Source organism: Lampris incognitus, chromosome 2, assembly GCF_029633865.1.
Source record: "Lampris incognitus isolate fLamInc1 chromosome 2, fLamInc1.hap2, whole genome shotgun sequence".
NCBI classification, from domain to species: Eukaryota; Metazoa; Chordata; class Actinopteri; order Lampriformes; family Lampridae; genus Lampris; species Lampris incognitus.
The window spans coordinates 64,614,819-64,730,976 of NC_079212.1; the positions used below are offsets into that span (position 1 = coordinate 64,614,819).

At 47.0% G+C, this 116,158-nt stretch overlaps 1 protein-coding gene across 1 annotated transcript; it reads right to left on the reverse strand.

Annotated features, from left to right (window-relative positions):
* Positions 1-5,154: 5,154 nt before the first annotated feature.
* On the reverse strand, positions 5,155-76,457 carry ccdc22 (coiled-coil domain containing 22). Its single transcript, XM_056274387.1, has 17 exons — positions 75,700-76,457; positions 75,453-75,581; positions 72,142-72,319; positions 47,454-47,586; positions 44,646-44,752; positions 44,304-44,388; positions 43,866-44,035; positions 40,624-40,830; positions 31,022-31,213; positions 26,584-26,703; positions 26,279-26,395; positions 26,085-26,186; positions 19,469-19,576; positions 8,710-8,805; positions 6,986-7,045; positions 6,826-6,900; positions 5,155-6,702 (listed from the first exon to the last, which is right to left on the reverse strand). The coding sequence occupies exons 2-17, from the start codon at positions 75,500-75,502 to the stop codon at positions 6,589-6,591; spliced, it is 1,914 nt and encodes a 637-aa protein (XP_056130362.1). The 5' UTR covers positions 75,503-75,581; positions 75,700-76,457; the 3' UTR covers positions 5,155-6,588.
* Positions 76,458-116,158: the final 39,701 nt, after the last annotated feature.

A 116,158-nucleotide genomic window follows, 5' to 3' on the forward strand; every position in this document is an offset into this window, starting at 1 on the left:
TGTGGTCAGCCTGGTTACTTTCTCGCCTCCTGCCCTCACCGTCCGTCAAACTAGCAGGCTCACGAGGGAGGAGGAGGATCCTCGTGAGCCCAACTGTCTGCCCTCTGTCTCCTCGTCCACGTACCCAGTTGCAAGCTACCATCAGTTTTAAAGGTCAGTCCACTAAACTTTTGGCTTTAATTGATTCTGGAGCTGATGAAAGCTTTTAGGATGCAAGTGTTGTGAAGCAGTTAGGTCTTGCCACTGTGAGTCTGGACCAGCCTCTTGAAGCTAATGCCCTGGATGGACGTCTCCTGGCCCGGATAACCTCTAAGACCGATCTTGTGCGCCTCCTGTTGTCGGGAAACCATCAAGAGGAGTTAAGTTTTTTGTTATCAATTCTCCATTTGCTCCCATTATACTTGGTCATCCTTGGTTGGTTAAGCATGGTCCCCATATTGATTGGTCATCAGCCAGAATTTTAAGTTGGAGTCCCGTCTGTCATGCCATATGCCTCCAGTCTGCTCTGCCTCAGTCTGTCCCCTGTCGGGTGTCAAGCCCTGGCTCCAGGAATGCCAAGCCCGATGCTCTGTCTCGTGTGCATGGGAAGGAGTCTGAGCCCAAGCTCCAACCTGACACCATCGTTCCCTCTACCTGTGTGGTTGCGGCTGCTGCTGCGGCGGCTGTCACCTGGAACATTGAAAGGGAGGTCATGGCAGCACAACAGACTCAGCCTGACCCAGGTAACGGTCCCCCTGGGCGCTTGTTTGTTCCAGATGCTGTTAAATCTAGTGTGTTGCAGTGGGCTCACTCTTCCAAACTTACCTGCCATCCTGGAGTAACCCGTACCCTAGCCTTCCTCCGCAGGCGGTTCTGGTGGCCTTCCATGACGGAGGATACTGGGTCTTTTGTTTCTGCCTGCCCTGTTTGTGCCCAGAGCAAGCCCTCCACTCGGGCCAGTGCCGGTCTGCTGCGCCCCCTGCCTGTTCCACACCGTCCCTGGTCGCATCTGTCCTTGGATTTCGTCTCTGGTCTGCCCGCCTCCGACGGTAACACCGTTGTACTGACTGTTGTTGATCGCTTCAGTAAATTTGTTCACTTTTTGCCCTTGTCTAAACTGCCTTCGGCCCGAGAGACTGCGGATCCGCTGGTCAGGGAGGTTTTCCGGGTCCATGGTCTTCCCCGTGATATAGTGTCTGACCGTGGCCCCCAGTTCACTTCTGCTGTCTGGAAGGCTTTCTGCTCTGCCATCGGTGCCACCGTCAGCCTGTCATCGGGTTTCCATCCTCAGACCAACGGCCAGGCCGAGAGGGCCAACCAGGCATTGGAGACGTTCTCCGCTGTCTGGTGTCTGCCAACCCATCCTCTTGGTCCTCACAACTCCCCTGGGTAGAATATGCCCATAACACCTTGCCATCGTCTGCTACTGGGTTGTCCCCCTTTCAATGCCTTTACGGCTATCAGCCTCCCCTTTTTCCTTCTCAAGAGGTAGACATTCCGGTTCCGTCTGTCCAGGCCCATGTCCGTCGGTGCTGTCGGACCTGGCGGCGAGCCCGTGCTGCACTGCTCAGGACCTCCGGCCGTTACCAGCGCTTGGCGGATCGTCATCGCACCTCTGCTCCGGACTACTCCCCCGGTGACCAGGTATGGCTCTCTACCAAGGATCTACCCTTGAGATCGGACGCTAAGAAACTGTCCCCCAGGTATATTGGTCCCTTTCCCATTGTCAAAGTCATTAACCCCTCTGTGGTCCGTCTGAAGCTGCCCCGCGCTCTCCGGGTTCACCCTTCCTTCCATGTGTCCTGCCTCAAACCTGTCTCTACCAGCTCTCTCCTCCGGCCCCCCCGCCCCCACCTCCTCGTATGATGAACGATCATCCGGCTTACACCGTTCGTCGTCTCCTGGACTCTCGTCGCCGCGGTCGCGGCCTGCAGTATCTCGTGGACTGGGAGGGATATGGCCCGGAGGAGAGGTGTTGGGTCCCTCGTCGCCTGGTCCTGGGCGCGAACCTCATCCGGGACTTCCACAGGACGCACCCTGACGGGTCTGGTAGGTCGCCCGGTGGCGCCCCTCGGAGGGGGGGTACTGTCACAGCCTCTCGCCCTTGACATCAAAGCGTTCGCGGTCACAGCCTCTCGTCCTTGACATCAAAGCGTTCGCCCCTGACACCTGCTGACCCCCCCTGTCACAGCCTCTCTCCCTTGACTTGCCTTGACATCAAAGCGTTCGCTGTCACAGCCTCTCGCCCTTGACATCAAAGCGTTCGCCCCTGACACCTGCTGACCCCCCCTGTCACAGCCTCTCGCCCTTGACATCAAAGCGTTCGCCCCTGACACCAGCTGGCCATCAAAGCAGTCAGCCGCTCTCCCTTGACATCAACGCGATCATCACCCTTAAAAAGCCTCCACTGTGGTCCAGTCTTCGCTGGAACGTCGCCTTTCATGGACTTCTGCCTGCCTGCCTGCCTACCTGCCACTGAGCCGACTCCTGCTCTACCCCTGAGATCGGTTACTTCAATAAAGACTTGATTCTGCCCTTGCCTGGTTGTCCCGTCTGCTTTTGGGTTCTTTCCTGATACGTGACACAACTGGCTCCTTTCGACGCGAAGGAGCAGCGGCTCTACTCCGAGCTCCCTCCGGATGTCCGAGCTCCTCACCCTATCTCTAAGACTTAGCGCAGACACCCTACGGAAGCAGAAGATGAAGCAGAAGTATGTCGACCATATTTGTGAAAAGGGTCTATTAGCAGAATTGTGCATTTAGTGAATCGATTTGTCATTTTTGGAACACAATGTATTTGATATCCAGCAAATGAACCCTTCACTTATGATCACAAGACAACAATTTTGGGCAACTGGAACAAAACTTTTGTTTTTTTCCCGCAAATTAGTAATGGACATTTATTTAGCTAATGAGGAATGATTTGCCCACAAGAGAGCACGAGGCAGAAAATCCTCTGTAGAGGACCAGCCAGAGAGAAGCATCCTGGTTAGTCCACTACAAATCCTCTGTAGCGGACCAACCAGAAAGAAGCATCCTGGTTGGTCCACTACAAATCCTCTGTAGTGGACCAACCAGAGACAATCACCAAAGAAAGTCAACTAGCGAAAGATTGTGATCTAACAGACAGCAGAAATTCTTGCAATTGACGCTTTAAAAGGATTATATGATGCACTGCTGGAAACGTGGTAAAATATGTGAAAATGAGTGATATGACGAATAATAAAAAGGATTTACAAATGGGGGTGTAAAAAATATCGATACACTCGAGTATCGCGATATTATCTTTTGTGATACTGTATCGATTCTCAAAACCACTATACTGATTTTTAACAGTTTACATGTAAAGGTTTGTGACAAAAATGTTGTGTTGTGTGTAACCCCATGACTGTTATGCTCGCGCACCAGAACCTGACCCGTGTGGCGAAACCCAAGACAGACAGACACGAGATGACTTCTAAGTCTACAAAGGGGAGTTTTATTGTGGGAGGGAAATGTATGGTGAAAAAAGGCGTTCTGTTAGTGGGATGTGTGAATAAACTATGTGTGGTGTCCCGTGGTTTGCGTGTATAACTATGTGTGAGTGTTTTTAGCCAATGTGTGGTGCGGTATGTAAATGACCAGGAGGTGTTGAAGAAATGTGCGTGCACCTGGCGAGAAAGTCCAGTCCGTGATCCAAGAGGGGTTGTCCGAGAAAGTCCAGGTCCGAGATCCGGGAAGTCGAGTCCGAAAGGAGGGGTCCAGGTAGAAGGACAAGGGGGGAGATCGCAGGAGAGGTCCGGGGAGAAACGTGAAGGTCGCTGGGGACGAGGGAGACGCGGGGAGCCGTGGAAATCGCGGAGGGAGAGTCTTGGGAGGAAACAGAGACACGAAGATAAGACACTGGGGAATAAACAGAACGCAAGGAACGCTGGAGGGCTTATCAGAACTTCACCGCAGGGTTCAGTACGTCGAAGCACTGAGAGACGTTCTGGGAGGCTCCTTGTAGAAGGCTGCCTGATTGCCACAGGTGTGCCTGATGGATGATGGCAAACACCTGGTGCAGTGCAGCGCTCGTCTCAGAGCGCGAGCCGAGCGCTCGGATGTTTCCGGCACGTCCGAGCTGGGGGAGTGGCTTGAACGTGCCGGGGAGGCAGCTCGGGGCGGTGTAACCACAACAATGACAACTAGATAACAGTGTTGTAATCTATTTTCAGCCATTTAACTCTTCCACTGCAACACAACAACTTAAACTGAGACAGGAAGTAGCATAAGCACAAAGAACACAGGCCTATGAAACCACAATATATCACTTTTCTTACAGTATTGTAATATATCGCAATACATGGAATCGTAACCCCTGTATCGTGATACGTATCCTAATCCTGTATCGTGATACGTATCATAATCCTGTATCATGATATGTATCCTAATCATGTATCGTGATACGTAAACTGTATCGTGATACGTATCCTAACCCTGTATCATATGTATCATTACCCTGTATCGTGATACGTATCCTAACCGTTTCATGATACATATCGTAACCCTGTATCGTGATACGTATCATAACCCTGTATCGTGATACGTATCCTAACCCTGTACCATGATATGTATCGTAACCGTCTCGTGATACGTATCCTAACTCTGTCTCATGATACATATCCTAACCCTGCGTCGTCATACGTATCGTAACCTTGTATCATATGTATCCTAACCCTGTCTCATGATACGTATCCTAACCCTGCATCGTCATACATATCGTCACCCTGTATTGTGATACGTATCCTAACCCTGTATATGTATCATTACCCTGTATCGTGATACGTATCCTAACCCTGTATCATATGTATCATTACCCTGTATCGTGATACGTATCCTAACCCTGTTTTGTGATATGTATCATAACCCTGTATCGTGATATGTATCATAATAAGTATCGTAACCCTGTCTCATGATACGTATCCTAACCCTGTATCATGTTACGTATCCTAACCCTGTTTCATGATAGGTATCCTAACCCTGTTTCGTGATACGTATCCTAACCCTGTATCCTGCTACGCCTCATAACTCTGTATCATGATGCGTATCATATCACCAGATCCTCGCCAATACACATCCCTACTTACAAAGTACAGAATTTCTGTTAAACAATTTGCTCAACTTTGACATTTGCTATTTTTAAATGCTGTAAATAAAAAAATGAAGGCTTTATTGAGGTGGTGATTATGAGGACAGACAGGATTCAGTGTGGGTGAAAAAACCCACCCAGATTCCACTCTTAATTATCTGCAGTTTTAATCTTTAATGCATCTATGCAGCATTTTACAAGCACATTAATCTGAAGGTCAGCACAGTTCTCTTTGTTAACTTAGATTTCCATTGTAGAGTAGAAGACAGATACAGTAAAAACACAATAGAACTGAGTGGACAAAATAAACAATACCACCTCGAAATCAACCCTTTAACTAAATTAGGTAGCAACTGGCAGTTTTTATACTGATCCAAAGACAGAATGTGGGACTGTGTAATCGGGGGGGGGGGGGTTCCCCACCCCCTTTTTTCTCCCCAGTTGTACCCGGCCCATTACCCCACTCTTCCAAACTGTCCCGGTCGCTGCGCCACCCCCTCTGCTGATCCGGGGAGGGCTGCAGACTATCACGTGCCTCCTACGATACATGTGGAGTCAGCAACCGCTTATTTTCACCTGACAGTGAGGAGTTTCACCAGGGGGCGTAGCACATGGGAGGATCATGCTATTTCCCCCCAGTCCCCCTCGCCAAACAGGCGCCCCAACCGACCAGAGTCGCTGCTACTTGCAGCAACCAGGACACATACTCACATCCAGCTTCCCACCTGCAGACACGGCCAATTGTGTCTGTAGGGACGCCCAACCAAGCCGGAGGTAACCTGGGGATTCGAACCGGGATCCCCGTCTTGGTAAGCAATGGAATAGACCGCAATGCTACACGGATGCTCCCACGATTTTTCTAAAATTTTCAGTAAATGTTGATGCTACTGCTGTGCAGCAAACATGAGTCTTCTTTCTAGACTCTCTACAACAGGTGCGCAATAGTAAATACCCCAAAACACAACATGTAAATTCATTCATATGTCAAACTTCATGACGAGGGTGATTCTGTTTAGACCAACTAGACTTTATTTCTTACAGCTGCATGGACATGTGATTACTGGGCACACTGAAAAGCATCAGCTGAGCTTTGATCATAAGGCAGGATTCTATACAATCAATATAAATGATTACAAACTCTCCAATAGAAAAAGTTGAAGAAAATAATTTGCAGTCCAATGTTTTTGAGTGTGGTATTAGGACACTAGGGTGTGCACGGAACGGCCTGCTCGAGACATGTTTGTGATGCATCTGTAACATACCATCCCCAGCCAGCATGTGTTTATACCACTAAAATGTCAGTTAACATCCACATGCACAAGAAGAGCAGAGAAGTCCTCAGACTGGCAACAGATTGATGTGGCGACAAACAGTAAATGGTTCCTTGTGTAAAAAAGCAGAGATCACTCTTGGATCCATACAAGTCAGTCTGCAGATTCAGGCTTCTACTGTGTGACATGAAGACCCTCCAGTCAGGTGAGGAACAAGCAGAACATTCACTCAGGCTTCTCGCACTTTAGCAGCCAGTGCAGAGTTCTCCTGCCGAATGGCCCTGTAGTCCTCCAGGATCCTCTCCAGGTTAGCCACAATCTTATTACAGTTTTCTGTTTCGATCTGAAAGAAGGTTTCACATTTTTCATGCAGTTGAAATGAAACGTGTCACTGTAACTGATGTACTGTGTTGTATTGTTCACAAATTAATAGTGCCATTGTATTTGAACAGCAGCAACAAAATACCTGCTCTTCCAGATCTCGGATCTCCCTCAAAATTGTGCCCATGTCTTCAATTGTTTGAATCAACTGAGAGCAATTCTGTAGGAAGGTTAATACTACATTAGTATGACAGACAACACTGCCAAATGAGTAAAATAGAGAAGAACATGATGCGGGACCATACTTCATGTAAGGCAGCCAGGTACTTGTAGGATTTGCGGACTGATTCGTCCTTCTTGGCATCCTACAAATGATGAAACAAACCATCTGCAGTCAAAGAACTTGTACTCACGGTGAGACTAGACCACATTGCCATTATCCATGTTCATCTAAGACTCTCTGAGGCTGAACATGAACGGGAATATGCACTAAACCTTCAGGGAAGAAGACAAGTGTTGGCCAAACATCTATTGAAAATTGTCATTTTGTTCCTTGATAAAAAAATGAGCATTTTGAAAACGCTTTAATGGTAAAATAAATAAAAAATGAAAAAGCTGCACTGAGTGATATTTTGATAATGAAAGCAAATCAAATAAATCCCTGTAATGTGAAAGGTTCACTTTTGTGCACTGAGAATCAACACAGCAGCATACTTTCCTCACCCAGAGACAGGCTTTGCCTTCACTTTCAAATTATCGTTAACATATGAGGCCTTAACACCAGCCCACGTGATAAAAGTGTGGATAAACCACTCACAGGACACAGAAGCTGAGAAGACGATCTAAGATGAAGCTGGCAAGGAAGCGTTGTCGGTGTCTGAGTGATGTGAGCTGGTTATCCATGGTGTTGGAGCGGTGGTGTGGGAATGGTGGTGTTGGAGCAGGGGTGTTGGAGCGGTGGTGTTGGAGCAGGGTGTTGGAACATTGGTGTTGGACCGGAGGTGTTGGAACAGTGGTGTTGGAGCGGTGATGTTGGAGCAGGGTGTTGGAGCGGTGGTGTGGAAATGGTGGTGTTGGAGCGGTGGTGTGGGAATGGTGGTGTTGGAGCAGGGTGTTGGAACATTGGTGTTCGAGCAGGGGTGTTGGAACAGTGGTGTTGGAGCGGTGGTGTGGGAATGGTGGTGTTGGAGCGGTGGTGTTGGAGCAGGGGTGTTGGAGCGGTGGTGTTGGAGCAGGGTGTTGGAACATTGGTGTTGGAGCGGTGGTCTTGGAGCAGGGGTGTTGGAGCAGGGGTGTTGGAGCGGTGGTGTTGGAACGGTGGTGTGGGAACGGTGGTGTGGGAACGGTGGTGTGGGAAAGGTGGCGTTGGAGCAGGGGTGTTGGAGCGGTGGTGTTGGAGCGGGGGTGTTGGAGCAGTGTTGTTGGAGCGGTGGTCTTGGAGCAGGGTGTTGGAACATTGGTGTTGGAGCAGGGGTGTTGGAGCGGTGGTGTTGGAACATTGGTGTTGGAGCAGTGGTGTTGGAACAGTGGTGTTGGAGCAGTGGTGTTGGAGCAGGGTGTTGGAGCGGTGGTGTGGGAATGGTGGTGTTGGAGCAGGGGTGTTGGAGCGGTGGTGTTGGAGCAAGGGTGTTGTGGTGTTGGAGCGGGGGTGTTGGAGCAGGGGTGTTGGAGCGGGGGTATTGGAGCGGGGGTGTTGGAGCGGTGGTGTTGGAGCAGGGGTGTTGGAGCGGGGGTGTTGGAGCGGTGGTGTTGGATTGGTGGTGTTGGAGCCAGGCAGAGGCACCCTCTGCAGGTCACATAACGTCAACCATAAGCGGACAGGGAAGACAAAGCCTGTCTCTGGTTAAGGACAACTGTCCACTGGGTGCTGACTTTATATGCCGCAGTTCAAGCAATTTTTTCAAATTACACACACTCATTTGATTCACTGTTAATAACAAGCAACACAAGTATCTTTCAGCGACGCTTCAGGACATGAAGAAGACATTAGAACCAAAAGTTCATTTTAGCATATTCCTGAGTCTGCTACCTTGAAGACCAGTTCATCAGTCACAGCAAAGGTCCTATCCAGTTTCCCCGTCAGGCTGTTTATCTCCTTCTGCAGTTCCTTGGTGTCTGACAAAACCTACACACAATGACAGAAAACTGGGTTACACAAACCGAAGAAAGTAGATACACAGCAGATTCACAATGATTCAACAACTTTCAGGACAATCGTCTCATTTCAGGACATCATATCTATTGACCAGTGTAACTTTCAGGACAATCGTCTCATTTCAGGGCATCATATCTGTTGACCAGTGTAACTTTCAGGACAATCGTCTCATTTCAAGACATCATATCTATTGACCAGTGTAACTTTCAGGACAACCGTCTGGTTTCAGGACATCATATGTGTTGACCAGTGGAACTTTCAGGACAGCCGTCTCATTTCAGGACATCATATCTACTGACCAGCGGAACTTTCAGGACAACTGTCTCATTTCAGGACATCATATGTGTTGACCAGTGGAACTTTCAGGACAACCGTCTCATTTCAGGACATCATATGTGTTGACCAGTGGAACTTTCAGGACAATCGTCTCATTTCAGGACATCATATGTGTTGACCAGTGGAACTTTCAGGACAACCGTCTCATTTCAGGACATCATATCTACTGACCAGTGGAACTTACAGGACAACCGTCTCATTTCAGGACATCATATCTACTGACCAGTGGAACTTTCAGGACAGTAGTCTCATTTCAGTACATCATATCTACTGACCAGTGGAACTTTCAGGACAGCAGTCTCATTTCAGGACATCATATCTACTGACCAGCGGAACTTTCAGGACAACCGTCTCATTTCAGGACATCATATCTACTGACCAGCAGAACTTTCAGGACAGTAGTCTCATTTCAGGACATCATATCTACTGACCAGCGGAACTTTCAGGACAACAATCTCATTTCAGGACATCATATGTGTTGACCAGTGGAACTTTCAGGACAGTAGTCTCATTTGAGGACATCATATCTACTGACCACCGGAACTTTCAGGACAACCGTCTCATTCGAGGACATCATATCTACTGACCAGTGGAACTTTCAGGACAACCGTCTCATTTCAGGACATCATAGGTGTTGACCAGTGGAACTTTCAGGACAGTAGTCTCATTTCAGGACGTCATATGTGTTGACCAGTGGAACTTTCAGGACAACCGCCTCATTTCAGGACATCATATGTGTTGACCAGTGGAACTTTCAGGACAGTAGTCTCATTTCAGGACATCATATCTCTGACCAGTGGAACTTTCAGAACAACCGTCTCATTTGAGGACATCATATCTACTGACCAGTGGAACTTTCAGGACAACCATCTCATTTCAGGACATCATATCTACTGACCAGTGGAACTTTCAGGACAACCGTCTCATTTGAGGGCATCATATCTACTGACCAGTGGAACGTTCAGGACAACCGTCTCATTTCAGGACATCATATGTGTTGACCAGTGGAACTTTCAGGGCAACCGTCTCATTTCAGGACATCATATGTGTTGACCAGTGGAACTTTCAGGACAGTAGTCTCATTTGAGAACATCATATCTATTGACCAGTGGAACTTTCAGGTCAACCGTCTCATTTGAGGACATCATATCTACTGACCAGCGGAACTTTCAGGTCAACCGTCCCATTTGAGGATATCATATCTACTGACCAGCGGAACTTTCAGGACAACCGTCTCATTTGAGGACATCATATCTACTGACCGGCGGAACTTTCAGGACAACCGTCTCATTTGAGGACATCATATCTACTGACCAGCGGAACTTTCAGGTCAACCGTCTCATTTGAGGATATCATATCTACTGACCAGCGGAACTTTCAGGGCAACCGTCTCATTTGAGGACATCATATCTACTGACCGGCGGAACTTTCAGGACAACCGTCTCATTTGAGGACATCATATCTACTGACCGGTGGAACTTTCAGGACAACTGTCTCATTTGAGGACATCATATGTGTTGACCGGCGGAACTTTCAGAACAACCGTCTCATTTGAGGACATCATATCTACTGACTGGCGGAACTTTCAGGACAACCGTCTCATTTGAGGACATCATATCTACTGACCGGTGGAACTTTCAGGACATCATATCTACTGACCAGTGGAACTTCCAGGACAACCGTCTCATTTGAGGACATCATATCTACTGACCGGTGGAACTTTCAGGACAACCGTCTCATTTGAGGACATCGTATCTACTGACTGGTGGAACTTTCAGGACAACCGTCTCATTTGAGGACATCATATCTACTGACCGATGGAACTTTCAGGACAACCGTCTCATTTGAGGACATCATATCTACTGACCGATGGAACTTTCAGGACAACCGTCTCATTTGAGGACATCATATCTACTGACCAGCGGAACTTTCAGGACAACCGTCTCATTTGAGGACATCATATCTACTGACCAGTGGAACTTCCAGGACAACCATCTCATTTGAGGACATCATATCTACTGACCGGTGGAATTTTCAGGACAACCATCTCATTTGAGGACATCATATGTGTTGACCAGTGGAACTTTCAGGACAACCGTCTCATTTGAGGACATCATATTTACTGACCAGCGGAACTTTCAGGGCAACCGTCTCATTTGAGGACATCATATCTACTGACCAGTGGAATGGTCATTAGATAAACGACGTGATTACAGGAAGGGAGAAACAGGAAACCCAATTAGAAAGCTGCTCTTTTGCTTCAGCCCATCCTGACAGACTGCAGGCTCCTAACTTGTCCTGATGGAACAAGACCTGAAGCAGAACCTGACATATTCCTCAACAATGAAGTGAGAGAAGTAGGCTGGCAAGACTGGTTCCTGACTGGTTCCTGACTGGACTTCTCCACTTACTGGTCCAGTATCTGCAAAGAATGCAAGGGATCTTCGGAAAACCCGACGTGAATGTAAGTGTTGATGGTCTGTGTTTAAAGGTTGAAGCCTAGTTATTGTTGAGATGACGCCTGGTAGTGTAGCTGAGCTGTGGTGCTCGTCAGCACAGCGAGGAAGAGGAAGAAGAAGGAGGAATAAAAAAGGCTGAGAACAAAATGAAAAGATAACAGCAATACAAGTTAAACCATGCTGATGTTCACAAGTAGCCTGCAGTAAAGTAAACACAAAGGGATTTACCACAGGTTATACTCACACATGCACAACATGTTACACACAAGTTACACTCACACACGTACACAACATGTTACACACAGGTTACACTCACACACGCACACAACATGTTACACTCACACACGCACACAACATGTTACACACAGGTTATACTCAAACACGCACACAACATGTTACACACAGGTTATACTCACACACACACAACATGTTACAAAAAGGTTATACTCACACACGCACAACATGTTACACACAGGTTATACTCACACACACACAGCATGTTACACACAGGTTATACTCAAACACGCACAACATATTACACACAGGTTATACTCACACACGCACAACATGTTACACACAGGTTATACTCACACATGCACATGTTACCACATGTTATACTCACACACACAAAATGTTACACACAGGTTATACTCACACACGCACAACATGTTGCACACAGGTTATACTCACACACGCACATAACATGTCACACACAGGTTATACTCACACACACGTTACACACAAGTTATACTCACACACGCACAACATGTTACACACAGGTTATACTCACACACGCACATGTTACACACAGGTTATACTCACACAGAACATGTTACACACATGTTATACTCACACACGCACAACATGTTACACACAGGTTATACTCACACATGCACATGTTACACGCATATTATACCACACACGCACAACATGTTACACACAGGTTATACTCACACATGCACAACATGTTACACACAGGTTATACTCACACACACGTTACATACAGGTTATACTCACACACGCACAACGTGTTGCACACAGGTTATACTCACACACGCACACAACATGTTACACACAGGTTATACTCACACACACACAACATGTTACACACAGGTTATACTCACACACGCACAACATGTTACACACAGGTTATACTCACACATGCACATGTTACACACATGTTATACTCACACACACACAACATGTTACACACATGTTATACTCACACACGCACAACATGTTACACACAGGTTATACTCACACACGCACACAACATGTTACACACAGGTTATACTCACACACACACAACATGTTACACACATGTTATACTCACACACACACGTTACACACAGGTTATACTCACACACGCACAACATGTTACAAAAAGGTTATACTCACACACGCACAACATGTTATACATAGGTTATACTCAAACACAAACAACATGTTACGCAAATGTTATACTCACACACACAACATGTTACACACAGGTTATACTCACACACGCACAACATGTTACACACAGGTTATACTCACACACGCACAACATGTTACACACAGGTTACACTCACACACACAACATGTTACACACAGGTTATACTCACACACGCACAACATGTTACACACAGGTTATATTCACACTCGCACAACATGTTACACACAGGTTATACTCACACATGCACATGTTACACACAGGTTATACTCACACACACATTTCACACACAGGTTATACTCACACACACACAACATGTTACACACAGGTTATACTCACACACACACAACATGTTACACACAGGTTATACTCACACACGCACAACATGTTACACACAGGTTATACTCACACACACTCACACACACAACATGTTACACACAGGTTATATTCACACACGCACAACATGTTACACACAGGTTATACTCACACATGCACATGTTACACACAGGTTATACTCACACATGCACAACATGTTACACACAGGTTATACTCACACAAACACAACATGTTACACACAGGTTATACTCACACATGCACATGTTACACACAGGTTATACTCACACACGCACAACATGTTACACACAGGTTATACTCACACATGCACATGTTATACTCACACATGCACAACATGTTACACACAGGTTATACCCACACACGCACAACATGTTACGCACAGTTTATACTCACACACGCACAACATGTTATACACAGGTTATACTCACACACGCACAACATGTTACACACAGGTTATACTCACACACGCACAACATGTTATACACAGGTTATACTCACACACACACACATGTTACGCAAAGGTTATACTCACACACAACATGTTTGCGTGTGTTTTTGTCGTGAGTGCACAACACAGGAAACACTTCCAGGGTCAGCAACAAGAGAAAGACAGACCTTCCCTGTCCCTGTGTCTCACCAGGGTCAGCAACAAGAGAAAGACAGACATTCCCTGTCCCTGTGTCTCACCAGGGTCAGCAACAAGAGAAAGACAGACCTTCCCTGTCCCTGTGTCTCACCAGGGTCAGCAACAAGAGAAAGACAGACCTTCCCTGTCCCTGTGTCTCACCAGGGTCAGCAACAAGAGAAAGACAGACATTCCCTGTCCCTGTGTCTCACCAGGGTCAGCAACAGACACATTACTGCACATACTTTATCATGTATCCCTGTACATAAATCTAGTTATGCCTTCCTGAATGACTTCCACAACATCCGCAGGATATGTCACACATGAATCCAAACAACACAAAGTTGCACCTGCCACTACAAGCCGTTAATTTTATAAACAACTGGCAAATATTTTAAATTGTGCTTGAAAAGTACTGAGTATGAGAAAAGTACTGAGTCTGAGAAAAGTACTGAGTATGAGAAAAGTACTGAGTATGAGAAGATTGCTGCTTGAACCATGTTTCCATGCTGCTTAAAGCCATCCATACATTATCCACACCGCTTATCCCAATCAGGGTCGCAGGATGCTGGAGCCTATCGCAGCAGTCATCGGGCGGCAGGCGGGTAGACACCCTGGACAGGCCACCAGACCATCACAGTGCCTCAATCTGGGAGGCGAGCAGTGTGCAGAAGAAGAAGGAGCTGATTGTGGACTTCAGGAGGTCTAGAAGCTGCAGCCACTCCCCCATTCACATCAATGGGGTGGAAGTGGAGCGTGTTTCCAGCTTTAAATTCCTTGGAGTCCACATCAGCGAGGACCTTTTTTGGACATTAAACACCAAGGCCCTTGTGAAAAAGGCACAACAACGCCTGCATTTCCTGAGGAGGCTGAGGAGCGCCCGTCTACCCCCCAAAATTCTCACCAACTTCTACCACTGCACCATAGAGAGCATCCTGACCATCTGCATCTCAGTGTGGTACGGCAGCTGCACCTCAGTAGACCAGAAAGCTCTGCAGCGGATCGTCAAGGCGGCCCAGCATATCACCGGTACCTAGCTCCCAGCCATACAAGACATTTATCACAAACGCTGCCTTCGAAGGGGCCTGATCATCAGCAGAGATCCCACCCACCCCAACCATGGACTGTTTTCCCCCCTGCGCTCTGGGAGGCGCTACAGGAGCCTCAGAGCCTGCACTACCAGGCTCAAAAACAGCTTCTTTCCACAAGCTGTTGCCCACCTGAACCTGGCCACCCACTGAATGTCTGTAGATATTTTAAAATATTTTGTACTCCAGCTCTCTTTCAACTTATTTTTAGCTTTTGGTCTTCATGTGTGTGTATCTTATACTGTGTTTGCTGTGTTTGCTGTGTCTGTCTTGGACTGATTGGTGAAGCCACAGCCCTCATTTAATTTTTTAACATGTAACTGCACATTGTTTTTAATGACAATAAATTGAATTGAATTGAATTGCCCACACCCTCCCACCAACCCACACACATACACCAGTGTTGTAGTACTCAAGTCCGACTCGAATCTCGTGACTCGACTTAGACTTGAGCACTGGTGGCTCAGACTTGGACTTGCGCACTGACTGCATTTAAACTCGGAAGTTGGAGATGACGACTCGGACTTGTTAACTGATGAAGACTGTTTTTTTGTTTTTGTAACAGGCTCTAATAACCTGGCATAAGATGTTGACAGCTGTATTAATACTGTAACATTATTCGGTAATAACCTGGCATAAGATGTTGACAGCTGTATTAATACCGTAACATTATTCGGTAATAACCTGGAATAAGATGTTGACAGCTGTATTAATACCGTAACATTATTCGGTAGGAACCTGGCATAAGATGTTGACAGCTGTATTAATACCGTAACATTATTCGGTAATAACCTGGCATAAGATGTTGACAGCTGTATTAATACCGTAACATTATTCGGTAATAACCTGGCATAAGATGTTGACAGCTGTATTAATACCGTAACATTATTCGGTAATAACCTGGCATAAGATGTTGACAGCTGTATTAATACCGTAACATTATTCGGTAATAACCCGGCATGAGATGTTGACAGCTGTATTAATACCGTAACATTATTCGGTAATAACCTGGCATAAGATGTTGACAGCTGTATTAATACCGTAACATTATTCGGTAATAACCTGGCATGATTAATGACAGCTGTATTAATACCGTAACATTATTCGGTAATAACCTGGCATGAGATGTTGACAGCTGTATTAATACCGTAACATTATTCGGTAATAACCTGGCATGAGATGTTGACAGCTGTATTAATACCGTAACATTATTCGGTAATAACCTGGCATGAGATGTTGACAGCTGTATTAATACCGTAACATTATTCGGTAATAACCTGGCATGAGATGTTGACAGCTGTATTAATACCGTAACATTATTCGGTAATAACCCGGCATGAGATGTTGACAGCTGTATTAATACCGTAACATTATTCGGTAATAACCTGGCATAAGATGTTGACAGCTGTATTAATACCGTAACATTATTCGGTAATAACCTGGAATAAGATGTTGACAGCTGTATTAATACCGTAACATTATTCGGTAATAACCTGGAATAAGATGTTGACAGCTGTATTAATACCGTAACATTATTCGGTAATAACCGGCATGAGATGTTGACAGCTGTATTAATACCGTAACATTATTCGGTAATAACCCGGCATGAGATGTTGACAGCTGTATTAATACCGTAACATTATTCGGTAATAACCTGGCATAAGATGTTGACAGCTGTATTAATACCGTAACATTATTCGGTAATAACCTGGAATAAGATGTTGACAGCTGTATTAATACCGTAACATTATTCGGTAATAACCTGGAATAAGATGTTGACAGCTGTATTAATACCGTAACATTATTCGGTAATAACCGGCATGAGATGTTGACAGCTGTATTAATACCGTAACATTATTCGGTAATAGCCCGGCATGAGACGTTGACAGCTGTATTAATACCGTAACATTGTTCGTTGATAACCTGGCATGAGACGTTGACAGCTGTATTAATACCGTAACATTGTTCGGTGATAACCTGGCATGAGACGTTGACAGCTGTATTAATACCGTAACATTATTCGGTGATAACCTGGCATGAGACGTTGACAGCTGTATTAATACCCTAACATTATTCGGTAATAACCTGGCATGAGACGTTGACAGCTGTATTAATACCCTAACATTATTCGGTAATAACCTGGCATGAGACGTTGACAGCTGTATTAATACCGTAACATTATTCGGTAATAACCTGGCATGAAACGTTGACAGCTGTATTAATACCGTAACATTATTCGGTAATAACCTGGCATGAGACGTTGACAGCTGTATTAATACCGTAACATTATTCGGTAATAACCTGGCATGAGACGTTGACAGCTGTATTAATACCGTAACATTATTCGGTAATAACCTGGCATGAGACGTTGACAGCTGTATTAATACCGTAACATTATTCGGTAATAACCTGGCATGAGACGTTGACAGCTGTATTAATACCGTAACATTATTCGGTAATAACCTGGCATGAGACGTTGACAGCTGTATTAATACCGTAACATTATTCGGTAATAACCTGGCATGAGACGTTGACAGCTGTATTAATACCGTAACATTATTCGGTAATAACCTGGCATGAGACGTTGACAGCTGTATTAATACCGTAACATTATTCGGTAATAACCTGGCATGAGACGTTGACAGCTGTATTAATACCGTAACATTATTCGGTAATAACCTGGCATGAGACGTTGACAGCTGTATTAATACCGTAACATTATTCGGTAATAACCTGGCATGAGACGTTGACAGCTGTATTAATACCGTAACATTATTCGGTAATAACCTGGCATGAGACGTTGACAGCTGTATTAATACCGTAACATTATTCGGTAATAACCTGGCATGAGACGTTGACAGCTGTATTAATACCGTAACATTATTCGGTAATAACCTGGCATGAGGTGTTGACAGCTGTATTAATACCGTAACATTATTCGGTAATAACCTGGCATGAGGTGTTGGCAGCTGTATTAATACCGTAACATTATTCGGTAATAACCTGGCATGAGATGTTGGCAGCCGTATTAATACCGTAACATTATTCGGAAATAACCTGGCATGAGATGTTGGCAGCCGTATTAATACCGTAACATTATTCGGTAATAACCTGGCATGAGATGTTGACAGCCGTATTAATACCGTAACATTATTCGGTAATAACCTGGCATGAGATGTTGACAGCCGTATTAATACCGTAACATTATTCGGTAATAACCTGGCATGAGATGTTGACAGCCGTATTAATACCGTAACATTATTCGGTAATAACCTGGCATGAGATGTTGACAGCCGTATTAATACCGTAACATTATTCGGTAATAACCTGGCATGAGATGTTGACAGCCGTATTAATACCGTAACATTATTCGGTAATAACCTGGCATGAGATGTTGACAGCCGTATTAATACCGTAACATTATTCGGTAATAACCTGGCATGAGATGTTGACAGCCGTATTAATACCGTAACATTATTCGGTAATAACCTGGCATGAGATGTTGACAGCCGTATTAATACCGTAACATTATTCGGTAATAACCTGGCATGAGATGTTGACAGCCGTATTAATACCGTAACATTATTCGGTAATAACCTGGCATAAGATGTTGACAGCCGTATTAATACCGTAACATTATTCGGTAATAACCTGGCATAAGATGTTGACAGTCGTATTAATACCGTAACATTATTCGGTAATAACCTGGCATAAGATGTTGACAGCTGTATTAATACCGTAACATTATTCAGTTTCGTGCAAGGGCAGGCCCGTGTGTTCCACCTACATGCAGTGACTCGACTACAACACTGACTGACTGACACACACACACACACACACACACACACACACACACACACACACACACACACACACACACACACACACACACACACACACATTCATTCCTAGGGACAATTTAGTATTGCCGATTCACCTGACCTACATGTCTTTGGATTGTGGGAGGAAACCGGAGACCCCGGAGGAAACCCACACAGTGTTTGGACTGTGGGAGGAAACCGGAGCACATGCAAACTCCACACAGAGGACGACCCGGGACCACCCCCAAGGTTGGACTACCCCGGGGCTCAAACCCATGACCTTCTTGCTGTGAGGCGACTGCGCTAACCACTGGGCCACCGTGCCGCCCACTACTGCTCAAATGTTCTTTATATGTTGCCATTCTGCATGTTTGTTATGATGTACACAAAACCAAGCTGCAGCACTGCTCTGCAGTAAACACAGCCCAAAGAGGAAAAAATAACAAACAACAAAGAGCCTGCACCTCTCCCCCGTATTTTAAAGCCCATTTGCTGAGTGTGTTTTGGTGCAGATGTACCTTTGTGATGTCCTCCTTCTGTTTCTTGATATTGCCGACAATCTCCAGAATCCTGGCAGTGTATGCTGAACGAGACACATCCTGAGGAAGATTCTCCAACTCTGTTATCTAAGTGGTAGAACACATGCCACAATACAAGCATCAGGGACCAGCGTTACCAAGCACCTCCACGTAGGAAACAAGTCCTTACAGCTCAACATCTTTCAGAGAGATCCACTTTTGGTCCTACTTTTAGGAGTAAGAGTATGAGCATATCGTCAACATTCCTTCCCTAGGACAGGATCTATGTCCACCAGTGTTTAGGAGAGCTCAAGCTGTCCTAACTCACTGGGAGGTCCCAGCAAATAATGCCGAGATCCATCCATCCATCCATTATCCAAGCCGCTTACTCAGGGTTGCTGAAGCCTATCCCAGCAGTCATTGGGCAGCAGGCGGGGAGACACCCTGGGCAGGCTGCCAGTCCATCATAGGGCCAACACACACACACACACACACACACACACACACACACACACACACACACACACACACACTCACACCTAGGGACAATTTAGTACGGCCGATTCACCTGACCTACATGTCTTTGGACTGTGGGAGGAAACCGGAGCACCGGGAGGGAACCCATGTAGACACAGCGAGAACATACAAACTCCACATAGAGGACGACCCGAGACGACCCCCCAAGGTTGGACTACCCCAGGGCTTGAACCCAGGACCTTCTTGCTGTGAGGCGACTGCGCTAACCACTGCGCCACCATGTCACCCTTACATATATATATATGTCCACGGGGTGTTGCAATGAAACCTTCAATGCAGAAAAAAGAGCTCAACAATTCAGGAGCAAAGATATATTTTTTATAGCTCAAAGTTGTTGAATGGCAGAACAAGCCTGTTCCGTGCTCAGTGCGTCATCAGCTGCCTACATGGTTACAGTAAACGTCCTTATTTATACCGGTTGCCTACGTTCTATGTGCAGTGTTCAATTTCAGGGGGGGGGGGGGGGCAAGCCATGGTTAGAACATTGATGCATTTGAACTGTCCAATGGGGTTAGAGTAGGGTATGGATACATGAACAAAATGTTACTTGCACAATTAAATTATATATATATATATATATATATATATATATATATATATATATATATATATATATATATATACACTACCGTTCAAAAGTTTGGGATCACCCAAACAATTTTGTGTTTTCCATGAAAAGTCACACTTATTCACCACCATATGTTGTGAAATGAATAGAAAATAGAGTCAAGACATTGACAAGGTTAGAAATAATGATTTGTATTTGAAATAAGATTTTTTTTACATCAAACTTTGCTTTCGTCAAAGAATCCTCCATTTGCAGCAATTACAGCATTGCAGACCTTTGGCATTCTAGCTGTTAATTTGTTGAGGTAATCTGGAGAAATTGCACCCCACGCTTCCAGAAGCAGCTCCCACAAGTTGGATTGGTTGGATGGGCACTTCTTGCATACCATACGGTCAAGCTGCTCCCACAACAGCTCAATGGGGTTCAGATCTGGTGACTGCGCTGGCCACTCCATTACCGATAGAATACCAGCTGCCTGCTTCTGCTCTAAATAGTTCTTGCACAATTTGGAGGTGTGTTTAGGGTCATTGTCCTGTTGTAGGATGAAATTGGCTCCAATCAAGCGCTGTCCACTGGGTATGGCATGGCGTTGCAAAATGGAGTGATAGCCTTCCTTATTCGGAATCCCTTTTACCCTGTACAAATCTCCCACCTTACCAGCACCAAAGCAACCCCAGACCATCACATTACCTCCACCATGCTTAACAGATGGCGTCAGGCATTCTTCCAGCATCTTTTCATTTGTTCTGCGTCTCACAAACGTTCTTCTTTGTGATCCAAACACCTCAAACTTGGATTCATCCGTCCACAACACTTTTTTCCAGTCTTCCTCTGTCCAATGTCTGTGTTCTTTTGCCCATCTTAATCATTTTCTTTTATTGGTCAGTCTCATATATGGCTTTTTCTTTGCCACTCTGCCCTGAAGCCCAGAATCCCGCAGCCGCCTCTTCACTGTAGATGTTGACACTGGTGTTTTGCGGGTACTATTTAATGAAGATGCCAGTTGGGGACCTGTGAGGCGTCTGTTTCTCAAACTAGAGACTCTAATGTACTTATCTTCTTGCTCAGTTGTGCAACGCGGCCTCCCACTTCTTTTTCTACTCTGGTTAGAGCCTGTTTGTGCTGTCCTCTGAAGGGAGTAGTACACACCGGTGTAGGAAATCTTCAATTTCTTAGCAATTTCTCGCATGGAATAGCCTTCATTTCTAAGAACAAGAATAGACTGTCGAGTTTCAGATGAAAGTTCTCTTTTTCTGGCCATTTTGAGCGTTTAATTGACCCCACAAATGTGATGCTCCAGAAACTCAATCTGCTCAAAGGAAGGTCAGTTTTGTAGCTTCTGTAACGAGCTAAACTGTTTTCAGATGTGTGAACATGATTGCACAAGGGTTTTCTAATCATCAATTAGCCTTCTGAGCCAATGAGCAAACACATTGTACCATTAGAACACTGGAGTGATAGTTGCTTGGAATGGGCCTCTATACACCTATGTAGATATTGCACCAAAAACCAGACATTTGCAGCTAGAATAGTCATTTACCACATTAGCAATGTATAGAGAGTATTTCTTTAAAGTTAAGACTAATTTAAAGTTATCTTCATTAAAAAGTACAGTGCTTTTCCTTCAAAAATATGGACATTTCAATGTGATCCCAAACTTTTGAACGGTAGTGTATATATGTAGCGTTTTTTTCCGAAACCGTCAATGGTGTTGAGTGCTCGACTAATGAGGAACGTATATATATATATATATATATATATATATATATATATATATATATATATATATATATGTGTGTGTGTGTGTGTGTGTGTGTGTGTGTGTGTGTGTGTGTAATTTATCTGTATAATATATAATAACGTATAATATTACACACACACACACATATATATATATACACGTATACATATGTTGTATATATTTGTTTGAGCTCAACCACGTGCTCCCTGATGTAATTTACTCGATGACAAAAGCTATCCCAAAAGGCAATGAAATGTGGGTTTGCATGTACACTATGCAGTGTGCACCACAGAGAAAACTACAATATGTCATCAGAATGTCACCTTGCAGCTCAACACATTCTAAAACAGTGAGGGTACATTTTTGGAAGAGGAAACCCACTCCTAGCTTAGTGTGTGTAAAAACTAGTTCTTTAAAGTCCGCGGTGGTGTAGCGGTCTAAGCATGGGCTTTGTGTCGATGCAGTTGCCCACTGGGGACCGGGGTTCGCGCCTCAGTCTCGTCAGATCCGACTATGGCCGGACTCAATGAAGCAGCAATAATTGGCAACGCTGTCTTCGGGAGGGGGGCGGAGTCGGCTTGTGTTCGTCACATGAATGTGTCTCTGTGTGTGTGCGGAAAAAGCAGTGGTTCGGCCTGGATTCACCTCATCACGAAAGTGGAGCGGCGTCTCCTTCCAGACTGCCGGCAGGAGAGATGCGGTTGGTGAGCGCATACAGTACGAGGGTGTGTGTTTGAACTAAAATAGGGATCGATTGGCCACTAAATTGGGAGAAATCTGAAATAAGTTTTTTTTAAACTAGCTCTTTAGTCCAATTCTGAAGAAGGAGGGCTTTTTGTCTTGTCATACTTTTTGCACAATTCAAGCATTTTCCTGAAAAACTGCCTTAGCAGTGGGCGAGGGTGGTTTGATATAGGTATGTTGTCCAAGGGTGGGATGGGCTTGACAATTTGCTTCCTCTCCCCCATTTTCTCAATATTCATGCTCTCTTCAAAGCCATTAGCTTTGGTGTTTTCTGTTCTACAGTCTTCCGTTACACCACAGTATTGTCCATTTCACTATGGTAATGATTGTCTCTGTTGGGAGAAAACCAAATATCTGCAAAGGAGCTAACTTCACAGGAAGTGGAAAAAAACAATTACTAATTCACCATTCAAGTGAGGAAAGTGTGTTGAGAAGGTAGAAGGAGTACTTTGAGGGGCTGATGAATGAAGAAAATGAGAGAGAGAAGGTTGGATGATGTGGGGATAGTGAATCAGGAAGTGCAGTGGATTAGCAAGGAGGAAGTGAGGGCAGCTATGAAGAGGATGAAGAGTGGAAAGGCAGTTGGTCCTGATGACATACCTGTGGAGGCATGGAGATGTTTAGGAGAGATGGCAGTGGGGTTTTTAACTAGATTGTTTAACACAATCTTGGAAAGTGAGAGGATGCCTGAGGAGTGGAGAGGAAGCATACTGGTACCGATCTTAAAGAACAAGGGCGATGTACAGAACTAGCAACTACAGAGGTATAAAGTTGATCAGCCACAGCATGAAGATATGGGAAAGAGTAATAGAAGCTAGGTTAAGAGGAGAGGTGGTGATCAGCGAGCAGCAGTATGGTTTCATGCCAGGAAAGAGCACCACAGATGTGATCTTTGCTTTGAGAATGTTGATGGAGAAGTATAGAGAAGGCCAGAAGGAGTTACATTGTGTCTTTGTGGATTTAGAGAAAGCATATGACAGGGTGCCGAGAGAGGAGATGTGGTATTGTATGAGGAAGTCAGGAGTTGCAGAGAAGTATGTAGGAGTGGTGCAGGATATGTATGAGGGCAGTGTGACAGTGGTGAGGTGTGCAGTTGGAATGACAGATGGGTTCAAGGTGGAGGTGGGATTACATCAAGGATCGGCTCTGAGCCCTTTCTTGTTTGCAACGGTGATGGACAGGTTGACAGACAAGATCAGGCAGGAGTCTCTGTGGATAATGATGTTCACGGATGACACTGTGATCTGTAGTGAGAGTAGGGTGCAGGTTGAGAAGAGCCTGGAGAGGTGGAGGTATGCACTGGCGAGAAGAGGAATGAAAGTCAGTAGGAGCAAGATGGAATACCTATGTGTGAATGAGAGGGAGGACAGTGGAATGGTGAGGATGCAAGGAGTAGAGGTGACGAAGGACTATGAGTTTAAATACTTGGGGTCAACTGTTCAAAGTAATAGGGAGTGCAGAAGAGAGGTGAAGAAGAGAGAGCAGGCAGGGTGGAGTGGGTGGAGAAGAGTGTCAGGAGTGATTTGTGACAGAAGGGTATCAGCAAGAGTTAAAGGGAAGGTTTACAAGATGGTTGAGACCAGCTATGTTGTATGGTTTGGAGACAGTGGCACTGATGAAAAGACAGGTGGTGGAGCTAGAGGTGGCAGAGGTGAAGATGTTAAGATTTTCACTGGGAGTGATGAAGAAGGACAGGATTAGGAATGATTATATTAGAGGGACAGCTCAGGTTGGACGGTTTGGAGACAAAGCAAGAGAGACAAGATTGAGATGGTTTGAACATGTGTGGAGGAGAGATGCTGGGTATATTGGGAAAAGGATGCTGAATATGGAGCTGCCAGGGAAGAGGAGAAGAGGAAGGCCAAAGAGGAGGTTTATGGATGTAGTGAGGGAAGACATGCATGGTGGCTGGTGTGACAGAGGAAGATGCAGAAGATATGAAGAAATGGAAACGGATGATCCGCTGTGGCAACCCCTTACGGGAGCATCCGAAAGTAGTAGTAGTAGTAAGAAACATAAAACCACAAGATTTGCAGATACATGGTTTTTATCCCAACAGCAATATTATGTTCTTTAAAGTGCACGTCGTATGACAATTCAGGCAGTCTCGTCTCACAAAAACCCGCCTCAAACCCTTTTAACTTTCAGCTGCATGGAATGGAAATCAATCTGTAGGGAAAATGAATAGTGAATTTAAATATGACATGTTGTAGTCTCTGTTATACGGCATCCACTGCATTCTGGTCAACACTAAAATACCAGACAGTGTAGGACAGCTGCACTGTCAACAGTGCTGCAGCTTTCATGCATGGATTTATCATGAGACAAAGTCGCATTTCTTGGACATCATGATGAGCAATAAGACAGCTACAGATTATTCTTCTGAAAACTATAATTCTACGGTAGACATAAGAACGTTTGTTTCACGTATGGTTTCCCTTTCACTGAAAATAACAAAATTCATTATTCTCACATTAACTTACAGGGGAATTCGTAGGCGGGCAGCCCACTAATTGGTATGGTGGGGGAAAGGCTGAATTCCAAGAAGTAAAGTAATTCTGAAAAGCATGATAACTACAGATCCAGTTCTACTTTTAGGGCCCAGACACACCAAACTGACTAGCGCCGATTGTTGCGTCGCTTCACGTCGCCTGCCGTCTGGACCCTTAAAGTAGAACTTGAACATGCCACAAAGACCACAGCCGACGGCCCTGATTCGCTAGCTTAGCACTGAGTTGCTATGCTGAACAGCCAATCAGTGATGGGTTCTGCCCATTCAACATGCTGCATTGGCCCAAAAGCTGCCAACGGGGGTCCGACTGGTGCCGACAGTGCGGGACATGCCGCAAAAACTAGCATCACAGACGCTCACCAACAGCCCGACATTGGCCAACAGTCAGGGCCCTTCGGGAGCAGAAATGAAACAACTACCTCTCCAAGTGACGCACTTGTGGCTACAAAGCCAACCAGGCCAGGGCTTTAAGTTCCTTCCACCTCTCAAATTAAAAGGAAATTCAGTCTCATACCAGCTGTTTGTAGAGTCCTTCCTTATTCTTTGCCTCCTCTGCAGATTGGCGGATTTTGTCATGCAGATCCTTAATTTCAGATAGTTTTCTGGAGGATTCCATCTAAAGCGAACAAATGCACATGTATGTCATTGAATTGTGCAACGAAAGCTACAAATAAACTAATATCCATCTGTACTGGTAAGGATACTTACATCCTGGTTACTGCAGAGCTCTTTGAGTCTGCGATGCTCATCGATGAGTGGGGCACGGTGTTTCTCCCACTGAGATGCCAGGTTCACCACCCGCTTGGCACTGGCCTCCACCAGGAACTGGTGGATGGAGCGTGTGCACATCGGCAAGCAGACACAGGCATGCACACACTCACTTTTATTTAAATTTTCATTCAACATCTTCTTTCAGGAAAAGTTCAGTTTGAATGTGAACGCTTCAGGGTGGAGTCTGATGACCCCTTTATAGATATGAAATGCTTTGAATGAAGGGATGGCCATCTTCCTACCTGCAGCTTTACCAAGTTCTCCTCAGCATTCGGCAACAAGTCGGCAGTCTGCTTCTTCATCTGCACAATTTTCTCCTTCTCATTATTTTCCAGCTCTCTTTGCTTCAACTCATCCCACACCTGCACACAAGAAGGAAGTGACCGTCATATACCTATAGCATGAGTTTAAATAATATTTTAATTTCCTGTTTTTGTACATCATATTAGTTTTTGGGATCAAAACATAATTTTATTTTGTTTTATTGTATATCCTTTATAGAGGACATCAATACTTCCTGCTCTTAAAATGTTTTAAGAGTTTATTACTTAAATCATTTAGCCTCCATAACTCCATCACACACAAAAAAACAACAGTCAAACATGTATGTTTTGAAAATGAGGCATATTTGCACTATAGCTGACATTTTATTGACTATAAATACTTAGGGTTACACAGTATTGAATATAAACACCCTCAAGAGCCTACATGCTAGTTTTGGGGTACAGTAGATGCCAGGCCTGTTTTTGAATGTTCGCTTGCTCTTCCTCAGTCAATGCCTCCTCCTCTGAGCTCTCAGCCTCCTCCTTTGAGCTCTCAGCCTCCTCCTCCAGGCTCCTTTAAGCTCTCAGCCTCTGCCTCTGAGCTCTCAGCCTCCTCCTCTGAGCTCTCCGCCTCCTCTTCTGAGCTCTCAGACTCCTCTGAGCTCTCGGCCTTCTTCTCTGAGCTCTCAGCCTCCTCCTCTGCCCCAATCACCGCCTGTGGATTCTCTTCTCTGACAAGTCAATGTCTTGAGTCTCCCTCAAAGATTCTGTTCAGAATGATCTCTCCCTCCGTCAGTGAGTTGTCTCCTACACTCATTAGCATCTTACTTAGGTATACCTGATGTACACCTATCTAGTACCCGGTAGGATCTCATTTTGTCTCCAGAACAGCACAAATTCTTTACAGTCTGAATTCAACAAAGTGCTGGAAATATCCTTTGGGATTTTGGTCCAAGCTGACACAATGGCATCACGCAGTTCCTGCAGATTTATTGGCCTCACGTTCATGCTGCGAACCTCCCATTCCATCTCATCCACAAGGTGCTATACTGGAGCTATACATGTGGGGGAAGTGCAAGTCATTGGAGCAAACTAAGGTCACTGTCATGTTGGAACCAGCTTGAAATGATGCATACTTACCTCAACTTTTCCTGCACATTCCTTTCCAGTTTCCTGGACTATGTTCCTGCATGAAATGGAACTTCCACAGAGAGTGTTAGTTTGCCATTAGCACATACTGCAGAGCACACATGTATTCAGCACCCGGTGTAAACACACCAATCTACTAACAAGGCTCAGAATGCGAGCGGGCTCCGCTCCGCAGCCACTCTTTATGCGGTGTCAACCTTTGGTGTGGGAAGATGGCGGTGCAAACTCACGTTTGCAGCAGCTTCACCCAGCGCTGACTATGCAGTGTCTTTGTCCATGTCTAATCCTACGCCTGCATCTAGGTTTGTGTCATCATGTGGCGTTTTTATTTTGATCTTCGATTTTTTTTTTTTTTATGGCAGGAGAGCTGGTGTTGGATTGACTGAGAGAGCTTGGTCTGCTGCATCCTGTGGATGGCCCTGCCCGCAGCTGTGCCCGAGAGAAAACACCGAGGCGGCCTCGCCTAGCATCGACTGTGCAGTGTTTTTGTCTGCGCCTGCGTCATCGTGTGGAGTGCGGGGGAGGTGTGTCGAAGGTGTCTGGCTAGGAGAGCTGGCGCTGGATGGGCTGGGGGAGCTTGGTTTGCTTCGCCCGGTGGACCCAAGGACCACGGCCCTACCTGGAGCTGTGCCCGAAGAGGAAGCACCGAGGGTGGTCTGACAGGACGTGGAAGCGGGGCAGGCTAGGCTAACTGATAGCCCATGCAGACCGGCAGTTCCCACAGTCATCCTGGCTGGTGTTTGTTCTCTGGACGGTGGAGTTTTTGGTCTGTGTTGCACTGAACGGACTATATTGTGACACGATCACTGGCCAGAGGGTCAGCAGCCAACAGGCATGACATCTCCCTGTTGGCCAGTATGAGTGGCACCTGCCCTTGATTGGCCTGTGATTAAGTGCACCTGTGCTGGGGACTATTTGACTGGGTGCTTTGCAGACATACGCTGTCGAGTCTTGGAAAAAAGCTTAGCGTCGGTCTGTGGATGCCCGTGTCTCCTGAACCCTTGCCCGCCTCCTCTGTGTGAGAGAGTGTTTCCCGTGTTTGGTATTTTGTGTTAATTCATGTTTGCATTTTTGCCTGCCCTGTTTGGCAGTGGTTTTTGGTTATTGTATGTTTTCCAGGGTCCAGTAAAGCGACTTATTATTTGACAACTGCTTCTGCCTCTTCTCTGCGATTGGGTCCAAACGCATGGCGTTCATGTTAACTGTTTTCTTTTCTTGCTTTGTTCTCTCTGTTTTTGTGTTTTTGGTGGTGTTGTTTTTGGAAATTTGGATGTGTTTTTATCTTTTGTGTTGCACTGCTGTGGGCTGGGAGAAATATTTCATTTCTTTTGTGTACTCAAGTAAATGATAGAAATGAGAATAAACTGTTCTTAATTCTTGACCCAGCCTTGCGGCGGAGCCCCGGTGAAGGCTACCGTGGCTTCAGAACGTATTCACAGCCCTTCACATTTTGCACATGTTGTGTTGTAGATATAACTTTAAATGGATAAAATTGCTACTTTTGCCCATTAATCCACCCTCAATAACCCATAATGACAAAGTGAAAACATGTTTTGAGAAGTTTTTGCAAATTTACTAAAAATTTAAAATTTAAATCTCATTTACATACATAAATGGAAAGCACTTTATAAACGCAATCCATCTATATAAGAAAATGGATTATAATATTAATGGATTACATTTATACAGCGCTTTATCTTGACACCCAAATTGCTTCACAGCGAAGTGAGGAAATTCACCTCAGCCACCACCAATGTGTAGCACCACCTGGGTGATGGATGGCAGCCATTTTGCACCAGAATGCTCACCACACATCAGCTTGCGGTGGAGAGGGAGGAATCATTGAGCCAATTACACGGGGGATGATTAGGTGGCCAGATGGAGAGAGCCCGCCATATAGTACTGTATCTGTTTTTGCTTGTGTGTGTGCGTGTGTGTGTATAAACTGATGATCCGCTGAAGACCATAGGTCAGTACCAGTCAGTCTGGCACCAGGCTTAGTGTCTTTAAAGTTCTTTGTTCAAAAGCCTCGTTGCTTGTTGGAAAAAGCTGTTCCAGAGCCTACTGGTCTGGGCTTTGAGGCTGCGGTACTGCTTGCCTGGCAGTAGCAGCTGGAACAGTCCATAGTTTAGGTGGCTGGGGTCTTTGATAATCCTATGGGCTTTGCTGACACATCGTCTGTTATATATGTCCTGGATGGAGGGAAGCTCACATCCACTGATGTCCCGGGCCGGCAGCACAACCCTCTGCAGTGTTTTGCGGTTGTGGGCAGTACAGTTCCCACACCAGGCGGTGATGCATCCAGTCAGGATGCTCTCAGTTGTGCCTCTGTAGAAGGCCCGTAGAATCCTGGGCCCCATGCTGAACTTCTTCAGTCGCCTGAAGTGAAAGAGGCGTTGCTGTGCCTTTTTCACCACATGGCTGGTGTGTTCATCCCAGCTGAAGTCCTCGGTAATGTGGATATCCAGGAACTTGAAGCTCTTGACCCTCTTTACAGCAGTCCTGCTGATGGTGATGGGGTCCAGCCTTCCCCCTTTCCCTTTTTGTCGACAGTGAGAGAGAGGTTATTCTCCTGGCACCACTCTGTTAGGTTGTTTACCTGTCTCCTGTCTCTTTTATGCCAGTAAAATGTTCGGCAATGGCGAGCTCCGACTCTGCCAAACAAGATGGCACAACACAGAAGAGCTACCTCGTCAGGCCAGGACTCTGCAGTCTACACCAATGTACAGGCCAATGACCATTCTTTCAAGGATGAGGCTGTGTACATCCTTTATAGGGAGGAATGCTGGTTTGAACGGGGAATCAAAGAGGCCATCTATGTGAAAAAGGAACGACTGTCCCTGAACCGAGGGAGCGGGCTAAGAGTACATCTGTCACTATCTTACAATGCTGTGATTGCAACTATACCCCAATCCTCTGTGAATAGCACACATGGCCATTGAAACGCTAGTTAATGGTCACAGCAATTTGCATATGAAACTGATCGCTGGTTTCAGTTGTGACACAACTGTGCCAGTTTCAGTCATTATGCAACTGTGTTGTTCACAAGGTTTGGGATACCTGCAGTCAGCTGAGACTGAAGAGTAATTAAACGTTTCTCCCACTAAACCTTGTGTCCAGATGAACTGATTAAACTTTCTGGGATTTCCTCACCTGGATTATTGAGCATGTATCAAGACATTTATATCAGACAGAAGGCAAAAGAAATTGCCTATCCTAATTCTGATACCACTCATTACAGTGGCTAAGCAATGGGTGCATGTTGTACCTGTGCAGCTGTGACAGTTATCCGTTTCAAGTTTTCTGTGAGCTGCTCTTTGTGGAGCACTGACTGCTGCAGCATTGATTCCAGTTCTTGCTGATGGAGCGCCTGCACATCTCTCTCTGTCTGATTCCCACAGGGCAGGGAGCTGCTTACTGCTGCCATCTGCTGGGCAACCTTGTCAGGCTCCTGGGGCATCTATACAAATTCACAAAAAAACCCTCTCAGAAGTATGTTCAAGTTTATTTGCCATCTGTAAGTACAAGGGCACCTGCACTGGAATTCCAAGTAGTGCTGAACATACAAGAGAAAAAAACCCAGGAGGAAATACATAGCGAAAACATAAGGAATAAACGAATAAATAAATTGACAAATAAATAAATAAATAAATACATAGGGAGGGAAAAAACATACTAAGATAATAAAAACAGTATAGACCCTTTTACAGCCTACGTCATCAAAAGTATGCGTGCGCATTTAGGCAACGGAAGGCAATTCACGGATTCAGACGAGGAAGAGGAGATTACAAAGTTTATTCACAAGTATAACCAGCATCAAAATGTCCGGTTGTTGTGTGTTTGGCTGTATGAATCGCTACTCTACCAACAGCGGACTGAAGTTTTACCGAATTCCGACAGGATCACGGCCATTTCAGAGCCACCGGAGGCGCCTGTGGTTGCAAGCCATCAAACGTATTGATGAAAACTGGACTGAGGACACTATCAGAAATGCTGGCGTTTGCAGTACCCATTTTATATCAGGTTTGGTTTCACTGGAATGCCTGGTTTAGATGTAGACTAATATCTAAAGTAACCGATAAGCAGCGTTAGCTGGTATCATTTGGCTAATGTGGTGTGTCTGGCTATTTACAGGTGAGGTGTGACTGGACTCACAGAATCCTGATTTTGGGCCCTCTGTGTTTAAGTACACAAAACAAAGTCAGAACCCTGAGGCAAAGGTGGAAAGGTAAGAATAATTAGGCCTAACACTTCCTAATCATTTTAGAATTACTTTTCCCCTCTTTCATTTCATGCTATTCAGTGCACTTTGGAGCTTGCAGCTGCTGGCTTTGAGAAAATGGGGCTGTATTGCAAATATTTACCATCTTAAGTTTAAAGTGAAGATAGGGATGTCTAAGATAGGATTTTTCTCCAGTTGGTATTAAGCAAGTCATAACCTAATATCTAATTGTAACCAAACAGTTAAGATAGGATCTGCAAGTTAGGAATTTCCTGCAATATGGCCTCTGATCAGTATTCCTGTTCATTAATTTAACTTTTTTATGTTAAGGTACCATAGGAAAAGGAGACGAGATGAAAGGGTTTACACTCCACCCAATCAGCCTGCTCCTTCTGAAACTCCAGGACAAGTCAGCAGCATGGATCACTGTCCTGGTAAGGAGATATTTTTGTTGCGCAATCAACCAATTTGTTGTGAGCTTGTGCTGGCATATCTTAACCGTTTGCTTTTCTGTTAAAGCTGAAGAGGACATCCCAGTCCCAAGGACAGAATATGATGATCTGAACCTGAGGTACACTCAGCTTCAGAAGGACTATGTCAACCTGCAGCAGGAGTGTGAAAAACTACGGGCTGAAAATGAGAAGCTTAAAGAGGAGCTGCAAAACTCTACGTTTTCCTATGCCACTATTAAGTTCAACATGGGACAACTGATTTTTTTCACAGGACTTACCTCCATTATCTTTGACTGGCTGTGTGAAAAATAACAGACAGTGTAGAAAGAATTAGCCAAAACCTCTCTGTACAGGATCATCTAAAGGTTGTGCTAATGAAATTAAGGCTGGGCCTAACTAATACTGATTTAGCCTATAGATTTAAGGTATCAAAAACCACCTTATCAAATATTTGTCTGAGCTGGATACCTGCTATGGCCATAGTCCTTAAACCACTCATTAAATGGCCAAGTAAGGGAGCTATACTAGAGAACATGCCTAAAATCTTCAAGCGAAACTTTAAAAGATGCCAGTGCATAATAGATTGCACAGAGGTTTTCATTGCTAGACCCAGTAACAGTAATCTGACTGATTACTGGGTCTAGCAATGAAAATGATGACAGGGCAACAAGAAGACAATTATTATGCTGAATAATGATGTTTTTCAAGATTTTATGAATCTTGATTGAATTTTTACTAAAGTCATGAAGCAGAGCATTAAAACAGAAACAGTACACAATGGAAACTATGTGATTTCCAGAATAAATAATTTGAAGGTAAAGGTCAAACAAATACATTGAAATGACCCAGTGTCTATACGTCTTTATGATTTTCATCTCTGTTTTATAAAAAAACTCGGTTTTCAGGGTAGTTTATGGTGTTAAAAGATGCAGGAGAACTTTTGAAAATGAATTAAATGCACAATGATAAAAGGAAACTTATCTTGCCTCTGTCAACTATTACATGCCTCCTGGTTTGACACTGTTCCTCCTAGAAGTTTTGGAAGCAGCTGGGAGCTGCCTGCCTAGCCTCTTTGGTTTATGGAAGCTGATTTCCCCAAGTGGAGCTGGCTTGACATCTTTCCTGCTTAGGTCTTTCCACACACATGCTTCAGCTGTAACTGCTGCTTTCTCTGTCCTCCCCATCCTAACACACAGCTCAACTTTAAATAAAATTGCTGCTGCATGGCTGCAGCATGACCCAAGTCTGATATGTGAAAAAGACAGAATAAAACATATTGACTTATCCAATATATGTTTTAATTTGATGACCGGGGCTTGCAATTAACACTTAATCTCAGTCAAAATTAGGCTGTGGCTGAGAAGCCTGTAAATTCTACTATATAATTTCGCATTTTTCCACTGCAAATGAATAACAGCCACAGCTGGAACTCTGAATCAACAAGACACTATGTGTAGTTCATGATAATGTGAATTTCATGCCCCGTTTATCATGACTGAGTTACAGGGAAAGGCACATTTAGATGTGATGAGGGGAGAAAATGACAGTAAAATAGAAGCAGATTTCATGTTTGCACAACAACTAGGCCGATATCATGAACCCTGAGCAAACCAGAAAAGCAACAGGACAACAAATACTCACCCTGCCATGCAGCTACACCGGGCTGTGAGGACGTGGTTCTCGGGTTTGTTTATGATGACCCATGCCTCGTACAAAGCCGTCTTGTGTCCTTGTCTTTGACTTGGCAAGACTTCGGATTTCAGGACACAAAACTCAGAGTCTATGTCATGGTATTTTACATTTTGTACGTGACCACAGACAACATAGTTGTAAGCATCCACTGACTTGTATGCCTGCAACTTCTCTCTTGTGTATATGCTTGGTTTCTCCACCAAATATGTACATACGTATATCTGGCCACTGGATATTAGGCCACTTAGTAACGTCTTCCACCCACTCGGTAATACCACACGGATCTGGAAGTTGGTTGCTGTTCGCCAAAGTTAATTTATTCAGGTAACTTTCACGATCTTTTGTCATTAATCCCCTTGCATAGTTTGACAAACTAGCTAACTCTGCCATATTTCTGTTGCCTAAATGCGCGCCCATCCACGCCTACGTCATCACTGTTTACAAACAGTAAAAGGGTCTATTGCATATGGGGAACAAGTGCAGGTGCAGCGACCTTAAGGACTTGGTCATTGTCATGTTAATAACAACTCACATTGCGTTCAGATAAAAGTGCTTTATGGAATTATGCTCTGTAGGGTATATGGACGCATACTGCATGTAATAAACAAACAGAAATATAATTTGTAAAACACAGCCTTGTATTAAAATCTACAATTTCCACTTGAGTGAAATTCTGACTCAAAATGGACATTCACTTCAATAATCCCATTTACATTCGCCATCAGCACATGAGAGTATGAACATTTACATGCCAGAGGGTTATGGTTTTTGCTTTACATTTAAACAGAAAAATACATGCTTTTGATCAGGTTTATTCAAATAATAATGGAAAATAGAAAACAGTATTGCAATCTTATTACATGTCAACATTCTATTTCAGTATATATAATATATCCTTAAAGTATATTTTTTACCTCTGTTACATAATTTTACATTTCCATTTCAATGCTGTTGAATCCACATTTTCAAATTAAAAAGATATTTAACATTACATTACCAAAAACCTAAGGGAGGTATTTGGTGTGTCATCAGGACAGAGGAAGGAAGACAAGGAGACTTGGTGGTGGAATGAGGAAGTACAGCAAATTATACAGAGGAAGAGGTTGGCAAAGAAGAAGTGGGATAGACAGAGACAGGAGTACAAGGAGATGCAGCATAATGCGAAGAGAGATGGCAAAGGAAAGGGAAAAGGTGTATGTTGAATTGTATGACAGGTTAGACATTAAGGAAGGAGAAAAGGATTTGTACCGATTGGCTAAACAGAGGGACCGAGCTGGGAAGGATGTGCAGCAGGTTAAGGTGATGAAGGATAGAGATGGAAATGTGCTGACAAGCGAGGAGAGTGTGTTGAGAAGGTGGAAGGAGTACTTTGAGGGGCTGATGAATGAAGAAAATGAGAGAGAGAGAAGGTTGGATGATGTGGGGATAGTGAATCAGAAAGTGCGGTGGATTAGCAAGGAGGAAGTGAGGGCAGCTATGAAGAAGATGAAGAGTGGAAAGGCAGTTGGTCCTGATGACATACCTGTGGAGGCACGGAGATGTTTAGGAGAGATGGCAGTGGAGTTTTTAACTAGAATGTGTAAAACGATCTTGGAAAGTTTGCAGAGTGAGAAGAGTACTGGTACCAATTTTCAAGAATAAGGGTGATGTGCAGAGCTGTAGTAACTACAGAGGTATAAAGTTGATCAACCACAGCATGAACATATGGGAAAGAGTCGTGGAAGCTAGGTTAGGAGTAGAGGTGATGAGTGTGGTTGAATTCAAATACTTGGGGTTAAATGTTTAAAATAACATGGAGTGCAGAAGAGAGGTGAAGAAGACAAAGCAGAAAAGGTGGAATGTGTGGAGAAGAGTGTCAGGAGTGATTTGCGACAGAAGGGTACCAGCAAGAGTTAAAGGGAAGGTTTATAAAAAATTAATGAGACCAGCTGTTATATGGTTTGGACACAGTGGCACTGACGAAACGACAGGAGGTGGAGCTGGAGGTGGCAGAGTTGAAGATGATAAGATTTTTATTGGGAGTGATGAAGAAGGACAGGATTAGGAACAAGTATATTAGAGGGACAGCTCAGGTTGGACGGTCTGGAGACAAAGCAAGAGAGGCAAGATTGAGATGGTTTGGACATGTGTGGAGGAGAGATGCTGGGTATATTGGGAGAAGGATGCAGAATATGGAGCTGCCAGGGAAGAGGAAGAGAAGGAAGGCCAAAGAGGAGGTTTATGGATGTGGTGAGGGAGGACATGCAGGTGGCTGGCGTGACAAAGGAAGATGCAGAGGACAGGAAAAGATGGAAATGGATGATTCGCTGTGGAGACCCCTAATGGGAGTATCTGACAATATTAGTAGTAGTAGTAGTAGGAGTAAACTGCTTAAGCACTTGAAAAATTCAATTTTCTCAGTCTCGTAATTTTCCCTTCTGCATTAGAGTTTAAATGAAGTAAATGAATCAAGAAATCTTTGTAAATGAAATGTCAAATGCCTTATTAATATGCATTTTTGTCTTCTGAGAAAATTCTGATTCAACAATATTGAATGCCGGAGTGCTGGAAGGCACGTTATAAGCCCACTGAAGTGGGGTGTAGAGGTTTTGCTGGTTGCTCAATATGCAAGGTCTACACTCTACTTGGCATCACTGGGGCTGCAAAAACAAAAGCCAACAAGTCTACCATGGAGGCTGCAGAGAGGGCCTCCAGATGGCTTTGGATCAGGAGGAGTGATCTGTGGACCAATGCTGCTGGGACACAAGCCAGGACCTGATCAATCCTGGCTGGGTTGCCTGAGCAATGACATTGAAAGATCCGAAAGACCCAAGAACCTCAGGAAATATCATTGATGATGTTGTCCCAGCACATCCTAGAATGTATCCTCGAATCATTCAAACTTGTTCAGTCAGTGACGCCCAGGAAGAGGCTGGTGGACCACCAAGAACAGATTGGTGACAACTGGAAAGACAGTTGACAGCTCAGAAAGATGGCAACATGGGTAGGAAGGGGTAGCAGCCCAACCTGCACTTTCCTCGAGGAAGTACCCACAAAAACTGCAGACAGACACAAAAAGGTAGCTCATCCCTGGGTGTTGGGTGCTCATGAGCACCCCAATAGGATGGACGTTAACGATGATGACCTTGGCAAATGGATTATCAAGGACAACTAGAAGATGCATTTGCGGCAAGGTCTGCAAGAATGAGCATGGCCTTAAAATCCATCAGGCCAAAAGGAAATGATTGCCGCAGGGGGAGCAGGGCAGGGCACAGGATCTGCTCCTGGTGAGACGCAGGAAGAGCCTGGCCTGGAGACACCCCACAGAGCCCAGAATCTCCAAGTGCTAAGCTCTCTGGCTCCCAGCAAAGTATTTTCAGCAGCGTCGGCTCAAGTGGCCTCCGGCAAGCCAGCACAGGGATTGGTGCCAATTTGATGGGGATGCGGCCCGAACCATCAAATCAACAGCAAAGGGAGACGTACACAGACAGCTTCTGATGATGACAACCATCACTGTCAGTTTTGCAGCAGAGAGGATTGGTGTTGAAGAGGGCGAGAACCCCAGACCCAACTACACTATGAGCTGAAGGGCAGACAAGATCCACCAACTGTGGCAAGAGCTTCAGACTCTGGCAAGGCAGTTCAAAGGTAGCAACTGAGGAGGAGAAACCACCACTGGCTGAGCTCTGTTATGTAATCAGGAAGAAGCTCATAACCCTGCACAGAGAATAGCACAGGAGATGGAGGAGAGAGAGAGAGAGCCAGGAAGCATCCTTTGTTTATAGCTGATCCATTGGTTTCACAAGGCAGCTATTATGGCAGAAGTGCAGCAGTCATCTTGCCTGCTCTAAGGAAGAGGTAGACCACTTCCTGCACAGCACTCTGAGTGACCTTGATAGAGAACATGAGCTAGGGGCCCTTAGAACTCTTTTGGGCATACCATCAACCATGGTGGTGTTCAACACCAGAGAGCCCACCTGAAAGGAAATCCAGGAGGTGGTTACTGCAGCCAGAGCCAGCTCTGCTCCGGGACCCAGTGGAGTACCCTATAAGATGCACAAACGCTACCCAGCTCTCCTCGGTATCGTTTGGAAGATTCTGCGAGTGATTTAGCACAGAGGAACTGTAGCAGACCAGTGGGGGAAGGCAGAGGGAGTCTCGATACCAAAGGAAGAGAACTCAAAACAAGTTGGAGCAGTTCAGATCCAACTCACTTCTTAGTGTGGAGGGGAAGATTTTCTTCAGTGTCCTATCCAGAAGGATGACAGGCTTCCTCCTTAGGAATGCCTACATTGATACTTCAATACAGAATGGTGGCATTCCTGGAGTTCCAGGGTGCCTAGAACACACCAGAGTTGTCACCCAGCTGATAAGGGAGGCGCACGAAGGGAAGGGTGACTCAGTTGTGCTTTGGCTCGACCTCACCAATGCATACGGCTCAACACCCCACAAGCTGTTCGAGACTACCCTTGACCAACACCATGTACCCAGTAAGATCAAGGACCTCCTCTTGAACTACTACGGGAACTTTGGGCTCTGAATCCCTTCTGGGAACACAAAGTCTGACTGGCACTGGCTCGAGAAGGGGATTATAACTGGGTGTTCCACTCTCAGCCCTTGCCATTAATAGGGTGGTCAAGGCAACTGAAACTGAGTGCAGAGGGCCTCTGTCCAAGTAAGGTGTTCAGCGGCCCTCCATCAGAGCCTTTATGGACAACCTCACTGTCACCACATCATTGGTGCCTGGTGGTAGGTGAATCCTCCAGGGCCTGAAGAAGCTCATTTCCTGGGCGAGGATGAGTTTTAAACTAGCCAAATCCAGAGCCATGGTGTTGAAGAGGGGAAAAGTGGTGGACAAGTTTCGCGTCTTTTTGGATTGCAATTCCATCCATCCATCACCGAGAAACCAATCAAGAGTCTAGGCAAGGTCTTTTGACTGTAGCCTCAGGGATGCAGTGGCAATCCAAGCAACCATCAAGGCGCTTGAGACTTGGCTCACCAAAGCAGACAAGTCTGGCCTACTTGGCAGGTTCAAGGCTTGGCTTTACCAACATGGCATCTTACCCTAAGTCCTCTGGCCTCGGCTGGTTTATGAGTTAACTCTGTCGACAGTGGAGACTGTGGAGAGAAAGATCAGTAGCTACCTCCAGAGATGGCTGGCTCTGCCGCACAGCCTTAGCAGTGCAGCAATGTATGGGAGGAGCAAAAAAACTCCAGCTCCTTATCAGAAGCCTCGATGAGGAGTTCAGAGTTTTTCACATGGGAGAGGCACTACTCTATCGGGGCTCCAATGACTCTAGAGTGGCATTAGCAAACATTATGGTGCAGACAGGCAGGAAGTTGTGAGCCCTGGAAGGCCGGGAGATAGCTGCATCTTTGGCTGAGACACCGGGATTTGGTGGGCATGGTGGCAACTGGACGGGCAGGGCTAGGAGCCATCCCACAACCTCGCTATGATAAAGCCCATGGCAAGGACAGAAGCCATCTAGTCCTGGACGAGATGCGGGCAGGTGTCAAGGAGGAAAGAACCAGGAGAATGGTAGACATGCGGCAGTAGGAAGCATGGACAAGGTGGGAGGGTGTGCTGGAGAGGAAGATATGCTGGGCCGATATCTGGCAGGCAGAATCACAGCGGATCAAGTTCATAGTCCTGTCCTGAGCACATCCCCAGCAGCTGCCCAATAGCCCTGGGGGGGGCTGATACCACTGGTGACATGACCAGGTACTGAAGACAGTCGAAGAGGCCTTCTCCAAAGTTGTGGCCAACAACACACAAGCCCGTGGACAGAGGAACACTTTCTTTTTCAGGGCTGGTGAGCAGCTTCAGTCATAGCCCAGATCAGCAGCCAGTCTCCTCACCTCTGCGTCAGACTGGGAGCTGCGAGTCAACTTGGGGGGGCAGCTCAGTTTCCCAGACCACATTATGACAACTTCACTGAGGCCAGACATAGTGCTACAATCAGCCTCTTCAAAGCAGGTTCTCCTTATAGAGCTGACAGTTCCTTTGGGGGAACTGGATGGAAGAGACGAATGAGCGGAAGTGGGCCAAGTACCAGGAGCTGGTGGATCAGTGCCGGTGGAGAGGCTCAAAGGCGCGTTGTGAGTCCACTGAAGTGGGGTGTAGAGGCTTTGCTGGTCGCTCACTGTGCAAGGTCTATACTTTACTTGGCATTACTGGGGCTGCAAAAATGAAAGCCATTAAGTCTACCATGGAAACTGCAGAGAGGGCCTCCAGATGGCTTTGGATCAGGAGGAGTGATCTGTTGACCAATGCTGCTGGGACACAAGCCAGGGCCTGATCAACCCTAGCTGGGTCGCCTGAGCGAGGGTGTATGACATTGAAAGATCCGAAACACCCAAGGACCTCATGAAACGTCACTGATGCTGTGTCCAAGCGCATCCTAGAATGTATCTTCAAAACATCAAAGATTGCAATGTTAATTTTGAATATTAAAACTCAATTTGAATATTGTATGGAGTATGCTTCCATACATATACAGCCATTTGAATGTGAGAGGTTCTCACCTGTGTGAAGCTGAATTTTTGCGTGTGGGTGAAGTGGCTTCCCTTGTTGTCACTGATGGCAGAGCCTTTGAGAGACTGCAGCACTTCTGATAAGTCTGCACAGGATTGAGGACCACTAACGTCACTTTGAGAGCAGGGCTTGGCAGCAGAGCGCAGCAGTTCCACAATGCGCTTATGCAAGCGTGTGATTTTCCTGGACCGGTACTCCTGTTAATGAAAAGGTAGACACTTAAAATAAGCAGTGTCTGCCAAATATAGGTTTATTTTTGCAAAAACATCAGACCACAGACATATTTCTAAACTGGCACAACAAAATGTGTTTCTTATTTTGTTGATGACTTCATATTCTCCTCAACCTATCCTTATGTTACATATATCCGTTACTTGATTGAAATTCCATCCATCCATTCTTTATCTGAACGGCTTATCCTGCTCTCAGGGTCGCGAGAATGCTGGAGCCTATTCCAGCAGTCATTGGGCGGCAGGCAGGGAGACACCCTGGACAGGCCGCCAGACCATCTCACAGGGTTGACACACCCATACACACCCACACACATTCATTCCTAGGGACAATTTAGTACGGCCGATTCACCTGACCTACATGTCTTTGGCCTGTGGGAGGAAACCAGACCCCCCAGAGGAAACCCACGCAGACATGGGGAGAACATGCAAATTCACACAGAGGATGACCCAGGACAACCCACCAAGGTTGGACTACCCTGGGGCTCAAACCCAGGACCTTCTTGCTGTGAGGCGACCGCGCTAACCGCTGCGCCACCTGATTGAAATTGTCAGTCTAAAAAAATTCCACTATGTTACATTACCATCTATCGGTAGTTGACTATCTTTGAGGTTTCTCTCTGGTTGGTCCACAAAATATAAAGTTCCACTTCATCATCTCTGGTGGACCAAACATTGCTTGCTAGCTAAATAAATGTCCATTACCATTACAATGTTGTGTTAATGTATCCTATTTGTTGGACCACACACACACACACAGCTTCTCTCTGGCTGGTCCACGAGACAGAAAGTTCTGCCTATCCTCTCTGGTGGACCAGCCACTGCAGACTAAAATAAAATGCATGAGTTCTTATGCGGCAGCACGGTGGCGCAGTGGTTAGCTCAGTTGCCTCACAGCAAGAAAGTCCTGGGTTCAAGCCCCGGGGTAGTCCAACCTTGAGGGTCGCCCCGGGTCGTCCTCTGAGTGGAGTTCGCATGTTCTCCCCGTGTCTGCGTGGGTTTCCTCTGGGGGCTCCGGTTTCCTCCCACAGGCCAAAGACATGTAGGTCAGGTGAATCGGCTGTACTAAATTGTCCCTAGGAATGAATGTGTGTGTGTGTGCGTGTGTGTGTGTGTGTGTGTGTCGGCCCTGTGAGATGGTCTGGCAGCCTGTCCAGGGTGTCTCCCCGCCTGCCGCCCAATGACTGCTGGGATAGGCTCCAGAATCCCCGCGACCCTGAGAGCAGGCTAAGCGGTTCGGATAATGGATGGATGGAGTTCCTATGCACAGCTTGAGCTTTCTTTCACGGGAAAGGTCAGACAAGCAGTTTTTTGAAATGCAAATGCTTTCAGTAGCAAAAGCTTCCATGGATTGATTGAGCTGAATAAATATTATTTTACCATTGCAGGTGATGAAACTGATAGTTGTTTATAAGAAAAGGAGATTATCAGTTTAAGAAATACAAACTCAAGCAGGGATACACGTCAGACATTCTCCATTCTGTTTTTTCACAGCCTCTCCAGACACAAGCTTAACTTCTTCACGCTGCATATTTTTCTGAAACTGTTACTTTTACTTACTACTGTTTTGTGAAATTTCATGTTGTTTTTGCTCTCTGTACAAATAACAATTGCAGTCACCACCTTGCAGTCCCCAGTCCCTTTCAGATCGTGCCCCCTTCATGAGATGTAGTCCCCCTGTGTGCACCTTCCTCCATTTTTACACATCACCCTTTGTCCCTCCCTCCTCTTGAAATATGTGTTCACCACAGCCATTCCCATCCCTTTACCAAAATTCACCACCATCTGTCCTTCCACATTCCTCTCCTTGACACCATACCTACCCATCACCTCCTCATCACCTCTGTTCCCTTCACCAACATTCCCATTGAAGTCTGCTCCAATCACCACTCTCTCCTCCTTGGGTACCCTCTCCACCACTTCATCAACTCACTGCAGAATTCTTCTTTCTCTTCCATCTCACACACAACTTGTGGGACATATGCCCTGATAACCTTCATCATCACCCTATGCATTGCCTTTGTGCACTGCCTGTTGACACCTATGTCCTATCGGACTTGAACCTAGTTTTTTGGCACTTGTGTTGTCGCCTCCTGACTAGATCCTTGCTTGTGTTGTTTCAAGTCTCTTTGGATAAAAGTGTCTGCTAAATGAAGCTGTACCATTGTAACATCATCATACCTTTGACTACCAGTTTCATACTCATCGCTCTGTCCAACACTCTCTTCACCACCAAGACACTCTCCTCCCATCCGCACCATGGTAGAAGAGTTTGAACCCACCTCCGATGCGCCTGGCCTTACTTCACCACCAAGACACTCTCTTCCCATCCGCACCATGGTAGAAGAGTTTGAACCCACATCCGATGCTCCTGGCCTTACTCCCCTTCCATCTGGTCTCTTGCACACACAGTCTATCTACCTTCCTTCTCTCCATCATATCAGCCAGCTCTCTCCCTCTACCAGTCATAGTGCCAACATTCAAAGTTCCGACTCTCACCTCCACACTCCTACCCTTCCTCCTTTCCCACTGCCGCTGGACATGCCTTCCCCCACTCCTTCTCCTTCACCCAACAGTAGCATAGTTTCCACCGGCACCCTGCTGGCCATAAATACCAGTGGCGGTCGTTGGTAACCCGGGTCTCAACCGATCCATTATGGAAATCTGATCTATGATCCTCATATTTGATTTGGCAAAGATTTTATGCCAGATGCCCTTCCTGACGCCACCCTCCCCCATTTATCCGGGCTTGGGACCGGCACGAAGGATGCACTGGCTTGTGCATCCCCAGAGGCTTAAATGATAAAATGAAAAAATAATTTGTTTGTTTGATGACCCAATAAGCCTAACGCCCCACCCATTTCTAAAGAGCTAAATTTTTGGTATTAGGATCTATTGGATTTTTTTTTTTTCATAAAACTTTCTATTTTTTGGGTGGAATTATTGCCAGATACCATGGCTTGAGAGATTATTATTTGCCGGCCTTTGAGAGTAAAATGTACCTCTGGAGCGAGACGGGAGAGGAGTCCCTGGCTGTTCCACTCTCCCTCCCACTCTTGAGCTGCACTCAACTCAGCCATGTGCTGTTCTAGTAAGGATGCTGCCACTGAGGCATGATGGGAAGGCTGGACCGTCACAGGGAGAAGAAAGTCTCTTTGGTAGTCCTTGACCTCTGAAATTAAGGCATAGAAAAGTACACATCTTTTTTCCTCCTTCGAACCATTCCAGCAGTGACCTCGGTTGCCTGTTGGATTCATGCTACAGTACAAAAAGGAACCAGAAACTTAAGAAATTCATTTACCAAATTATTAAAGGAGGGTGTGAATACTTATTTTCACACTTAGTTGTTATTCAGTAAGCAGGGACCCACTCCCTCCTAACTCCAACAGTTCCAAAACGCACAGCACTGGAAGAGAAAAAATGAATAGCATATATATTACCTTTCCTTTGCATTTTTCCTGGACCTTTAATGCTGTGTGGTAAACTCAGGAGCTGAACTTGGAATCTTTGAGATGGTCCTGGGCTCTGAAAGGTAACAAAAACAAAGTTCAGAAATCAATTTTTGAACTCACTTGCTCTGTGGAGAATACCAACAGCAAAATACAATAATTTATGCAGAACTAAACTTTGACTTTGAGGGACAGTAGCACTGGCTTCAATCTGCACAGGTGAACTATGACCTTCACAAGTTGATGCTGTGCTTCACACGTGACATAGCAATCACATCATGTCCATAAGCACGACACTTGTGTGTGCTAGCGGCAGTGTTATGAGAGGCCAACCTGTGTTTTACAGAGAGAAGGTAATCTGCAATGTGGAGGCAGCCAGGGCGTAGTTAGCTGGGCTCTGATCTTGACAGCGATGGCTTTCTGAAGAACTGATGATTTACCTGAAGGAAGAGGAGAAAAGTGATATTAGGTGTTATATTTGGACTCAGATGACTTCATTTGTCCCAAAAGGGCAATTCATGGACATGCATTTTTGATTTGTCTCTCTTGCTCTCCCTGACGTTCAACCCCAGGTTTCACATTATTTGTCACTTCATTCTATTCAGTCCTGGTACTGTTCTGATTCTGATTCTATTCTGACTGACACAAGCACTGTTAGTAGCACTGTCCAGTCCCTGCCTTCCACATCCTACAAAAATTTGGTCATGCTACCTGCATTGGTAGCTTAATTGATCAGGTTATTTTTGTTATTCAGCTTGAGACTAGTTATTCTTTCGTCCATTCATTCATCTTGAGCCGCTTCTCCGGGGTCGGGTTCGCCTTGGCTGCAAGCTAAGTAGGTTACTCCAGACCTCCCTCTCCCCAGCAACACCCTCCAGCTCCTCCTGGGGGATCCCAAGGTGTTCCCAGGCCAGATTGGACAGCGAGTTCTGGGTCTACCCCGGGGTCTCCCCCCAGTTGGCCGTGCCTGGAAAACCTCCAAAGGAAAGCGCCCAGGAAGCATCCTAATCAGATGCCCGAACCACCTCAACTGGCTCCTTTCGATGCGAAGGATCAGCGGCTCTACTCCGAGCTCCCTCCGGATGTTTGAGCTCCTCAACCTATCTCTAAGGCTGAGCCCAGACACCCTACGGAGGAAACTCATTTCAGCTGCTTGTATCCGCAATCTCACTCTTTCGGTCACTACCCAAAGCTCATGACCATAGGTGAGGGTTGGAACGAAGACTGACTGGTAAATTGAGAGCTTTGCCTTCTGGCTCAGCTCCCTCTTCACCACAATGGTCCGGTACAACGTCCACGTTACTGCTGATTGTTAATCAGTTTTTTTGGGGGGGGGGTTTGTTGCTGTTTTTCCCTTTTTGGGAGAACTTTACAATAAGATTTCTCAATTCATCTTGTTACTGACACAAACTATGTGATTATAAACATAGGTGCCAGATGATGATGTTGATAATAATAATAATGATAACAAAAATAATCAAGAACAAAAAAGAAAAAAGCTGCCTACTCATCGACATGTCTATCCCGACTGAAAGGAACACCTCAGTAAAAATAACTGAAAAACTGTCCAAATATAAAGACCTTGAAATCGAGATTGAACGAATGTGGGGAATGAAAACCACAACAATACCAGTAGTGATAGGAGCCCTGGGACTTGTAAAAAAAAGGATGGAGAAATACACCCAACGGATCCCGGGTAACATCAGAATGCAAGAACTATACAAGAACTACAGAAGATTGCACGACTTGGAAAATCTCATATCCTAAGAAAGGCACTATCCATCAAATAGACTTCTACCTCATTCTAACCCTAGACCCAAGGAATGGACCCGCCCGCTTATTATATTTTGTTATGGCATGAAGTTAAAGGACATTTGTACAATAATAATAATAATACATCACAATACTTACAAAGATTCACAACTAACTCCCAAATCCCACTCCAAGGTTGAAGTATTGTTAGTCCAACAGTTTCATCATTTCATCGCAATTCCTAGGAGTAATTCTGAGACACTTGATCACCAGGAGTCCTGGTGCGGGTCATTTTAGTTCTTATTCGACATCCTCATAGATTTTAAAGGTTGTAGCACAAAATGTTAGACAACACATTATGACATTTCAGTGTTAAAGCTGCATTAAGCAGCATCAATGACATTAAGAGTGAATCAAATGACTCCCTGCACGAGCGCCTTCTCTGGTCGGTTGGGGCACCTGTTCGGGGCGGGGGGCTAAGGGAAATAGTGTGATCCTCCCACATGCTACGTCCCCCTGGTGAAACTCCTCACTGTCAGGTGAAAAGAAGCGGCTGGTGACTCCACATGTATGGGAGGAGACGTGGTAGTCTGCAGCCCTCCCCGGATCAGCAGAGGGGGTGGAGCAGAGACCGGGACGGCTCGGAAAAGTGGGGTGATTGGCCGGATACAATTGGGGAGAAAAAGGAGGGGGGGAAATCCCAAAAAAGAAAAAAAAAAAAAGAAAACAAAAAAAATTTGCCTTCACCTCAGTCTACAGTGTAATACTCAGCATTTTATAAGGAAGCGTTGAAGGATCAACCTGCGTACTGAATACTGAACCACTGAAAAGTGTAGCACAGACCATTACCACCCAAGCTGCTGCAGGTCATTATTATTATTATTAAGTTATTGTGATGCGACTGCGAAGCGCTATATAAGAGTAATTTTTTATGTATTATTAATATCAATTTATTATGTATTATTATTATTATTAAGTCCTTCATGTAGTACAGTGAAGAGTGCAGAATCATATGGGTCCATGGTTCCCAAAGACCACGATGCTGTCAATGCAGCCAGACAGGCTACACAACAGAGCAGAGTTGCAGACTGTACTTGGAGCAACCGAAGGGACACATGCACAACACATGTTTGTATAGCACCAGTCATCTTTACATTAACAGGTCTTCACCTGTCTTCACCATCCTGCCCAGTTCCAGTTATTACCCTGCTAAACTGCCCACCCCATTACTGCTAACTGTCGGCAAACTTGGAACTAATTTGCTCTCAATAAATCTCCCCCGGTGGCTCTCCGGAGACATGACATGACACCTTGCTTGAGAGCCGACACACTGGGGAAAGTAAAGTGAAACGAGTGGATGGGGACTACGTAAACACTAGTACAGAGTACCTGCTGGCTGGTCGGAGGCCTCAGCACTCTCTCTGGGCAGCTTCTCCACCAGAAACATCAGGAGGGAGCGGATCTCTGGCTCACTGCTGTACAGAAAGGTCTGGTAGCCTATTTCACCTTTGAAGCCAAGGTCCTGGAAGTAAACATCACGGAGTTACACACTGACCACAGAGGAACGCATCAGCTTAGGGAAACAATGCTAAACACAAGCACACATTGTCACGTGGTTAATGAATAATGCCGTTTTCATTTCTATAGCACTTAAAAAAACACCGAAAACAGAAAAAAATACAAAAAAAAAATACAAGCATGCACCCATCCATCATCCAAACCACCTATCCTGCTCTCTGGGTGATGGGATGCTGGAGCCTATCCCAGCAGTCACTGGGCGGCAGGCAGGAAGACACCCTGGACAGGCCGCCAGGCCATCACAGGGCTGACACACACACACACACACGCACACACACACCTAGGGATAGTTTGGTACGGCCGAGTCACCTGACCTACATGTCTTTGATTCACCTGACCTACATGTCTTTGGACTGTGGGAGGAAACCAGAGCCCCCGGAGGACACCCATGCAAACACGGGGAGAACATGCAAACTCCACACCGAGGACGACCCGGGATGACCCCCACGGCTGGACTACCCCGGGGCTCGAACCTAGGACCTTCTTGCTGTGAGGCGACCGTGCTAAGCACTGCACCAGTGTGCCGCGCACTTCGAAGTATGTGTTCAAAAAATTACAAACTCTGAAACAAAAGCTTTCCTTCTTCCCACGTCTATGCTTGTCCTTGTCAAGACACTCTGTTGTTGTCACTGCAAACACACCATTCCTTTGCATATATTTTTCCCTCAATAAAGGGTATGCAACTCGTTTCTTCCTACTCTTACCTGTTATCTCTTGTAATTTTTCCAAGTGTTTGGAGAGACAGTTGACTGCTTGGAAAGACGGCCACTGAGGCAGGGTGGGTAGCAGCCCAACCCGCACCTTTCGGGAGGAAGCACCCCAAAAGAAGCTACAGAACACACAGGGATATACCCCCAGGGGAGCCCAATGGAAGAATGAGCACCACAATAGGATGAACCTAACAATGACGACCTTGGCGAACAGATTATCAACGACAACAACTCAAAAGGTCTGCAAGAACGAGCATGGCCTTAAATGCCATCAGGCCTGAATGAAATGCTTAAACTCCATCAGGCCTGAATGAAATGCTTGGTGCGGAGGGGAGCAGTGCAGTGCACAGGATCCGCTCCTGGTGAGACGCAGGAGGAGCCTGACCTGGAGACACCCCACAAAGCCCAGAACCTCCATGGGCTAAGCTCTCTGGCTCCCAGCAGAGTAGTTCAGCAATCGGATCAAGTGGCCTCCAGCAAGCAAGCACAGAGAGTGGCACCGGTTTGACGAGGACGTGGCCAGAATCATCATGTTAACAGCAAAGGGAGACACAGCCAGACAGCTTCCGACAATGACAACCATCATTGTCAGTTTTGCAACAGAGAGGTTTGGTGTTGAAGAGGGCAAGACCACCAGACCCAACTATACCATGAACCGAAGGGCAGACAAGATCCACCAACTGCAGCAAGAGCTTCGGACTCTTGCAAGGCAGTTCAAGGTAGCAATCGAGGAGCAGAAACCATCACTGGCTGAGCTCTGTTACATCATCAGGAAGAAGTCATGACCCTTTGCAGAGCAGAACAGCACAGGAGATGGAGGAGAGAGAGAGCCAGGAAGCATACTGCATTTACAGCTGATCCACTCGGATTCACAAGGTAAGTGTTAGGGCAGAACCCCAGTGGTGGTCTTGAATGCTTTAAAGAAAAGGTAGACTACTTCCTGCACAACACTCTGAGTTACCCTGAGAGAGAGCAGGAGCTAGGGCCCACAGAGCCCTTCTGGACATACCATCACCCACGGTGGAGTTTCATATAAAATGTCTTAAATATGGAGCTACAGAGGCTGTGTGCTGCAACAAGAAGCTTCCAGGACATGGTAATGGCAGCAGGTCAGTACATCCGTGTAAAATAACTAATAAATAAGAAGCTTCCAGGACATGGTAAAGGCAGCAGGTCAGTACATAAGTGTAAAATAACTAATAAACAAGTAGCTTCCTGGACATGGTAATGGCAGCAGGTCAGTACATCAGTGTAAGATAACTAATAAACAAGAAGCTTCCAGGACATGGTAATGGGAGCAGGTCAGTACATCAGTGTAAAATAACTAATAAACTAGAAGCTTCCAGGACATGGTAATGCCAGCAGGTAAGTACATCAGTGTAAAATAACTAATAAACAAGTAGCTTCCAAGACATGGTAATGGCAGCAGGTTAGTACATCAGTGTAAAATAACTAATAAACTAGAAGCTTCCAGGACATGGTGATGGCAGCAGGTCATTACATCAGTGTAAAATAACTAATAAACTATAAGCTTCAGGACATGGTAATGGGAGCAGGTCAGTACACCACTGTAAAATAACTAATCAACAAGAAGCTTCCAGGACATGGTAATGACAGCAGGTCAGTACGTCAGTGTAAAATAACTAATAAACTAGAAGCTTCCAGGACATGGTAATGGGAGTAGGTCAGTACACCAGTGTAAAATAACTAATAAACTAGAAGCTTCCAGGACATGGTAATGGGAGCAGGTCAGTACATCAGTGTAAAATAACTAATAAACAAGAAGCTTCCAGGACATGGTAATGGCAGCAGGTCAGTACATTAAGTGGCAGCAGGTCAGTACACTGAGAGTGTGCATTTTAACTTCTGGAGTGATTCTGAATTGCTGGTTCATCTAGGATAGAGTAAGTATCATCTTTCTTGCTTAACAAGTTGCTACTAGTCTTATTCCAGCTGCCTGAGTATTAGTCCTTTTCTCTTTACATCTTCTTCTGGTTCCTAGTGCGATCTTATTCTAGCTGTAGGTGTCTTATTCTATTTACTTACTTGTCTTATTTACTTATTCTAGCTGTAGCTGTTTTTTACCTAGTGTGCCCTTAAATAATTCTTGTTGCGTAGCTTTTCTGACTTAGCTGTCCTTTTAGCTTATAAATATATTCCTTGGTAACTTGCTGTTTGCAGTTTTAATAGTATTGTGTGAGGTTTGATAGAGTTTTACATAAGTGACCAGTTTCTGGGCAATAAGCCTATTTTCAGTGTACCTCTTTGGCCAATTTGGTGTTAAGTGGCCAGGGTGTGGCCTGCACTCCTGGCAGACAATTAGCAATCAGTGTTCTTTAAATCACTGCTGCTTCCAAGTGTCAGGCAAACAATCCTAGGTTGAACGAAGGCTAGCGTGAACAAAGGCAAGCGCGACTTTTTCAAGCCAAGACTTCGACAAGCACGGACAACTCTTTTTAGATCCAGTCAGTCATCTGTATTTTGTGTACCTAGTATAGACTATGTGTTTCCTTCGCATTCCTGTCCTTTCCTCTTCCCGGGGCTGGCATAGACGTTGGGTCACTCCTAGGCGCTGTGACCCTACCAATCTCATCTATCCCACTTTCTCTACTCACGTTGAGCAAGTGGTGATGGGAGGTGCTCTGGAATTGCCAGTCTGCGGTGCCGAAAGCTGAGTTTATCTCAGGCTACACATCCTTGCTCTCCCTCAACTTTCTTGCTCTAACTGAGACCTGGATCATGCCAGAAAACACTACCACACCCGTAGCTCTGTCTGATGTGTACTCTTTTTCTCACACTCCCAGACCTGGGAGGCGGGGTGGTGGTACTGGCCTGCTAATCTCCCTGAAATGGAAATACTCTCATTTCCATTCCACAATTTTCTCCGCCCTCTTTTGAATTTCATGCTGTTACTGTCTCTTATCCAGTCAAACTCACCATCATGGTTGTGTACTGCCCACCAGGCCCCCTTGGTGAGTTTCTGTAGGAGCTTGACACACTTGTCTCGCACTTCCCTGTTGATGACTCTGCACTTACCCTTCTCGGTGACTTCAACATCCACACTAACAAGTTAGATCCTCTTCTCTCTTTCCTCTCCTCCTTTGACGATCACCTCTCACCCTCTCCTCCTACCCACAAGGCTGGCAACCAGCTGGACCTTATCTTTACCAGACATTGTCCTATTTCCAATCTCTCTGTTACTCCCCTCCAGCTCTCTGACCACTATTTCATGTCCTACTCTCTCTCCCTCTCTTAACCCCCCTCAGCCCCTCCCCCTACCCACATGCACATGGTTTCCACCCGTAGTGTTGTGTGCTTGACTGACATCTCGGAGTGGATGGTGACACATCACCTGAAGCTCAATCTGGACAAGACAGAGCTGATGTTCCTCCCGGGGAAAGGTTGCCCGCACCAAGACCTGGCCATCACCATTGACAACACCGTGGTGACGCCAACTCGGACTGTGAGGAATCTGGGTGTGATCGTGGACGACCAACTGTCGTTTGCTTCAAACGTTGCATCTGTTGCTCGCTCCTGCAGATTTCTCCTCTATAACATCAGCAGGATTTGCCCATTCCTCACTAACGAGATGGCACAGGTGCTCACCCAGGTTCTGGTCATCTCCCGGCTGGACTATGGCAACTCCCTTCTTGCTGGCACCCTGGCGTCAGCCATCAGACCTCTGGAGCTTGTTCAGAAAGCTGCAGCTCGTCTGGTGTTCAACCGCCCTAAGTTCTCCCACATAACTCCCCTTCTCATGTCCCTACACTGGCTCCCAGTAGCTGCTCGCATCCAGTTTAAGACTCTGGTGCTAGCCTACAGGGCAGTGAAAGGAACAGCTCCTTCCTATCTCCAGGCCATGGTCAAGCCCTACACCCCCGCCTGACCACTTCGCTCTGCTGCCTCGGGACACCTGGTTGCCCTGTTGCTCAGAGGCCCTTGCTGCCGATCAATCCGGTCACGGCTCTTTTCTGTCCTGGCCCCACAGTGGTGGAATGAACTCCCCACTGATGTCAGGACAGTGGAGTTGCTGCCCATCTTTCAGCGCAGGTTGAAAACTCACCTCTTTAAGAACTGCTACCCTGTTACTTGTTCTTAGCATTTATTGTATTCATTCATTAAAAAAAAAACTTTCTTGCACTTTTACTTTAGCACTGGTTTTGCTCTTAGATGCTTGTTTAGTTGCACTTATGACCGCTGTTGACTAGTAGTTCTCCTGATTTCCTACGTTAAATGCACTTATTTTAAGTCGCTTTAGATAAAAGTGTCGGCTAAATGACTGTAATGTAATGTAATGTACATCAGTGTAAAATAACTAATAAACTAGAGGCTTCCAGGACATGGTAATGACAGCAGATCAGTACATCAGTGTAAAATAACTAATAAACTAGAAGCTTCCAGGACATGGTAATGAGAGCAGGTCAGTACATCAGTGTAAAATAACTAATAAACTAGAAGCTTCCAGGACATGGTAATGACAGCAGGTCAGTGCATAGCAGGTGGCAAGTATTGGGCCAGATGTCCTAATTGCCAAAAGGAATGCGAAGCGGTGCGGTTGCCTCTCGTTTCCTGGTGTCGTGATCGCCAGGGGTCCATCACTTGGCTTGCTAGGTAGGACCTTGCATATGGTTTCCGGTTACATATGCTAGCATATGGCCACTCCTACGCAACTGTGACCGCAGCAGCACCTTCTCGTGGTACCTCTTGTTTTTCACAAGGCCTGCTGCGGGGGGCGACCGGGTTCGCGGTGGTATAACCGGGTGGGTCGATTGGACTCGTTAGCCTTGCTTGGCAGCCAATTTAGGCGAAGGACAACTCTGATTTCAAACCCGGGCAGATGACGCTCGTTGGCCTTGTCAGGCAATTCATCTAGGAGAAGGAAAACTCTGATTTAAATCATCGCTGCCTTGCAGGTGTACTCGTCTACGGGAAAGGCTTCGAGAAGAAACCCCGAGGAAAAATCTGCATCCGTCTCCATTGCCAGTCGTCTCGCTTAGTCTTGGCACTGGTAGCAGGTGGTCTCGGATGAGAGAGTGGGGTTGATGATGCGAAACTCTTCCCCACTTTAAACAAAATCCTTGCGCAAGTCATCAGTCATCCATCCATCACCCCATTTTTATTCTCAAAGTCCTATGGCAATAGGGGCGTGACGAAGCGACAGGTGTGGGTACACTGGAAGTCGTAGCCACAAACCTGCACACAGGCGGCTTAGACCATATGGTCATTCTTCACTGAAAGGAGCAGAAGTGGAGTCCGTCAGCCCTCTGAGTGAACTGAGCAGCCCTCTTTAAGATTGCACTGCTCACCTCCCTGGCATGAGGAAAGGTCTAGAAAAGGTAACCTAAAAATTGCCTGCTCCACGTCACGCCATCCAGCAAACCGCAGTCGGAGGGAGCCCTATTTTTGCGGTCGAAACAACAGAAAAAAGACAAAAACAACACCTTTGAAAATTGCCACATGGAACATTCGCACTCTTCGTGACAGGGAAAATGCAGAAAGACCCAAGAGATGCACAGCACTTATTGCAAATGAACTAAACAGGTACAACATCGATATTGCCGCCTTGAGTGAGACCAGGGTGGCAGGACAGGGTGAAATTCGCGAAAATTGGACAATAGAAGATTGGAAAAACGTTGCCTGGTCTGATGAGTCTCGACTTCTGCTGCGACATTCGGATGGTAGGGTCAGAATTTGGCGTCAACAACATGAAAGCATGGATCCATCCTGCCTTGTATCAACGGTTCAGGCTGGTGGTGGTGGTGTAATGGTGTGGGGGATATTTTCTTGGCACACTTTGGGCCCCTTAGTACCAATTGAGCATCGTGTCAACGCCACAGCCTACCTGAGTATTGTTGCTGACCATGTCCATCTCTTTATGACCACAGTGTTCCCATCTTCTGATGGCTACTTCCAGCAGGATAACGCGCCATGTCATAGAGCTCGAATCATCTCAGACTGGTTTCTTGAACATGACAATGAGTTCACTACTCAAATGGCCTCCACAGTCACCAGATCTCAATCCAATAGAACACCTTTGGGATGTGGTGGACCGGGAGATTCGCATCATGGATGTGCAGCCGACAAATCTGCAGCAACTGTGTGATGCTATCATGTCAATATGGACCAAACTCTCTGAGGAATGTTTCCAGTGCCTTGTTGAATGTATGCCACGAAGGATTAAGGCAGTTCTGAAGGCAAAAGAGGGTCCAACCCGGTACTAGCAAGGTGTACCTAATAAAGTGGCCAGTGAGTGTATATTAATATAGATTACAATGTATAATATATATTATATATTTATATGTGTATTTATTATATATTATAATATATTATAATGTATATTAATATTATATTATATATTACATATATTATATTATGCTATCTTATATAGCATTATATTATGAAAATAAAGACAGCGTTGGGGTTAAACCAAAATGGTCACACAGCAAACCTTTTCTTTTTGCAAAGTGCAAGTTCATATTGGTCGTATTTGTGCCAGGGTCCGCCTAGGAGGCTGCACATCCACAGACTGAGAGGCAAAATGTTTCATTCAGCTGTGCCAGCACACCTATCAGAACTGATAGAAAAACAGACACAGCCAGCACTAACAACTGTCAACAGCAGTTTCAGCGCTGGTTATTTGGCAGAGCCGTTAATATGTTTTCTAGCTGCAGCTGCGCTACCATCACAGAGTAGTGTGAGCAGCCTGGCATGTCACAAGCTTTTAACCAGTAGATGTCAGCAAACTCATTGAACTGGTCTGGGGACATTTACTCTTTAACCCGTTTCATGAGACTTTAAGTGACTGAGTCAAACACTGTTATCAGCTGACTGAAGTTCACCTTTGTCTGTTCTTAAAGTATTAATGCATGATTTTTTTTCTTACCTCAAAATTGTGTTACACGTATTAAGAGTAAAGATAAAACAATACGTAAACACTTTTACCATGACATTTGAGCATGAAAGGGTCAAAGCTTTAAAAACGACCAAGACGGTCATCATGGCCGTTTAGGGTTTTCAAAGTTTAACAACTGTGTGAAGAAAAAACTTACAGACCTGCCGCTCCCTGAATGCTCCTAAAATTACATATATTTGCATTTAAAATGAGTTTTAGACCAATCGCACAAAAAAGTTATGATAAGATCGACCTAAAACCACCATGAGGTCAACATGACAGTCTCGTAATTTGCACGTGATGGTGTGCGTCACGTCAGTATTTATGACGTGTGTTGGTCACGTCATTTCCTTCATGAAGTTCATTGCTCTGTGCTAGAAACACACTAGCGTCCTCCAGTGCAGAGAAATAGAAACACACTAGCGTCCTCCAGTGCAGAGAAATAGAAACACACTAGTGTCCTCCAGTGCAGAGAAATAGAAACACACTAGCGTCCTCCAGTGCAGAGAAATAGAGACACACTAGCGTCCTCCAGTACAGAAAAATAGAAAAATACTAGCGTCCTCCAGTGCAAAGAAATAGAAACACACTAGCGTCCTCCAGTGCAGACAAATAGTCTAAACTTGATGTGTGATTATGTCCAACATGTTTGGTTACAGACGCCGCATGACTACCACCGAGGTGTTGCAGTATTTAAAGGCGTTGGACAGCAGCCATTTTAAATTGTTTAAAAATAGTATTAAAATTGTTAAAATGTTAATTTTGGTGTCAGTTAGTTTCATAACAGACATGCTAACATATGCAATGCATTAATATCTCAACTGGGTATTTATCTTGACACAAAAAACCGTCATTCCAGTAGTTTTTAAGTTCTGGTCATTGTTTGGGACTGTTTTAATATTTAGTTTCAGTTCTGTTTGTACATGTCACATGTTATAGGCCTTGTTACGTTTGTTAGATCAGCAATATGTGTTTTCTGTTTTGTTTTTCAGGTAATATTTTCACTGTTTCAATTTTGCTATTCAAGTTCAAGCATGTCTCTCTGAAGTTTAAATTGTTTAAAAATAGTATTATATTTGTTAAAATGTTAATGTTGGTGTCAGTTAGTTTACTAACAGACATACTAACACATGTAATGCATTAATATCTCAACTGGGTATTTATCTTGACAGAATATAGAGTTTAAAAACTGGCGGTCAAAATGACCGCCCATGGTCGTTTTAGGTAGGATTGAAATCCTGGTAGTCCTAGAGGGATGGAGGTAGTTTTTCAAAATGCGGTCTAACATTTGCAAAACTGAGCACACGCCGTAACAGAAACAATCTGACAGGACCAGGATCTTGTCTTTATCATCTTATCGGGTTCATCTTTAGTTCCTTACACTATTGAGCAGATATGATGGAGAAGTATAGAGGAGGCCAGAAGGAGTTACATTGTGTCTCTGCGGATTTAGAGAAAGCATACGACAGGGTGCCGAGAGAGGAGGTGTGGTATTGTATGAGGAAGTCGGGAGTTGCAGAGAAGTATGTAGGAGTGGTGCAGGATATGTATGAGGGAAGTGTGACAGTGGTGAGGTGTGCGGTTGGAATGACAGATGGGTTCAAGGTGGAGGTGGGATTACATCAAGGATCGGATCTGAGCGCTTTCTTGTTTGCAATGGTGATGGACAGGTTGACGGATGAGATCAGGCAGGAGTCTCCATGGACGATGATGTTCGCAGATGACATTGTGAGCTGTAGTGAGAGTAGGGTGCAGGTGGAAGAGAGCCTGGAGAGGTGGAGGTATGCACTGGAGAGAAGAGGAATGAAAGTCAGTAGGAGCAAGACAGAATACCTATGTGTGAATGAGAGGGAGGACAGTGGAATGGTGAGGATGCAAGGAGTAGAGGTGACGAAGGCATATGAGTTTAAATACTTGGGGTCAACTGTCCAAAGTAACGGGGAGTGTAGAAGATAGGTGAAGAAGAGAGTACAGGCAGGGGGGAGTCGGTGGAGAAAAGTGTCAGGAGTGATTTGCAACAGAAGGGTACCAGCAAGAGTTAAAGGGAAGGTTTACAAGATGGTTGTGAGACCAGCTAAGTTGTATGGTTTGGAGACAGTGGCACTGACGAAAAGACAGGAGTTGGAGCTGGAGGTGGCAGAGTTGAAGATGGTAAGATTTTCAATGGGAGTGACGAAGAAGGACAGGATTAGGAATGATTATATTAGAGGGACAGCTCAGGTTGGATGGTTTGGAGACAAAGCAAGAGAGACAAGATTGAGATGGCTTGGACATGTGTGGAGGAGAGATGCTGGGTATATTGGGAGAAGGATGCTAAATATGGAGCTGCCAGGGAAGAGGAGAAGAGGAAGACAAAAGAGGAGATTTATGGATGTGGTGAGGGAGGGCATGCAGGTGGCTGGTGTGATAGAGGAAGATGCAGAAGACAGGAAGAGATGGAAACGGATGATCCGCTGTGGCGACCCCTAATGGGAGTAGCTGAAAGTAGTAGTAGTAGTAGACTATTGAGCAGATATGTCAAAATCTAAATGACAGTACTCTGTTCTTAAGACACCCTAACAGAATGGGGGGACAAAACTCAAACTCTTTACTTCACTGCAGCATGCAGTAATGTGAGGCTGCATGGGTACTGTAATTTTATTGCTGTTGCACTATCGCTGAAAGGTGTGGATATGAAATGAAGCATGTTGAGGAGATTTTAGGGGGTAAGGAACACTTCTGTTTTGACAGATTTTAGCTCTCTGACTGGGAAAGCGTGAAATTTGACCACACTCAGTGCTCACCCTTCCCGCATGATAGTGGAAGTCAATAATTCTCCATAACAGTGGACCCCAGGTCCATAAACCTATTAGTTGCTGAGTTACAAGCCTTCAAATGTGGCCCTGGGTCAAGGTTTCAAAGGTCAATGACGGGGGGGGGGGTTGCAGGGGCCACCTAAAGTGCACAAGACTGACATACGTATGTTGTTCTCCAGGGACCAAATGTATCAGAATAAGAATCATGTCTATTGGCCATGTAGGTTGCACATACACTCACCGGCCACTTTATTAGGCACACCTGTCCAACTGCTCGTTAACGCATATTTCTAATCAGCCAATCACATGGCAGCAACTCAATGCATTTAGGCATGTAGACATGGTCAAGACGATCTGCTGCAGTTCAAACCGAGCATCAGAATGGGGGAGAAAGGTGATTTAAGTGACTTTGAACGTGGCATGGTTGTTGGTGCCAGACGGGCTGGTCTGAGTATTTCAGAAACTGCTGATCTACTGGGATTTTCACGCACAACCATCTCTAGGGTTTACAGAGAATGGTCCGAAAAAGAGAAAATATCCAGTGAGCGGCAGTTCTGTGGGCGAAAATGCCTTGTTGATGCCAGAGGTCAGAGCAGAATGGCCAGACTGGTTCGAGCTGATAGAAAGGCAACAGTAACTCAAATAACCGCTCATTACAACCGAGGTATGCAGAAGAGCAGCTCTGAATGCACAACACGTCGAACCTTGAGGCAGATGGGCTACAGCAGCAGAAGACCACACCGGGTGCCACTCCTGTCAGCTAAGAACAGGAAACTGAGGCTACAATTGGCACAGGCTCACCAAAATTGGACAATAGAAGATTGGAAAAACGTTGCCTGGTCTGATGAGTCTCGATTTCTGCTGCGACATTCGGATGGTAGGGTCAGAATTTGGCGTCAACAACATGAAAGCATGGATCCATCCTGCCTTGTATCAACGGTTCAGGCTGGTGGTGGTGGTGTAATGGTGTGGGGGATATTTTCTTGGCACACTTTGGGCCCCTTAGTACCAATTGAGCATCGTGTCAATGCCACAGCCTACCTGAGTATTGTTGCTGACCATGTCCATCCCTTTATGACCACAGTGTTCCCATCTTCTGATGGCTACTTCCAGCAGGATAACGCGCCACGTCATAAAGCTCGAATCATCTCAGACTGGTTTCTTGAACATGACAATGAGTTCACTGTACTCAAATGGCCTCCACAGTCACCAGATCTCAATCCAATAGAGCACCTTTGGGATGTGGTGGACCGGGAGATTCGCATCATGGATGTGCAGCCGACAAATCTGCAGCAACTGCGTGATGCTATCATGTGAATATGGACCAAACTCTCTGAGGAATGTTTCCAGTACCTTGTTGAATCTATGCCACGAAGGATTAAGGCAGTTCTGAAGGCAAAAGGGGGTCCAACCCGGTACTAGCAAGGTGTACCTAATAAAGTGGCCAGTGAGTGTATATGGAATGTGACTCTGGTTTCGTGACTCTCTCAGTGTACTTAACATAGACTAACAACACTACAACACAACAATCTTCACATACAGTGCGTCCGGAAAGTATTCACACCCCTTCACTTTCTCCACATTTTGTTATGTTACAGCCTTATTCCAAAATGGATTAAATTCTTTTTTTTTCTCATCAATCTACACACAATACCCCATAATGACAAAGTGAGAAAGATTTTGCAGAAATTTTTGCAAATTTATTAAAAATAAAAAACTGAAATATTGCATGTACATACGTATTCACACCCTTTGCCAAGACTAGGGCCCTACCAAATTCACGGTAAGTTTCGCTCAATTTCACGGACCTAGTTTCTCGAAAATCACAGATTTCACGGATTCTGTAAGAAAAATGCAACATTTCACGGCAATGATTAAATTACACTTTTTATTCACACAGGGCCTTAATAGCCCAGCCTACTGTACACAGCATAACCGTACTAGTGGTTGAATGTAAGCATTGAGCATCCTGCGACGGTGCTTGGCTTCATGCTCTGTCTCTGTGATGAAAATACTTGTCCATGTTTTGACACGGCCCTCTCCGCGTCCACAGAGTTCGTCGGGATTGACAGACAGCGCCACGCTACTTTAGCAAGATGTGGTAGCCTAGATTCGGAGGATTTCCAAAAAGCTAGCACTGGTAAAGTTGTGTCCACCTCTTGTGCGATGTGTTTGTAGTTCGGCAATTCCAGCCTACAGTTTTTTGTCAAATCCAGGAATGTCCGTGCTGAGTGAGTTTAAATCCACCGTCAAAAATAAGTATTTGTGCAGGGTCAAAAATGCGCACTGCTTTCAGGAATTCGGCCGCTGGTTGTTTAAATCTACTTTGCGTAATGTTCTCGTTTGTTCTCAGTGGTATAGTTTACAGCATCCAAGTAAGCACAGTCGGCCAGCACTGCTGTTAGAGTTCCAGTCTCAACATCTTCGGCCTTGTCCGACATGAAATCGAAAATAACATGCAAAACATAATTGTCCTGCTCGTCGGTGGACTCATCCAAAATAAGTGAAAACGATTCACATGAATTTATGATAGATTTTACCTCTTCAAATTGCGCGTCAAACAGCTTAGGAAGGTAGTCTTGTCGGAGCTTATTTGCACCGGGTAAACCGCCCGCATTTCTCACATTACGTTGAAGGTAGTCCCTCAGTTTCGGGTGATCAAGCTTCTCCAGCGGTATGTTAGCACTAGCAAATGCCTCAACAAGCTCCATGGTCGCCAAATGTCGAGACTCAGTGCTCTCGGTTGTTTTCTTAAACATCGATGAAATTGTTTTTTGCTTCTTGTTGGTTCCACCTTGTAGTTCTTTTTCGGCAGCCCTCTTTTTGTTGAGATGAGTTTCACTTTCCAAGTGACGCTGAATCGTTGCTCGTTGACTGTGATCTAAGGAGATATTACAACTCGTACAAAATAATTTTCCGCCATCAGCATGTAAAATAGGTTTTCCAAACTCAATTACTCTGTTGTCTGCAGTCGTGTTTTTTGAGGTTTTAGATTTCGACATCTTCAGCACGTTAGGGCCTAAGCTAACATGCTGACGACAGCTAACTCAAACTATGCTAGTAACAAAAATGATCATTGCGGCCACCCCGGATGCTCATTTAACCAATCAATGTCTTAGACACGTGAATGCTTTTATTCGCGCATCCAAAATGTCAATCATATCAGCACAGTATTTTCTCAAACTAGTTGCGCACTTTAATTCTGCATTTCACTGCATTTCACGGCAAATGGTCAATTACACGGGAAGAGGCTGATTTCACGGTCCGTGACGCGATTTTCACGGCCGTGAATTTGGTAGAGCCCTAGCTATGACACTCAAAATTGAGCTCAGGTTCATCGTGTTTCCACTGATCATCCTTGAGATGTTTCTACATCTTGATTGGAGTCCACCTGAAGTAAATTAAATTGATTGGACATGATTTGGAAAGGCACACACCTGTCTATATAAGGTCCCATTGTTGACAGTGCATGTCAGAGCAGAAACCAAGGCATGAAGTCAAAGGAATTGTCTGTGGACCTCCGAGACAGGATTGTATCGAGGCACAGATCTGGGGGAGGGTACAAAAAAATTTCTACAGCTTTGAAGGTCTCGAAGAGCACAGTGGTCTCCATCATTCGTAAATGGAAGAAGTTTGGATCCACCAGGACTCTTCCTAGAGCTGGCCGCCCAGCCAAACTGAGCAATCGGGGGAGAAGAGCCTTGGTCAGGGAGGTGACCAAGAACCCGATGGTCACTCTGACAGAGCTCCAGCGTTCCTCTGTGGAGATGGGAGAACCTTCCAGAAGGAACCATCTCTGCAGCACTCCACCAATCAGGCCTTTATGGTAGAGTGGCCAGACGGAAGCCTCTGCTCAGTGAAAGGCACATGACAGCCTGCTTGGAGTTCTGCCAGAAAGCACCTAAAGGACTCTCAGACCATGAGAAACAAGATTCTCTGGTCTGATGAAACCAAGATTGAACTCTTCGGCCTGAATGCCAAACGTCACGTCTGGAGGAAACCAGGGACCTCTCATCATCTTGCTAATACCATCCCTACAGTGAAGCATGGTGGTGGCAGCATCATGCTGTGGGGATGTTTTTCAGCAGCAGGAACTCGGAGACTAGTCAGGATCGAGGGAAAGATGAATGGAGCAAAGTACAGAGAGATCCTTGATGTAAACCTGCTCCAGAGCGCTCAGGAGCTCAGACTGGGGCGAAGGTTTACCTTTCAACACGACAACGACCCTAAGCACACAGCCAAGACAACGAAGGAGTGGCTTCGGGACAAGTCTGTGAATGTCCTTGAGTGGCCCAGCCAGAGCCCAGACTTGAACCCCATTGAAAATCTCTGGAAAGACCTGAAAATAGCTGTGCAGCGACGCTCCCCATCTAACCTTACAGAGCTCGAGAGGATCTGCAGAGAAGAATGGGAGAAATACCCCAAATATAGGTGTAGCTTCGTACCCATGAAGACTTGAGGCTGTAATTGCTGCCAAGGGTCTCTCAACCAAGTACTGAGTAAAGGGTGTGAATACTTATGTACATGCAATATTTCAGTTTTTTATTTTTAATAAATTTGCAAAAATTTCTACAAAACCTTTTTCGCTTTGTCATTATGGGGTATGGTATGTAGATTGATGAGAAAAAAAATGAATTTAATCCATTTTGGAATAAGGCTGTAACATAACAAAATGTGGGGAAAGTGAAGGGGTGTGAATACTTTCCGGATGCACTGTATATACACAAGGATCGACTTATGTAGAGAATATATCGGAGATGCTGAAATACATGTTAGCAGGTTACTTACATACATGCCTGAGGTAGATGGACATGACAGAGTGTACCAGTATATGTACAATGTACAGTACAGTATATACAACATGTACAGTACAGTATATATGTTACGGGTAATGTGAAAAAACGGTTAATGCGCAAACTACCTGTTTAATGTGCAGATTACCCAACAAGGCGGTTAATGTGCACATTACCCACCAGAACGGGTTATCTGCACATTAACCGGGTAGTCTGCACACTACCCGCTTGGATGGTTAATGTGGATAGAACGAACCACATTATCCACATTAACCGGGTAGTCTGCACACCACCCGTTTGGATGGTTAATATGGATGGATCGAACCTGCAACTCATCTTTTTACAATATTTTGATATTTAAATCTGCAATAGGCCTTTAGCCTGATGACTCATGAAGTGAGGCCATCTGAGGGATCACAAGTTGTGGTAAATGAAAGAACAGACGCTGGCGATATCATTCTGTCTTTAGATCAACGTTTCCCCCCACTTGTATAACGAGGCTATTAGCATCAAAGAACACACACATGAGCCCTCCTCGCTCTCTATCTGATCCCTGATATGAATGAATAGCCTACACATTTGACAAGGGTGAAAAGAAATATCAGTCTCGGCCATCTCCCATCAGGCTGCTATAGCCTACTCTCACTGGAGACATGCGTCATTCAACCAATACGAAATGGCAATCACTCCGTGGACAGACTGGTAAATAAAACTTTATGGAAGAGGGGTACTGGCGGGGGGAAAATATTAAGACTAGATGATATGAAAACAGAATGAAATTCGTTTTATAAGCCCAGTATGTAGGAGCAGAAGCAGAGAAAACATATGTCCAAATGCAATTCCTGTCTGCCAATCAGGCAAAACAAATGAATGAACAAGGCGATACCTTTCAGATGCACTTTTACACAACCACCAAAAAAGACAAAAATGTGCCCGATCCCCTGCCTCGCCTGGCTAATATAGCCTAGTAGCAGACTACCCGGTTAATGTGGATAATGTGGTTCGTTCTATCCACATTAACCGCCCAAGCGGGTAGTGTGCAGACTACCCGGTTAATGTGCAGATAACCCGTTCTGGCGGGTAATGTGCACATTAACCGCCCCGTTGGGTAATCTGCACATTAACCGTTTTTTCACATTACCCATAACATATACACAACATCCATCCATCCATTATCCAAACCGCCTTTCCTGCTCTCCGGGTTGCGGGGATGCTGCAGCTTATCCCAGCAGTCACTGGGCGGCAGGTGAGGGGACAACCTGAACAGGCCGCCAGGCCATCACAGGGCCCCCCCCACCCCCACACACACACACACCACACACATACACACCACACACATACACACACACACACACACACACACACACACACACACACACACACACACACACCTAGGGACAACTTAGTATGGCCGATTCAGCTGACCTACATGTCTTTAGACTGTGGGAGGAAACCCACGCAGACACGGGGAGAACATGCAAACTCCACACAGAGGACACTAAAGCTGGACTACCCCGGGGCTCGAACTCAGGACCTTCTTGCTGTGAGGCGACCACACTAACCACTGCATCACCATGTGTGGATTTATTTGACAGTGTTAAGCATTCATTTGAATGACAGCCCGCGGAAAGAAACTGTTTTTATATCTGGTTGTTTTGGTGTACAGTGCTCTGTAGCGCCTACCAGAGGGAGCAGTTGGAACAGGTTGTGACCAGGGTGTGATGGGTCAGCAGTGATGTTGTCTGACCGTTTCCTGAGTCTGAAGGTGTATAAGTCCTGAATGGAGGGCAGGTTAGCACCAATGATTTTTCAGCAGGCTTAACTGTCTGTTGTAGTCTGTCCCTGTCCTGTTTGGTGGCCGAACCAAACCAGACAGTGATGGATGTTCAGAGGACAGACTGGATTATTGCAGTGTAGAACTGAATCAGCAGTTCCTAAGGCAGGTTGAACTTCTTGAGCTGGTGGAGAAAGTACATCCTCTGCTAGGCGTTTTTGATGATTGTGTCTATGTTGGATGGCCACCTTAGGTCCTGGGAGATTGTGGGACTCAGAAATCTGTAGGTTTTCACTGCAGACACAGTGCTGTTGAGTATGGTGAGGGGAGGCAGTGTTGGGAGGGCTCCTCCTGAAGTCCACTGTCATATCCACTGTTCTGAGCATGTTCAGCTTCAGGTTGTTATGGCCGCGCCAGAGGGCCAGCTGTTCAACCTCCCATCTATAGGCAGACTCATCACCACCCTGGATAAGGCCGATGGTTGTGCAGTACGCAAACGTCAGGAGTTTAACAGACGGGTCTCCTTAGGTACAGTCATTTAGAGGGAGAAGAGTAGAGGGGAGAGCACACATGCCTGGGGGGCGCCAGTACAGATTGTCCAGGTACTGGATGTGATTTTCCCAGTTTCACTAGCTGCCTTCTGCCTGTCAAGAAGTTTTTAATCCACTGGCAGATGGAGGCTGGTACAGTGAGCCGGTACAGTTTGGAGTCGAGGATATCTGGAATGATGGTGTTGAACTTTGAGCTGAAGTCCACAAACAGGACCCTCGCATAGGTGCCTGGGGAGTCGAGGTGTTTGAAGATGTAGTGCGATCCCATGTTGACTGCATTCTCCACTAACCTGTTTGCTTGGTAGGCAAACTGCAGGGGATCAAGCAGGGGCCCTGTGATTTCCTTCAGGTGGGCCAACACCAGTCTCTCGAAGGATTTCATGACCACAGACATTAGGGCAATGGGCCTGTACTCATTTAATCCTGTGATACAGGGTTTCTTGGGGACCGGAATGATAGTGGAGCTCTTGAAGCAGGAGGGGACTTCACACAGCTCCAGTGATCTGTTCAGTGTGAAAAAAGGGGCCAGCTGGTCAGCACAGACTTTCAGACAGGAAGGTCACACGCCATCCAGGCCTGGTGCCTTCCTGGTCTTCTGTCTCTGGAAGAGCTGGCACACATCCTCAACACAGATCCTGAGTGTGGGTGGGGGTCCGGTCGGGAGGGGAGAGTGGCTTGCAGGTACTGCAGTTGGTTGTGTGTTGTGGCCGGAGAGGGTGAGGGGTGTGAAAGTTCACTTTTCAAACCCCCAGTAGTCAGCCAGTTGGTGGTTCCCTGCAGTGTGAGGGGATGGTCTCCTGTAGTTTGTGATGTCTTTCAAGCCTCTCCAGACTGATGCTGGGTCGTTGGCAGAAAACCTGATTTTCAGCTTTTCAGAATAGCACCTTTTTGCCACTTACCTCCTTTGTGAGTGCATTTTGGCTTTGTTTTACCGGATCCTATCTCCACTCTTGTAGGCTTGTAGGCTTTGTCCTGACTAAGCTTACCGAGCTTTACTGTGAACCAGGGCTTATTGTTGTTGAAGGTACAGAAAGTTTTGGTGAGCACACACATGTCCTCACAAAAGCTGATGTAAGATGTCACAGTGTCAGTAAGTTTGTCCAGGTCTGTAGACGCCACCTCAAAAACACTCCAGTCAGAGCAGTCAAGGCAGGCCTGGAGCTCCAGTTCTGACTCATTGGCCCATTTCCTCATAGTTTTAACCACAGGCTTTGCAGATTTTAGTCTCTGTCTGTAGGTTGGGATGAGATGAATCGGACAGTGATCAGAGACGTCCAGGGCTGCACGGGGGACAGAGTTATAGGCGTCCTTTGATATTGTACAGCAATGATCCAGAGTGTTTTTGTCCCTGGTGGGACATTTAAATACAGACAGTATGCTGTCTGTATTTTGGCAGTTCATGGCTGAGGTTTGCTCTGTTAAAATCTCCAAGGATAATGAGTAGGGAGTCTGGTTATTTGTGCTCCACGTTTGTAATGTGATCAGCCATGTGTTTTAATGCCTCTTTAACACAGGTCTGGGGTGGATATAGACACCGACCAGAATACATGATGAAGATTCCCACGGTGAATAGAATGGTTTACAGTCAATGAAAAAGGTCTCTAAGTGAGGGCTGCATGAATTCTTCAACACTCACATCCGTACACCAACCTTCGTTTATGCAGAAACATATTCCACCACCCCCTATACCATATGTGTAAAACTTTGTATAGGATCTACACTAAAAATTCACATCCACACTAAACAGGAAAACTGCATACATGCAAAAATAGTAGGACTTACAAAACTTTGCGTATACCAAATTCGGTGCACTTTCCCTTTATAAATCCCAAACCAACTTCAAACTCTGCGCACATTCAGGAGCCTCTTGTCCCACCCCATTACTGCCCAAGGTAATGAGGTGGGCAGGGTCAGAGTCATCCATCCTCCTTTCAAGAGAGGGTTGCGTCTTTTTTCTGACATTGTAAGTCGATGTAGCACAGGTGAGGGCTAATGTATAACCACTGTTATACCTTATGGTTAACCACAAACTATAACCTTTCACTGCAGCTGGACTCCACACCAGGTGATTTCACTGATTAGCGACCTTCAACCAAAGAGGATGAATGTATCAGTGAAATCACCTGGTGTGGCGTCAGGTTGGAATGCAAACCTGCATACACATGGCTCTCCATGGCACATGGTTAGCCACCGCTGCTTTGGACAGTTGACACCAAGTATTTAAACTCATACGCCTTCGTCACCTCTACTCCTTGCACCCTCACCATTCTACTGTCCTCCCTCTCATTCACACACCTAAGCTGACCTAAGGACCTAAGTAGTACACAAAAATAAATTTTCTCGGATGGATGGAAAATCCCAAGCCATCCCAAATGTATGGCCTAGACACAGACAGTAGCTTTCCCCATAGCAGGACATCTACAAGGGCCACCTATGATGTTGAAGCATATTTCCCTAGTGGACATGCAATCAGCGTGGAGAGACAAGTTACCTACTCTGATGCAAATGCTACCAGGCCACCACAAACCACAGAGCATTCAGGCTTTAGAGAGCAGAAGCACAAAGCTTATTTCAGCCATGTCAGGCCACCTGAGAATCATAGTTACTTACCCGCAGATACTCTCCACCATGGTGTGGCACAGCCACCAGCCCTAACTCCAGTGCCACAATTTCAGACTTACCCACAGGTCAAGCCACACCCACCTTCACCAAACGCACATGCCCAGTTTCCTGTTAGCACCCCACAGGCTCACTATTGAAACAATCAGAATATGTCTGATCTTGTTAGGTTCATGGCACATAGAGAAGTTATTGCCACAGGCCTTACTGCAGTTTGATGATTGCTCAGAAAATTGTAGGGCCTGGAAAGCGTCATTCTTGAACACCACAATAGGCCTTCGCCTCTCAGTTAAAGAAGAGATGGATCTCCTAGTTAAGTGGTTAGGTGCAGAGTCAAGAGAACAAGCAAAAAGGATAAGAGCCATACATGTCTATAACCCAGAAAAAGGACTTCAGATGATTTGGCAGTGACTTGATGAATGCTTTGGGGCACCTGAGGTCATTGAGATTGCATTACTCAAAAGAGTTGACAGCTTCCCAAAGAGTTCAAACAAAGACTGGAAGAAACTGAGAGAACTGGGAGACCTGTTGATGGAGCTTCAAGCAGCAAAATCAGAGGGAGTGCTTTCTGGTCTTGCCTGTTTAGATACAGCACGAGGCGTAACCAGCATAGTTCAAAAACTGCCCTTTAATCTACAAGAGAGATGGATGATGCTAGGCTACACATTCAAAAAGCAGCATGGGGTCTCCTTTCCTCCATTTTCTGTCCTTGTTGATTTCATATCAGATCAAGCAAAGATGCGCAATGACCCGTTTCTTTCTCCGTCTCTATGCAGACCACACAAAACCAGAACACCTTAGAAACTCGAACAGAACATCTGTCTCAGTCCAAAAGACAGACATCTCTCTGAATAAAACAGCAGACGAAGACATGCAAAAGGCTAACATTGATCCAGCAAAGCTGTGTCCAATTCATAAGAAGCCACACCCTTTACACAAATGCAGAGGGTTCAGGGAAAAGTCTCTGGAAGACAGGAAAGCCTTTCTAAAGCAGAATGACATTTGCTTTAAATGCATAGCATCAACCACACACCTAGCAAGGAATTGCGAAAGGTCTTTAAAGTGTAATGAGTGCGGCAGTGAGCAGCATTACTCTGCTCTACACCCAGGGCCTGCACCCAAGTTTGTAAACGCCCTCACCCCTACTGAAGATCATGGCGGGGAGAGGAGTGATATTTCCAAAGAAGACGTTTCAGCCAATTGCACTGAAGTCTGTGGAGGTAATCTGAGTGGTAAAACCTGCTCAAAGATCTGCCTCGTCAAAGTGTTTCCGAATGGTCAACAGGATAAGGCAATCAAAGTGTATGCTGTCATTGATGACCAGAGTAATCGTTCCTTGGTGAGACCAGAATTCTTTGATGTTTTCAAGTTGGACAGCCACAGTTCTCCTTACCGTCTAAAACCCTGCGCAGGTGTGGCAGAGACAAGTGGGAGATGAGCGCATGGCTTTCAAGTAAGTTCCATAGACGGACATGTCACTCTTTCTCTTCCGAACTTAATAGAGTGTAACAACATTCCAAATAACCAGTTGGAGATCCCTACACCACAAGCTGCTCTTCATCACCCACACTTACAGCCTATAGCAGGCCAGATCCCAGAGCTCGACCATGATGCTCCAATCATGATGCTACTTGGCAGAGATATCATCAGAATACACAAGGCGAGAGAACAGATAAGTGGACCACATGACGCACCATATGCCAAAAAACTAGACCTTGGGTGGGTCCTAGTCGGTAACGTTTGTTTAGGCAGAGTCCATAAGCCACTTAGCGTCAACATCTTCTTTACCAACACTCTGGAAAATGGTAGACAGTCACTCTTTAAACCATGCCCTAACAGTTTTCATGTGAAGGAAAGTGTCTGTAAAATGAAGGCCCGAGGAATGCACACTAATGTCTCAGTTAAGAAACCAACACGAGACGAGGGCAGATTTCATACGAGAGATGACGTCTTCAAGAATACAGAAGATGATGAAAAGCTAGCCCCTTCCATCGAAGACCTGACCTTCCTTCATATCATGAAACAAAGCTTATACAAAGATAAAGGAAACAGTTGGATAGCCCCCCTCCTGTTCAAGCCTCAGAGACGGCATCTACCCAATAACAGAGAACAGGCCCTGAATCGTTTCAGGTGATTAGAGTGGTCTTTCTCAAGGAAACTTGACATGAAGAAACACTTCTTTGGCTTTATGGAGAAGATACTGGAGCAAGGCCATGCCGAAGTGGCTCCTCCACTCAAGAGGTTGGAGTCCCCTGGGACCTTAAGAGTGACACATTTACATTCCAGGTGTCAAGCGACCAGAAGCCATTCACTAGCTGTGGAGTCCTGTCTACCGTGAATGACTTATACGATCCTCTTGGGTTCGCTGCCCCAGTCGTCATACGAGGCAAGGCTTTGCTCAGAGACCTAACAGCAGATTCTAAAGACTGGGACGTGCCTTTACCCCTGGGGAAGCTGGAAATGTGGAGATACTCCCTGCAAGAGCTCCAAGATCTTCACCCAAGCATTCCCTTCCACTGCTCTAAACAGAGAGCTCGGCATCTTCTCAGATGCTTCTGTCTTAGCAATAGGTGCAGTGGCATACCTGAAGATCTCAGACTCACATGGGAACCATCAGACAGGTTTCATTCCTGGGAAAGCCAAGCTTGCCCCATGTCCAAACTTAACCATCCCCCGCCTCAAACTCTGTGCTGTCGTGTTAATTGTGGATGTGGCTGAGCTCATAAGATTGGAGATGGACATTGAATTTGACAAGAAGAACATCACAGAAGGGACTGTAGTGCTTATGAAAGACTCTCAGTCCAAAAGGAATGACTGGCCATTAGGGCGCATCAGTAAAGTATTCCTGAGTGATGATGGAAAAATCCATAAGGTAGAAATCAAGGTTGTGGATAAAGAAAGGATGAAGTTTTTCCTAAGATCTATAACTCAAGTAGTGACACTCCTTCCCGCAGAGTAATGATAGGTCAGTTTTTCTTCCGTTTGTGTTGTTATAGGCAAAGGTAGTTGCATCCTAGGATACCAGGCGGGGAGTGTGCTGTCAGTATTAGTTAGTGTGTACCGTCTTTTTAAGAGTCTTCTGTTCACTGATGATGTCACCAGCACCACAGCGACAATACAGGAATTGCAGTAGTCAACAGAAAACCCGATAAAGCCTCGAGACGTCTTGTTCACGATATCACTATTCCTAAATACATTTCATGCTTTTGGATGCACTGTCAGTATGTTAGTATTCTTAACATAAGTCTAAGTCACATTTGTTAGTCATATTAGTTTGGCTTGATATAAATGTGTAGTATTTTTATTGTATGAGTTCATATTACATGTGCCGTTTTTAGCGAATGCTAATGCTAGCAAATTAATTGGATGTGATAATCCGTTGTCATCAGTTTAGCCAAAATACTCACTTTAGTTGGTCAATAATAAGGTGTATGCTAGAAATTGTATAGCAGTAACACACTTGAAACTCATGTATCATTTCATAGTCATTTTTATTGATGTATTGAACTTTGTATGTTTGTTGCAATGTGTCTCTTGTAGTTGTACCCTACTTCCAGTCAACCATTAAAGGGAGTGGAACTAAGCACCCTCTTCAGCGTGGTGATTGGAGGAGGAGTTGTCTATCTGCCAGCTTATGCAGGGCGTATAGGGGTGGCAGAATATATATAAACACAAGTACCAGTTGAACAACTGTGGTCAGCGGTCAAAAGATCAGTTGAATGACTGGAAAAGAAGGCCTGGTGTTTTTAGAAGCCACAGGTATCTATGTCTACATGCTGATCTTGAGAAAATTCAGAAACAGTGCAGATAACAAATGTAGCTTCATAAGCTGAACTAGAAAGTGATTCGACACATTTTGTAAACAAAGTGGCATGCTATACTGAGAACAACTGTATAATTTGGGTGGTCAGTTTAGCTAGTCTCTCATTTGAGGACTGGCTGAATGTATTTCACAAGTTTGCAGTTTGTTTATTTAACCAGGAATCAGAGCTTGAGATCATTTCAAACTGTCTTACTTCCAACTGTCTCCACTTCAGTTTCAACTATAAACCCTTCTGTTGAGGAGCTGCTCATGAGCCCTGCAGACATCAAGTAACTGCTCCAGGCCAGGAATGTACCGTTACACTTACCCTCAAACTACATGCACACACAGGAACAGGTATCCATGAATTCATCTGATGCCATGTAAGCCGGACACAGTGAAACCACGGAAACCAAACTGTCCCTTTAAACACGGTCAGAGTTCAACAACCCCCACTCCACAAATATGTGCAACCTTTGAACAAATGTTGATTTGTTGACCAGTTTTCTACACTTCTCTCGTTCCCCTGTGGCATTAACGGATACAAACCCAAGAGCTCTTACCTGACAGGCCTGTGCCAGGCTCATGCCCACTCGGAAGCGTGCAGACATGCCAGGGGGCAGGGATGGAGATAAGCTGCTCCCTAACACAGGGTTGATGACTCGCAGACATTTCACCACCGCCTCCACAATCAGCTCACTGGTGAACTGCTTGACACTGTCAATGTCCTCACTCAGGTCCCTGTAAATGAGACATCACACATGAAGCGGCTCCAGCTCAGTTTCGGATCTCCCATCAGTTCTCATTATATATCCACCGTGCCAACACTGCCCCCTCACACAGCCAACCACCACTGCACAGGCACACACCTAGAGATGCATGTTAATGGTCTGGGGATGCACTGGTACTGGTACTGGTAGTGGATACCGGGCTGGTACCAGGCTAAAAGGAAGTATTGGTATCAGAGATTTTACACTAGACTAAAAGCTGATACCAAAAGCCACGTGTAACATGTTATAAAGAAAAGCAAAATGGCTTAATTTACTGCATTATAGTACATGGAAGCCTGTATGTACACTGCTCAAAAAAATAAAGGGAACACCTAAAAACACAATATAGACCTCGATGAATGAAATATTTCAGCTGAAAATCTTTATTTATTAGACAGAGGAATGTGTTTAGAGCAAAATAACCTAAGAATGATCAATGGAAATCAAAATCATTAGCCCATTAAGGTCTGGATTCAGAATCATACTCAAAATCAAAGTGGAAAATGAGAACATAGGCTGATCCAACTTCTGTGGAAATTCTTCAAGACGATTCAAAATGAGGCTAAGTAGTGTGTGTGGCCTCCACGTGCCTGTATGCACTCCCTACAATGTCTGGGCATGCTCCTGATGAGACGACGGATGGTCTCCTGAGGGATCTCCTCCCAGACCTGGATCAGGGCATCGGTCAACTCCTGGACAGTCTGTGGTGCGACATCGCGTTGGCGGATGGTACGAGAAATGATGTCCCAGAGGTGCTCGATTGGATTCAGGTCTGGGGAACGTGCAGGCCAGTCCATAGCATCAATGCCCTCGACATACAGGAACTGCTGACACACTCTGGCCACATGAGGACGAGTATTGTCATGCATGAGCAGGAACCCAGGGCCGACTGCACCAGCATATGGTCTGACAATGGGTCTGAGGATCTCATCCCGGTACCTAATGGCAGTCATGGTACCTCTGGCTAGCACGTAGAGGTCTGTGCGGCCCTCCAAGGATATGCCTCCCCAGACCATCACTGACCCACCGCCAAACCGGTCATGCTGGAGGATGTGGCAGGCAGCAGAACGTTCTCCACAGCGTCTCCAGACTCTCTCACGTCTGTCACGTGTTCAGTGTGAACCGGCTCTCATCTGTGAAGAGCACAGGGCGCCAATGGCGAATCTGCCAACCAAGATGTTCTCTGGCAAAGGTCAATCGGGCTGCACGGTGTTGGGCTGTGAGCACAGGCCCCAATTGTGGACGTCAGGCCCTCATACCATCCTCATGCATTCTGTTTCTCACTGTTTGAGCAGAAACCTGCACATTAGTGGCCTGTTGAAGGTCGTTTTGTAGGGCTCCGGCAGTGCTCCTCCTGTTCCTCCTTGCACAAAGGACCAGATAGCGGTCCTGCTGCGGGGTTGTTGTCCTCCTGCGGCCCCCTCCACGTCTCCTGGTGTACTGGCCTGTCTCCTGGTACCTCCTCCATGCTCTGGACACTGTGCTGGGAGACACATCAAATCTTCTTGCCACAGCACGCATTGATGTGCCATCCTTGATGAGCTGCACTACCTGAGCAACTTCTGTAGGTTGCAGATACCGCCTCATGCCACCTCTAGTGGTGAGGGCACTAGCAAAATGAAAAACTAACCAAAGATCGGCCAGAAAAGATGAGGACAGGCAAATGGTCTGTGGCCACCACCTGCAAATCCATTCCTTTTATAGGGGTTGTCTTGCAAATTGTCTAATTTCCACCTGGTGGAAATTAGACAATTCACCAACAGGTGAAATTGATTCACAAATCAGTGTTGCTTCCTAACTGGACAGGTTGATATCTCAAAAGTGTGATTGACTTGGAGCTACATTGCATTGCTTATGTGTTCCCTTTATTTTTTTGAGCAGTGTATTTAATGATGGAGGAAAAAAAACTGCTTCATCTTAATTATTCGATTGGCCCAAAATAAAGGTCTAACTGCACTGCTCGGCTAAATAAAGTGGAGAGGTACTTTGACAATTAATAATTCATACCCTGAACCGGTATCGTCTATGAAAAAGTGTTACTGACGCATCCCTGAAACAGTCATATGATATGCTGGCAACTGTCCAGCAATGCCACAACTAGAGTCTGCTGAGTCCTTTAAATCCAGACTTAAACTCATGTTTTTGTCTTAGCCTACAACTAGTTGTCTTTGAGTGCTTCACAACCTGTACTGCATGGTGGGTCGGTTTCTGTCTCAATGAATTTACAAACCACTGTTCTGCCGACCAGATTATAGAGGATAGACTATGACTAACTGATGACTTTACTGATTATGACTAATGACTATTGCAAACTGTTCTCTCTCTCACATGTCTTTTCTCTCTCTGAATGATGCTTCTCCTTTCTCTTCTCCTGTGTGACTGGTGTCATGTGAGTCTCCTTGTGTGCACGTGCAGTCAGTCTGTCCTCCACCCAGGTCTCCGTGGTGATGGTGGTCACCACCTCGACACTGCTCGGCATTCCCCTCATCACATATTCTTTTTACATATCTTATAATTCCATATAATTTTGTTATCCTGTTTTAATGTGAAATCCTTCTCTTACTAAGATGTGTGACTTTTTTCTCTTTTTTTTACATGGTGATGCTGGTCATGTGGCTTGGGTGCTGGACTGTTCCGGTGGCATGTGGACGCTGCTTGGCATCCTGAGCATCATATTCTTCATATATCTCCTAATTCCATTATAACTGTGTTATCCTCTTTCAATGTTGTGTAAGTTGTGTAAACACAACATCATTGCAAGCTGTCCGTCGTGGAGAGAGATCCTCCTCTGTTGCTCTCCCTGAGCTTTCCTCCTGTTGTTCTCCCTGTTAAAGGTTTTAGGGAGGTGTTCCCTATCCGATGAGAGGGTCTACGGACAGGGTGCTGTGTTGCTGTAAAGCCCCTGAGGCACATTGGTAATCTGTGATACTGGGCTATACAAATTAAATGGACTTGACAACTACCTAAATGACTAGTGTTTCCTTCAAAACCCAGAGCAGACATGGAAGCCCTGAATACAAACCCCACCGACCCCACTTCTAGCCGGCTCTAGTACTGCAGTAGTACATATTGCTGTAAGTGCACGTGTAGCTGTGAAAACGTACGTCCCGGTTTGTCTGAGGGCGTGAATCAAAATCTTATCGACTTCCTCCATCACTGACGTCTCCTTCTGTTCCCTGGACTGGCGACGACCTGGAGGAGGAGGAGGAGGAGGAGGAGGCGGCAGCAGCAGCCTAGCGGGCCAGAGACATGTAGTTAGAGAGCTGTATGGTTGGTGTTAAAGCTTGCAGCGGGGTAACCCAAAGGTTAGGGGTTAGAGGGCTATATACAGTCAGGCCCTGGAGCACGTACCTGATGCTAACAGTTCGGCTAGCAACGAACTGCTGGTTTCTCCCCGGAAGTGCCAGGCGAGCAGGCAGTAGCTCCGCAGCTCGGCAGCCGTTAGCCCGACACTACTACACACGGCGTCACTCATTACCTGGAGCGCTCCGTTTTAATGACCTTATGGTTCACGCGGCTCCCAGAAAACAACTGCGAGACCCACCCGCCCGCGGGACACCGTCAACACGCCAGGCCACCAGCCGCCGCGGCGCGGCAGGAAGTCACGTGTACTACAACCGGAGGCGTTCTGGGACGCGAAGTTTTGCGTCGGCTGCCCCATTTACACGGAATGGGTACAACGTAAAGATCCAGGACTCGGGTTCCCAGAATGCATTGGAAAAGACAGCCGCATGACTAGGGAGACGTTTCGGCACGTGTATGTTCGAGTGGTTTTGTGGTAATAACCAAACAGCCGGAACAAAACAGACAGGGGGCGCAATAAGAGTGACAACAACAAAGCACACAACGAGGGACGTACAAAAGCAAAGCAGCATTATTTCACAGACGCAAATTAACTATATACTACATTAAAAGATTCACATAGACGCAATCATTTACCAGCCTTAGTACTTTTTGAATGTTAAAGACGTGGTTTGATGCTAACAAACTAACATTGCATTTCAGTAAAACAACATTTATAATCTTTGGCAACCGTAAAATTAACTCAATCAAGAAACTCATGATTGACAATGTAGAAACAGAAAGAGTGACTCAAATTAAATTTATTGGGGTAATAGTGGACAATAAATTATGTTGGAAACCACATATGAATTATACCAAGGCTAAAGTATCCAAATCAATTGCAATACTATTCAAAGTGGAAGATCTTCTAAATCCAGCTTCACTTTACACCTTGTGCTGTTCCCTCATACTTCCATACACCACCTACTGTGTGGAAGTGTGGGGGGAACACATATAAAACCAACACCGATTCAATCTTCATTATTCAAAACAGAGCCATAAGGATAGTAAACAGAGCCAACTGCAGAAAACCAATAAACCAACTCTTTATCGAGCTAAAAACATTAAAATTCAAAGGTCTGGTGGACTTTAAAACTGCTCAGATCATGTACAAAGTGTTAGATCATAAAGTAACCAGCAGCATCCAGGGGCTGGTCCAGCTGAGGGAGAGTAATTGTGACCTGGGGGGAATTATGTACGTTTAAACAAAACCCAGTAAGGACAAATGCAAAATACCATTGTGTCACAACCAAAGGTGTCAGGATATGGAACAGCTGCAGTGAATACATGAAAACATGTGAATCAATAATCACATTTAAAAGACTCTTTAAAATAATATGTTGAACAGATATGGGATGGAGCTGTGATATCTTGTGTGAGTTGTTCTTGAGTTGTTTTGATGTTGCCCTACACTTGCTGTGTTCTTGTTGTGTTGAATGAAGGATTGTTGTATGGTTTACTAGATAGACGTCATGGTCACTGCTGGGAGATGATAGAGTTTTCATTTAAATCACACAGTTCACTGTCGAAATACTAAAATAGAAAAAGGGGGTAGGACTAGAAAAGTTTTTTTAAACTTCTGCCTGTCATAGTATTACAGTTAATAAGGTAATTGCACGACAGTGACGGAAACTGTGAGATGTGGCTGTACATGAAAGGGGTTTTACGACAGTAGACTGGATGCGTGAAGGTCATGTTGCATACATGTGAGCTGACCTGTTAGCTGAATAAAGTGGACACTTAACCTGCTCCGTTTGACTGGACGTTTCGTGGTTTATTACATGGTGTCAGACGTGAGGCATATATTCACAAAGATAGTGAATTATGGCGAAGTTTAGTCCACCAGGAAACTTTAGCTTTGATAAACCGACGGAATGGACTGACTGGAAGAGACGCTTCCAGAGATTCAGAATGGCGACCTAGCTCCACAAGGAAGAAGGTGAAGTACAAGTTAGTTCTCTAATATATGCGATGGGGAGTGAAGCAGATAATATTTTCAAGTCTTTCACTTTTGCTGAAGGAGCACACGAGAAGGATTACAATATAGTCATGGATAAATACAACGAGTACTTTTTCCCTAAACGGAATATAATCCACGTGTCACAGCCTCTCGCCCTTGACATCAAAGCGATCGCCCTTGACACCTGCTACACCAGCTGACACCCGCTACACCAGCTGACACCTGCTACGCCAGCTGACACCTGCTACACCAACTGACACCTGCTGACCCCCCCTTCACCCCGGCAATCGCCCTCACCCTTAAAAGACCTCCACTATGGACCAGTCTTCGCTGGAACATCGCCATTCATGGACTTCTGCCTGCCTGCCTACCTGCCACAGAGCCACCTCCTGCTCTACCCCCGAGATCGGTCACTTCAATAAAGACTGGATTCTTCCCTTACCTGGTTGTCCCGTCTGCTTTTGGGTTCTTTCCCGATACGTGACAGTACGTTCCAGCCACTATGGACCCAGCAGACCATTCCACCACAGACCTGGCCATGATCTGCCAGGCTGTAGCCAACCAGGAATCGGTCCTCGGCCAGCACAGCCAGGTGCTACAGGGGATGGCTGACACCCTCCGTGGGCTCAGCTCAAAGATCTCCGGAATCCAGACCCAACTTAGTGCCTCCGCTAGCCCAGAATCCACCCCTCCAGCTCCGCCCCCCCCCCCCCAGCGCCATCAACTTCGGCTAAGGAACCATGGGTTGCCCCGCCCGATAAGTATGATGGAGATTTTGGACTTTGTCGCCCTTTTTTGATGCAGTGTGAGATTGTGTTTAACCAGCAGCCCCAGTCATATTCCACGGATGGAGCCAAAGTCGCTTACATCATGGGTCTTCTCCGGGGAAGCGCCCTGGATTGGGCTACAGCGGTGTGGGAGATGCGGGCCTCCACTTCCTCATCCTACACTGAGTTCACCACTGCTTTTCGCCAGGTTTTTGATCATCCCGTGCGGGGAAAGGACACTTCAAAAAGACTGATCTCTCTCCGCCAGGGTTCCCGCAGCGTCGCTGACTACTCAGTTGAGTTCTGTACGCTATCAGCGGAGAGCGGATGGAACAACGAGTCCCTCCAGGCCGGCTTTTCCAACGGGCTAAGCGAATCCATAAAGGACGAATTGGTTTCCTACCCCGAGCCTGGGGGGTTGGAGGAATTGGTTACGCTGGCCGTTCGTGTGGACAACCGTCTCCGGGAGCGGAGGTGAGAGAGGACGCGCCGCTTTCCTGGTCACAACAATTTACCACGGGCCACACCTCCAAACTCTGGGGGCCGAGCTCGCTCGACTGAGGTTGCCGTCCTCCGAGAAAGCCCGAGGCGTGACTCTTCCCCAGCTTCGGAGCCGATGCAACTCGGCCGCTTCTGGCTCAACCCGGAGGAGCGTCAATGCCGCATCACCGAGAACAGCTGCTTGTATTGTGGTCAGCCTGGTCACTTTCTCGCCTCCTGCCCTCACCGTTCCGTCAAACTAGCAGGCTCACGAGGGAGGGGGAGGATCCTCGTGAGCCCAACTGTCTGCCCTCTGTCTCCTCGTCCACGTACCCAGTTGCAAGCTACCATCAGTTTTAAAGGTCAGTCCACTAAACTTTTGGCTTTAATTGACTCTGGAGCTGATGAAAGCTTTTTGGATGCAAATGTTGTGAAGCAGCTAGGTCTTGCCACTGTGAGTCTGGACCAGCCTCTTGAAGCTAATGCCCTGGATGGACGTCTCCTGGCCCGGATAATCTCTAAGACCGAGCCTGTGCGCCTCCTGTTGTCGGGAAACCATCAAGAGGAGTTAAGTTTTTTCGTTATCAATTCTCCCTTTGTTCCCATTATACTTGGTCATCCCTGGCTGGTTAAGCATAGTCCCCATATTGATTGGTCATCAGCCAGAATTTCAAGTTGGAGTCCCGTCTGTCATGCCATATGCCTCCAGTCTGCTCTGCCTCAGTCTGTCCCCTGTCAGGTGTCAAGCTCTGAGACCTCTGACCTGTCACTGGTGCCTCCAGAGTACCATGACCTCCAAGCCGTGTTCAACAAGCAGCAAGCTCTCTCCCTGCCTCCTCATCGCCCCTATGATTGTGCTATTGACCTGCTGCTGGGCGCTCCCCTCCCCAGCAGCCGCCTATATAGCCTCTCCAAGCCTGAGCAGGAGTCCATGGAGAGGTACATCAAGGACTCCTTGGCTGCTGGTCTTATTCGCCCGTCATCATCACCCCTTGGTGCGGGGTTATTTTTTGTGGCCAAGAAGGACAAGACCCTCAGGCCGGGTATTGACTATAGAGGCCTCAATAACATCACAGTCAAGAATAAGTACCCTCTGCCCCTCATGACTTCCGCTTTTGATTCTCTCCAGGGAGCCACAGTGTTCACTAAACTAGACCTCCGCAATGCTTACCACCTGGTCCGGGTTCGAGACGGAGATGAATGGAAGACTGCCTTCAACACCCCCCCGGGGCATTTTGAATATCTAGTGATGCCGTTTGGTCTCACTAATGCCCCAGCTGTCTTCCAGAGTCTGGTCAATGACATCCTACGTGACATGTTGGATCGTTTCGTTTTTGTTTACCTGGATGATATCCTGATTTTTTCCAGAGACCTGTCAGAGCATGTCATGCACGTCCGCCAAGTCCTTCAACGGCTTCTGGAGAACCGCCCTTTCGTAAAAGCAGAGAAGTGCGAATTCCATGCCCCTTCAGTCACCTTCCTGGGCTACATCGTGGCCGATGGGCAGGTGAGAATGGACCCCGCCAAGGTCAGAGAGGTTCTTGAGTGGCCAAGCCCGACCAGCCGTAAGCAGCTTCAGAGGTTCCTCGGTTTTGCCAACTTCTACAGACGGTTCATCCGCAACTACAGCCGCGTTGCGGCCCCACTAACCGCTCTTACCTCCACCTCCAGACCGTTCCTGTGGACCCCTGTAGCAGAGGCAGCTTTCCAAGCCCTCAAGCACCGCTTCACCACAGCTCCTATCCTCATCCAGCCAGACCCAACCAAGCAGTTCGTTGTAGAAGTGGACGCCTCTGAGATTGGGGTGGGGGCGGTCCTTTCTCAGCACTCCAGTGAGGATGGCAAGACACACCCCTGTGCCTTCCTGTTTCATCGTCTCTCCCCAGCTGAAAGGAACTATGATGTGGGGAATCGTGAGCTCCTGGCGATGAAATTGGCACTGGAGGAATGGCGACATTTTCTGGAGGGGTCTGAGCTCCTTTTATAGTGTGGACTGACCATAAGAACCTGGAATACATCCAGTCAGCAAAGCGACTCACCGCGCGCCAAGCCAGGTGGGTGCTCTTTTTTGGTCGTTTTAATTTTTCTTTGACGTACAGACCTGGCTCCAGGAATGCCAAGCCCGATGCTCTGTCTCGTGTGCATGGGGAGGAGTCTGAGCCCAAGCTCGAACCTGACACCATCGTTCCCTCTACCTGTGTGGTTGCGGCTGCGGCTGTCACCCGGAACATTGAAAGGGAGGTCATAGCAGCACAACAGACTCAGCCTGACCCAGGTAACGGTTCCCCCTGGGCGCTTGTTTGTTCCAGACGCTGTTAGATCTAGCGTATTGCAGTGGGCTCACTCTTCCAAACTTACCTGCCATCCTGGGGTAACCCGTACCCTAGCCTTCCTCCGCAGGCGGTTCTGGTGGCCTTCCATGACGGAGGATACTGGGTCTTTTGCTTCTGCCTGTCCTGTTTGTGCCCAGAATAAGCCCTCCACTCGGGCCAGTGCCGGTCTGCTGCGCCCCCTGCCTGTTCCACACTGTCCCTGGTCGCATCTGTCCTTGGATTTCGTCTCTGGTCTGCCCGCCTCCGACGGTAACACCGTTGTACTGACTGTTGTTGATCGCTTCAGTAAATTTGCTCACTTTTTGCCCTTGTCTAAACTTCCTTCGGCCCGAGAGACTGCGGATCTGCTGGTCAGGGAGGTTTTCCGGGTCCACGGTCTTCCCCGTGATATAGTGTCTGACCGTGGCCCCCAGTTCACTTCTGCTGTCTGGAAGGCTTTCTGCTCTGCCATCGGTGCCACCGTCAGCTTGTCATCGGGGTTCCATCCTCAGACCAACGGCCAGGCCGAGAGGGCCAACCAGGCATTGGAGACTGTCCTCCGCTGTCTGGTGTCTGCCAACCCATCCTCTTGGTCCTCACAACTTCCCTGAGTAGAATATGCCCATAACACCTTGCCATCGTCTGCTACTGGGTTGTCCCCTTTTCAATGCCTTTACGGCTATCAGCCCCCCCTTTTTCCTTCTCAAGAGGTAGACATTCCGGTTCCGTCTGTCTAGGCCCATATCCGTCGGTGCCGTCGGACCTGGCGGCGAGCCCGTGCTGCACTGCTCAGGGCCTCCGGCCGCTACCAGCGCTTGGCGGATCGTCATCGCACCCCTGCTCCAGACTACTCCCCCGGTGACCAGGTATGGCTCTCTACCAAGGACCTACCCTTGAAATCGGATGCTAAAAAACTGTCCCCCAGGTATATTGGTCCCTTTCCCATTGTCAAAGTCATTAACCCCTCTGTGGTCCGTCTGAAGCTGCCCCGCACTCTCCGGGTTCACCCTTCCTTCCATGTGTCCTGCCTCAAACCTGTCTCTACCAGCCCTCTAATTCCTCCGCCCCCCGCCCCCCCCCTCCTCGTATGATCAACGATCATCCGGCTTACACCGTTCATCGTCTCCTGGACTCTCGTCGCTGCGGTCGCAGCCTGCAGTACCTCGTGGACTGGGAGGGATATGGCCCAGAGGAGAGGTGTTGGGTCCCTCGTCGCCTTGTCCTGGACGCGAACCTCATCCGGGACTTCCACAGGACGCACCCTGATGGGCCTGGTAGGTCACCCGGTGGCGCCCCTCGGAGGGGGGGTACTGTCACAGCCTCTCGCCCTTGACATCAAAGCGATCGCCCTTGACACCTGCTGCACCAGCTGACACCTGCTACACCAGCTGACACCTGCTACGCCAGCTGACACCTGCTGACCCCCCCTTCACCCCGGCAATCACCCTCACCCTTAAAAGACCTCCACTATGGACCAGTCCTCGCTGGAACGTCGCCATTCATGGACTTCTGCCTGCCTACCTGCCACAGAGCCACCTCCTGCTCTACCCCGAGATCGGTCACTTCAATAAAGACTGGATTCTTCCCTTACCTGGTTGTCCCGTCTGCTTTTGGGTTCTTTCCCGATACGTGACACCACGAGCGAGCCGTTTTCCACCAGCGGGGGCACCAGCCAGGAGAGGAAGCAGAGACATTTATCAGAGCCCTTTATGAGCCATCAGAGCACTGCGAGTTCGGGATGAACAGGGAAGAGAATTTTCAGGACCGGATCATGGTAGGGATTCTAGATAAAGAGCAGTCTCATAAGTTGCAACTCGTGAATGATCTCACGCCAGCACAAACAATACAGTCAGCACGTCAGTCATTAGCAAATGAGCAAACAAGGGGAAGCTACAAGCGCTGCAGCAGCTGTGCAACAGGTGCACGCAAAGGGCGCGTGGAAGAAAACCCCGAAATGGCAACGTAACGCTAAACAGAAAGGAGGCAGAGACCCCAGAAACACGGAGCGCGGAGGAAAGTGTGGCAGATGTGAAAAAATGCAACACAAAAACCAGGAAAGATGCCCAGCGTTCAAATCGGCATGCAACAAAAATGGACACTGGGAGAGAATGTGTAAGAGCAAATCGGTGAGTGAAGTTACAAAGACTGATGAGCAGAATGCATACTTTCTGGGATCAGTGAATGCAAACTTGAGTGATGAAAAATTGACAGTGCAGCTTCTCATTGGTGCAACACCAGTGGAGTTTAAGATTGATACTGGAGCAGACGCTAGTGTTATGTGTGAAGAGACTTTCAATATGCTAATTCCAGAGAGAGAACTAAAGCAGACCAGCATTTCACTTTGCTGTCCAGGGGGTCAGTTGAATTGTCAAGGGCAATTTCAAGCATGCACCACGTACAAGGGCAAGTCATATTAATTCCCAGTGTATGTTATCAGAGGGCAGAGTGTCAATAACTTACTCAGCCGTTCCACTGCAGCAGAGATGGGCCTTGTGAAGCGAGTTGAGGAGGTCCATAATGCATTTGGAGAGCATGGCACTCTCAAGACAGAGCCTGTAAAGATACAGTTAAAGGACAATGCCACACCATATGCAGTGCACACAGTGCGCAGGGTCCCAGTACCGCTAATGCACAAGGTTAGAGAGGAGTTGCACCGGATGGAGGAGAACGGCATTATAGAGGAGGTAACATAGCCGACAGATTGATGTGCCCCTATGGTGCCCGTTCTGATAAGGTTTGGAAAAGTGCAAATATGCGTGGGTCTAAAGAAACTGAATGAACAGGTCAAGAGAGAGAGATTCATCTTACCTACACCGGAGGAGATCATAGCCAAGCTGAGCGGAGCAATGGTGTTCTCCAGCATCGACGCAGCCTCTGGATTTTTCCAGATCCCTTTCCACAGTGACAGTGCCAGGCTGACAACATTAATTACTCCATTCGCCAGGTACTGTTTCCGACGCTTACCGTTTGGAATAACGAGCGCGCCAGAGATATTTCAAAGAAAAATGACAGAGACACTGCATGGCCTACAGGAGGCAGCTGTGTACATGGACGACATAGTCGTGTATGGAAGGGACATGGAAGAACACGACCTTCGGCTTCAGAAAGTCCTGGAGAGAGTCGAGTCTGCTGGACTTAAGCTCAACAAGGAAAAGTGTGTGCTGAGGCAGAAACGGCTTCACTTCTTGGGACATGTGATCGATGCCGCTGGCGTGCGACCAGATACAGCCAAAGTGGAGGCTATCCGAGAGCTTACCACACCAGAGAATGTGCAGGACCTGAAACGAGTCCTTGGCATTGTGAACTATCTCGGTAAATACGTGCTAAACCTATCCACAGTGGGCCAGGCACTGTATGAGCTGCTAAGGTCCAAGACAACATGGACCTGGGGGACAGCACAACAGACAGCGTTTGAGAGACTTAAAGAGCTCCTGATGACATCGCCTGTGTTTACATTCTACGATGTCAACAAACCCACCGCACTCTCAGCTGATCCACATAGCTATGGGATCGGTGGTGTGCTACTGCAGCTCCATGGGGAAGACTGGAAGCCAGTAGCATACTGCGCCAGGAGATTGACTGACGCGGAAACCAGATACGCGCAGATTGAAAAAGAGTGTTTGGCGTGTGTCTGGGCCTGCGAGCGGTTTGAAAAATACCTCTATGGCCTCAAGAGTTTCAAACTAGTGACAGACCACAAGCCGTTGGTCCCACTAATGAACAGCAAGGACTTAAGACAATGTTCCATTACGGTGCCAGAGACTTCTTATGCGGCTCATGAGGTTTAAACCCATAGCTGAGTATGCACCTGGAAAAACACTGGTTGTGGCAGACACACTGTCAAGGAGCCCTGTGCGCCACATGGAGAACGAGAGGGACACACACTCAGATGTGGAGTGCTACATCGCAGCTGTCATTGAGAACATGCCTGCTACTCCACAGAAGCTGGCCAGCATCAGAGCAGCCACAGACGCTAAAGACAGTGATCAGACACATCAGGTCAGGGTGGCCTGAACACGTGAGTAAAGTCCTAGGTAACATAAGCGAGTATTTTCCCAATGAAAAGTGAACTTTCAGAGTATAAAGGAATGGTTACTAGGGGATGCCGAATAGTGATTGTTGAGTCTAAGGCTAATCATAAACATGTATTAGCACCTGAATTAAATCAGACTCCGAATTGAATCAGTGATGAACTTTACTTGTCACCTTGCAGTTCCATACATGACAGGTTCTTCTACCCATAACTCCCGGTACATTCCCGTCTAGACAATTATGTCACAGCTCTTAAAGGAACAGTACATAAATCACATACATAACATCCCCCCTTTTCTTGGACAAAAACTAGTTCCCAATTGTTTATCAGAACTAAACAACTAGTTTCTCCTTACACAACATCCTGCATAACATACAGTGTAGCACAGTTGGATCAGGTCAATGGTAAGTAAATTGTTATTCTCACCAATACAACATTCTCAGAATAAACTGAACATTCCTTTCAACAAATCATACCAACACAAACCGTTTCTTTATCACTTAGGCCTACAAATCAAGTCTATCAGGCGGCTTGGTTTGTCTCTTGGGTCTGACCGTAGGAGTGGTCAGTTGGCCTTTCACAGGTTCTGTATGGCCTGTTTCTGACTCAGTCTCTCGAGTAGGACTGACATGCTCGGTGCTTTGCAGGTGTGCACCATCCTGTGACTGAGGATTTTCATGTAAGTACTTCTTCACACAGGTGGTGTTCCTCGAATACCTTGCCCCTGCTGGAGACTGAACAATCACACTGTTTCCTGTATTACTTATGATAGTGTGCGGTACTTTGTTGAACGGAGTTGTGAATTTGTCCACCTTGTCTTGCTTTAGGAGGACTTGGTCTCCGACCTCGATTTCAGATGGTTTTGCTCTGCGGTGCTCGTCTGTGTACATCTTGGATTTTCCTTTCTGTTCTGCGTCACGATCACGTGTCTCCTGGTCATTCTGTGTTGTAGCCAGGTCTGGCAGTTTTCCTCTAATTTTGTGTCCGAACAGAAGCTCAGCTGGACTCCTGCCTGTTGTTGAGTGTTCAATAGTTCTGTAGACTCTGACATACTTGCGCAGCTCACGTCAAGTCCATCAGATTGTGCAATACGAATGCACTTCATGAGGGAGGCATTCTGTCGCTTGACCTCACCATTCGCTTGTGCCCATTTTGGGGTTGTCTTGACATGTTCGATTCCATTTTCCCTGCAGAAGGTCTGGAACTCTTTTGCTATAAACTGTGGACCACAGTCTGTTCGACAGGTAAGTGGTAGTCCATGGCGGCTGTAAATCTCTTCTAAGCTGTCTATCACTTTCTCTGTGGTCGTTGACTTGAGCACATCATATTCATAATACCGACTGTAGTAGTCTACCACTACAAGTATTGAGTGTCCAGAAGGCAGTGGACCTAGTAGGTTGGCAGCCACGTCCTGCTATGGCCCGTCTGGAAATGTCGTCGGTCTCAGCGGTTCTGGTCTGTCGGGTCGGCCTACTATTTGGCAACCATGACACGATCGACAGTGCTTTTCAGCAGCCCTGTCCACACCAGGCCACCACACTTTAGTTCTAAGATGTTGTTTTGTACCTACTATTCCTAGGTGTCCTTCACGAGCAAGAGCTAGCGCTCTAGTGTGGAGTGAGTGAGGCAATACAATGCGTGTCCCCCTCAAGACTAGATATCCTATCACACACATTTCACTTGCTATAGGAGCGTATTCTTTACATTCATTAAAACGCCCAGTCTCTATGGCCTTCCTCACCTCTCTCAGCTCATCATCTTCCGCGGAGGCCTCTTCCACCTCTCTTGTAGTAAGTGCATTCGGCGTCGCACTCACCGCCACAAATCTGACGTATTCATCTGACTTGTGTTCGTGTGTTTCCTCCATCGCCGTCTCAGGCTCCCTAGCCTCTACTACAGCCCTGACTCTTTCAGCTGTTGGACCAATGCCCCTCTGGGACAGCAGAATCTCCATGAATACCAGCTGGTCCATGTTAAACTGGCACTTCTCTGCGTTGAGAGTAAGACCACACCCCTGTAGCCTTTGGAGGACAGCATGCAGTCTCTCATCATGAATCTCCTGGTTTGGGCCATGCACAATGATATCATCTGAGATATTCTCGACCCCCTCAATGCCTGACAAGGCTGTCGCAATCTCATGTTGATATTGCTCACTAGCAGAGGATACTCCGAAGATCAGTCTCTTGTACCTGTAGGTGCCATTGTGGATAGCGAACGTGGTAATGTCTCTTGACTTCTGATCTAACTCCAGTTGGTGGTACCCCCATTTGAGGTCCAGTTTATTGTAGACCACTGACCCGTTCAGTCGTTGCAGTAGCTCGTCGACTGTGGGGATTGTGTACCTACCCTGTATTATTGCGGTGTTCGCTTGTCTCATGTCCAGGCAAAGCCTGATGTCGTTGTTCGCTTTTGGTACTATGACTACTGGGTTGACCCATGGTGTGGCACCATCCACCCTCTCTATAATGTCCATGTCTAGAAGCTCCTTAATTTTCACTTCCACTGGTGCTCTCAGATTGAACGGCACCTGTCTAAGGGGTTGGGCAATGGGCCTGACTGTCTCATCTACATATAAACTAACCTGCTTGGCATTTAGTTTACCTACTCCTTCAAACAGCCCTTTGTATTGCTGTTTCAGCATAGCCTGCATGTCCCTCACTGCTGCTATGTTTGCTCCTATTTTCAACATCCTTAGCTTCATTGCTGTCTCTTTCCCCAACAGCAGCTCACCTTGGCCCTTTATCACTATAAACTCACCCTGCGTAGTATGCTCACCTATCCCCACCTGGCATGTAAAAATGCCCATTACAGGTAATGGCTCACTGGATGAATAGGCATACAGTTTCCGTTCCATCTGTGGTATTCTGGACTAACAGTCTATCTTATTTGCGTTTAGCATTTCCCATGTTTTCTCATCTACAATGTTGCTAGATGCTCCTGAGTCTATAAGCATGTTCAGATTTACATTACCTACAGAGAATGTAATTGTCTCTGTGCAACTGTCATTTCTTACTGTGAAAGCATAACCTTGCTGCTCTTCTACACAATTCACTGTCTTCTTTTGGTTACCCCCCTTGCTTTTACACATTTTAGTGTAATGATCTTTCCCTTCACATTTTCTACAGGTTGACCTCGGGCTGGACAATTAGAGTCTTTAGCAAAATGGTCACCATGTCCGCATCTGTAACACACTTTGTCTGATTTGCCTTCTTTATCATCATTTCTGCTCTTCCGGCCCTGTTTTGTCCCTTTTTCTGAAACACGATGCACAGTCCCCGCCTCCTTGTTGTCTGGCGCACTTGTTGCATTCATGGCGGACATTTGCAGCTCTATCAGTTCTAGCGTCTTCTGCAATGTGAGCACTTCACCCTCCTCTAGGAGTTTTCTTCGTACGTAATCGGACGTACATTTACTGAGAATGGCGTCTCTTATCTGATTGTCTTTGTCGTTGGCAAACGCACAGTCCTTACCCACATGCCTCAATCTCGTGGTAAATTTCTGCACTGTCTCACCGGTGTTCTGCGTCAGCTTGTAGAATGTCTGCCTTGCAAATGCTGTGTTGACTTGTGGGACGAAGTAATCGTTAAGCACTTTCACCGCTGTGGCGTAGTCGGTAGCAGAAAATATCCTGGACATCTGTACCAGCGTGATGAAGTAGCATCGCTCTTCTCCGTTGTTTGTTGAAGTCTGTCGTATCTTCGTCTATAATGAAACCTGTCCCGTCCGCGAATAACTCGAACGCGGTCAGCCATCTTGACCATCGTGGACCTAGCGTCCCAGGGTCACTGTAGCAGTCAAACTTGGGAAATTGTTCTCCATATCTCCGCGAATTCTCTAACTCACTCACAGATTTAACTAATTACTGTTGTCCTCGTCGCCATTGTTGAGTCTAAGGCTAATCATAAACATGTATTAGCACCTGAATTAAAACAGACTCCGAATTGAATCAATGATGAATTTTACTTGTCACCTTGCAGTTCCATACATGACAGGTTCTTCTACCCATAACTCCCGGTACATTCCTGTCTAGACAATTACGTCACAGCTCTTAAAGGAACAGGGCCTCACAAAATGTCGGGAGAGGGCAAATGCCTCTGTCTGGTGGCCGGGCATTTCCTCACAAATAAAACACAAGGTCTCATCATGTCAGTTTTGCTGTGAGTCAAGAAGAGCACAGAAAAGGGAGCCATTGATCTCTAATCCACTCACTGACAGGCCATGGAAGCATATAGCTCTGCCCCTCTGTGAGTACAACAAACAGAACTATTTAGTTATCTCAGACTACTTCTCTAGATACATAGAGATTCTACACATGACAACAACCAGCACCAGTAATGAGAGACGACATCAATGAATCACACGACGCGGATGGAAACGTGCGGCAGCAGCCATTTAGTTGAAACAGGTAGAACAACCCAGACTGCAACGCAGGCAGACCGGAAGGGAGGCTTGGTAACTATAGCAACCACAACCACTACTGGCGCAATGCTCAAGTCGCTCTGAAGCCAAAAGCAACATGCCGGGTGTGGTCATGAGGGACAATGGGACACAGTTCTCGAGCGCCGGGTTGAAGACCTAGCCCGTGAGCTCGATTTTAAACATATCACCTTGAGCCCGCACAACGCACAAGGAAATGGTCCCGCTGAAAGGGACGTGCAGACTGCAAAGAGAATCCTGAAACAGAAGGACCCTCTCATTGCACTCATGTGCTACAGGTCGACTCCATGCAGCACCACGGGAGCCAGCCCAGCTGAGCTCCTAATGGGCCGGAAGATCAGGACGACGCTTCCTACCCTCGAGAGAAACCTGCAACCTAGATGGCCTAATTTCCAATGGATCAAGCAGAAGGACAAGACTGAAAAGAAGAAGCAAGCCTTCTATTATAACAAACGTCACGGGGTGAGATCCCTACCTCCACTGCAGCCAGGTGGTCATGTTCTCACCAAGCTGGACCACCAGAAATCCTGGATAACTCCTGCAGTAGTGACCAGTGAGAGTGTCACACCAAACTCTTACCTCATCGAGACACAGCAGGGTGGAACGTTCCGGCGTAACCGTCGCCATCTCCAGGCGATGCCTGCTCAGAGTCAGCTGGGAGCATAGCGCCTGTCTCACCTATTTGCAAGGATGCCCGTCAAGAGCCTTTCGACACAGTTGGACAGGGGACTGGTCCACACACCCCCAGTGTCAGCATACATGCTGGTACAGAGAAACTGTCACAGACCAGGTCTGCACGGGTCATTAAACCAGTTGTTAGACTGGACTTGTGAGTGACTGTGTTCTCACATCTTCCACATGACCTTTGGGGATATACATTTATGAAAATAGGGGGTAAGAAAAGGGTGAACAAAAGGGGAAAAAAGAGTTCCAGATGGTAAACTATATAACTAAGGAGTTATTTGACAATGTCAAAAGAGTTCCAGACTGCAATAGGTTGTGAAATGTTAAACTGAATGTTGAAGCCTTCTTGTTGCTCTCAGTGTGCTAAGAGTTTTATTGATGCTACAGAAGAATAGCACTGTTTACATAATGTTTAACAAAATGTTATATCTGTTTACTTTAGAAGGTGAAAGAAAAACTAAAAGGGGGAGATGTCATAGTATTACAGTTAATACGGTAATGTGCACGACAGTGACGGAAACTGTGAGATGTGGCTGTACATGAAAGGGGTTTTACGACAGTAGACTATGCGTGAAGGTCATGTTGCATCCATGTGAGCTGACCTGTTAGCTGAATAAAATAGACACTTAACCTGCTCCGTTTGACTGGACATTCCCTGATTTATTACACTGCCTACTGCTTTTCGAACTGCCGAGATTTAAAACAAATGTTTGATGATGATATTGCTGGCTTGTTTTGATTTTTTTTCTCTTTTGTTTTCTTTTATTATACATTTTAATTTTTTAACGTTCGAAATAAACAAATATACTAATACTGCTACTACTAGAATGCTTAATACCTTCTAAATATTTTGAAAGGTTATTTTTGAAATTAGGAAAGAAAGGTCTACAGTTACTACATTTACATTTATGAATACAGAATATGGCAAATATAAAGATAAAATGTATCATAAAATGTTTATCATCCTCCTCCTTCGTGCAATCAAAAATCCCAAAAAGAATGTCTCTAAAGGAGAAATACATGTTCGATTGTTGATGTACTTGGATCTTCGTTACTAATGATGGCTCTTGCTCGCTCGCTCGCTCGCTCTCTCTCTCTCTCTCTCTCTCTCTCTCTCTCTCTCTCTCTCTCTCTCTCTCTCTCATGCTGTCTTTTTTTTGGGGGGGGGGGCAAAAATAGGATGGATGTAATGAATGGGGTTCTTAGTCCGTGTACGTTTCCTTCATTTGATATTCCTTTCAGAAACAGGAATGAAAAACAAGAAACAAATGGCTATTTGATTTCTCATTTTATAATGCAGTATTGAAGAACGGGTCCTTTTTTCATTTACCGAGAGGAACTGAGAACAAGATGGCAAGAAAACAATAACGAAAACAATGTCTTGTTTATACATATATATATATATATATATATATATATATATATATATATATATATATATATATATATATATATATAATTTACTTACTAAAGAATTTACTTGACTCATATATATACACACACACACACACACACACACACAGAATTAACTGGATGAAATCAGCGTTATTTCCATTAACCTCAGAATTGGATCATCTTGTAACCGGTTATTTTCTAGCCCGGTGCGGGATTCGATACGTGGTGTACTGCACCACAAGGCGACGTCACTAACCGCTCGGCTAAAGGCTCAGACCCGTTGACTAGGGACTAACGTGTATTATTAGTAGTTTACACTATTTCATTACCCCAACGTATTGCAGCCTGCAAACAGTTAAAGCACTTAGGGGTTGACCTTTCCCCCCATTCGTTAGTAAAAGCTTTCAGGGTTGGACCATGTAGTGGAAAGACGTGTGGTGTTCGCCTCTCGTACAGTTTCAGCGATTTTTGTTAATTAGGGCTATAATTAAAGTCTACCTTTAGTGCAACGGTTTGATTTAATCAGCCAATTTGCATCAAAATGACCACATCAACCCGAGCGAGCGGAGAAAGTCAGGCGCAGCCGGCTTCTTTGTTCTCCGAAGACGAGGCTAATATAACGCTAGCAAGAAGGCGACCGGGCCGGACCGGGCCGAGCCCCCTCTCACGCTGGAGACGCTGATCACTGAGCTGGAAAAGTCCAGGAACAGCAGGACTGCTGAACTCACAGCCAAGATGAACGAGGCTCTCGCCCCGATTCATTCGGGTCTTGAGTCCATTACCACAACCGTGGCCAAACACGCCTCTGCTCTACTCCTCTATCGGAGATGGAAACTCCCCTCTCGACTCACTCGGACAGGATTACGAGCCTGGAGCAAGGAGTCACTCACTCGGAAAGCATTACGAGCCTTGAGCAAGGAGTCACTCACTCGGACAGTGTCCTATACTAGACTTTATCACATTAGTATAGCTGTAAAATAATAACGAGGCAAGAGACGAGCACCGTACGTTTCCAACTCCTTTCTTTTTTTATCTCATTTCTTCATCACCCTCAGCACCGTACTACACTCAGCAACAATCATTAGGCTACTCCGCCCTCTGGTGGCGTGGTGGTATTGCAATGCATGAACAATGAATGAACCGACTACACAACATATTCCCCCTCTTCAGAAGCTTACCCGTACATGAAAATACTATGTCCCATGTCACAGACATCAGTAGTACAATAACTCAAGTGCTATCAGCATCAACACAACTTCCCAAAATAGAAATGTTATAATAACCATCAACCACAATAACCATGAACCACAGTTCCACTGTAATATTACTGTAAATAAAATATAGCAGGAAATCTTGAACCTGTAATCCCAAAAATGTTAATCAGTGTAACATAGGCACTTTCAATCACAAGGCACTAAAATCACAGTAACCTGGTATCAATCAAAATCAGTGCAAAACAAACATTTCTTTTTTTTTCTTAGTCACAGCATTGTTTTTTTCACATTTTAGCATCAACAGTATTTTTTTCCACATTTTCACATCCACTTATTCTCTCCTCATTTCTCACCGTCCATTGGACTAACTAGTGGTCATAGTCCTTCAGCCAAGCAGGCTCCTTTCTTACTCTCACAGGTCTGTCCATGACCCCAGTGCCAACTGGTTGTTGGGGCGGCTCAGGTTGTCGGGCCGACTCCGGCACTGGAGCAGGGTTGTCAACTGGCTCTGGATCGGATTCCCTGTTTGTTCCGCTTTCAGGGACCAGAGAGAGGTGGGCAGCGTTCCATATACACCCACCCTCTAGCACATAAGCACTTGAACCAGCTTTGCGCATCACTCGGGTAGGTCTCTGAAACTTAGACAGTCCCTTTTTCACATGGAAAGGGTTCCTCACTCTGACTAAGCTTCCCTCTTTGATCTTAGGCACACGTGCTCCCCTTTTCTTGTCAGTGTAGGTTTTTGATGCCTCCTGTTTGGCAGCAACCCGACTGCGTAGTTGTTCCTCCGACAGTGGGTCAGGTTTTCGTGCATGGCCAATGTTCACTTTGGTGCGCATCAGTCGGTTGTACATGAGTTCATACGGTGACACCCCGGTGGTGCCCTGTGGGGTAGCACGGTAGGTGGACAAGACATCCTGCACATATGGCTTCCATGGCCTTCTCTCCTGCTCGGCAGAGAGTAGTGTTTCTTTGAGAACGCGGTTCCAGTGCTCCACGGCTCCATTCGCTTGTGGATAGTAAAGAGACACTCTACTGTGTTTAATGTCTCTCGCTGCAAGGTAGTCTGCAAACTCGGTAGAGGTGAATTGTGTTCCATTGTCACTCACCAGTTCGATAGGATTTCCAAACCAGGAGAACACAGCAGACAGGAAGGTAGTGATTGCAGCGGTAGTGATAGTTGAAGTGAAAGCGACCTCTGGCCACCTTGTGTAGTAGTCAGTCAGTGTCACAGCAAAGCGACAGTCCCAAGTAGCTGACTCAAACGGGCCCACTATGTCTATCCCCACTTTCTGCCATGGGGCATCCGGGAGTGGGATGGGCTGGAGAGGAGCAGAATGCATCTTGGCACTTTTATCATTCATCTGGCACGATCCACATGAGCGTATAGTCTCCTGCACACACATGTCCATACCGGGCCACCAGTATAAGTCCCGCAGCCTCTGTTTGGTGCGGACCACCCCTTGGTGTGTCTCGTGTGCCAAGTCCACCAGCTGCTTCCGTAGGGCAACTGGCACAAGTCATCGGTGAGGCCCCCTGTAAATAATCACATCCTGTATTGACAGTTCATTTCTCTGTGTTTAATGTCTCTCGCTGCAAGGTAGTCTGCAAACTCGGTAGAGGTGAATTGTGTTCCATTGTCACTCACCAGTTCGATAGGATTTCCAAACCAGGAGAACACAGCAGACAGGAAGGTAGTGATTGCAGCGGTAGTGATAGTTGAAGTGAAAGCGACCTCTGGCCACCTTGTGTAGTAGTCAGTCAGTGTCACAGCAAAGCGACAGTCCCAAGTAGCTGACTCAAACGGGCCCACTATGTCTATCCCCACTTTCTGCCATGGGGCATCCGGGAGTGGGATGGGCTGGAGAGGAGCAGAATGCATCTTGGCACTTTTATCATTCATCTGGCACGATCCACATGAGCGTATAGTCTCCTGCACACACATGTCCATACCGGGCCACCAGTATAAGTCCCGCAGCCTCTGTTTGGTGCGGACCACCCCTTGGTGTGTCTCGTGTGCCAAGTCCACCAGCTGCTTCCGTAGGGCAACTGGCACAAGTCATCGGTGAGGCCCCCTGTAAATAATCACATCCTGTATTGACAGTTCATTTCTCGTGGCGAAGTATGGTTTGAGCTCGTCTGGTAGGGACTTAGCTGTCTTAGGCCAGCCCCTGTTTATCTGTGCTCTAAGAGCTGTGAGCTCAGGGCACGCCTCACATGCCTCCGTAAAGTCTTTTACTGAAAGAGCTTTCAGTTCTGTGTCCAACAGAGCAACAAGCTCCGGCTCGGTCACTGGCTCTGTATCCTCGTCTGCAGGGAGGGGCAACCGGGAAAAGCAGTCGGCCGCCTGGTTTTGTGAGCCAGGACGGTACTCCACGTCGTATGTAAAGCACAGTAGTCTCGCAGACCAACGCGCAATACGCATCCCTGCGCGGCCCAGGCCTTTTGTTGCAAGTAGTGTGGTCAAAGCCTGGTGGTCCGTGCGTAGTGTAAATCTAGTACCCCATAAGAAGGTCCTCCATTTTTCAGCGGCCCACACGCAGGCCAACGCCTCCTTTTCAACAATGGAGTACTTGCGTTCAGCAGGGTTAAGTGTGCGTGAGGCACATGCAACTGTACGTTCTGTCCCATCCGGGTGTAGTTGTGTCAGTACGGCCCCCAAGCCATAATCGGATGCGTCCGTAGACACGTAGGTGGGGAGGCTGGGGTCGAAGACGGACAGCGCTGGGTTGTTCACAATACGGTCCTTCACCGCCTTGAAGCTCTCCTGAGCTGCTGAAGTCCACTGAAATGTGTCCTCACGCAGACATGCTCGCATAGGCTCCACGAGCGACACGTAGTTGTTTACGAACTTCTGGTACCACGCCGTGAGCCCTAGAAATGAGCGAAGTGTTGTAGCATCACTTGGCACTGGAGCCTCTGTAATGGCTCTGACGTGCTCGGTGAGTGGCTGCAGGCCCTGGGCAGAGATCGTGTGCCCAAGGAACCGCAGGCTGGACTGGTTAAACTGGCATTTTTCCTCATTTAGTTAGAGGCCGGCGCCCTTGATAGCGGCGAGCACCTCCTGCAGGTTGCAGTCGTGGTCCTCCTTGACCTTGCCATACACTATGACATCATCCAAGTAGTACTGGACCCCCTTGAGGCCTTTAAGTACGAGCGACATCATCTTGGAGAACGCACTTGGGGCGGAGCACAGCCCGTATGGGACCCGTTTGAACCTGAAAAGTCCGTCGTGCGTTATGAATGCGGTTAAGTCCCGGCTTTCTGGCGCTAAAAGGACTTGATGATATGCATTTGCGAGATCTATGGAAGAATATACAGTAGCACCGCTCATCTCAGAGAACAAAATATCCATGTGTGGAAGTGGGTAACTGTCCATCACTATAGCCTTGTTAGGCTCACGTAAGTCCACGCACAGTCTCACCGCACCGTTCTTCCGTTGCGTGACCACGATGGGTGAAACCCATGGAGATGCATCAATCCTCTCTATCACGTCCATTTCTAACAGTCTCTCAAGTTCTGTGGAGACAGCTTGTCTCACGGAGAGGGGAAGTCTCCTCAGCTTCTGTTGGACGGGCTGTACTGCTTCATTGCCCTCCTTCACTCTAACACGGTGGACAAAACCGGTCACTGGTCCAGTTTTAACCTCTGTCACTGGAGCCGCAGTTGAGAGCACAGTATTATTTACTATAGAAAGTCTCAGTGCCCTGAATAAGTCCATCCCCAAGACAGCGGTACCTGTCTTTTTCACAATGTATAGTGTAGCCGGAACTGTAGTATCTTCGTGCTGCACTGTAGCTGATAGACAGCCTATTACTGGGATGTCTGACTTTGTATATGACACTAACTTAACCTCTGGTTCCGTCAGGGGCACCTCGCTGAAATGCTCTCTGTAGACGGGTTCAGGAATGGTGGACACAGCGGCGCCCGTATCCACCACTAGCTCTACTGGGCAAGAAGTTGACTTGGCATTAATAATCACTTCACATGATATTTTCTGAGCTGGTTGGGTTGCATTAATTCCCAGCACTTGCACAACAACTTCACCTACTTTTTTGGTAGACTTTTCACCTGACCTTTCAGAAGATTTACAAACTTTGGCAAAATGACCTACTTTATTGCATTTCCGACAAGTCATTTTCAGGGCAGGGCAGTCTGGAGCATTTGCAAGATGAGTAGACGACCCACACCTAAAACAGCATCTGTCCGTTTGCAGGCTCTGCAGAGCGGTTGTATTTCCCTTTATTTTTGAATGGACGTTTAGGCTGCGTTGTTACAGCTTGCACGGGAACCTGGGACTCTGAACCTAGCGTGCGCGCATACCCGATGGCAGCTTCCGCCTGGCATGCAATCTGGAGTGTTTTTTCAAGTGTCAAATTTGCATCTGCTTGTCCTAGCAGTCTCTCGCGTATCTTTGCACAATGGATATGCTCGATGATCTGGTCATGTATCATTTCGTCTCTATTGTTGTCAAACCCACATGTTGTGGCAAGCTCGCGCAGCGCGGCAACGTACCCTGTAATGGACTCCTGCGGTCTCTGTATTCTCTGTCTGAACTTATGACGTTCCACCACAACATTTATGGCTGGGTTGAAGTGTGCACGCAGTGCCATCATTGCTTCTTTGTAAGTCCTACCTGCATTTGCAAGTGTATAAAACACACGCTGGCCCTCTGTACCCAGACAATGTAAAAGAAGTGCACGTAACCTCGTGTCTGGCCAGTCATCCCCATCCGCATCAATGGCTAGCAGATAGTTCTCGAACATCCTAGCCCACATGTCGAACGGAATTGTAGGTTGTCCGGCACACGGCAGAAATAAAGCAGGTAAGGGCACAGCTTCAGTCGCCATTTCTCATCGCCAATTTGTCCTATACTAGACTTTATCACATTAGTATAGCTGTAAAATAATAACGAGGCAAGAGACGAGCACCGTACGTTTCCAACTCCTTTCTTTTTTATCTCACTTCTTCATCGCCCTCAGCACCGTACTACACTCAGCAACATTCATTAGGCTACTGCGCCCTCTGGTGGCGTGGTGGTATTGCAATGCATGTACAATGAATGAACCGACTACACAACAGACAGCATTACAAGCCTGGAGCAAGGAGTCACTCACTCGGACAGCATTACGAGCCTGGAGCAAGGAGTCACTCACTCGGACAGCATTACGAGCCTGGAGCAAGGAGTCACTCACTCGGACAGCATTGAAGTAATACTTGGGGTAGTATTGGTCGAAGATCAATGACCACACCGGGTAATAGAACTCAGGTTTAATCGTGAGTCAGTAGGCAGACGTAATAACCATACATGGTAGTGGTGTAACCATAATAACAGTCCGGGTAGTACATAACACCTAGTGTAGTTCCAGTGGATATACATGGCGTTATATCACTACATTCCCCCTGTTTAGTTTTCAATTTTTTCATTACACAGAGGTTGCCTTCTCTTTTTTTTCTTTTTTTTTTTTGACAACACACTCAGAATTGTCCATCTCAAAAAACAATAAACATATTCAGAGCCCTCCTTTTGTGTGTGATTGTCTCTACTCATAGTCCTTGTAGTGAGCTGGTTTGGAAACAGCTCTTCCATATCTTGTACGTACTGTCTTGTGTGTTTCACAGGTTTGGCTGGAAGAAGTTCCAGCTGGATGAGTGTCCCGTTGAGGTTCTGTGAAGCAGGTTCTTGCGCTCCTCAGTGCATGGGGGTGGTGAATTTCCCGCAGGTGGCTCCTGCCACGTCTGAGTTTGTTCCCATTTGATGTTTGCACAATGTAGCTCCTTGGCTCATCGCACTTTTGTACGACGGTGGCTGGATACCAAGTCCCTTTTTCCTTGTTTAGGACAGATACGTGCCGTCCGGGACCGAGTGGAGGTAGTTCTCTGCCGCTGCTGCGGTCATGATGTTCCTTCATGTTTGCTGTTCTCTGCTCCAGGTGGAGTCGGTTTTCCTCCTTGCCTGGGTCCCCTCGACTTGGCAGCAGGGTGGTGACCGGCCTTCCGAAGATCAGTTCTGCTGGTGATGGTAGTTTACTGTCGATGGGTGTTGCTCTGACCTGTAGTAAGGCCACTTGTATGTTACCTCCTTGTCTCATGGTTTTCTTCACAATGGATTTGATGTGTCGCACATGCCTCTCAATGAATCCATTGCTTTTTGGATAGTGGGGTGAGCTTGTCACGTGCCTGATTCCCCAGTCAGCTGTGAATTTCTGGAACGCGTGCCCTGTGTACTGGGGTCCATTATCTGTAAGTATCTCGTCAGGCCTTCCAAAAAGAGACATGTACATTTCCATTTTTTGTGCAACTGCCCGGCTGGACACAGGCATGGGCATTTCATCCACTAGAGGGAACTTAGAATATCTGTCCACAATCAGTAAATACTGATGTCCATCGATCTCGAATAGATCAGAAGCTAGGGATTGCCATGGTTTTGACGGTGTGTTGTGTGGGTGGAGAGGTTGCTTTGGATTTGCATCCTGATGTTCCACGCATACGCTACATGACCTGCAGACTCTTTCGATGTCATCGTTCATTCTGATCCAGTGGACACTTTCTCTCGCCAGTCGCCATGTCTTTTCGATGCCCTGGTGTCCTACATGCAGCTGTTCGAGTATAGAATCAGTCATGGAGTCTGGGATGAGCACCTGTCTGCCTTTGAATATGACTCCTGCTTCAACTGCGAGCTCATCTCTGAATGACCAGTACTCACGTAGTTGTCTTGGTAGAGCTTTGATGTTGTCTGGCCATCCCTGGTGGATCAGCTCTTTCAGTGCATTGAGTCTGGGGTCGCTGGTGGTTTCCGTGTGGAGTGCGTCCTGTTTCTCGGGAGAGAAGTTTATCATTGCAACAGTGAGCATCTCTGGATCCTCGACTTCTGCCTCTATTCCGTCAATGCGCTCGTCCAGCTCGATGTTGCTGTTGTTCTCAGGGTTGGGTAGTCGGCTGAGTGTGTCTGCCAGGACCATCTGGTTTCCTGGTCGATACGTGACCTCGTAGTTGTATCCTTGTGCTTTTATCAGCATTCGCTGAAGCCGTGGTGGGGCGGCATGCAGTAGCTTTGTGCATATGGTAATGAGGGGTTTGTGGTCTGTAACTACAATGAATGACTTCCCATACAGGTAGGTATGGTATTGCTGCATTCCATAGACTATGGCCAGCATTTCTCGCTCTATGTTGCTGTACCTGGATTGGCAGTCGTCCAGTGTCTTTGAGCAAAAAGCTATGGGTCTTTTGTTCTGCACTAATGCCACGCCAAGTCCTTTCTGTGATGCATCGACCTGAAGTGTCAGAGGTGTGCTTGGATCATAGTACTTCAGGCAGTCATGTTCGTTGATAACTGATTTCAGGTCCTCAAAGCTCTTTTGGTGGTCAGTGTCCCATGTCCAAGGCACGTCACTTTTCACCAGCACCCTCAGTGTGTGTGCTTTGTCTGCGAACTTTGGGATGTAGGGTGACAGGTAGGTCAGCATCCCCAAGAATCTGCTCAGTTCATCTTTATTCTGGGGTGTCGGCATTTTCTGGATGTCCCTGATTTTGGCTGGGTCAGGTTTGATACCTTTGTCTGTGTACAGGTTGCCAAAGAATGAGATGCCTGTCTGTTTGATTGTGCACTTGTCACTGTTGAACACAATACCTGTCTTGGCTGCTCTCTCCATCAGGTTGGTCAGGTTCCTGTCATGCTCCTCTTCACTTGCTCCGTAGACTGCGATATCATCGGCTATGCTGACGACACCGTCGAGCCCCTCCAGGATTTGGTCCATCTTTGCCTGGAAGAGATCTTGAGAGACACTGAGACCAAATGGCAAAGGTTTCCAGCAGTATCTACCAAATGGAGTTCGGAATCTGGTTAGCAGTTGTGACTCTTCCTCTAGGTGTATTGACCAATATCCAGCTTTTGCGTCAAGTTTGCTGAATATTTTTGCATTTGCAAACTTCGGGTTCAGTTCCTCCACAGTAGGAATCTTGTGTGGGCATCTCCTAAGGCTGGCATTAAGCTTTTGGGGGTCCAAGCATATGCGAAGGGAACCGTCTTTCTTTGTGCTGTATGCCAGACTCGAGCACAAGTCTGTGTGCTGTTCTACTTTTCTTAACACATCTTGTTCGACTAGGTTATTAAGTTCATCTTTCAGTTTGTCTTTGATGTGAATGCTGCACTTACGTGGTGGGTCTATGAATGGTTCAGCATCCTTTTTCAGTAAGAGCTTGGCCTTTCCACTGAAGTTGCCAATTTTGTCAAACTGGTCTGGGTATGCTCTCTTTAGGTCTGCACTGTTAGATATGGTCATTTTGGGTGTTGTCTGTCTTGTGTTGACTTTTTTCTGGTTTCCATGTCCTTTCTCGGTCACTGCATCTACACTGACAGTCACTAGGTTTAACAGTTCACATGTTGGCAGCCCAACTATGGCTGGCCCTGGTACGTCTACAACATAGAACTTTGCATTGATCCATTTGGATTCTTTGTACTGGCATGGAATGTCAATGGTGCCTAGGCAGGGGATGGCGTGACCACTGTATGCAGATAGCCTCCTGTTGGTTTTTTTCAGTCGTTTCTGGGTGCATGCATTTTCACCGTACATATGCTTGAAGGTACGCAATGGAAGTGTGTTGCCTGACGCACCTGTGTCTATCTTCAGACGTAGTGTGTATCCATGACCAGGTAGTTCAGGTGGTGTCACCTTCAGGACTGTGTACGCCTCCTCTCTGGCCGGCTTGCTGTCTATGGTATGCATCCACTTTTCACTGATAGTTATGGAGTGGAACTGTTTCTGGTAAGTACTTTCGTTCTCACTGTCTGTTTCACTGCTACTCTCTACAGCATGTATGCGAGTCCTGCTCTGTTGCTTTTTGTCTATATAGGTTTTGCGCTTGTGCTGTTTGTCTTGTGGTGTGTGGGACTTACTTCCCCCGCTCCTGCTCTGGCTGGAGTGTTCCTGGCACTCTCGTTTGGCCTTCCTGCAGCACCGCTCCCAGTGACCTTTTGCACCACACGCATTGCATTCATCATCATATGCAGGACATCGACGTGGTTTGTGGCTTCTCCCACAGTTACGACATATGCGGTCCCTGTCCACAGCGTGGATTCTCTCATTGTGTGACAGGCTAAGTTTGTCTAACTGTTCCTTGCCTGCTGTCAGGGCTTCATATTTTCATCCCTCGGCCAGAACCTCTGCTAAGGAATATCCTTTTGGTTTGCTGTATAGATCATTCCTCAGGGCATCATGGGGAGTGCTCGCAATAATAAGCTCAATCATACGCTCGTTAAACTCTTCGTCTGAAAACTGACATTTCTGTGCTAGTGTTCTGGCTCTGGTCACAAAATCATCAATATTCTCATCTGGTTTCTGTCTGTGTTGCATCAGTTGCAGTCTATGGATTCTGAAATTTACGTTCAGCTTTAGCGGTTTTTCAAAGAAGTCCCATAGTTTGGCAGGCTTTTTCTTTTCATCATTGGTGAGACCACTGGCGTTCAGTCTTTTTATTCCTTCATCTCCGATTCCACGACATATTTTCCTAGCTTGTTTAGCTGCGCCATTTATTTCTTCATCTTCTAAATACATAGTCATTTTCTGTTTATACAGTGAAATTGCCTCACCCAATTAATCGTAGGTAGATGCGATGCCATGACGTCTCTTGTTACTAGCTAGCTAGTTAGCTTTGCGGCTAGCTCAGCTCCGGCGCACTCTTGCTTGAATGATGACAGAAATTATCCACGGACAGTTTTATCAGTCTATCTTCATTCTTCATAGAGAGTACTTTACCGCTGCCACCATGAAGTAATACTTGGGGTAGTATTGGTCGAGGATCAATGACCACACCGGGTTATAGAACTGAGGTTTAATCGTGGCTCAGTAGGCAGACGTAATAACCATACATGGTAGTGGTGTAACCATAATAACAGTCCGGGTAGTACATAACACCTAGTGTAGTTCCAGTGGATATACACTCACTGGCCACTTTATTAGGTACACCTTGCTAGTACCGGGTTGGACCCCCTTTTGCCTTCAGAACTGCCTTAATCCTTCGTGGCATAGATTCAACAAGGTACTGGAAACATTCCTCAGAGAGTTTGGTCCATATTGACATGATAGCATCACGCAGTTGCTGCAGATTTGTCGGCTGCACATCCATGATGCGAATCTCCCGGTCCACCACATCCCATAGGTGCTCTTGTGGTGGACACGTATTGGGGACAGAATTCAACCCAGGAACTAAGGGTTAAGTCATGGTTGCCCTGGCTGTGACACGGGCGCACAGAGAAGCGTGCTCCCTGCTACTGACGTCGACATCATGGGCGGGGAGCGGGGCCCCCAGTTGGCGACGGCTGACGGCAGCCCTATCCACACCTACGGCGGGCGGTCTGTAGAACTGTGTTTTGGTGGACAACGTTTCACGTGGGAGTTCGTCATGGCCAATGTAACGCTTCCCCTCCTCGGAGCTGATTTTTTGTGCGTTGCTAGTGGACATTCAGAACAGCCGTCTGGTCGATGCCTTAACCTTCTCCTCCTTCGCATGTACGCGGAGGGAAGCGGCCTATGCTGGTCTAGCAAACTCTCTCTCAGAGGCAGACAAGTTCAACCGTCTCCTCGCTGAGTTCCCTGACCTCACCCAGCCTACCTTCTCTGCACCCACCGCTAAGCATGGGGTGGAGCATCACATTGCTACGAAGGGGCCCCCGGTCTACGCCAGAGCCAGGCGTTTCGACCCCGCCAAACTCGCCATTGCCAAGTCTGAGTTCGAGCACCTGGAACGCATGGGGATCATCCGCCGCTCTGACAGCCCGTGGGCGTCCCCACTCCACATCGTCGCTAAGCCTGATGGAGGTTGGCGCTATCCTGTCCCGCATATCCAGGACTTTTCTGCAAACCTGTCTGGCAAACGCGTCTTCTCAAAAGTCGACCTGGTCCGTGGTTATCATCAAGTTCCCGTGCACCCCTCGGACATCCCCAAGACAGCGGTGACTACCCCATTCGGCCTATTTGAATTCCTACGAATGCCATTTGGACTCAAAAACGCGGCCCAGTCCTTTCAGCGGCTGATGGATTCAGTGCTCCGTGGCCTTCCTTTCATCTTCGTCTATTTGGACGACATACTCATCGCCAGCGCCTCCGAGGAAGAACACCTGTCCCATCTTCACGCCCTCTTCACACGCCTCAGCCAGCATGGGCTGATCGTCAACCCGGCGAAGTGCCGGTTCGGGCTGACGGCCATTGATTTCCTCGGGCACCGCATCACTGGGGACGGGGCAGTCCCCGTGCCCTCAAAGGTGGAAGCGGTGGCGGCCTTTCCGCGCCCCCAAACAGCTCGTGCGCTCAGGGAGTTCATCGGGATGGTGACATTCTACCACCGCTTCATTCCCCGAGCCGCCTTTATCATCCGGCCACTGTACGAGGCGCTGAAAGGCATGTCCCCCAACCAGGCGGTCGACTGGACAGCAGAGCGGGACCGTGCGTTCACCGATACTAAAGCTGCGCTCTCCCAGGCTACCCTGCTAGCGCATCCTTCACCTACAGCGCCTATTTCCATAACCACGGATGCATCGGACTATGCTGTTGGTGCGGTTCACGAGCAGTGTGTGTGTGTGTGTGTGTGGGGGGGGGGGGGGGGCTTGGCAGCCTTTGGCCTTTTTCAGTCGCCAGCTTACACCCCGAGAGCGCAAGTATAGTACTTTTGACAGGGAACGCCTCGGTCTCTGGCTCGCCGTCCGGCATTTCCGTTTCCTGCTAGAGGGCCGCGAGTTTACTGCGTACGTGGACCACAAGCCCCTCACGTTTGCCATGTCTAAGACGGCCGAGCCATGGTCCGCTCGCCAGCAGCGACAACTCTCCTACATTTCGGAATTCACTACCGACATCCAGCACGTCGCTGGTAAGTCTAACCAGGTAGCTGACTGCCTCTCTAGGGCAGTGATTGGAGCGGTCCACCTAGGCCTGGACTATGCACAGATGGCCGCTGACCAGGCCACGGACCCGAGCATCCTCCGTCTCCGGACCTCCGACACGGGGCTCCGCCTGCGGGACGTTCCTTTCAGCGACACAGGTGTCACCCTCCTGTGTGACGTCTCTACAGGACAGCCCAGGCCCATCGTCCCGCACAGCTGGAGACGCCCCGTATTTGAAGCTGTGCACGGCCTCTCTCATCCAGGCGGTATGCCATCCGTGCGCCTGACCTCTGCTAAATTTGTGTGGGAGGGACTTAAGAGAGACGTGAAAGCGTGGGCCGACTCGTGTGTTGCCTGTCAGCGGGCTAAGATACACCGCCACATTTAGGCGCCCCTGGAACGCTTCGCAGTGCCGGAGAGACGGTTTGACCATGTCCACGTCGACCTGGTTGGTCCCCTACCCCCCTCTCATGGGTTCACCTACCTCTTCACTGTGGTGTACAGGACTACGCGCTGGCCTGAAGCTGTTCCCCTGGCATCCACGACGTCTGCTGATGTGGCCCGGGCTTTTATTGGGTCGTGGGTCTCACGTTTCGGCACGCCTTCAGACCTTTCATCTGACCGCGGGCCACAGTTTACCTCAGAGCTATGGAATGCTGTGGGTGAGGCTCTGGGCGTCAAGCTTCATCGCACTACCGCCTACCACCCTCAGGCGAACGGCCTATGTGAGCGCTTCCACCGGTCCATGAAGGCTGCGCTTCGGGCTACTTGTTATGTATGCACACATCGACAGTGCTGCATTTGATTTGGTGCTGTTCTATTGTGCTGGGATCGATTGGTGATGCCTGCGGGCTCTGGGTTGTTTGATCGGGTCTGCCTTTGATGCTGTGTCAGTCTAAATAAAGAATGCCACGGAGAGGTTGTGTCGAGCGACAGCGCTGTGTCCTGACGTGATTTCTAAATACAATATTGGCGACGAGGATGGCTGATATCTCTCTCCCACCACCTGCCCCCTTCCTGGCATTACCTGGCGAGCCTCCGGTACCATGGACTAGCTGGCTACATAGTTTCGAAAATTACATCATCGCCTCAGGGCTCGACGACGTGAGCCAGGCTAGGAAGACGGCTCTGTTGCTACACTGCTTGGGAGCAGAGGGTCATCGTGTGCTCGGGTCTCTGGGGAACGTCACAAGCTTTGCCGAAGCTGTGGGACTTATGAGCACCCATTTCGCTGCTCCACAGAGTGCCCTCCTTCGGCGATTTATATTCCGTCAGCGACACCAACTGCCTGGTGAGTCTGTGCGGCAGTACGTAGCTAATTTGCGAGGGCTAGCTAGCTCATGCAAGTTTGGCGCGCTTCAGGACGAGATGGTTCGCGACCAGCTAATCGAACACACCAACAACGCAAAAGTGCGTGAGACTCTCCTGCTGGAAAAAGACGATCTGCTGCTGTCCAGAGCAATTACCATCGCACTACAGGTTGAGGGAGCAGCTGAGTGTGCTGCTATGCTAAATACACAGCAAGTGGCCACCTCCAGTCAAGCTGCCAACGACTCCTCCCTCTACTCACGGCTGCCAGAGCGAGGCGGGCGCCGACTCCACTGGGGACGTCTTGCAACTGCAACGACGGCGTTCTCGGCCCCGCCCTCAACAGTCCTGTGGTAACTGTGGGTCTCGGTCTCATGTTTCAAGGGCTCAGAACTGCCCTGCCCGTGGCGAGACATGCCGTAGCTGCGGTAAGCACAATCACTTTGCCAACGTCTGTCGATCTTCCCCGGCTGGGTCAGAGGGCCACACCCCCCAGTCTTCAACCGCCGTCATTCACAAGGTGAGCTCTGGGCCAGTGTCATTCAAATCATGCACAGTCAACATTAATGATGTGTGCATCCCCCTGCTGTTGGACACCGGTGCAAGTGTGTCTCTCCTGAATGTTGATACCTACAGTCAATTTTTCGGTTCACTGCCACTGTCCGCACCCTCAGCTGTCCTCTGTAGGTATGGTGACTCCAAAATCGATCTGGTTGGCTCTCTCCAACTGACTGTCCGCTATGGAACCAAGCTGGTGCCCAATGCAGTTTTTCATGTGGCACGCCGTGGGGCCAACCTGATGGGCCTGGACCTGTTCTCCGCTCTGGGGTTCACCCTCTTAGACACAAGGGGGGCAGCAATCCTGACTGTCGCCACACCTTGGCAGCAGAAGTGGCCATCGCTGTTTATGGGGCTGGGCTGCCTCTCCGCCTTCACCCATCAACCTCTCCTCAACCCTGCTGTGAAATCTGTCATCCAACCACTGCGCCGCATCCCGTTGGCTCTCCGTCATGGGGTCTCCGCCGAGCTGCAACAACTGCTGGAAGCTGGCATCATTGAACCGGTGGACGCGTCACCTTGGGTCTCAAACCTCGTGGTGGCTAAGAAGAAGTCGGGGGCCTGCGTGTCTGCGTTGATCTACGTGCAGTAAATAAGGCAGTGGTCCCTGATAAGTATCCACTGCCCACCTCAGAAGAACTCACTGCTCAGTTCTATGGCTCTGAGGTGTTCTCCAAGCTCGACCTCAGACAGGGGTACTTACAGGTGCCCCTCCACCCCAGCAGCCGAAACCTCACAGCCTTTGTGACACATGCAGGAGTGTTTCGCTACACCAGGATGCCTTTCGGTCTCAGCTCCGCCCCTAGCTGCTTCCAGAAAATCATGGTCTCTGTGCTGGCTGGCATACTGGGCGTGGCCATTTATCTGGACGATATAGTGGTACACGGGCCCACCAGTGAGATCCACGACAAGCGCCTTAACATGGTCTTCGCAGCCCTGTCCAAGCACAAGCTAACTCTCAATGCTGAGAAATGTGTCCTCTCTGTGCCAGCCATCGACTTCGTGGGGTTCCGGCTGTCAGCGAGCGGTGTAACTCCACTACAATCCAACGTGGACGCCATTCAGGCCATCCCTGAGCCCAGCTCGGCCGCCCAGGTCACCTCCTTCCTGGGTATGACAAGTTACTACCTGAGGTTTCTTCCCCAGTACTCTGCGACCACAGCCCCCCTGCGCCAGCTGCTGCGTAAGGACGAGCCATGGGTGTGGTCAAAGGCATGCAGTGACGCTGTGCGTGATCTCAAGACTCAACTGACTTCACCACCAGTGTTGGCTCACTTCGACATCTCCAGCTCCACCTTTGTGACCTGTGACGCATCAGCCACAGCGATAGGGGCCGTGCTGTCTCAAACCCAGAACGGTGTGGAGAAGCCCATTGCCTTCGCCTCCCGTGCCCTCAACCTGACCGAGCAGCGGTACTCCGTGGGTGAGCGTGAGGCGTTAGCCTGTATCTGGGCTTGTGAAAGGTGGCACCTCTACCTCTATGGCCGCTCCTTCACCCTCAGGACAGATCACCAGGCCCTGACAGCGCTGCTGTCCACATCTGGGACAGGCCACAAACCCCTGAGGCTGCACCGCTGGTCTGACCGCCTCCGCCAGTACAACTTCAGCCTGCAGTTCACCCCAGGCAGAGACAATGTTGTCGCCGACCTGCTCTCTCGCTCTGTCTCCACCCCAGCTCCACAGACGGACACTGACTGTGTGGAAAAGGACATTGTCCAAATGCTACACACACCCCTCCAGGCCACTGTCTCTCTGCAGGAGCTGAGGGCAGCCTCCGAACAGGACCCTGTCCTCTCCCAGCTCCGCACCTACATCCAGAACGGCTGGCCTCACAAGGTCCCAGAGGAGCTGGCTGCGTTCGCCCGAGTCAGACAGGAGCTCTCCTGCTGGAACGACACCTGCGTGGCACGTGGGTTTTGCACAGTGGTCCCAGCTGCTCTCCGTGCACGTGTTTTGAATACGGCGCATGAAGGCCACCTGGGCATTGTGAAACTGAAACAGCGCTGCCGAGACCTGGTGTGGTGACCGGGGATAGACAGAGATATTGAGGCTCTGGTGAAGGACTGTTCTGCCTGCCTTGTGAGTGGCAAGACTGGCCACCAGGCTCCCCCACCCCTGCAACCTCTCGCCTGGCCCTCTCAGCCCTGGGAACACCTGCAGTTGGACATTTGTGGTGAGATCCATGGAGTTCCCCACCACCAACGCTTCATGGTGGTCGCCTACGATCTACACTCAAAATGGCCTGAACTCACCACTTCCGGCACTGTGACCTCACAGATCGTCATCGACTTCCTGGACTCTCTTTTCTCTCGCTGGGGCCTCCCAAAGGCCATCACCACTGACAACGGCCCTCAGCTGGTCTCTGCTGAGTTCACTGCTTATCTCGAAAGCAAGGGCATCCGTCATATACGCACTGCGTACTACCACCCCCAGGCCAATGGCGGCGTTGAACGTTTTCACCAGTCACTGAAGAACGGCCTCAGAGCACACATGGCCCAAGGGTGCTCTTTCACGCAGGCCATCCGTCACACTCTGCTGCACTATCGGGCCACACAGCACTCGACCACAGGCGTCTCCCCAGCCTCTCTCATGCTAGGCCGGGAACTGTGCATGCCCCTTGACAGGCTCCGCCCCTCCACACCTCAGGCACCTCCCTCTGGGGTCAGAGCCTCAGTCACTCGTCAGCAGACGCAGATGAAGCAACGGTTTGACCAGTCAAAACGAACCAGTGTGCCAGACATCAATGTGTCAGACTGGGTCAGGGTCCGCAGGCCCCACAGGGACAATAAAATGGCTTCATACTGGTCCTCTCCTCTCCAAGTCACCCGTAAGCTGGGCCCAGCCACTTACCACCTCAGCGATGGCACTCGGTGGCACTCCAGTCGTCTACGGAAGGTGTCAGCTCTGCCACACACAGCTGGTGACACAACCATAGCCATTCCCTCAGCATGGCGAGATGCCCCGGGGCTTCATGCAGCTCCTACATGGGCCCCAGACATTTCTGGGCCTCAGCTTCCCCTGCCATCTCCCTCCCCACCTCGGCCTGCCGAGCCTCAGGCCGCCCCGCGACCTGTTCGCACATGTTTACGCCCTGGCCACCTAGAGGACTTTGTGTCAACCTTTCATGTTTGAAATCCTGCCGGGGGGGGGGGGGAAATGTTATGTATGCACACATCGACAGTGCTGCATTTGATTTGGTGCTGTTCTATTGTGCTGGGATCGATTGGTGATGCCTGCGGGCTCTGGGTTGTTTGATCGGGTCTGCCTTTGATGCTGTGTCAGTCTAAACAAAGAATGCCACGGAGAGGTTGTGTCGAGCGACAGCGCTGTGTCCTGACGTGATTTCTAAATACAATACTACTCTCAAGGACTGCAACTGGGTCGACAAGCTCCCATGGGTCATGCTGGGCCTGCGGACAGCCCCGAAGGAACACCTACAAGCCTCCTCTGCGGAGCTGGTGTACGGCACGCCGCTGCGAGTCCCAGGCGATTTCATGCCCAACGCAACGCGTCCCTGGTCAGCTGTGGACCAACGAGCCTCCTTGCTGGACGGGGTCAGAGCTTTCACACCCGTCCCTACCGCCCAACACGGCGCTCCGGTGTCCCAGGTGCCCCCAGGTCTGCAGTCACGACGCACACCGCCCCCCTCTGCAACCCCCTTATGACGGCCCCTTCTGCGTCCTGGAACGGGGAACTAAGCACCTGGTGGTGGATTTTGGGGGCACGGCCGAGCATGTTTCAGTGGACCGAGTTAAACCCGCACACCTGGACTTGACGCAGCCGTTGGAGTTAGCCCAACCTCCTCGTCGCGGTCGTCCCCCAGCTCCGCCTCCTCCCCCCGTGGAGGCCCGCGCTGCCTCTTCTGCTCCTCAGGCCGACCTCCACAGGCCCGCGTCAATGCCTCCCAGAGACACTCCGGCCCCTGTTACCCGAAGCCGCCGCGGATGGCCTGTCGTCCCCCCGCGCCTGCCTGACTTCGATTACTAGGGCGAATTCTGGGGGGGCTCATGTGGTGGACACGTATTGGGGACAGAATTCAACCCAGGAACTAAGGGTTAAGTCATGGTTGCCCGGGCAGGTTAACGCAGGGTTAAGTTATGGTTGTCAAGCCAGTTTTCTGGTTATTCTTGCCGCCTTCGCTCAGTCGAGCTGTGGTTTTGTTGTCTCTCTGATTTACCGTGGATTAAAGAAAGTTGCCTACACGGCTAAAGTGTGAACCTACGGTCTTCTCCGTTCCTTCGGCTCTACACTCTATTGGATTGAGATCTGGTGACTGTGGAGGCCATTTGAGTACAGTGAACTCATTGTCATGTTCAAGAAACCAGTCTGAGATGATTCGAGCTTTATGACATGGCGCGTTATCCTGCTGGAAGTAGCCATCAGAAGAAGGGAACACTGTGGTCATAAAGGGATGGACATGGTCAGCAACAATACTCAGGTAGGCTGTGGAGTTGACACGATGCTCAATTGGTACTAAGGGGCCCAAAGTGTGCCAAGAAAATATCCCCCACACCATTACACCACCACCACCAGCCTGAACCGTTGATACAAGGCAGGATGGATCCATGCTTTCATGTTGTTGACGCCAAATTCTGACCCTACCATCCGAATGTCGCAGCAGAAATCGAGACTCATCAGACCAGGCAACGTTTTTCCAATCTTCTATTGTCCAATTCTGGTGAACCTGTGCGAATTGTAGCCTCAGTTTCTTGTTCTTAGCTGACAGGAGTGGCACCCGGTGTGGTCTTCTGCTGCTGTAGCCCATCTGCCTCAAGGTTCAACGTGTTGTGCGTTCAGAGATGCTCTTCTGCATACCTCGGTTGTAATGAGTGGTTATTTGAGTTACTGTTGCCTTTCTATCAGCTCGAACCAGTCTGGCCATTCTCCTCTGACCTCTGGCATCAACAAGGCATTTTCGCCCACAGAACTGCCGCTCACTGGATATTTTCTCTTTTTCGGACCATTCTCTGTAAACCCTAGGGATGGTTGTGCGTGAAAATCCCAGTAGATCAGCAGTTTCTGAAATACTCAGACCAGCCCGTCTGGCACCAACAACCATGCCACGTTCAAAGTCACTTAAATCACCTTTCTTCCCCATTCTGATGCTCGGTTTGAACTGCAGCAGATCGTCTTGACCATGTCTACATGCCTAAATGCATTGAGTTGCTTCCATGCGATTGGCTGATTAGAAATTTGCGTTAACGAGCAGTTGGACGGGTGTGCCTAATAAAGTGGCCGGTGAGTGTACATGGCGTTATATCACTACAAGCATTACGAGCCTGGAGCAAGGAGTTACTCACTCGGACAGCATTACGAGCCTGGAGCAAGGAGTCGTGCAGCTGCGGTCTAAGGTGGCTTCGATGACCGAAGAGCAAACTACACTTCAAGCGGCTGTGGCGGATCCGATTTGTCGTTCAAAGCGTCAGAACCTAAGAGTTACTGGTCTGCCCGAGGGTCCTGAAGGCAAGGACTTCAGAACATTCATGGCAGATTTATTCAGGCGCGCTGCCGGAATCCGGCCCTGATCTTGACCGGCCCATCGCAGCGTCGGACCGAAGCCTCGCCAAGGGCGTCGCCCTGTGATAGTGCGCTTTCACCGATACACCGAGAAGGAGAGAGTGCTTCAGTGGGCAAAGGAACACCGCGATGTGGTCTACCGAGGCCACAACATCAAGCTTTATGAGGACTTCAGCGCTGCGGTGGCGAGGAAGCGAGCCGCTTTTAAGGCGGTGAAATCCTCGCTCTGTCGGAAAGGCGTACGTTTCGGCAAGCTATACCCTGCCCGGCCGGCTGCGCGTCACCTTCAGCGGCGTGGGTCATTTCTTTGACTCCCCGGAGCAAGCTGAGCAGTTCTCCCAAAAACACACACATAACTCGTGTACGACCAAAGCTAAGTAAGCGTCATGGCCACGGATTTACTTTATATGGGTCTTTATTTTATCTCTCCCTGCTGGTAGGACACGGATATAATGTCTAAACAGGCAGAGGAAGTTAGTTCTACTTTGCCCCTTGGTGACTAGGAGCAGTAATCTAAGTCATGCACTGTTTGAATTACATGTTATATATGATCATGTTTTATGGTCTTTGCTTTAGCATCTTCTCTATTGTTTCATATCACTGACGTTCTTGGTTTGAGGCTTTGCTTAAATTGCGCAGCCTTTGTGCTGCTGACAAGGGTTAAACCTGCTTCTGCTCCCATCTAGCCTGCACGGGCCACCCACAGCGTTAGCTGTTTCCTGCGCTGTTGCATTTCCGCATTGTTTCATAGCAAGTTGTCTGTGTAAGGCTCGTGTATGTGGCTATGCGGGCTACTGAACTCCATCGCTTTCTTTGCGTGAACTGTAGCACCCCTAGTGGGCTAATTTAATTTAATTTAATTCATTTAATTTATTTATCTTAATCCTCGATTTTTCTTCAACAAGTTCCAGTTTTTAATTGCTATTATTTTTAAGTGTTCTGCTATTTTTACTACGGGCAATCTAGCCAGGGTATATATCTAGTCCGATACAGAGGTAGTAGCCCCTGAGCTGTTTCATACTAACAACTTGCACTGTTTTTTGTCTCTTCATTTATTTTTCTCTTCTCTATTTTGATTTTATTTTTTCTCTCTTCTTTCTATCCCAAAACATTATCAGTTCGGCTGGCCTGCTATCTCTGTCTGCTCTTCGATTCCTGTTACAGTGTCTCTATTTAACCGTTAAAAGTGTTCATATGGTGTACATTCTGGACTGTCAAGAGGGGAAATCCGCTGCATAGCAAATCGGTTGTGTACTATCCTATCCTGCAACTCGTCTTGTTCTGTTATGGCGAGTTTAGGAAATGATTTGTTGATTGATTTCAAATTAATTCACTGTGTAAATTTATGTTTTTGTTTTTGGGGGAGAATATTGATTACTACAATGACCTGGGAGGTTTTCCGTGTTTTTTATCCTATGTTAATGTCCCTAGGATGCTTCCGGGATGGTCACCTCATTTCTGCTTCTATCTTAAACGCGTTAGACGTGATCAATGGCTAATCCAAATACACCTCAGAGAGGAAAGGATGGGTCTTCTATTAGGCTGGAGAGTTGGAATGTCCGTGGATTGGGGGGGGGGGGGGGGGCAGTAAAGCGATCCCGAGTGTTTTCACACCTTAAGACACCTTAAGGGCCTTAACACTGACATCGCTTTCCTTCAAGAGACTCATCTGTGTGTAAGTGATCATAACAGAATGTGTAAACCCTGGATTGGGCAAATATTCTATTCAGCTCTTAACAGCAAATCCAGGGGTGCTGCTATTTTGATTAACAAACGTGTCCAGTTCTCCCCCACACAGATTATTTCTGACCCCGGAGCGCGTTATATCATAGTAAGTGGTACATTATATCAGACTTCAGTGGTGTTGGCAAACGTTTTTGCCCCTAACTGGGACAACCCACATTTTATGACCTCCCTTTTTTCCAATATTCCAAATTTGGATACCCACCATCTTATTTTAGGGGACACTAAACTTGACTGCTCACACCCTAGAACACTAACTCCCTCCGCCATGTCAAAGACACTGTCATCCCTCATGAGTCAGTTGGGCTGCATAGATCCCTGGCATTTTTTTTTCATACAGTCACAAAGGAATTCTCCTATTTCTCGAAGTACACCAAACTTATTCTCGTATTGACCATTTCTGTATAGACAGGGCTCTTCTCTCCGCTGTGAAATCTACTGAGGATTCTGCTATTATTATTTCCGATCACGCTTCGCTTATTTTTGATTTAGCACTCGCGCCCAACACTAAGAGCCAATGGAGATTCGATACAGGTCTACTAGCTAGTGAGGAGTTCTGTGACTTTATCTCAAAAAGAATCAGTGCCTTCCTTGAGATTAACGAGACTGAGTCAACTTCACTCTCTTTATTATGGGAAACTTTAAAAGCAGTAACAAGGGGAGAAACTATCTCATACAGCATACATCTAGCCAGGAAAAATAAATAAAAACATCAGGAGCTAATTGGTGCAATTCTCAGCATAGATGGAGAGTATTCCAACTCTCCCAGTCCAGACCTGTATATCAAAAGGGTTAAACTACAGTCTGAATTTGATTTGCTCTCCACAAAAAAAGCAGAATACCTCTTGAGAAGTACTAAAGGGACATATTACGAATATTGCGACAAGGCTAACCACTTTTTAGCTCTCCAATTTAAACGCCAGTCAGCCTCCCGCTTCATATCTCAGTCTATGACTCCTCCCACTCCCTAACTGCCGATCCAACTGAAATAAACTCTGTCTTCACTTCGTTTTACTCCAATCTCTATAAATTGGAACCCCCTTTAAACAAGACTATAATGGATACTTTTTTAGATAGTTTAGATTTCCCTACTATAGAGGCCGATAATAAGAGGGATCTGGACAATCCTATACAGCTAGAGGAAATAGTCGCTTGTCTTGGATTAATGCAAAATAACAAAGCACCAGGTCCAGACGGATTTCCAGTTGACTTTTAGAAGAAAATTTCCCACCTTATTGCCCCTTTATTATTAGAAATGTTCAACGATTCGATGGAAAGAGGATCCCTCCCCCCTACCTTAAACCAAGCTTCAATTTCACTTATTCTTAAGAAAGACAAGAAACCTGAAGAATGTGGCAGCTGGAGACCAATAAGTTTGTTAAATTCGGATGTAAAGCTTCTAGCCAAGGTTTTGGCACGCCGGTTGGATCCTTGCTTGGCAGACATAGTTTCTGAAGATCAAACAGGGTTCGTTAGAGGTCGGCATATTTCTTTTAACATTAGAAGACTTCTAAATATTGTGCTTTCTCCTGGTGCTCCTCAATCTGCTGAAATGGTTATATCATTGGATGCAGAGAAGGCCTTTGATCGGGTTGAGTGGGCGTACTTGTTTTCTGTTCTGGAGAAATTTGGTTTTGGGTCTAAATTTATTTCTTGGATACGACTTTTATACTCTGCCCCTACTGCTTATGTGATGACTAACTCTCAAAGGTCTGACTACTCCCCTCTAACAAGAGGTACCTGTTAAGGTTGCTCAATCTCTCCCTTGCTCTTTGCAGTAGCTATAGAACCTCTCTCCATTGTTCTCAAATCCTCCCCACTCTTCACTGGTATTTGCAGGGCTGGACTGGAACATCGTGTTTCTCTCTACGCTGATGACCTTTTGCTCTGTGTCACAGAACCAGCTAAATTATATTTTACAAATCTTGACGACCTTTGGATGACCTTTTCGGGCTACAAGCTAAACATTAGCAAAAGCGAGTGTTTCCCTATTAATGAGGTGGCGAAGCAAATCTCACCAGGTACCCTACCATTCCGACTGGCCCACACCACTTTCCATTATCTGGGTGTCAACATTGCTCACTCCCTCCCCTCTCTCCATAAACATAACTTCATGAAGTTGGTTTTGGAAATTAAATCTGATTTTAACCGTTGGGATTCACTCCCTCTCTCTCTGATGGGCAGA

What these genes read in the sequence shown, in the direction of transcription:
- ccdc22 (XM_056274387.1), bottom strand. Translation starts at nt 75,502, where the DNA reads ATGGAGGAAGTCGATAAGATTTTGATTCACGCCCTCAGACAAACCGGG. An exon ending in GGCCTCCGACCAGCCAGCAG is followed by an intron (nt 44,753 to 47,453) that starts GTACTCTGTACT and finishes CTCTTCCTTCAG; the next exon opens with GTAAATCATCAGTTCTTCAG. An exon ending in TAACTGTCACAGCTGCACAG is followed by an intron (nt 26,704 to 31,021) that starts GTACAACATGCA and finishes TCTTGTGTGCAG; the next exon opens with GTGTGGGATGAGTTGAAGCA.